Here is a 144,179-nt window from a genome sequence, read left to right as displayed (position 1 = left end):
TACTAGCACAAGTGTTGCGGTTTAGATCTCCATCAGTTTTTTTTGTTTTTTTTTTACATTCCGATATTCTTGATTTTTAAATGTTATGTAAGAACACTTATTAAAAAAATAGAGAAGAATGTTTTTGATTTACGTAACAAAAATGTCATATTAAAATATATGATATATCAGCTTATTTGTTACATTCCAAAAATCACGTAAATAGATCAGGTAATGGCATTTGTGTTGGATCTACTCCTAAACTAATTAACCGATCATTAAGAATATTAATTATGTGTATATGTTTATATAGTTCTATGCCTTGGATTCACCCTAAACTAATTGATAGATCATTATGAATTTTAAATATGTTTATATATTTGTATGTATTGGATCCACTCCTAAACTAATTAACCGATCATTATGAATGATTAGTAGACGTATATACTTATATATTTGTATGTATTGGATTCACTCCTATACTAATTAACTGATCATTATAAATTTTATGTATTATATATATTTGTATAGTCATATTCAAAAAATCACATACAATGATTATGTGTACAAGAAATTCTATCAAAATAATAAGGTACTTGTGTAATATAGTACTCATGAAAAAACGAAGAAAATCTTACCTGTGACATACATGAAAGTTATTAAAACCGAAAATCATGTTTAATATTCGAGTAGTATGACTTTTTTTTTTTTTTACACAGTGATCACCACTTATCAAGGCCCGGAAGCCACTCAGGGATAAGGGTTATTGCAAGTACATTACGTTAGTGTGGAGATTTGATGAAGTGTTTACTTAAGGGGGCGGTTCATTAGGAATTTGTTAACATTAGACTTGAAGACATCCAAGTTGTAGTCCGGAGGGAAGCAGGCAGACGGAACAGAGTTCCACAGGCGTGCAGTTCTAAGAAAGAAGCTTTGTTCATGGAATCCGCGTTACATATGAGAAATAAGGTGCTTCTTCACTATAGCACCCAGATAACAAAACAAACAAATTCTTACCCTTGGCATACAGAAAATGTAACAACAGAAAATTACATAAACGTATACAGTTCTTTCATTTTTACATTAGAAAAAAGGTTCTTGTACAGTATAGTACCCATATGAAAAACAAACAAATTCTTACCCTAGACGCACAGAAAATTTAGCACAACAGAAATTACTTAAAAGTATCGAGTTCTTTCATTTTTAAATTAGAAAAAAATGGTACTTCTACAGTATCCTACCCAGGAAATAAGGTACTTGTACAGTGAAGTACCCATATGAAAAAAGAAGAAATTCTTATCTGTGACGTACATAAGTTATCAAAATCGAAAATCATGTAATATATTCGAGTAGTATAACATTCATATAAAAAATCTGGTGCTTCTTCACTATAGCACAAAAAAAATCTGGTGCTTCTTCACTATAGCACAAAAAAAATCTGGTGCTTCTTCACTATAGCACAAAAAAAATCTGGTGCTTCTTCACTATAGCACAAAAAAAATCTGGTGCTTCTTCACTATAGCACAAAAAAAATCTGGTGCTTCTTCACTATAGCACAAAAAAAATCTGGTGCTTCTTCACTATAGCACAAAAAAAATCTGGTGCTTCTTCACTATAGCACTCTGATGTAAAAACAAACATACTCGTACCTGTGACATGCCGAAAATTTAGCACAACAGAAAATTATGTAAATAATTTTAAATATGTGTTGTACATAATCCGCCCTAGGTAAGGAAATTTTTGTCCACATATGTGCTGTAAATTTCCTGTCCAATGAAGGTACAATTATTCCAAACATATATTGTGTAATACCGTCCTGGGGTAGGTAAAATATTCCTTTGCTCAAGATGGCGAATGATACATAGACATCAAATTTTCCTCTATACTAAGAATAACAAGCATGTTCAAAATTTTTCTCATTGTCTTATATGGTCCCAAGCAACGCTGGGTGGCCTTGCTAGTGTAATAATAAGTGTGAAATCTGCATTAATCAAAATATCATTTTATGACCGGGCAATGCCGGGCGCCCTGCCAGTAACAGTACAAAAACAAAAAGAATATAGTATCTGCTTCTGACTACTAAGTTGAGTTGATATTTGAGTTCATACTCGCTGATCTCAGGACCTTGCTATTCTGTGTATGTGTTAATAATGCACTGGAAATTCAAACCTTCAGATATACATTCATCTCTAGTTAACATTCCTCTTATAATTTCTAGATAAAAGTCCGTTGGCAAAGTATAATTCGTCCCTAATTTCAAATGATCAAAAAGTTGGTTTATTTTTGTTCCAATTATCATTTGATTCCCCAGGTCGGGGCATCTCTACAATCGCTCACCAGAATATAAGGCAGTTAACTGCCTCACAGTGTAAGGATGTGCCACAGTCTTATATGAGTCTTACTTTTTATTAATAAAGCTATGACAACAGTATATTCTTTTCATAGTTTTGATTCTTGAGTGTGTATTCGTTGATATCTTATATGCTGTTAGTGATGTGGTTCTTGGTTGATTAACTGCGTTTAACTATGTCGGATATATACTCGAGAGTCAAAACAATGAAAAGAATATGCTTTTGTCATAGCCCTATTTATGAAGCATGCTCAAAGTCTTGTCATGCAAGCGTTGATAACTTAAAAAACTATTTGAGAAAGTTAAAATTTTGCGTCATGATTACTGTTATCATAGAACATTCAATCCATGCATCAAATTTGGAAGAATTAGAAGTTAAAATTCCATAAAAAATTTCGACTGACCGAACTATTCATAGTTAAGGTCACATAAGATGCAAGGACAGACTCCATGACTGCTCTGAAGAGCTGCCTTTTCAGTTAGTCAGACTTGAAGTCCAGACTGACCACAGTTTATGAAACTGTCTTCTAACTTAAACCTTAGACAATGCACCAACAAATCTAGTAACAAACTCAAGCAAATTCTAGATTGACAGATTATAAATGGAGTCAGAAGAGTTAAAATAATTTTGCTAGTCATTCTGTGAAAAAACGTTTTTATGATCCCCTGACAAAAAGAGGGTGGAACTGTAAATTCACCCTTGTCCATTTGTCCGTTCGTCTGTCCACACTTTTCTCAATAACTATGCCTTGGAATTTTTTAAAATTTTGCACAAACATTAAACATGATATGCATAAAAAAGTAACAGAACAGATTTTCCAGGAAAATTCCAGTAGCCCCCCCCCTCCTAGGGGTGCCTTTCAGATTAAAATGGCTATAATTGGCACTTTTGAGCTTATTAAAAAAAACAAAAACTAATGGCTTGGATTTTTATAAAACTTTCTGAAAAGTTGTAACTGATTTCTATATAATTTTGTTTGTCTATACTTCGCAATAACTCTTGCGTGTGCCCCAGGGGCTCTTTTAGGTCTAACAAAAGCACTCCATTTTTGGAACTATTTTGCCATATTTGTCCAAAATTTTCTGAGTATGTCTATTAAGCAGTTTTGCATGGTGGGGAACTCAAATATAAATATTTTAAAGCCTTGGAGACTTTTGCGGCTAAATGGTGGGGGGGTGGTGCAAATGATGGTCATTTCTTTATTGCATGGTGCAGAACTCAAATTGACATATGTTAAGGCCTAAAACTGTACCATTTGTTCATTTTCACCAGGATTTGAGGTCCCCTGGGGACTTTTGGGGCTAATTCGGGGCGGGGCAAATACTGAACTTAGTCATTTTTTTTATGCCTCGTTCACTGTGCACTAACGGGGGAGAATGCATGCTTCACTTGTTAGGATTTAGGTTGTGTTAAATCTTTTGGGTTAAATTAATAAATTTAGCTGGCAATGAATTTGAATGCATCAAACTTGATTCAGTCTAGCTTTTTGACTTGTTTCTTTTTTTTTCACTCGACATATCTTTCATTTGATGACAGCTTCGAGCAACCTCAGAACAGCTGTTCTCTTTTATACTTAACTGTACCTTCGTTACTGTCTTCTAACTTAAACCCTACTGATCTTGGCTGCACTTGTATTGAAGTTGGATCTATTAGTGTCTCATTTTTTCACAACTCACACAAAGTCAAGGTGGAGTTGAAGCCAAGCGAGCTGGAAAAACAAATATCAGATGGAAGATTTTTTTTTTTTTCTTTTTTTTTATGGGGGTCACCACTTATCAAGGCCCGAAGGCCACTCAGGGATAAGGGTTAAAGAGTGTACAGTAGAAATTGGACAATATAGTAATCATTAGTAATGAAAATTTGGTAAATTTGATAACTTATATGGAACGGCTCATCAAGAACTTATTTACGTTAGACTTGAAGACAACCATATTGTAGTCAGCCGGAAAGCAGGAAAACGGAAGACAATTCCACAGGCGTGCAGTTCTAAGAAAGAAGCTTTGTTCATGGAATCTACGTTTAGGTTTAGGCACAGATAAAGAGTGGGGGGAATTATTGATAGTGTTTACAGCTAGACGAGTGTTTCCTGTGAAAGTTTGGCGAGGGGGGGACCATAGATTGAAGCTCAGTCGAACACTTTCTATGAAAATAACGATACATCAGAGACAAACTCGCAACATTTCTTCTGTGAGATAGAGGTTGCAAGGAAGAGAAAAGGACATCTCCTACGAGGCTACGAAGTCTATTTTGAACTCTATCAAGGCAGGCCAAGTCCTTTCTAGCAGCTCCTGCCCAGATGTGGGAACAGTATTCCATCCTTGGACGTACCTGGCTCTTATATAGATAGAGAATAGCATCAGCAGTGAGATATCTACCGGATCGATAGAAAGATCCCACCATTTTTCCAGCGGCCTTGGCAACAGATTTGATGTACGTGTTCCATTTAAGATCAGGAGTAATGGTCCAGCCAAGAAGCTTGTCAAAACTAGAGGCCTCCTGAAGACAAGAGCCATTCATTTCAATTGATGCCAGATGTGGATCAGAATGTTGATGATGTAAAGAGAGAAGCTTGGTTTTAGATGCATTAAAAGTAACCAGCCACTCCTTACCCCATTGTACTACGTGCTCAAGATCAGAGGAGAGAGAATTGGAGAGAACTTGGTCGTTTACTGTCTTAGATGTGCTACCATAAATGGTAGTGTCGTCAGCATAAATGTCTACAAATGATGTAACGATGTGATTTGGAAGATCATTAATGTAGATCAGGAAAAGAGTTGGGCCCAGGATGGACCCCTGAGGGACACCGGCATTAATACCGTGAGCTTCTGATTTTTGCCCCTCAACTACTACTCTTATGAGCCTATCAGAAAGAAATGATTTAATAATTGAGAAGACATTTCCAGCAATACCATAGCTAGAGATCTTATGAAGTAAACCTTTATGCCATACCCTATCAAAGGCCTTAGATATGTCAAGAGCAATTGCCCTAGAAAGGTTGCCTCCATCGAGAGATTTGCTAATCCTATGAGATATAACTGTAAGCACATCTGCTGTAGATCTAGCAGAACGGAAACCATATTGAGTGTCACTAAGAAGGTTATTTTTGTTGAGATGGTTGATTACTTCTGTATTTAACAGATTCTAGCAACTTACTCATGACGCACAGGAGACTTATTGGCCTGTACTGAGAGGGGGATGAGCGATCACCTGAATTCTTAAATACAGGGCATACTGATGAAATTTTATAGGGAGATGGGAAACTATTCTCCTTAAGACAATGTTTAAACAGTTTTGTAAGTATGGGCGCTAGTTCAGGTTGAAGTTTTTTGAGTACTATAATTGGAATACTGTCAGGGCCAGTTGCTTTACTGGAATCAAGGTTTTTGATTAGCTTGGCAACATCACGTACAGATATACGTATATCACATAGCGTGTTTTCTGATACAGGAGTAAATATTGGGGGTTGGCGGCCTTGATCGCAAAGGGTAGAATTAGCTGCAAAGTTCTTGACAAAGAGTTTGGCTTTGTCTGATGCTGACGAGATTACCTCAGGTCCATTGATAATAGTTGGGATGGAGCACACGCTTCTGTTCAGGATTCTGTTTGCTATTTGCCAAAACTCGTGGGAACCAAGCGGCTGCTCAGCTACTTTGGACTTAACAGATTGAGCATACAACTCTCTTGCGTTCTTTATTACTTTCTTACAATGGTTGCTGGCAGTCCTGAAAGCGGCTTTAGTTTCCATACATCTATTACGTTGGAAGTAGTGGAAAAAGTGATTTCTGTGCGCAATAGCACCAGCACATTCTGGAGAGAACCATGGCTGGCTGTTAGGTTTTTGCTGAAACTTTTTCGAGGGTATGAAACGGTCAATACCTACAATTAACCATTCCGTCAGGTCTAATACTATAGAGGACACATCCTTTTTAAACATGGAATGCAGAGGTAGATCAGATATAAATGTACGGAAGCTATCCCAATCAGCCTTAGTGTATCAATATACTGTACGATGGAGAGGTACGTCTGGGGACATATTACATTTCATTTTTATCTTAATTAATACAACAGAGTGGTCGGAAGATCCAAGAGGCGACAGAACAGAAACTGAACATAGTTCAGGGCAAGTTGTGAGAAAAAGGTCTAGTAGGCTCGCATACTGGCCGTCATTGTCGGGCACACGGGTGGGTTCCTGAACAATCTGAGTGAGGTCATAGGCAATGGAGAAATCATGACAGAACCTCCCCTCATCATCGGTCTTGTTAGAGTGGGTCAACCATTTGACGTTGTGAATATTGAAGTTACCACATACGTGAATGTTAGCTGAAGGATAAGCAGATAGGACTTGGTCAATTTTCTCAGATATGCTTTGAAAGATAGTAACTCCGCTGTTATGGGGGCGATAGAGAGTAAATATAAATGCCGTAGTGTGAGCTAATGCAACCCTGAAGCACATATAGGGCAAGTTAGGATCTTCCCTGGAGATGTCCCTACCACATGGAAAGTTATCCCTAATATAGGTACATATTCCATGCCCATGGCGATCTTGGGGGTCAGATTTAGAAGTTAAGTTAGAGTATCCTTTAATTGCGAACTCTTCTAGGGAAATAGCCTGTCCAATGCCAGTTTCACTTAAAAATAAAAGGTCTGGTTTAGTCTCCTGTAATTGGGTTTCAACCTCTGGAAGGTTAGAACGTAGACCCCTGATGTTGGAGAAGGAGACATGGTAGTAGGGGTCTACGTTGGAAGTTGGAGAACCGGGTTTAATCGTGTATTTTTTCTTGAAACTTGTCATGATGAAATTTTGGAATTTGTGGACTAGGTTGTCAGATTTACTTAGAGCAGGACAGAGAGGGGAAACTAAGAGAGAAAAAGAAACGAAGAATTTTTGTTTTTTTTATTTGTAGCTAATGATAAGGTAAAGCCGTAACAATTACCCACTAGTATGGCATCGAGAGGCCCCACCAGAAGCTACTGCATGGTCCAGAATCCATTCACCAAATAGCAATACAGCAGCCCCAGTACTTTGCACCTGCTGATAGGACAGCCTCCTTAGTGGTTAATCCAAGGTTCGGGTCCCTGACTATCAGGCGGATAACGTCAGCCCAGACAAAACGTTTACCTCCAGCACCCTTACTAGTGACATTTTTTTAATGATTGGAATTCTTTGGAGACAAGTAATTTGTATATTTTATTTATTTGCGGACTATTATCCTCATCTTTTATAGTTGTTGTTTAACGTTTCGGACAACTATTCCTCTGGCCTTCATCAGGTTGTTAACCACGACGGGACAGGAATGCTGAATTGTTAACTGTATCTTCAGTAATTATTGCCTTCCATAGTTGTTGATCTATCTTCGGAGGGGATAGAGACATTGAATCTCTATGGTTCCACGTGAGCATTGTCTGAATATAGCAGTTTCAATCCTACCCAAAGCCGGCCAGAGGCTTACTTGGCCAAAACGTGGTGAGACGACAACTATGGATGGCAGTAATTACTGAAGATACAATTAAGAGATTCAGCATTCCTATCCTGTCGCGATTGACAACCTGATGAAGGCCAGAGGAATAATTGGCTGAAATGTCGTGAAACAACGCAAAGATGAGGATAATAGCCTGCAAATAAATAAAATCAGGTAAAATGTAATCGAAGTTCTGACAGCCAGACTTAAAAAAAAATTTTTTTTTTTTTTTAATTACATTTTCACCCCAAACAAGGCACATTGCCACTTTGATGTAGAGGGCTACTATCAGGGACATAAGCTACAGGGGTACTATGTGGGGAGTTGGGCAGCAATTTGTTGGTTCATACTACACTTGAACTTCTGTATGTCAGTATAGTTGGGGAAGCAGGAACGCAGAAGGGAAGTTTAGCGGTTCTGAGGAAGAAACTACTGGAGTAGAAGGCTCTCTTACATCTAGGGATCTTAACTGAAGGGGTGAAATTTTGCTGCTTGTCGGGGGTATTTATGTCGAGGGGGTACAAGTGCTTGCAGTTCATCGGAGCATTCATTGTTAAAGTACTTGTAGAACAGGCAGAGGGATGCAACATTTCGTCGATGGGACAGAGGCTGAAGCTTAGATGACAGTTCAGGACCTATCAGGTTGGCAACTCTTTTGAACCTTATCTAGGAGTGAGAGACTAGTAGCAGATGCACCAGCCCAAATATGACAACAATACTCCATACATGGGAAGATGGTGGCCTTATAGAGGTACAGGATACTTTCGGGCGTTAGTAGCTTTCTAGCATGGTAGAGAGAACCTACCTTTTTCGCAGCGGTCCTGGCAATGCTCTCAATGTAATTTTTCCAACTTATGTTTCCTGTGAACGTTAGGCCGAGGAGTTCCAGCTGATATGGCAGATTGTAGAGTCTTGCTGCCACATGTACAACCTATGTATAGCTGAGTTTCACTACTTTGTTCAGAATGAGGATGTAGCCATCAGTGTTCAACTTGAAGCTTCCAGGGATAGGGAAGATGTTAGATAGAATATCACTTTCACTGTTTGCAAAGGCTATAGCATCAAATCATGCGTTTTTTTTTCTCTGTCGTCTTGCAGTTAAATCCTGAATATTTAAATTCCTTTCTGCTCTTTCCTAACATGCCTTTGTAGGTGAAGAAATCACAAATCTTATTTTGCCTTCCACTGCAAACTCTAAGAAAAACTTACATTTTTTTTGTCAGTTTTGTCTTAGTGGATACAGTTTCCATTTTTTTCGCAGAATAATTGATTATGGACAATTTTGGTCATCCATGTTTTGAGGGGGGGGGGGCAGTAAAACATTGATGTATAAAATTAGCAATTCAAAATTGCTAATAAAGTTTTCATTCTGTATATCTGGCTGTTTATCTATAGGTAAACACACTGACTAAATTAAAATCAGAGTCCGTACGAGGGTTGGGCTGTTAAAAAAATAAGACTTCCTGGTATCTTATCAACCTGTTACTTTAAAAGCAGTATCACCACATGAGTCTAAGTTATTGACAGACTTGAGAAACTCAGAAAAATTCAGTTCTGGTATATTTTAAGACAGTTTTATTGGACTTTACTTCTAAAGAGTTGCACTTATGGAAAACCCAGGATATATAAAAGGTATATTATGGTTATTCATGTGTTGGCAAAGCGGTCCATCAAGTGTCTGGGTTTCTTTTGAAAGTTAAATGAAGACATGATTACTGGAATCTAACTTTCTATTGAGAATAATAACAAATTATATATATATATATATATATATTATATAAAGCTGAATGTGTGTGTGTGTGTGTGTCTGGTCACGAATAGGCTCCTATATGGTTGACTATTTTAAAAAACTGATTACATATGATAGAAGATGTATCGAGACACAGGAATGGGTATGTTTGATCCTGCAGAACGGTGGTTCATTAAAATTGTGGGGTCTGCGTTCGCGCCTGGTCCACAAGTACAAAAATAAAAAAGTGAAAAATTAAAAAAAAAAAACGTTTACAAGTATTTTTGATATAGATGTACATAAAACATACTTATCAAAGTATTCTTAACGTAAATAGGGATGGTATAATAAAATTGTGGGGTCTGCGTTCGCGCCTGGCCTCCATACAATGGAAATAGGCACAAACTTTAATAAAGACTTTTCATATCTATCTGTAAGTATACTTTGACAATTATGCTTCAGTTTGAAGAAATGTGGTATAATAAAATTATGGGGTGTTCGTTTGTGCCTAACCTCCATAGAATGGAAATATGTCACAAGTTTAACAAGGTTTTTTAATATAGATCCACAGAATATTGTGACAAGTGTTTCAGTGTGAACAGGTATGGTATAATAAATTATGGGGTTTATCTATTTTATTTTTACTTTCATCACATTTTGCTTTGGTTTTGATACCCCCAAATTCGAAGCTATCTCTTTACAACCCTTCCTTTTCATAACCTATCATACTTTAATAAATCAGAGTCCATTTTCTGTAGGCTGTTTTTGAACCCAGTCAACGACGGGTACTTTTGCTAGTATATATATAAGTCAACGAGTGTGTGTGTGTGTACATTTCCCTAGGCAATAACTGTCAATTTTCATCTACAGACCCGAAATTTGATATACAAGGTACTGAGATTTGGGACAATCTTTGTAATCGGGTTTTCGGTCAGAAATTTGGCTGTTAAGGGGTCAAAGTTCAACGATTTGACCTTTGAGAACTACCAAACTCTCAAACTCTGCCAATTTTGGGTATAAACACTTGAAATTTTAGATATAGGTTCCTTGGACATGGATTTAACTTAAGAACTTGATTTGAGCCTAAAAACAATAAATGTTTAAGGTCATAATAGGGGTTGAAGTTAATTTGACCTCTGCGCTCTCTACCAAATTAGACAATTTCTGGTGTAAACATTTGAAATTTTACATAAAGGGTATTCAGAGATAGGGCAACCTTTTTAATCGGTTTGGGTCAAAAAATTGAGCTACAAATATATAAATGTATGTATTTTTGCATGTCTGCCTAAAACTTTTGTCAGAGGTGACAGATTTTCACAAGATCAGTATTGTTTTGAAGCTCGACCCTTCCGACGACAAATACCGAAAAATTGGCTAAAAACATTAATTTCTTCACCCTCAACTGGGCACTTTTCTGCAGGGAGGGGTCGCTTTTGTTGCCGATATTTTCGAAAGTCATCCCCTCTTTTCGATTGTCTAGCCTTAATTTAAACCTACGTCATTTCTGGTTTGGCAGTGGCCGTAACAGCAAAGACGTCAGGTTTCCCCCCCCTAATGCTAATAAGCTACATTAACAACAAAACATGTCTGGATAACTATTTTATAGCACACACACATTAATAATGAAATATTTGCATGTAGAAACATTGTTTTGTATATATGAACTACAATATAGAAAATTAAGAAACCAAATAATGTATTTTTTTTCTCTTTAAAATAAATTCATTTTTAAAGACAGATTTCGACTGTTTCAATTATAGTTTTTTTTTTTTTTTGTTAATCATTTTGTATTGTTGCAGTTATAATTCATTCAGATGTTCGTAATGGTTGGTCTAAATGTCTGTGCTACAAACCAACCATTATGAAAATCTGATCAGACCATTTACCAGGAGAGATTTTTATAACTCCAAAATTAGTAAAAAAGTCAATACTTGAGAAAGGCATATCAGAATCAAAAGCTTGTACTCGTCTTTAAAAGGTAAATAGTTTATTTTAAAGAGCTAGGTATTCTGAATAAATAGCAGAAATTTTATATTTTAAAAGTCAGGCACACAAAAAAATTGCATAACGCCATCTTAATATATATTTTCTCTTCTCGTTTATTCAACAAAATAATACAGGGAAAAAAATGTGTATTCAGATTTTTGTCACAAGATATAAGTTATACACGAAAATTGGAAATTGAAATGTTAAGAAAATGGAGAATCAACAAAGTTAATCTCTGTCAACTTTCTTTTTAAACAAAAATAAATTTGTTTGAATTTAAAAATAATATAAAAAAAAAGCAGCCTTAAAAAGTATTATGCAGTCACTTTCAGTTCAGAATTGTTTGCGATTTTAAACATGAAGAGAAATTGAACTGAGATTTAAAGACAAAATTGGCATTTAAAATTATGAAGTCATTTCTAACTTTTGAAGTGTGAAAATAATGGGATTTCAAAAGAAAAATGAGATTTAAATGTATGATGAAATTAAGTCGATTTCAGTATTTTATCAAACATGAAATACATAACAGATAAAAAGAGTTCAAAATTTATATAGAGATGATTTGGGGGTATAATATTTTATCAGCAATTTTTCTAACTCGAGACACACACATGTTAGTATATATAGATAGGAATAAAGATAAGCAAAGAACACACAGTATAAAACAAACGATTTAACACAAAAGTATTATTCCTTAGATTTGTTATTTCATTTTAGCTATAAAACTGTCAAGAACAGCATTTAATAAGCAGATTTCAATCAGGTATACAAGTCATAAATAGTAGTTAAAAGGCAACGTTTTGTATATTTTACCTGTTTAATAAATGCTATTCTTGGCAAAGTTTCATAACTGAAACACAATCTCAAATATACTTGTGTTCAATAGGTTATTCTTTACTTTTCCTGTCTATATTGTCAGATATTTCCTTTAAAACAAACCTTCACACACATAAAATAAATATATTGCGTATATATTTTTATTATTGACATCAACACTGCTCATTACATGAGTAGAGCTTAGAAGTAGTATAAAAATATATTTATAACAAGTTATACAGAAACGTTCATATGTATAACCATGCTGACCCTTTCACTACTGTCGATCCCTAACGTTCATGTACTCAGTTTCTTTTGCCTTCATTTTATCCTGGCCGTGTTGATTTTAGCTTAGTGATCGCGAGGACACATGCACTTGTCTAAAAGTTGTATTCAAAGCAAAGGCAATGCAAACACATGACAAAATCACAAGCATACATACACTATATATAACATTCCGAATGTTATGTTCATGTAATTGAGAATTCGGTAATTGTTTATATACCAATAAATTTCAAGTCAGTATAAGGTGACTTAATATTTATGCTTCAAAATTACCAGTTTTTGTAATCGAGCATTCATATGTTGGTTTAACAAAATCAAGATAACAAAAGTTGGATTGGTAGCAACAAGTGTATTTTCATTGTTTGCTACAATTGTTTCGTGACCATTCAGACAATTTCAAACATTAGAAAATATTCACAAGAACAATCTCTCTTCAGATGTTGAGAAAAACACTTTTAATGAACAATATGGAATCCATTTCCCTTTTAAGATAATTTTACCTTCATTTCTTCCTTCAGAGTTTTTTTTTCTCTGAAGGAAGAAATCCAGGTAAATTTTTTATCACAGTTTTGAAAATTGTCCAATTGGTCGCGAAACGATTGTAACGAGCAATGAAAATACATTACTTATTGCTATCAATCCAATCTTTGTTGTCTTCATTTTGTGAATAGATACACTGGTATTTAACTTGTTGGTAATAACTATGTTGTTAGAGTCTTGTTGCTAATGTCTACATGCGAGTTAAATTCTCATCTTTCAAGTTTAAAACTGCTAAACTGACTTCCTGAGCCAATCTGATTTGCTCAACCCCTAAATATATTTACTTTTGACCAGAAATCCTAAATGTTTGATCTTTTTCTCAGCTTATCGTTATCCAGCCATTCAGCTAACTATCAGAGCATCATTTTGTTTTTGGAATTTAATGGGTTTCCCAATCTCTCCATTATCCATTTACCTAATTTCCTCATTTATCCTATTTTGAATTATTTGGGTCTCGACTGTCGGACATAGTATTACACATGTTCAATTCACTTTGAAAGTGAAACATGAATGTTTTTGTGTTGCTAGCATACCACATATTTTCATACTATATATAATATATATATATATATATATATATATATACATACGCTTATATTTGGAAGTATCATTAAGTTAAAACAGTTTTTGAATTAGCATCAAAACAAAAAGAAAAAAAAGTTTATCCTTCAAACATTTATTCATAACATTCTATTTTTCATTGTATTTAAAAATGCCTGATATTTTCATGTTCAGTGACGTCATAATGTTTTAACTGAGCGTAAAACGAAATGAAAACAGAATAAAAATAAAACTACTAAAATGCTAATAATGTTTAAAATTCTTTTTTTTTTAATAATATTCATAAATAAATAAAAAAATAAAATAAATAAAACTACTAAAATACTTATGTTTAAAAGTCTTTTTTTAATAGGAAAGCAAGTAAATTCATTTTTAAATAACTGGTGAACATTTAAAAATTCTAAGTCACTTAATTTGGAAAAAACATTTTTAATTACCGAAACAAAATAAAATTAAACTATCATTAAAAAAGTTGTAAGATTTAGTTTTCAGAAATCGACCAATGCAGTATTAAATTAAGATTAAAAAAAAAAAAAGTCAAAGATTTTAAATTATGAATTGATTTCAAAATTATTTTAATAAAAACAATTGATCAGATAAAAAAAACAAAAACACATGGTGGACATTTTAAATACAGTGAAATCATTTCCTTATTGAATAAAACGAACAACTGAACTGCAATTGAAAAAAAGAAGAAAAAAGTACATTTAAATGTAAAGCGAAGTCTTTTCTATTGAAGTAGAATTTTCGAAATCACTGACATCTAACATTGAAAAGGAATAAAATCACACAACTTGGCAACTCTGAAATAATTATGTAAAATAGTTGAAGCATAACACTTAAGGCAGTGTTGGTCAGGCAGGGGTGGGTGGGAGATAACAAAACAAAGCTATCAGGCACTTTAGTGAAGGCTGTCTTTATTCTGATTATATAAACAGCTGAGGAGAAGGAAGAAGAAAAATAGAGCAAGAATCGATATATCTAGCAGCAGGGCTACCCAGTATTGCTTGGTGTTCTGTAAATTAGGGGGCAAAAAATAGTAAAATAAACCATCTGCTTAATATTGTGTAAGTTGAAAAAGTTAAGTTCATTTTGGTACATACTCAAAGTAAAAACACTTATGCCCAGCCAAGTTTTGAACTTGTTTATAAGTACATTGTGCTGATCAATTGACCCACTAAAGCATTTACAATTGTGATATTAAATACATAAACCCAACTCTTATGCCCTCTCCCTATAAGCAAATATAAGTCAGTTGCTTATCAAAAAGAAAAGAGAAGGGAAAGTAATAGCCAATAAAATGGTGAATAGCAAAAAAAAGTGTCTTATTTAAACCCCCCCCCCCCAAGTGTTCATGAAGATTGTGACTAATGGGTTAAAAAAAAAACTCCTCTGCCTTCATTTATGCATAATAATAAATAAATATCGATCAGGATTAAATATTAAATTGATGAAAATAATTTTGTTTTTAATGTGGACTAATATTTGGCATAAAGGACTGACAAAGCAGATTTAATTATCTGCCTTGTAGACGAAAAAATATAAATCACAAATGTTGGAAAAATCGTTTTTATATATTTTCTACTCAATTCTCTCTTTCAAAGAATATAGAAAATTTGGGCCGGGTATTTTTTTTTTTTTTTAAAAGATGCTCACTTTTATGGCTGGCCATTATAAGAAATAAGTAAAAATAAAAATTTGAATTCAAAATACAAGATTTACTATACAATCTAAAAGTATTCATTTTAAATTCTTTTGAAAGGTTAATTAAATTTTAGAAAATTTTTCAAATGAATGACCTTTATATAAGGTCATTCATTTTTGTTTTTCAGACTAAGATCAATATTTTTATGGACAAAAAGTAAGTAAAGTGAATACAGAAAAAAGAAATAATCTTTTGGAAGAATATTTAACTGAAAATTATTTTGTTACAAAATTCAATGGTTGACCAAATAGAATTTTCATGTGCAATGGTTAACGATGCGATTACAGGCATAGATCTGAAGAAATGCGATTTTGATAGATTAAATCGAGTCTGCAACTAAATTGCCAATTTTTTTTGTTTAATTTTGTAATCTTATTTTGATTTTAGTTTGTTTTCAAATTAAATTAAGTTGATTTCTATGAAAAATATAAAACAAACTGCTTTAAAACATGCAAAGAAAAAAAAAAAAAATTATTTATTTTAAGTTGAAATAAAAATTTCAGATTTAAAATTCCTCATCAGATAAAGAGTTGGTCTTTTTTCATTCTCATATTGTTTTATCAAGGATTTCTGTTTATTTTCAATTCATTAGAAATGTCCAGAAAACTGAACAGTCAATAAATTTTTATTATTTTTGCTTTCTACCAAATAACACATTGAAAATCTTGGATATAGAAAAAGTTATAAACAAGAGAGAATACATAATTTAGTTGCTTCTGATTAAAGCTTTTACATTAAAAAAAAAAAAAAAAAAAAAAAAATTCTGAACTTTATGGTCAACCCAATATATGCCCGTATCTATATAACAAAGTTGGGTAAACGTTTGCTTTAGGATCCTAACTTCTATCATCATCGTATCGGGCGGGTTTACCCAGACTAAATTGACTCTTTCCCTCCACATGTCTATCTTCCATGGCCTTAGGAAGACCTTCAAGTTGTAAGCCAGTGTCTTCCGACAATAATTTTGTGTACATTGTGACAGTTCTTCCTTCCTATTTTAGCGATTCCATGTTTAGGATCCTGTAGTACCACATCACTGACAACCTCATTTTTTCTTCTGTCGAAATGCCCGACATATCATATTCTTTTTCCTATTACTGAAGAGATCCTAGGCAGCCAACCCTAGAGACGGCTAATGGTTGTGTATGTTTTCCAGTTTAAGTTTATTACTGCCCAGAGCATTCTAGTGTAAGTTCCATTTAACTTCTATACATTGCTAAAAATCCCCAAGTGTAAGGCGATAATATGACATCGCAAACTCAGGATTAGTTAAGTTAATGGAGAGCACCAATTGTATAGCTTCCTATTTCAGTTGTGCAGTGGCATAATAAACTTATCAATTTATTGTTAATGTCACCATGTTGGATTTGGGAGTTTTGGCTAATATGGAGTTTAAGAGTTTAAAAATAAGCATTTACCAAAAGTTGTAATTCCTGTCTGTTGGTTCAGAATATCTTTCTTGGACTTTGGAGATTAACCCACCTCCCTCACAATCATAGAAACACTATATTATCCAGGTTATTTGGAAAAGTAGATTTTGATTGAAGGAGCACAATATTATCATGAAATCTGTTCATACTAGTCATAGGATGATTCCAATATTTTCTGACTCCAATACAATTACCAATTCTGTTCTAGATTTGCATAGAATTATCAATTCCAATTGTTTTAAAAATCTCTAAATATTTAGTAATAGAATTGTTTTGTTTTTTTAATCTTTGGATTAGCGTAAAAACCCATATAATATGTGCATGCATTTTTTTTTCAAAACCTTTATGGTGAGAACGGTGATGTATAGAAATCAAGTTATATTTTTTTTCATTAATAATAGCAATGGAAAAGCAAGTAAAAAAATAATTTAAAAAAAAAATTGTTTTTGGTGTTGGAAAATAGACACTTTTCTGATTCCGATACCTCCAAAAGTTTTTATTTTTCCCATTCCTATTAATTGTCCCAACGGTAAATCACAAATGACATCAATTATTTTGCAATATAAAAATGATAGAAACTAAAAATGGAAAATAGGTGTAAATAAGAGGTTCAGGGATTGAATCTCAAATTCACCATAGTCCCTATGTATTTCAGTATTAAAGACTAAATTTACCGAAAGTTATTTCAATTGATGTGCTGGCAGAGTCTTTCAGCCAATCATTGCCAAGTACACCCTTGAACCTCACTTCAAAACTCAAATTGTTAGAATGTAGAACAAAAATAAAAAAGTTAAAAATATATTAATATTATGGGCTGCGTACAAAAGGTTTCTCATCTAATCCCAAAAAATGTTAGCTCTCCTTGCTAGCAATCAACATGTTACTTATCCAATCTCTGCCAACTTTACATTAGGATCTTTTGGTAGATTACGTAAGCAGCTAAAAAAGATTGCCAAATGATTAGTTCAAAATGCGGTGTCCCTCTTTCTTTGTTAGGAATGGTTTTCTAAATAGAAAGCCATTTTTAACATGGGAAAGGGAGGGTTCACATTGACATAACGTGTTAAAGTCATTTATCTAAATTAAAATTCTTTTTTTTTTATGCAATAAATTTTACTCTTTCATTGAGACTTGTCTTTCTGACAGCTGATTGGATAATCAGTTTGGCATCGTCCAGCTGCTGAAAGATGATGCAAAGTTGCCAAAGTTTGGGTCATAAACTAGATAAGTACCATCAACACTATTAGATCATAAATTTTTATTTGGATTCTTTTTCCTACTTATAAAGAAACAAGTCTTTAATTATGCTAAAACATACAGGTTGGCCATAAAATCTGGATACATAGGTAAAAAGAAAGCAGCATTCCCTAAGCGGGTTGAACCGGCTTTTCTTGGAGGAGGAAGTTTCATGAGAATATCAAATTCACAAGCGGCCCCCAGTATATCTTGGTTAAGAGAGATGTTAGGTTTTTGCAATTCTTGCAGGTATGTCAATGCCCTCCTACATACAGCACCTGGTATTCCCAAATGGTCACCCATCTGGTACTGACCAGGTTCAATGTTACTTAACTTTGGTGATCTAACGAGAACCGATGTATCAATGGGAGTATGCCGTATATATAGAAATAGTTGGGTTTTACTTGCTGCCAACTGTAACAATGCCAGAAGATAGAGAACACCTGATTATGTGCAAAAATAGCTGAGAATGTATCCATTAGTATTCCGTGATATGAGCACCTCAGGCACAGATTTACAATACCCCCCCCCTCTAGCAAGGAGGAGGTAAGGCCTAGGAAAGTGCACCTCCTAGAACTGAACCGAACAATACCTAATTCTGATAAAGAAAAGTTTGATGGTACAAGTCAGCCCGTCAGTTGATGAAACAACCCTTAGGTTGTGAACACAACGGACGGATATTCAATTATTCAGTGTCCACACTGTCTGAACATGATGTACGAAGAGATACACTAGTCACAGGATGCTGACATTTTATCTGTTAAAAAAATGACCTGTAATCGGTTCTTCTATATAACAAAGGCACATGAGAAAAAAAAATAGCTCTATTTTAAAGGAAAAAAAGTTTAAAATAATTTTATATATATATATCTCGCTTAACTTTGGTAATCTGGCAAAAACTGGTGTGCGTATATATGTGTGTGTGTATGTATATATGTGTGTATGTATATCTGCCATTAAAATGTTAACTTTGTTGAATGTGCATAATAGGAAATATATCAGTCATTCTCATTTGCATTATTGACATGATTCAGAGACAGTTATCCTCATTTCGATTATTGTATATACAACAGATTTCACCCATTATACTCTTCGATTTTCTTCTGGCATCTTATCATAGTTGGTAACAATGGTGAAGCTAATAGTCAACCTAAGGTAAATAACAGAATTCGATATATTGAAACTAAAAAGGATAAAAGTCTGAATCACATAAATAGTATGAATAAGATCATCTCATCTTAGAAATACAAGAAATTCAGTTGTAAACATGCACTGGATCACATGTTCAGTGAATTGTGTAGTTGCAATGTATGTGAATAATAGATTTGCTGTGAGTGGGGAATATTTAGCTCGGATAAAAAGAGGCCAGATAAGAAATGGGGAATATATCTGATCTGTAGTTTTGATCACCCAGAATTTGATTTCTTCTCAAAAATAAAGTTTGTATTTCTTTAAACAGGAATTCATGCCAAGAGATTCCCCCCCTCCCCTCACTAATCATCGCTCATTACATCAAAGCCGAGCAATTTACACATTGGCTTTTCTACTGTCATATTAAGAAAATAGAGAACAGTAGAAGAGCGACCATTTAAATGAATAAAACATGACAAGACTGAAAGGTGTACAGCCCTCCTAGTTCGTGCTCAAACTGGGACATGGGTGTAATTAGTATGAAATAGGAATAATGAATTAAATATATTTTTTCAAGTGTCTGTGATATATTAAGCAATGTATATTGAAAGGAATAGCAAAAAATTAATGCAAAGAGATTCAAGAAAAGAGTGATTAATAAAATAAAGAAAAAAAAAAAAGAAAAACAGCTAATAATTTTCTAATATATGACCACTTATCTTAATCTAACATATAATGTAAAGTCAGTCTCTTCATCGCTTTTTTGTCATTGATAGCTTTCTTTCTACAAAAATCAATATTTGATTCCAGTACATCAGTTTTATTTAATGCTTTGTCCAGGTTAGAGTTATTTTCAGATGGTAACTGGTTTACTAAATATATTCAGCCATACAGAATTATTTTCTTTTGTTTGGAACAAAAAAAATATTTAAGCAAAAAGAAACCCTGGTACAGTCGTAAACATACAGAGACAAGAAAAAAAAAAAAAACACTAACAAACCATAACAGGTAGATACAAGTAGTTTACAACAGAAATTGGCGTCAACATTATTCCCAAACAATTCATTTTGTATTAAAATTTAGCTTTTGTCATTTTCCTCGAGTAAAAACAATACTGAATAGTCATTAGATACTTACTGCAGTTTTGATAATATTCAAAATGTCACATTCATTAAGTTTTTTTGTCAACAAAATCGTGTCTTTTGATTTAGAAATTATAGAGTTCAGGATAATTTTTCAATTTGCGTGAATTTAAAATTGCTTAGATTTTTAAACTGGAAATAACTAAAGTTATTTGCCCCCCCCCCCCAATTTTGTTGATAAAATAAGTAAATACGGACTGCTATGTTGTCTTTTTGTTTAAATAAAGAGTTCAAATATGATAAACATCTAATATTTGTTAAGTATTATTACCCAAGAAAACGACAGAAATCATGATTTTAATACAAACTTAGTTATTTGAGAGTAATGCTGAGACTCCGTTTCATTGGAAGTAATAAGCAACTATATATATATAAGGAAATTACCGCAAGACTAAAGAAAAGGCGTAAGAGCGTAGAATAGTTTAAAAATAAGTTCAAAGGAATCAGAGAGTAATGGTTGAAAAAGATAAAAGAGGATCGTTAGAGTTCAAATTTAGAAAACAAAGGAATCGTTAAAGTGTTAGAGAATAAGATTTTTGTAGAAGAAAAAGGGATTAGAGAGTAAGAAAAAAGATTGTTAAAAGAAAGGATTAGCAAATATAGAAATATATTGGCAAAAACAATTACCAATTCTAACCTCTTAAATGTATAAAGCTAAAAGCAGAATTAGAACAACTGGAATGTTTTTTTCTTTTTATTTTTCAATCAAAATTGGTTGGAAATTTGGCTTGATTTGTTTCATATTTATTCACCCCCCCCTCCCATCTCATGTTAGCATTATCGTTCTGGAAATCATTTTTACATTTAGACCAAGTGTAGATTTGTCACTCCAATTAGTTGAAAAGAGTAGATTTAGGATGACAGTGTATGAAACACCAATCAAATATTAACCAAAGAAATTTTAATGTAATTGATCCCAGGCAACATCAGGTCAATACAACTAGTATTTTATATAGAAGTTCATCGTCTGACACATGAATACAACCAAAATGAAAATAGTAGTCCAAACAATCCAAGTAATCAATCCTCATCGAAAAAATTTGTTTCATTCGGACGCATAATTGCAGTTGACATGTGAAATTTACAGTTATTGTAATGAACGTTAACAGATTGGAAAATACAGAATTAGCTTCTGGAGAGACTTCTCAAATTGGTTCACAAATATATGAAATAAGCATTCAAGCTTTGCTTAATGCACATTTTATATTTTTATAATACACCATTTATTATGACTTGTTCTGAGATAGAAAAGTCGTACAGAGGTAGCAATCTTATGGGGAAGCCATGGTTTTCAGTAAGAGAAAGATCTTGCAGATAAGCCATGAGCATTGTTTTTAGTGAAATAACATTACAAAAACAAAAGTCATAGGAAAGCAGTTTCCTAGAAAAGCTGCTATTATACCTTTTAGAGATAACAGTTGTGGAAAATTTCAGTAAAAAAACAAAAAAACAAAAAAAAACCCCAAAACATGGAGGTTGTAATATCCAGTTTCATTTTGTTTTTAGATCATAGTATCCCAGCATTCATTTGTATAAACATAAGTCAGTCTTCAAAATTCAGCACTGATCATCTCCATAAGTCTTATATAGGGGGATTCCTTCATCCCAAACGCTACCCATGAAATGATTAAATTCACAACCCTTTCTGCAATCCAACCATATCTTATAAATGTCAGTTGATACCCAACTTGTCAAAGTTTCAGTCAAGAATATCATGGAAGCCATTTTAATGATTATCTCAGGAGGTGTGATCCTCACACTTATTGGACAATAATCATAAAGGTTTTTATCTGTAGAGTTATCTAATAGATAATAGATATCAAAACGATCTCCAAACTATTCCTGAACTGAAGGCCATTGTCACAACCAAAATCAGGACAGTGCCAAAAGAGGAGTGTTTGAGAGTTATTGATAAGTTTGCATATTGTATCAAGGTGTGCTTATCATTGCACCATGAAAAAAATAAAAAAATAAATAAAACTTAGACATTCATTAAGTTTATTTGTACCAAATATGATTGGTAAAAAGGATTGTGAATTTTATTAACAATTCTATAGGTAGCATTTTGTGATGCTGATTACAGGAGCAGAGGTTAACCCTGTATTAAGATAGTCCAGTAACTATTAAATCCATGTTTTGTATTATATTTATGAAAAATAATTTGGTTCTTGTACAAATATTTCTCCATATTAAAAGAAAAACTTGTATTATGTATACATCTATGACAAAATGAAAATATATTCCAAAATTCACATAAATTGATCAAGTAGTTTTATTTTTATAAAGAAAATAATTTTTAACTCGTTAAATGAGAATTTCTAGGCATTATAACAAATCTGGTAGGAGTTGTTGAGTTATCTCACTTGTTTGAGATATTTTTTTTTCCAAATATCAGTCATTCATAAAATTTGGTTTTCTAATTTAAAAATCAATTTATGTGATTTTTGGAATATGATATTTTTTTGTCAAGTATGCATATCATGCAGATTTTTCTTTTCTTTTCGTTTTTATTTTTTTAATACAGGAGGAATTCTGACCAAGAGCCAATAATTTAAGCATGCAAAGAATTAACCAAGCAAGTTTGACAGGAACAAAAAAGTTATCTCTTTTGGTGTGTGACAAATATATTCATAAATTTATATTCATGAGAAAAAAAAATTTGATCTTTGAAAATTTATGGTTATAAAATTTTGGTTTCTTTTGGTTGTTGTGTTGGTTCATTTTAAACCAGTCGTTATGTTATAAGTATGAAAACATCTTCCAATCAGCAATGTTTTTTCAGTAATTTGAAATATACCATAAAGATGAGAAAAAAGAACTTGCTCATTGACAGGTTATTTTGAGAGTTCCAGTTTTTACAAATAAATGGTATCTTCTTTCCAAAATAAAGGAATTAGGAATATCACAATTACATTGCAATTCCTATAGAAATTTAAACTTTAATACCACATGAAGTACAGTGGCCAAAATGAGAGGTGACTGTGTTGAAATATTTATCGACACGTATTGCCAACTTAGAATGCCAAGTTTGAATCTTGTTTTCATAGCAATACTATTGATGTTGGCAATCTTCACATGGTCCCGCCTTTAAGTATCTGATTCTAGGAAAACAAAAAAAGTTGGAAAAACAATGCCAAAAAAGAGAAGTTGGTCAAAAGTCGGATCATGTCGATTCATACAATTTTTTTTTATTGGCCAAAAAGGGACAATAGTCCAAACATTTAAATTTTTTGGTTCTTCTTCCTTACAATAGCAAAATTCGAAATATTGAATTTTAAATAAAACCAATTGCATCTACTTAATTTTTATGTTACAGTAATGAACATATCCAAAAATGATGAAAAACGATAAGGTAGAAAATTATTAATGAAAATAATTTTAAAGACAATTAGCAAAAATTGGCCCAAGATTTCAGTTACTTTGAACTCCATTTTTTTTTTTTTTTTTTTTTTTACAAATCTTAATTTTACTTAATTGTCTCCAAAAATTATATTCATTAATAATTAATTTTCTACCTATCTTTTTGTAATTTTTGGATAAGTTCATTACTGCAACATAAGTAAATACCATTGGTTTTACTTGAAATTCAATATTTTAATTTTTGCTATTATAATGCAGAACAAATTTTTGGGGAATTTAGAGTTAAAAAAAAAAAAAAAAAAAAAAAAAAAAAAAAATCACAATAAATAACATTTTTTAATATTTATGCAGCCCTTTGTTTTGATAGATTTTTTTTTCACAAGTAAAACTAAACTGCATCTTCATTCTCTTAAAAAAAACAAAGTCAAAACATGAGAAATAGCTTCTTTTTTTTTTTTTTACCTAAATAGATTTGTTTTTTTATACGAAAGAATTTAGGTGGATTTTTTTAATTTCTAGAATTAAACAATGAATATCAGAAATTATCTGTTAAATTCAAATTCTGTATTTTTATGCAAAAGATATTAAAAAAATTAAATATATTGTTATTTGTTTGGTCCTTCATTTTTTTTTTTATTAAAATTAAAACAAACAAAACATTTTTTTCTATTCGCAATAAATAAAACGCAAAATTAGAATTATTTTTATAAATGTAAAAATTATGTATTTTTAAAAAAAATTCTTTTAGATCAGATTATTATAATTACTGAAAATTGTTCACATAAATTGTATTTCCTTTCTACTATAAACAAACTGAGAATATCAATTGTTTTTCATTTGGAATTTAACAAGTTTTTATAAATTCTTCCTCTTAAATTACATTTTATATAAACATCCTGATAAAAATAAAATCGAATCTAGTCCGATTAAATTGAGATATATATATTATAAATAAAAAATTTTCTCCAACTGTTTTTAGATTGTTAATTACCTCAGATTTCCTGTGGCATCTCCAATTATAAAAGAGTATCATGGAACAAGAATATGTGACGAGGTGAGCAAGTTTCAATTAGTTATATACCTGAGGAGTGTAGCGTCATCTCTGGTATCATTTTGAGTTGAGATTTACATTTTTCTTTTTGAATTTCAAAATTTTTTTGTTACATGGCATTTTTACTCTGGAAATTAAACCAGAAATGAAATCATGGTTAATCAGGTGTGTTATTACTTGAGATTTTTAAGCAAATTAAGTTAGAATAGTGGTGCATCATAATTGAGACTGCTCATGAGAGCAGTCATTACTTGGGGATTTTCCCCCCCACATGATTTGGTGATTTTAGTCATATTTAGGAAATTAAGTTATTTTGAAAAATCGGAAATGTATATAATTTTTTTTTTTTTTGATAATACACACCAAAATTTTTAAAACCTTGTTTTAGTATAATTTGGTTTATTATCTGATTATTAAAAACAGGAATGTTTTTAAAAACGAGGTACCAAAAAATTGTTAATTTTTGTTAGAATTGGAAATTAAGAAGGGGGACATTTCTTAGAATTTCCTAAGAGGATATGAAACCTCAATACACACAATGGCAATGGTCATTCTATATCAATTTTTTTTTGTTAGTAAATACAAATTTCAAATGAATTGGATTTTCTTTGTACTTACAGGTTACAAGGAAAATACATTAGTAACAGTTTACTTCAGCCATTTTCCTGGAATACTCAGAAAAAGAAATAGATATAAAAAAAAATATGAAAAAGAAATATAAATTGCGCCAAAATTGAAAATACAAAAATACAAACAAAAATTTGAACATAAAAAGAAAAAGATTTTTCTTTTTCTGTCTTTTCAGCAGTGAGTTCAGTTAATTTTCTTTACCCAACAGGAGGGCAATTTCTTTTTTCTTTTCTTTTTATATCAAATTTATTTTTTAGTTTGAAGAAAAAAAACAAAAAAACAAACAAAACAAACTTTGTTACAAGAAAAAAAAAAGTTTAAGAAAAGCAACATAACTTTCAGAAATATCAAATCTGGATAAAAATTGAACACATGCACATCATTAAACGTTAAAAAACAAAAAAAAAACCCTGAATAAAGAAATAAAATTGCTCGTTTGTTCTTTTTCTTTATTTTCTTTGGATTTCCTATTTCAAGGTCATGATTGTGTAACCGATTGGTTGAGCGCATCATTAGTAATGGCAGATGTTGAATTTGGGTCAGTGTTGTTGTTCACGGGAAGTTGTTCCTCATCTTTCAAATCATTTATTTTTGTGTTACTTTCTTTATTATCATCTTCATTTTCGTTATTCTTGTAATAAACTTTATTATCAATTGGAATTATGTTGGTCGGATCGGACTCTTCTTTTGCACTGTATTTCGTGCCTTCATATTTCTGTAAATGGACCTAAAAACAGAAGAGAAAGAAAGGATAGAACAAAATGAATAAAGAGAAAATATGAAAATTTTACATAAAAAAAATAAGTCATTCACAAGACTGTATACCTCATTTGACAATGCAAAGATATGCCAAAGTCATATCTGAATCTTACTTCTTTATATCGTATGAAGTATTCCAAAAGTTATGCAAAAATTAAGAACTCAAAAAATCTGAGCAAGCTTAAATTTGACACAGTGTTTACGGTTATCAAACATCAGATCAATTAGTAATACACATGGACAGAAAAAACGCTTTGGATAATCACAGATTTCAAGGTAGTTCTACTTAAATAGCCATATTTTTTTAAACCAAAGCACTTCAAGTCTTCAAATTACTACTGTTTTGTTCAGAAATGAATATACTTTCAAATGAATTAAAATATATAATGTACATTCATATTTATTAAGAGTTTTAAGCAAATAACGTGATAAAAATGTGAACATCATAAAATGGTGTTTTCGGTAAGGTTTTGTAATGACCCCCTCTGATTTCTAAACACTCGTACCGTGATTGTATGAAGAATTTCGTTATGAAATTTGGGAACCAATCAGAAGAGATGTTAATACTGTCAAGTGTCCAAAATATTTTTGACCATTTCTTTTTTTTTTTTTTTGTCGTGTTAAAAATAAGACTTTAATATAATGAGTATTGAACATTTTGAAAAAAAAAATTTCTTTGGACACCCACTAGTAAGTAAATCAATCTTTTTACTATCTTTATCAATTAAAAGTATTATTCTAGGTTGAATAGGATCGCGGTAATTGATAATTTAAAAGGACCTCCCCCCCCAAAAAAAAAACGTTTTTATTTTTCGAGTTTGAACAAATGTAGTATTAGCAGCAGCTGAGGTATTAGCACAGTGTAAACGTAAACACGCATTCTTTAATTTTTATTCAAGAACGAATTAAGAAAAACATGAAAATATAAATATAAATATTCTTATATGTTTAATTAGAGCTATTTTGTTATCAGAATAAAATTAGTTTAGAACTATTCGGTTTTCAGAATGTATAATAATTATATATTTGTTTCTTTGACAACTTTTTCGAATCTATGTGTATAGTAATACAAACCCTCAAATCAATATTCTTGAAATTTTAAAAGCAGTTAGAAAACACATGAAACTACAATTAGGAAGCTTTTTATTTTATTTTATTTTTTTTCTACTTATTAAGCGAAAGGTATTTTTACGACCTGCTCCAGCGTAGTATAAACGGTCTATGAAATAAACACCTTGAACCTCGAAAATAGAAATCAACAAATTTATGGAATTTGGTGCTTGTGCATTTATTGAACCATAGTATTTTCAAGTTAAATTAAAGTTTTACAATATTTTTTATTTCATTAATTTGTTAACTAAAAGTACAGAATAGTTACAAAACACCCTCCGCTCCCCATGTTAAGAATGGCTTTCGAAATAATAGCATTATTATTTCAGCACGGTTCAATAAGTGCACAAGTACCTGGAATTTTCTTTGAAATTTCGTAACGCAGCTTCTTATTAAATTAAAACTAAATATAACATTTGCTGACTTATTTACCTGTTGAATACACACACTATATAACTTTCTGTAAGATATTTATTTCAAATGGAAATGGCATTTTGCAGTTAAGACAACTAAACAAAAATGAAGTAACAGTTCATATTCCAATCCACAGAGGTACAAAAAAGTTGTCAAAAACAAATGTTATTAAAGACAAGATAAATATTTTTCTACCTTAACTGGGTACTTTTTTTTTATTTATTTTTTTTTTTTAATGTAAAATGTTTATTCGGTTCGAAAAACAAGTAGTGTTGAGCGAGCGCTACCGAAGAACAAGAAAAATGGACGCAATGTCTCTTTACATTTTTGAAGTCTCAAAGATTTAAAAATAAGAAATGAAACAAAATGGTGAATGAAACCGACCCAAAACATGTTACCATGACATTTTTTGGGTGGATTTCATTCACCATTTTGCTTTATTTCTTATTTTGAAGTGATTATGAAGACTTGAAAAACGTAAATAGAAATTGCGCCATATTTTCTTTTCGGGCAGAATAAATATTTTACATTAAATAAAACTTATCTTGCTTTGCATAACATTTGTTTTATATATATATATATATATATATGTGCGTGTGTGCATATGCATATATGTGTGTGTGCAAGTGCATATATATATGTGTGCTCACATACATGTGTGTGTGTGTATATGCATATGTATGCATATATGTGTGTGTATATATATGCATATGCACAGATATATGTGTACATATGCACATATATATGTGTGTGTGTATATACATATGTGGGTGTGCATATGTGTATGTGTGTGCATATGCATATATGTGATATATGTGTGCATATGCGTGTGTATGCACATATATATATATACACACACACACACGGTTTTTGACACTAGTTTACATATTTAATATTAATGTGATATTCCAAATTTAATCCATAACATTTTCAAAAGCCAATAATTATGAACCACTAACAGTAAATACGAGTGAATGCTCTCTTTGAAAAAAAGCTCTCTTAACCTCACCTCTAACCCCAGTTATGAGTGGCAAGTCTCTTCCTAAAACACTCTTTAACACTAAGTTAGAGTGGCAACCCCCCCCCCCCCCAACAAAATACCTCTGCAAGCATCTAAAACAAAAAATAGATCCATCCTGAAAGAAAACTGCACATGATTTATCTCCCATAAAAATTAACTGTCCTAAAATGCTAGAATGGCCTGGAAATGGTGAATTATTTTACATTAAATTTTTGTGAAATTAACCGCCCCCCCTCCCTCTAATATTGTTTTTGCTGTTTTTGTTTCTGTCAAGTCTTCAGTATGTCCACACATAATTTTCATTAGCCCTACAACTAATTCAAAGTCTGAATGGCAACCCTCCCCATATTCTCATTGCATAGAAACCCTCTTGAAGCCACACATAATCATCTTAAAAAAACAAAACAAAAAAGCATACAGGATTTATCTCCCATAGAAAAAAAAAAGTTACCTACCCTAAAACGCTAGAGTGAGTTGTAATGGGGAATTATTTTACATTAAATTCTAAAATAATTTATCTTTCATTAAGGGTCTTCATAGCATTTCATAGATAATTGCCTAGAAAGGTAGAATCACATTTTGGAGGGGGGGGGTCAGAAGTCGTTGGGTGGGGTTAAACAAAAGGTGTTAATCTACAATAATACCAAAGAAATATTGCAATATATTCATTTTTAAATGGTCCTATGTTTAGATTCAAGCTTTTTGTACATAAAGCACATTACAATTCAACTATGAGTTCTCCAACTTTTCCGTTTATGGATACATGACATTTTTAAGGAATTGCAGCATATTTATGCACATTTACTGCAGATTAGTTGGAAACCATGAACTTTTGGAGATTTTCAGTCGCATAGTCTGATTCCTTGTATAAAAATACACTTATATGGTAAATTTCATTACTTAGTCTTGTGTTTTAACAAAGATATGACATTTTTACTGAAAAATTAGTGTAAAAAATGTGACGAAACGCATATGGTCTTAAAGAGGGGAAAATATCCAAACGTGTGAGGCACAAAAATAGTCATAACTTCCTTAATTTTAATCAGATTTTTAAAATTTAAAAAGATTCTTTCTTAGCTCATCAAGCTCTTTCTATGCATACCAATATTGAAATATTTTTAGCTATTTCAATTTTTTCATGTGTATTGCTAGATCCATGCATTAAATTTGGAAAAATCCGACATTAAAATTTTGTCAAAATTCTCTCTAACCAAGTCAGAATCAAGGTCATAATATGCTAGACCAAATAGCAAGTGTAAAACTATAGATTTTTTTTCTTTTAATGGACCCAACACATTGTAGATTCTTATACAAGGAATAGAGGAAAGGAAACAAAAGCCTTTATATCTTATTTCCAACACATTTTTCTAAATATTTATAAGCTGTTCATTTCTCCTTCTCCAGCTGCGTGAAACTTCTCATCTCCCTGTGACATCATCCACGTATCTCAAACACATACTTTTTCAAACACTAGTCACACTCTGAACATCATTTCTCCAAACACCCAATGCTTTTCTCCAGATCCTTGCCATGCGCGTCTTTGTCACTGCCGTAACATCACATTGTGCAGCTGGCTTGGTCATTTGTATATGTTATATGCTGCTGCTGCTAACAGAAATCTCTATGATGAACAGAACTGAAGTTATCGCTGAAAGTGTGACTTTCACTATTTCCATTAACTTGATCTATGTAAGGATAGTCCAAAGTTATCTGGGCCTTACTTCTCCATTTTGTATGATGCCTGGACAAAGTTATATAGAAAAAAAACAACAACAAAAAAAAAAAACAACAAAAATACCGTTGATAACTTAAAAATATTTCTATGATTAAATTAAAATTGATCAAATTTTGAAAAACCGGAAGTTGAAATTAATACGAGGGGTGTGCAATAAGTAATGCCCCTGACCCACTTCCAGTTGTCTGATCTAGCTGAAATTTTGCATGTGCAATAATTTATATATCTACAGGTTATGTGATAATTACAGCTCTGAACTAATTGTGGTTTCTATTTTACAGGTGTTTGAACTGAGTCAGGTGTGAAATGGAGCCTGTTGAATGTCGAGCAGTGATCCGGTTTTTGTATTTGAAAGGATGCACACCACAGGAGACTTTTGATGAAATGAAAGAAACTTATGGTGATAATGCCCCATCATATGACCTTGTAAAACGCTGGCATCGTGAATTAAAACATGGCCGGAAGTCTGTGGGAACAGCTCCCAGACCTGCCCCCCCCTCCCCTTCTGCCATTGATGAGGCATCTGTTTGTCAAGTTCAGGCTGCCATTTTGGAAGATCGGTGCATTACTATTCGCCAAATAGCCCAAGATGTCAAGATTAGTACAGGGTCTGTGGAAACTATTATTCATGACGATTTGCATATGCATAAGGTGTCTGCCAGATGGATTCCCAGGTTGCTTATACCATCCCAGAAGCGAGAATGCGTCGAGTGCTCGAGGGTGAATTTGGAGATGTGCCAAGAAGATGAGTCAAAGTTTTTCAAAAGACTGATTACACAGGATGAAACCTGGGTCCATCACTATGATCCAGAGACCAAAGCCCAGTAAATGCAATGGAAGCACTTGGATTCACCACCTCCAAAGAAGGCAAAGGTGCAGCCCTCTACCGGCAAGGTCATGCTCACAGTCTTCTGGGAGCAGGACAGAGTAGTGATGACAGATTTCCTGGCAAAGGGTACCACAATTACAGGAGCCTATTATGCTCCACTTTTGAGGAAATTAAGGGAAGTTATCAAAATCAAGAGGCGGGGCAAGATCAGCAAAGGTATCTTCCTCCTGCAGGACAACGCTCTAGTCCACAACTCGTATCAGATCAGAAGCATGGGCATGTGGTTATGAAATCATCCCCAATCCTCCCTACTCTCCTGACCTTGCACCCTCTGACTTTCACCTATTCCAAGCCATGAAGTTGTTTTTGAAAGGAAAGCGTTTCTCAGATGATGCAGCCTTGATTTCTGAAGTCACATCGTGGTTGGAGGACCAACCTGGGGTGTTCTACAAAAACGGTCTTCATGTTACATGATAAAGGGCTGGCCCTTTTTCATGTAAGTAAAAAAATAGGGAATTAGTTAAATGTAAATATGAAATAGGATAGTCAAAGATTCGAACTTGCGTAGCTAGATTTGGAATTGAAAATTCCAATCATAAGTTAAAATAAATACAGAATGTTATTGAAATAAGGAATGTGGAATCGCATTTGTTTAGCTTACACAAAATAGTTAGATATCTGTTTATTGGAAAAGGAATGTAATGATGAAATTTGTTCTGTTATAAAAATGAAAATTAAAATAAGGAATTTAATCGTCAATTGAAATTGTAAACATATTACTCGAAAAATAGGTTACTGAACTTGTTGGGTCATGTCAGTGTAATGCATGTAATCCAACGTGCTTTATGAGCACATGTTTAATCATGCGATGACGTGGCAAGTTCTCAATATAGGTAGAGTTTTAGATGCAGTCTGGGAGAAGAGAAGAGTCGGGGAGAGGAAGCCGAGAGAGAGAGAGAGAGGTCAGAGACGGCTGCTGACGTCAAATCTTGGAAGCGAAAGGTTAGAGAAGAAAAAGCCATGTAAAGAAACTTTGAATTCCTCAAGCGAATTCATTGACCGGTCATGAAATAAAGGATGTCATCATCTTTGTATCTGCGTCTTTGTGTTGTTATTCAACAGAAAAGGTATTGTCCGTTTATATTATAAGAACCTTGTGAAAATCATCATCTCAAAAATAGTTAAGAAATATATGTATCAATATTTATAGAAACACTCCCGTTCATACAGAACTGTCAAACATATAAATGTCAAACGCACAAACTCTCGGTCTATCTATCTATATATCAAATCTCCTCTCATTGTGCATTACAAGCTGTCGGCTACTTTTATTAACATGTACCATAAACAGGAACATCTTAAGACACATGAACACTCCTAAGACTTTCTCTAGATAAAGCACTAAGACTCTTCCTAAAACGAACAACAACAATACAGAATATACGTCATCTTAATACCACCAGTATATAATATATACGCATATTTGGTACATCATCAATAATACCACCCACAATGTAACATTCAGAGCTGCATCAAACGATGGGAGAAATGCATAACTGAGTGGTTCCTATGTAGAGAAAGACTAATAACTGTGCCAAGTTTCGTTGCTCTACTGCTATGGGAAGTGGGTCAGGGGCATTACTTATTGCACGCCCCTCGCATAAGATATGAGACATCATTGGTTACAATATTATCCATGTAGTAAATTTATGATAAACAGAACTGAAGTTCTCAACAAACATGTAACTTCACTCCTTTTCCATGACCTTGAATCTTTGAGCTAGATACCTCCAGAATTACATTAGTTTCAAGTTAGACCATGCATATCATTTTGACCTTGCGACAATTAGTCAAGCAATATAGATGCTAGACTGTACACAAACTCAATCAAAAAGATAACCTTCTTGGCTGAATAAACTATAGATATCTTTAAGGGGTGTTCATAGTGATGATGATGCTAGTATAAATGGAAATGAGACAGACCAATTGACAGGACTTATAGAAGGTATCGCAAACCAACCAAATTTAGAGGATGAAAGTTGGTACATAGTGAAATTCCCCTTCAACTGGTTTTCATGTTATTTGATATACTAAGGAGACCTGTGGAAGTTCTATTATGTTTTCAATATCAACTACATACGGTTTCAGTATCAACTACATACGGTTCTGAATTTTTGAGATGACGATTGATAATTTAGATTTTTTTTACTGTTCTCATTTGGCGCAATATTCTCACATTTCGATTGATGTAACCCTTTTGAAGTGTATCTTGTCAAACTTAGGAATAACTCTTAGTTTACCAAGTAAAATTCAGTTCTAGGTGACACTCTTGAGATTAAAGATTTAATTCTCAGTATGAGCAATACTAAAAAGACAATTGCGAATTATTTAAGATTTCTACCTGGTCATGGCTGACGAAATGAGAGCATGCAACCTCTGTAAATTAAAAAGGGTTCTGTTAAAAATTCCATAAAGATTCCTGAGTTTGACAAGATACACCTGAAAAAGATTGGGGATCACATTAGTAAAACATTGTGAGATTAACACTCAAAATAAGAACAGTAACCTGAATAACTAAAATCAATTATACAATTTACTGTTAATAATAATATTCATTAAATATCTGCCATGGTGTGCCACGATAGGTCGTGAACACAAGGAGAGTTATTGCGTTTGTTGTGGGAACGTTTCTAGAACTTATGTCCTGGCATAGCAACCAGCTCCCCAGGGGAATAAACGATAAGGGTTGACTATGTCTGCTACATCTGATGATAGGTCTTGTCACCAGTCTTTTTGGTTAGCGTCATTACGGGCAGCATGTTTATTGTTGTTAATGGCAAAGCTTTATTGGCATTGTTGATGGGGACTGTTTGCCGAAATTTAACGCTTGTACAAAACAGTGAACAAAGACATTTTTCTTCTAAATATAAAATTTTATTTAACATTTAAGGAGCATTTTAAATTCAAGATCCATTCTCGACCTATCACTGTCTGCAATCACAGCCCGAACTGCTATATATCTTTAATGTTGTTTGCAGTGAAATTCTTCAATAAATTTCTTCTCTCTTTACAAGAGAGAAAGAAAGTGCTAAAAGCAGAGAGAGAGAGACATGCATACATTTTAAAAACAGACAGTAAAATATTGTCATTGTTTAAACAATTATTCTGATGTGAACAAGCAAGTTTAAATACCAGGTGCACAGTGGCAAACATCATATTCCAATATGCATGTAAATTGATCAAGTAGTTTTATTTTTTATAAAAATTATTTTTAAGCAATTGAGAATTTGGAAGTATTACAATGTAATATCTAAATAAGTATGAATTGAGTTATCTTGTTTCTTGAAATTTTTTCAAAATTGCAGGCAAGATGGTTACTACTTTTCCACTGTGCACCCGGTTGCATATATAATTTAGTTCGGCAGTCGTCGCCTGTTAATCTAGGCCCAGTTAATATGTGCTGATATTTCAAAATACCTGCATCAACCTATCTCTGTATCTCAGGACAGGACAAGTCTTGTACAAGGTTTATTAATGTGGAAAGCCCCAGCTCTCCAAAAGGAGCTTATTGTGTCACAACAGTTAATATTAAGAAAAAAATAACCAATATTTTTCTTCCTGTAAAAATAATTGTCATCCTTTAAATGTCTTTTTTTTTTTTTTTCAAATTGTTGCAATTCTTTTTAAAACAATATCTTATAAAAATCGTTAGTTAAATATTTTTCAAATCAATCACTTTTTCAAATGTGTTCATTTAAAATTCTGCTTTAGTAGTTGGGATAGTAAAATTTGGTTTTAGCACAATTCATTTTTAAATTGTAAAGTCATCCAAGGATGGAATACTGTTGCCATATCTGGGCAGGAGCTGCTAAAAACAGCCTATCCTGCCTTGACAGAGTACAAAATAGACTTCGTGGCTTAGTGGGGGATGCCCTTTTCTCTACCCTGCAACCTCTCTCCCACAGAAGAGACGTTGCGAGCCTATCCTTGTTTTATCGTTATTTCCATGGCAGGTGCTCGTCTGAACTCCAATCTCTGGTCCCCCTCGCCAATCTTTCACGAAAAACACCCGTCTAGCTGAATCCACTGTGAAAAATTTCCCCCACTCTATATCTGTGCCTAAATCAAAACACGGATTCCATGAACAAAGCTTCTTTCTTAGAACTGCACGCCTGTGGAACTCTGTTCCATCTGCCTGCTTCCCTCCGGACTACAACTTGGATGTCTTCAAGTCCATTGTTAAATTCCTAATGAACCGCCCTCTTAATTAAACACTTCATCCATCTCCACACTAACGTAATGTACTTGCAATAACCCTTATCCCTGAGTGGCTTCCGGGCCTTGATAAGTGGTGATCACTGTGTAAAAAAAAAAAAAAAAAAAAAAATCTTTTACCTCTGGAACTTTAGATTAATTATATCTACAAAATGTTCTTCAGTACCAAGGATTCAGTAGAAAACAGTAAATTTTTAAATAAGAAAAATCTAATTTATGAGTAAGTAGCAACTGTCTTGTCTGCAATTTTGAAAAAAATTCAAGAAATAAAAGATAACTTGATTCATACTTACTTAGATATTACATTGTAATACTTTTTAATTGTCAATTGCTTAAAAATAATTTTCTTTATAAAAAAATAAAACTACTTGATCAATTTACATGCATTTTGGAATATGATATTTTCATTTCATCAAATACATCATATGTATGTACATCATACAGATTTTTCTTTATTTTTGTTTTTAATATAGGAGGAATTCTGAGCAAGAACCTTTTTATATTCCAATATTTAATATTAATAAGTCTTGACCTACACTACACGTTCAAATTTGCATGCAATTAATAAGAAGCTACATTATTGACAATTTAACTAATATATATATATATATACACACACACACACACACACACACACACACACACACACACACACACACATACTAAGAGATGCTTTTGTCTGTGCTCACCTGTATAAATACATTGACTTCTAAACTTCGACTGAGGTAAGGGAAATTTCCTCCAGATTTGAGGTGTGCTCTTTTTGCATTAGGATAGCATTTATACATTTCATCTTTGACCATTTGGGACAGAGCACACTCATCAAACACCTACAAAATGAAAAAGAAACATTTAATAGTAATTAAAGGAAAAAATTTATTTTGCTAACTTAAAATCTTCTACCCAGTTTATGGTTGATGAAATAAAAGCATGCTAACCCTGTAATTTTAAAATTAATTTTAATAAGTAATACTGCATTATTTCTTTGTGAAATTGTGATCTTGGCAGGACAAAATATATTTCAAATTTTAAAGTGTCATGTAGTAGTTAATTTTTTATTTTCATAACTAACAGGTTAAAATAATAGATTTGCTTATGAAGAAACCAATGTATTATGGTTAATTCAGCTTTTTTTTTTTTAATTAAAAAACAATCTTTTGAAAGACATTTACTTTAAGCAAAAAAAAATAAATAAATAAAAAATAAAGTCTGATTAAAAATAATTAAAAGAGGAAGAGAGAGAAGTGGTCAAACAGAGATGAGAGCAATTTCTGGGATACTTACCAGATTTAAAGAAAAAAGATGCAATTATTATTGTTAAACTGTGTCAATCACTTTATTGCAGATTAGTAAAATATCAATATTTCACTAAATATATATCACACAAAAACGAAAATTGTATCATCAAATGACGATTTCATGGTTATTTCCCAAAATTTTATTCAAATCCATGCGATATTCACAAAGTTATGGCATTTTATTTATCAAGTAATTTATACTGTCCATCACTTTATTGCAGGTCTTTTAAAATGCCAAAAAAGGGGGCAATTAACAGTTATCAAAAAGGAAAGGATTGTTGCTGGACTCACAGGATTGATCAAAGATTTAGCTATGGAGCTGGAACGGAATCTAAGAACTTTGGCTTCATTTATGAACAACCCCAACACCAACTCCAGAAAGGATAAAGGCGCCAGGAGAAACCTTTCACATCATCGTATTCGGAAAATTTGTAGGAAAGTCAACCGAAACCCAAACAGCACTAGTGCTTCCATTTTTGCAAGAGCTGGAATCGCTTCAAGATCCAAACAGACCTGATGTAATATGTTGAATGAGATGGCAAAGAAAATCAAAACTATTCCAAGGCTTCCATTGAGCAAACAGCATAGGGAAAAACGAAAGGCTTGGGCAGAGAATTACATGAAAATGGATTTCTAACGTGTCCTATTTACAGATGAGACCCGTGCTACTTGTGATGGTTCGGATGGATGGGCCAAAGTTTGGAACTCAAACGGAACTCCAACCCCTTACAGAGTTCATCGCCAATGAGGAGGTGGAATCAGGTTTTGGGCAGGAATTATTAGGGATAAGTTGGTTGGACCATTCAGAGTTCCAGAGGGTGTAAAAACTTACCAGCAATGCTTACACGACCTTTTTGGATAAACATTTTTCACTATGGTTAGATGACCACGTCGCTTTCAGATGATTTTTATGCATGATAATGCACCATCCCATTCTGTTAGGGCGACTGCAGCCTTCCTTGAATCTATGGGCTTCTTTGAAAAAAACATGAACTCACCATCATGCTCTCCAGACCATAACCCCATTGAATATCTCTGGTCAATATTAAAAAGAGGAGTTTATGAGGGAGGAGAGTAATTTACTTCAAAAGATGCCTTGTGGAGAACATAGTTGATATTGCTAGAGCCATAACTCCTTTTTGAGATCAAACAATTGACTTCCTCATGGGACAAAAGGTTGTTTTAAGTTATTTAAAAAATGGTGGATATGTCGATAAATTAATTTATTTGAGGCTTAGCACCTAGGATGTGCTTTTTCTCATTCTTTGACAGAAAAATATAAAAAATAAAGTTTGCATGATAAGACATTGTATTTTTGCTCTAAAACATTTTAAGACACCTGCAATAAAGCAATCACAATGGAAATTCCACGATAAAGAATAAAATGCCATAACTTTGTGAATATCGCATGAATTTGAATAAGATTTTTGGAAATAATTAACCTTAAAGTTGTTTGATGATATAATTTTCATTTTGTGACATATTTAGTGAAATATTGATATTTTATTAGTCTGCAATAAAGCGATTGACACAGTTTATATTATATTAGCATGCTGCCTGGTTGTAAAACATTTAAATATGATATCTTGATTTATGTAGATTTTCATCTTACAAAATTCATACAGATTTTCAATGTCTTTTCAAGGCCTTCTCCACACAAGATTCAAGTTTTCAAAACAAAATTTGATATATAAAATAATGATATAATAAACCAAAAACTAATAGTATTTTCATTAATATTTAAAAAAAATAATAGTATCTATTTCGATTTTCACTTTGACTACTTTTGAAAAAATTTATGGAAACATCAGATAGTTTTGTAACTCTTGTATCAACAATACCGGGAATACAATTACAGAAGAATGTATTGATTTTATTTTTACTATGCCAACACAAATTTTATTGAACATAAAGAAAACAATTTTCAAACCAATTTCAAAGTAATAGAAATAAGGTCATTTTCAAGACAAAGCTCAAAATTCAAAGCCTTTTCAAACCTGTGTGAACCCTGGTTTATTAGAGTCAATTCTCTATCGATTATTATATCATACCCAATATATAATAGTGATTTCAAGAATTAAAAAAAAATATTTAGGTGGCATCAGCTAAAATCAAACTCAAAACATAGCTTCCCAGTCTTAGGTGTTAGCCTGTTTGAGCTATCATCTGATGGATAAGAAAACATTCAAATTTAACCGACTTTAACATAAATATATTTGTGCATGCACACAAAAGCACTGCGAAGTCGCATTTTTTTTACAGGCTAAAGACCTTGAATTTGTTCCACACTTATAAGTTTATAAGTTTGCAGACCCAAATTTGACAGAAAAGTTTAGTAGAGACCATGCCTTACAGACAATGTCATATATATATATATATATATATACACACACACACTGATACTTTAAAATTTAAAGCTAACTTGATCTTATAAAAAAAAAAAAAAGAAATAAAAGATAACTCCAGAATATGTATAACTGAACTATAGACAGATTCCATAGGCATCTCTTTATTCCTTTTTAAAAGGATCCAGCTCTGAATGTATCCTTTTGTCATTATTTAGACAACCAAAATAGAGTTAAGGGGACTTTTTAAACATGAATCAAGACATAGTTACTGGAATCTAACTTTTTACTGTTTATTAACATTAAAAATACAGACTTTCTGCTGCTCATTTTCATTTCATATTTTGTTGAATAAGGTGACAGGAGTAGCCAAAAATTTTAATCAGAATAAAAGAAAGAAAAATGTCCAAACATATTGGACAGATTTAATAGATGAAATAATAGGTTACAGCTATCTATAATTAACTTTATTTCCTACAGGAATACGAGTGGCCAATAACAAACAAAAAAAAAAAAAACTGAAATTGAAATGAATTTCCCAAACAGAGAAACGAACCTTCTTTCTAAATTTTCCAACAAGCGGAAGATTCCCAATTTTTAAACCTGTCTCCACCCCAAGATGTGAAATTAAATGTAAAATGATTCACAATTTCCAGTCTATTCCAGCTTTCTATGGCAATTAATCACTGCCCCAACATCCAATTTTTGCTATGGGAGATAATTAAAAAATTTTTTTTAATTATTTTGTGAATAAGAGGCATGCTTAAAAATTAAAAGAAAATAAAGTGGACTTAAGTTTTTTTCTAAATTACAAAACAGTGAAATTCTACTAAACAGGAAACTCATCCCTGTATTTATTTCTTATATTTTTAAGCAGAAAAAAATCAGTAATTATATATATATAAGTTTGATTGAAGCATTGTTTAGCGTGTATATAAAGGTAATTTATAGAAGGCAACACAATACAGAGTAATAATGGTTAAGCATGAACTGTAAAACTCATTTTATTGTTATTTCCGTTTTACAGTTTCTATCTTTCCATTCCACCGTTATACGTCTTAATTTGCCTTAATTTGTGTCTATCCATTACACCTCTGCATTGTATTGCCTTGCATAAATTTTCTAAAAACAAAAGTAATTCAATGTAAATGTTACTTACATCCATAATGGTAATGTCGACTGAATGGAGTTTTTGAGGCTCCACGTAGCTGCTCATACAGTTGAGAGTGAGACGAGAAGCTAACACTTTCTGGGAAAGGCCATCCAGCTGAAATATGGGTGGGTGAGAGGATAGAATGAAGAAAATATCAAAAAGATTATACAAATAACCGATGGACATACAGATAAAAAAAATTAAATTATAATATAGATTTATTTGGGTTTTGTTTTTCACTTTAAAACTTAAAAAAGTGCACAAACATCGGCATGAAGCATCCTTGGCATACTAGACATGTTATTCTGTAGGAAAGGAGTTAACATTTTAATTACTGTTATTACTGCAGATAAACAGTTTAAAATTTAAATTCATTGAGGAAAATTCTATCAAATTTTGCATGAAGCATCTTTGACATGACAGATGTGTCAGAGGAGGGGAAAATGATACAAATATTATGACTGTTGACCTGGATGTGACAAGTTTGAATCCTGTCAGTTATAATATAGTACACTTAGGGATGTTTACAACCCCCGCATGGTCTCTCATACCAACAACAGAATTAAGCAGGTCAAAGATGTACTATGTTGATTTATTTATCTCTCCCACAGTGGAAAACATGTGGTGCAGGATTGGAAAGTAGAGATTAAGCCGACCCCAAGACGTTGAGCACTGGCTTACAAAAAAAAAAAAAACCTATCAGCATTCCATGGTAGGGGTGTCTTAGGTAATTAGCAATAAACCCCTTCTCAAAGCACAAGAAGGTAAAGCCTGGGAAAGTTGACCTAGAATTTTACAGAAACATGATAGAGCTGGTCAGAAGATGCAAGGTGACCCAACGTTGCCCGGGATTGAATGATGATCAACGAATGTTTCATACTCCCATTTTTTTTTTGTCATCGAAATTGGTGAAATCACCCATTTTTCAATCAAATCGATTGATTGCCTGCTCTAGTTGGGGACCCAGTGTGGTGCACCAGGAAGAAGTTTCACATGCCTTCCCATAGTGACAGTCCACAATACATCATAGTCTACATTGCACTGTAAAGAACCTGTTTTTATTAAAAATTTTTACATTTAAGGGCTTGCATCAAAGTTTAAAATGAAAACGTCAAGCATCAGGCTCCAATTGTGCTCTAAACAGAAACATTTTGAACGCACTTCCGTTATCTACAAAGACCTACCGTTGATTTTATGTTGGGTCTTTTGGCTTGTGTGGTAATAAAATTTCTCAAATGGATTTATGATGTAAGGCTGTGCAAAGCGTTACATTTAGTAAAAAATCGCTTATTCCTCCTTTCATTGGATTATTTCGATTATCGATAATTATCGAAGATATTCTGACACAAAACCTATCTAAAAACACTGTCAGGTTTATAAAGTACTTTTGTATGAAGTTTCATAAAAATCGACCCAGCAGTTCCTTTTATATAATCAAGATTAATATTAAAAATTTGGCATAAAGCAATCATAGCATGAGAAAGCCACCATTTGGTACTTTTACCTATAATACTACTACTACTACCACCACCACCACCAATGAACACTTAAAGCATACAAAAGTATTGAGATAGAATTGAAAATACCTAAAGTAAAAAATAAAAATTCTAAAAATTTCAGAAGTAATCAATGTTCCAAAGAATTAATGTGAATAAATCCCAATTTTATGTCCACAAATTTCATAAACAAAGTAATGACTCAATTGTATTATAGGTATTGTGAAACATCTGCAATTTTCATCCAAATTTTGGATAGAACTGGTTCTTAGTGTAACAATTTTTAGACCTATATTGAAAAAAAACATCAGAAAATGCTTGGAAAGTATATTTAATAAATTGTATTTATATTTAACACAGCTGGAATTACAAAATTCTTATGTATACTGGCTTAATATGAAAATTTCCATGTATGCTTAAAAGTCAAAGTAAAATTTTCCATTATCAGGAAAGCTACATATAAATGGATGTACGAAATTGGTAAAAAGATTTGCTCTTTTGTTAATGCCACCAGAGAGTGTAGTTGGGCTTTTTGATAGCTTCTTCCTCCTCCTCCTCATGGTGGAGGAGAGAGAGGTTAGGTATTTTATATGCCAACATGTATATTTCAAAGAACAAATAAAACCCACAAAAGATTTTTAAAATCTAATTGTTTATGCTTTTTTTCTTTAAAAAACAAAATTTGTAAATGTGGTTATTGAGAGGAAGACATCAGTGATGGAAAGAGAAGCTAATAACTTGGGCTGCCACATTAACACTGAAATCTCAACCATCAATGAATAAGATGAACTGTGAGGGATTCAAGAACACCATATTACATTTAGATGAAAACACGAAATATTGCAGAAAATTCAAAACTTGAAAATTCTTCAAGGCTCAGATGTCCCCCTCCCCCTGCAAGAATGCCACCAACAGAATCAAGCCAGTCAACAAAGTTTGTACGATGCTGGTTTACTTATCTCCCTTGTATAGCGGAAAGATGTCACTTGATTGGAAAGTAGGAATTCTTCAGCCAACACAAGAGAAGGTGAGCACTCTAGTCTACAAAAAAGTGCCTCATCACTATTCCTCAATAGAGGTGCTTCAGGCAATTAGCAATAAACCCTTTCTCAAAAATTGTTTATTTTTTTAAGCATTAAATGAGGGAACAAAAAAGTATAAGCATTTATAGGCTGCAGAACTAATTGGATTAATTTCATTGAATTTAGCAAAAAAGCTCTTAGAATGCAGAGTGTAAGAAACTTAATACTAAATATATTGCTTAGTGTTGACAGCTCTGTAGAAGATAAAATGCAGTTCTTTGGATTACTTTCTGGCTAGTAAAAATAAAAAAAACAAAACATTCTAAGCAAATTTAAAAAAAATATTCTCTTTTTGAGAACATAAAAAATGTAAGATACAAAACTCCATAGTTCAACTTCAGGATTTAAAGTTAAGACTTGAAAGAAATAAGTTGTCTAACCTTATCCACAAGAAAATCAATGGAGTCTGCAATACTCGAATCAACCATGCCCTTCTGGAAACTTCCAATGACCATTTTCTTTAGAAACAATGCAGGCATCATCCAAAATCTATGATTAAAAGTAAAATAAGGCACTTATATTACACTCATGTTAGTCATTAACGGAAAAAAAAAAAATTATTTTAAATCATCCAATAGTTGCCAATCATAAACTTAATAAAATATTTTTTTTATAAATATCCACTTCACCAATACCACTCTCATTGTTCCACAATAAAATTTCATAATTGGAATAACTACGGGACAAAAAAAAATAAAATAAAAAAATTCTTTTACATGTTGAAAGGAGACTACATTTTTTTTTCACATTTTTATAAAAATAAAAAATAAAAATAAAAATAAAAAAGCTCACAGAAGTCAGAATAAAAGAATCTCAAAACTTTCAAACTGGATGTAAACATTAAGTTTGAATTCACTTGAATCTAACAATTTGAATCAAAGCTTTTTTTTTTTCCTCTTATAAAAAAAAGAAAAGTGTTCTCACGTGGGTGCTGCACTCGTCTGTTGGAAAATGGAGGTGTCATTGAATGAGTTGCACAAAAGGAGAGACATTACTCGAGGGGAATGCGAAGTGTGTTCAGCAAATTTTTGAGCAATGAAACCACCAAGAGATGCTCCAAATATATGAACCTGCAGAAATTAGAAAAGAATTTAGAAAAATACATCAAATATTAAAATTCGAAAAAGATTTTACTTTTAATAATACCTTCAGAATCAATGTGTAATGTCTATGTATAAAAGACAAAGAATCGGAGTATTATCACTGTTGACAAAGGAAAGAGTCTATCAGGCATGTGTATGCAGTGTGATGATGTATGAAAGTAAAACCTGGCCAGTGAAAAATTGAGGACGTGTTGCATGGAGAGAAATGATACGAGAATGATACGATGGGTGTGTAATGTGAGTCTTAAAGATGGGCTTAATTCTGATCTCAGAGGAAAATTAAATCTCAATAGTATAGGGAGAATAAGAGACTTTGATGGTATGGCCATGTTGAAAGAATCGAGAGTTCTTGGATTAGTAGGTGTAGAGCAGTTAAGGTGGCAGGTCCAGTTCACAGGGGAAGGAAAGTGATAAAAATGGACTCTACAGAAAAATGAACAAATAAAGACCTAGTCAAAGATAGATTAGTTTGGAAATCAATTTCTTTAAGTCAACACATAAAAACAGACGTTAAACCGAAAATGATAATAATGGTGTCCTACATGCCAACAAAAACATGTTTCATTGAGAATGAAGAAAATCACCCTCGCCAATTTAACACTTATTATTTATTACACAAAAGTTTGATATTTTATCACGCATATCATGTGAATTGAACAGATTTTGTGGTGAATAGAGTAAGTGTGGACTACAACATGGTCAGCTTAAATTTAAGTAAACATTTGTCAAATCATCCTCACATTTTATTTGATTATTTTCAATGGTTTCATAATATTCATTATCCTTCAAATGTTAATCTATTGCATTAGCACTTATTCTTAGGTGATTTTTAGACTTGATAAATTTTGGCATTAATATAATTAATAAACAGGTATCATTCACAGACAGCTGTCTTGTATCACAGTTGAAGCAATTGTTTTCAAGGAGAAATTTGAACAACTGATTTGTCATGAGTTGGAGCCTATTATCCTAGGCTATCATTATCGCTACAAAGCGAAATTATGATGTTTATACAGGATTCACCATAAGTAACATTTTCTTTAGTTTGTAATTTTGTTGATATTTAAAGCAAATAGTCTCTTTCCTGTGTCATTCAAAATTGTATACTTTAATAACATTGAACGTAAGGAAGAAATCTAAGTTACCGTTGGAGCTGTGTGTCAAAGTATGCCACTCGGTCCCAGAAAAAAAAAATGTACAGGGTTCCATGGAGAGCATGCATAACTTTAAACCAGTTTCAGATTATAAAAACTTAGGTGTATCCTTTGTCAGTTTCTATATTGAAGTTGCATATTTTTTCAATGTGACATTATGTTGAAATGAAATTAGAGTTGCTTATGGTTGACACTGTATGCTTATTATCAATTTCTAAGTTCAATTATTTTACCAAGAATTATTCCTTACAAACAGCAGTCGTTCTTCTTACTAGAGAGCTTAACCCATAGGCAAGAAGCAAAGGCAATCATTTACAAAAAATGTTGCCATATCACGGATGGATATGAAGTATAGATACATAAAGGGTGCACAAGATATTTGGGAGCATTTTTTTTTTTTTTATATAATATTTGACCAAGAATAAAATATATTCCTATGATAATTTGCATATCTATACTTAAATAGCTTCATTACAGGATTGTGCCACATAGCCACTAAAAAAAAAAAAAAAAAAAAAAAAAAAATAATGGACCCCTCAATCCAGGACTAAAAATGTTGATGTGTGCAGCACAAACACTACTCAATTTAATTGGCATTATTCTGATAGTGTATTTACTGGCAATTTGTTTCGTATTTGCAAACTAGGCAATTTTTCATTCAAGAACATTTTTTTCTCATAAAATCAAAGGAAATTCTGTATGAATGAATGCAGAGTTGTGTCTATAAAAAAAAAGGGGGGGGGCAATTTGAAAATAATTCTAACCCAACCAGAACAAAGTATTTCCTTGAAGGTATTGAATAGAATACAACAATTCACATGAAAAACTGATAAAACAGAAGACGATTTTGTAGAAAGAAAGCTATTAATGACAGAACAATTAAGAGGTTCATTTTATTCTATATATTAGATAATGTCCGAAATGAATAACCTTGTGAATATTTAGTACTGTGTGAATGTTGTTATTAAGGCTACACACACAGAGTCATGCAAATATAAATTTGACAGGTTTGAAAGCCAAAATATTGCAGAATAAGAGTTAATTTTCATATTGGGATTATTCGGATTACTGTTCTAAGCTTCAGTATTCTCACATTTTGATCGATATAACCTCTGACCTTCCTCAGGTGTATCTTGAGGAACACAGGAATCTGCATAAAATTTATTCCACGATGGTAGCATGCTCTCATTTCGTCAGTCATGACTGGATAGAAGACTTAATTTACAATAGTATTAGAGTCGAACGCACTGAGGATTGAACCTTCAACCTCCAGATGAGCGTCACAACTGAATTTTACCAAGTACTTTAACCACTATGCGATTCTAGTAAAATTTTGTCAGCTTTAAACCTAGTTTCGATTTTAAATATACAATGTTACAACTTATCAATATTTATTACTACAGATGACTACAAAACGAGAACATGCTAAAATAAAGGGATTAAATAAAGGCTTCTGTTCAAAATTATGTGCAACTTTCCAGAGTTTGACAAGATGTGACGGTCTAAGGTTACATCGATCGAAACATTGTGCAAATAGTACTAAAGATGAGAGCAGTAGTTCGAATAATCCAAATATAAATTATCAATCTTTATATAAAAAATTTAGAAACAATTTTTATTGAGTTTAAAATTATTCTCTGTTTATCTTTTACCTATAACAGCATCCGTAGCATCATGAAGAACAATTTTCACAATCAAATGTATCATAAAATTTTTTTATTTTAAAAAAGGTTTTAATTTCATCAGATCTCAACTACTTACTTTATCTAAGTGAAGATGATCAAGAAGTTTCTGGAAACCATCACATATTTCTTTCAAGGTCCAATAGACGGGATAATCGACCTGTAAAAAAAAAAAAAAAAAAAATTTTTATACCAAAATAAAGTGAATTTTTCCCCTATTCCATTAACCATTATAGCTTTCAAACCAAAACCTGCATATGCTAATATGTTCTGCCCACCACTTAAAGTCTTGATGCATTCATTTCATTCTTCCAAAAACTATTACATTTTTCACATTATAGCACAGGAAATTAGGGTTATTTACATTCTCATACTAACATCTACTCCCACAACCACCCATATTACCAGGACTGTATTTAAGTTGGGCCTAACACCATTATTTCGCTTTTATGCTATTCTCTATTGTCTGTTACATATTATACATATCAACATAAATAATGACTGATCTCTAATTTCTTTCTTCCAAGCATCTTGATTCTGCCACATTCCAGATATAGAATTCCAACAATAATCACTCCATGTTCCTTTTAAATTCTGAAATTGGGACTTTGAATGTATTTTAAGGTCATAATGAGAATCAATAAGCACCCAAGAAATATCTCCAGATGTGACGTTGTGGGAAAGGTAAAAAGGGAATGAAACTGGATGTTGGCAAAGTGGTACGTGCAGCTATTTCAAATAAAGAATTATCAATATGTGAAGTATTGATGGGTTATTCTGTTGCTTTTGATGTATGAGCTTCCACGACAACAACTAAGTTGCATGGAAATCCATGCGATTTGTTTATAGTAGCCATACCACACCATTTTTTTTTTCTTTAGATTGAATAAACTCAAATCAAGCATTATTGAAAAAAGAATTAAAAAAAAACAAACAAATAATCTTTAGTTTTTTTTTAAATCGGCCCATTAGAACTGGAGTTATGATCATTTAAAGTATAAAAAAAAATGTGTGGTTCACTGGACATTTCGCCTTAAGTCAATCCTATTCAAATGCATATAAGCTTGTGACTAAAAATGGAAGGAAATTTGCACAATTTACAGACTAACCCATCTTTAAAACGCTGTATCTTCAGATCTTTTTAAGATATGAAATTTTGAACATATTATACCATTATTTACGACCATCTCACTTGGTAACTTGCATACTAATTAGCATGTTTCAGTTTGATTTTCACATCTTTAAGTAGAAACATAAAAAAACAGCTAAGAAAAATGGAAAGTAAGGCTTTATCATCATAGGAAGTTTTATTCTGATGGATATTATCATTTGGCATTATAACATCATGAAAAATCCAAGATGGCAATCAGTAAATCCAAGATGGTGCCATGACATGATTCGAAGAAATTAAAATATGGCTTGTAGCATATCAAATTAAAGAAAATTTTGTATAGATCAGAATTGTTTTCAAGTACATTATACTAATTAGCATAATTAAGCTTCATTTTAACGGCTTCAAGAAGCAGCATCATAAAACACAGTTTAAAAAATGGGAGGTAAGACTATCATCATGCAAAATGTTATTCTGATGGACATTATAATTTATCATCATTACACCCTGAAAAATCCAAGATGGCAACTATGACACGATTCAAAGAAATTATTAACAAAATATGGCCTGTAGCATATCAAATGAAAGAAAATTTTGTACAGATCAGAATTATGTTTTCAAGTTCATTTAACTAATTAGGATAATTAAATTACATTTTAACGGCTTCAAGTTATCATGAAAATTATCAGGTGAGTTTCTACCACTATTTTGTATCATTTTGTATTCTTAAGTCATTGTGAAGACTTCAAGAAACATCACAGCCATTTTTTTTTCTTGTTCTCATGTAATGCTCAACACTTGTTTTTTTTAATAGGATAAACATTTACAACACCAAAAATTTATAGAGGTAGGTAGTAGAGTAACTTGCCTTTGGTAACATTTATTTGTTATATATTTGCTTTTTAGCCACTTTTTCATACTTCTGTGGATTGTAAAACAAACCCAATAAAAGTTATTCTTTTACTTAACTGGTTTGTGTGTTTTAACTCATTTAAAAGCATGGTCATTTTATATATATATATATATATATATATATATATATATATATATATATATATACAGCCTTTGGGACTTTACACGACCGGTCACCACAGTCGATTGAAAATTTATTGGGGCGACTAAAAGTCATAAATCACTCGCCCACCAGTCATTTATTTTACGACCCTCAAATATGCGGTGACTTAGAATGACCTATGCCTCATCATTTGTGAATTCTTTCATCTCTAGCTGTGAGACCATTGGAATATTGTATTGAAAAAAAAGAGTGGTCACGCTAAAGGTTAACAAGAGGTCAAATGTATACATTGGGCGTGTAGTCAAAATGTCGCCTTCATTTAGCTCTCTGATTTTGAAAAAAAATTCTTCGACACTACAACTACATACACTTCATGCTTACAAAAGTACAGACGAACATTTGAAAGAGGAAAAAACGCGTTGTTCCGTCAAGCATCCAAAGAAATGATTCTTATTTCTATGGAACAATAATATGAATGATGCTATATAAAGAAATTGGTGTTGTAGTTTAACGTTTTGTTGAATATTTACTGAAATGTTTGTAGCAATAAAATAGTTGATTTACAAGAGTTATACAAATATTTTCTTATTAGATTATACACATGGTAATTTCTTGAATTGTTGTAAAATTATTTACTATTATTGACTGAAACAAAGACAAAGTCGGATGAATAAAAATATTTTGGGCGAGTAAATTTTCCCTCACACTCGTCCGCCGGTCAAGTGATTTTTTTTTTTTTTTCAAATCTCAAAGGCTGTGTGTGTATAAAGGTGTGCTGTGCAGATGATTTTAAACAAACTTTGTTAAAAAGGTGTTCATTCATGAAAAATCCACACCCTAAACATATTAGAATTGCCAGGCAGAATTAAATGTTTATATTTTAGTTTGTTTAGCATAATTTCACTAAATTACGATTACATTTTTATATTTTTGTTAATCCAGTAAGCGCAACAACAATTCAATTTAATTTTGTGAGACGTACATTTCAATATTTTCTTTGAATATATGACACCGGATGTGGGGTTAGATATGTCAGTAATGTGAACATTACATGCACAAGTTGTTTGTTGGAAAGGAACTTCAAAGTTGTATACTTTGTAATTGTTGAAGAGAAGAGAAAGAAACAATGGACAGTTTTCTGTCATTTTATTTCTTTTTGCAGCATTTTCATTTTCAAAATAAGTTGCTTATTTTTTTTAATTCTTTTCCGAAAAAAGGTCCTGGTCCACTACTTTCTATTGTTCATGAGAAAATTCAAATAACAATTTGTCAATTTATAATGAACTACTGCAAATTGGCTTTGTTTAAAAAGAAATAACTCTAGTTGTCCTATTTTTAATCAATTATGGGGAAAACAACCTAGTAAAAATAATTCGAAAACTTTACTTGTGTAATGTATGTACCCTTATGACTGTATTTTTACTTTGGCAAAAATATACACACAATAAATGGATCTTTACAATGATCGAATATGAAAAATATTTTTTTAAAAATATTTAGAAATTTAAAAAAAAAAAAAAAAGGTAGTAATCAGGGAAAAATATCACTACAACTACGTATGAGGATATTTTGTCAAACAAGAAGTTGTCCGAGCAGTAGATAAGCTAAGAGAAAATCTTTCATTTTTCTAGATGTTCAGGGCTCTATATTGCAAGTGAAACAATCGCATTTACGAGTGATTTTTCAAAATGGCGACTAGAAATAATGAAACGCTTATCTTTTGGTGATTGTATTTCTTTCAGTGACAATCTTGCAAAACTCACTACTGAGTGAAAAATATCTATTAAACTTTTTTTTTTTATAAAATGAACAAAGATAAAAAAAGAGTACATTATTCTATTAAACTGTTGTTTAAATAAACAATAAAAGTTTAATAGAACAATATACTCTTTCTTAATGAAAGCTGTTTAAAAAAAAACATTTGAAGAAAACAATGTTTATACCTTCAAGCATCAACATAAAATTTGTTGTATATTTAGAATTACACTTTGTCTATGTACATACTCGTCACAAAACGAAGATGTCATATTCTAAAAATCATGTGGGTTTGGCTAGTAACTTTTCTATTTGGCTAGTAAACATAAATATTTAGTTGTCAAAGATCAACTAAAGATAAATTTGTCCATAGAGCCCTGACGTTGGAGAATGCAGTTGTGCTTTGTGATAGGCATTTCCATTTCGTTATATAGGATGAAAGCATTGCTAAACTGCAAATGATTTGGTGCTATTATTTTTTTACAACTGCTGATATTAATCAATACTCAATGGAAAAGGCAATGAAAAAGATAGAACTGCTGCCATGTGTTAACTACACAACACACAGCTGCCTGTGTGATAAGCTGTTGTTTAGATAATCTATTGCATTCAAAGTCATCTTTGTAGTGTTGCATCAAAATTTAGATAATTGGTGGAGTCGATTTTAAGTTATAAAGCCGTTGTAAAAAATAAAATTATAAAAAAAATTTGATTAGGAAGAGGTATCCAGAGATTTGCAGTCATGATGTAAGTACTTCTGATTACAGAGAAAGAGAAAGGCAAATCAAAGTTCAATTTTTTTTTTTTTTTTTTAAATATACAAAGAAAAAAAAAAGGTACTGTTAATCAATTAGAAAGATCAAGTTCCAACTTTTATGTAATTTTTTGGATACCCTTATTTTTGTAACTTTTTATTTGAAACTTTTGAAGATGTTTTCATTTACTAAAAGGGTTAGGTTAGAGGGGGAAAAAAGCCTAATAATAATTAATACATAGGTCCTAAGTTTCTGGTGAATTAATGTAAGTACTGAAATTTTCTTGGATAACTATTTCTAAGTACCAAAAAATTAGACATTTTTAAATGATCGCATTCTAAGCATCAGCACTGACTCTACATGGGTTGAACCAGCTTCCTCCAAAAGGGTCAAGGGAATATGAAATTTACAAGTGGTTCCAAGTCACTTGTATAGGTTTTTTTACAGTTCTTGCAGCAAGGTGTTGATGTCCTACATACAGCGCCTGTATGGCCACCTATATGGTACTGACCAGGCTCAATGTTGCTTAATTCGGTCAACGTGATTGTTGTACATAAGTGATTGCACTAATACACACCAAAAGCAAATCTTCATAACCTGAATATCCTTCATTCATTTTAGCTATATATTATGAGGAAGAAAATATGGTTAGCAATATTATCTAGTTGGTTATCTCTTTCTTCATGAAACTTGGGTACACATCCTGGAAAAAATATCAAAAGTACATCTTCACCTTTGATTCACAAGAAAGAGCATGGATAAGATCCATACCCCCCCCCCCCATTTGAAAGATGGAAAAAAAAAAAACGGAAATGCTTACTGCAATGACTCTGTATCCAACAGTTGATAATGCAAGAATTTGTTTGAAGAAAACATCTGCACTTCCACTGGCAGGAGGAAAGAATATGAGAGGGCAACGGACACTACGGGGACCGGCCTCATATAATGACCATGCTTTGTGATGGTCATCATCAACAACAATCTGAAATGAAGACAAAGAAAATAATTGTTATTAATATATATATATATATATAAAAAATAAAAATGAAAACTTTAGGAGAAAAGTTGTAGAGGAAAAAAAAAAAAAAAAGAAAAAAAAGAATCCTAACTATTTTTGTATTTGGACTACTATTCTCATCATGGTTCTTATTTTTACAATGTTTAGGTTGATATAACCTTCCACTTTCTTTAGATACATTTTTTTCTAACTTGAGAATTTTTGTTGGACTCAAAATTCTCAAATTTGAAAAGATGCATATAAGGAAGCTGGAGATTACATCAACCAAAATGAGAATAGTAGTTCAAATAATCAAAATTAATCCTCATTTCAAAAAGCCCAAAACTAATTTTGTTGCATATCAAGCAAGAAGGGGGGGGGGCTTTGAACTGTTAAAGGACAACTATAGCAAGTGGTTATCTGTCAAGATTCAGGTTTGACAAGTTGTGAATGAAAAAAACACTGAAGTAAAAAACGTGAGCAGTAACATCAACAAAGTTAGGGTAGTTTTAGGAGTGAAAAATTGACTGGAGATGAGTCGAGCATTATGAATAAAATGGCATTGTATAGTTGATTATCTCTCCTTTCTAAACGCAAGATGAAAATGAGTAAGATCAAATAAAAATATGGCCGATGATCGCCTTTGTGGTTCTGCTACGATAAAAATGTTATTGGCATAACTTGATTGTGCTCTGGGTGTCTGTGATATCTTCTAATGGAAGAAGACTAATACTGCGTTGATTATCATCCAATCGTGTCGGCCCCAACAACAATTTTCTTTGTCCAATGCAGAGTTGTAGACTTTTGGACTGTTTGCAATTTCCCCTAGGCTGAATTTTGACTAACTTGTCTGCTAAATATATCTACTTTCAACCAGAAATCCTAGATGTCTGGTCTTTCTTTCGGTAACGCCTAGTTGATCAGCAGTACATCAGCCTGTTTTCTTAGCCATTCTACTCAAAAACTAACACCTAATGGTCAGGGCACTATCCAGTCTGAAAAGCTCAATACATTTGGAAGCTCCCTTATCGCCCGTCAACTTATCTTACTTTCTCAACATTTTCCTTTCTTTGAATCATTTTCTGTGGTCTTGGTTGAGGGTGGGGTAGTTCACAGTATCACAAAAAAGTTATCTGTATTAATGAAAATTAACACCAATTAGACAAGCTCTCTTAGCCAACAAGGAGGTCACAATTTCTTCATAGTCCAGTCTTAAGTCTTCAATCTTGCAATGTCAAGACAGACAATAATCATTAGGGTTAGGACAACAGGATAATCTTATCGTTTTAATTTGAATATATATCACTATATAAAAACAAAATAACAGATATATACCAGAGAGTCAAAACAATATTCTGTTGTCCTAGCCATAATAATCATATATATATATATATATATATATATACAACTTTTCTTCGTCAGTGATAGCTCAGTTATGAATTTTGGTTCTGTAAAATATTGAATTGTCTTCTGCCAAATCCAGCTGAGCAGCACATTCAATTTTTTACAAAAAGTCCAGTATGATGAGAAACAGCTGATTCTAAGAATGGGTAATATCAAGGTTACTGATTCTTTTTTAATATTTTTAGTAGCAGACAATTCATGAAGTCACTTGATATAAGGAGTTATAAAAAAGTCACTTCAAGACAAACCAAGCCTGTAAGAGACCCCAGTACCAGTGTCCACTCTTCTGTACCACAGACTAGCCCAAAAGTAATTCTCTCAAAAGTGTAATAGGGCAAGAAGGGGTTACAAGGTTGGCCAACAAAAATGTTTACTCCTAACAAAAAAACAAAAAAATGAAATCAAATTTTAAAAATATTTTTCATACAAAAACAAATGAATTGCTTGAGATTATCAAAGATGTCTGCAAGTTTCCACAACAGAATTACTTTTACCTCCCTCCTTCAAATCATTCAATAAAAATCTGTGTAATTTTGAAATTAAACTTATATTTTCGTTTCTTTTTCAGGCAAGTTAAAAAAAAAAAAAAAAAAAAAAAAAAAAAAAGCTGTGCATGCGTGGTCTCCCTCTTGTGCTGCATGTGAGATGACGCCACAAAAATAGTGAAGAAATGATGAATGTGAGAAGTGTTAAGAGCTAATGTTACCTTCACATTTTTACCAAGTTTCAGAAAAATCTAATGGATAGGGCAAAAGTTATGGGGTAAAAAGTGTCATTTTTTGAAATTTTAGGGCACTTGTGACTCCTTTTGAGCTCCAAGAATGCTGAATCCCAGTGAAAATGAACAAATGATGCCTGTTTTATGCCTTAACACATGTTTATTTGAATTTAGCACCATGGAAAACTACTCTATAGACATACATAAAGTTTTTGAGTAATATGAAAAAAGAACTCAAAGACGTTTTTTTAGCTCTAAAAGTCCCAGAGGGATGCGAACCAGAATTTTGCCAGTGTCACTCATTCTGAATTTATATTAAGAACAATGGCCTCCACATTTTGGCCAAGTTTCAGGAAAATCTAATGGATGGATCAAACGCTGTGGGGCAAAAAGTGTCATTTTTAGGTATTTTTGACCTTTTTTTTGAGTCCCTGGGGTCGCTGAATCCCAGTGTAAATGGATAATGGTGCAGTTTCAGGCCTTAACACATGTATATTTGAGTTTGTTGAGAAATATGAAAAAAGAGCCACAAAAACAGGCGTTTTTAGCACTGAAAGTCCCTGGGGATGCGAACCAGAATTTTGCCAGGGTCACCCATACTGGATTTATATTACGAACAATGGGCTCCACATTTTGGCCAAGTTTAAAAAAAATCTAATGGATGGATCAAAAGTTATGGGACAAAATGTATCATTTTTTTGGCCACTTTGGAGCATTTTTGACCCTTTGAGCCCCTCGGGGTGTAACGGGAATTTTTGAAAAAACATTTTTTTACTGTGCACATCTATTTAATGAAATACAATTTGTGGCAAAATTTCAGGAAAAACTAATTGACGGTTATCTGGCAATCGTCCGAACTAACAGATGCACGGATGCAACTGAAAACATAGGTTCCTCTTTGATAAATCGGGGAACCAATTAAACATGTTCAACTATGCATACCTGATTTAACTATATAAAATGCAATGGGTGTGCGTGTTCTGTAAAAAAAGGTTGGAGAATCTATATAAAATTAAGTGTATTCTCATGTAATGTTCATCATAGAATCAAAGAGCTAAGAGAGTATAAAAAGTCTTCAGGGAAATTTTCAGAACTGTTACCCATTAAGTGCTAAATATCCATTAAGTGCCTCCATGACTACAGACTATTTTTAAAACTTCAAATACATATGTTTGATTTTTAATGAAATTTGAACCATACAAGATTTGAACCATACAAGATTTGAACCATACAAGATTTGAACCATACAAGATTTGAACCATACAAGATTTGAACCATACAAGATTTGAACCATACAAGATTTGAACCATACAAGATTTGAACCATACAAGATTTGAACCATACAAGATTTGAACCATACAAAATTTGAACCATACAAAATTTGAACCATACAAAATTTGAACCATACAAGACACTAATTTAAAGAGTTTTCCCACATTTCAGTTTCTTCCAACAATCTGAGAGGGCAAAACCGGATAGGGAGGGTAGAGTACAAACAAAAAAAGTTTGTATGGTGTTATGAGTGCAATGAAAAGTACATAATAATGATTACATCCTGAGCAGCATCAGGTCTTCCTGCTAGTATATAAATAATCCTGTCAAGTTTTTACGGATAATATGCTAAAAGTATTGTAAATTTGCACTATTTTTTTCTCCTCATTTGTTTTTCTGTATTTGTTTTTAAACTTTGAAATTTAATGAAATCTGTTTTCTTTTCCAAGCAAATAAATAAACGAGAAAGGTTGCAATGAATAACTTGAAATTATCAAAGGGGTTTATTTAGTCCTCTCCCACTGCACGTACTTAGACACCAGGGTTAGAAAGTGGGATTGAAAAGTAAGCGCCTCCAAGGAGAGGCACTCTGACCTGCGAAAATGCCTGGGCAGCCCCGTTGGCATTCCCCAGTGAGGGTGCCTTAGACAATTAGCAATAAACTAACCCCTTCTCAAAGAGAGAAGGCAAAGCCTGGGGGCGGGGGAACCTCCTAGAACTGCAGACAACTCCCACTGCAAAATCAACAGGGACCAGATCATTACAGGAATGGTCTAATCTGTTGATTTTGGGGGCCAAGGATAAAATCCCTTGCAGGTTCTGAGTAATCCTAGTAGTGGTGGGACGATTAATCGGAATCGGAATCGTTAATCGTAAGAATCGTGTATTTTGGGAGGTATCGGAATCGGAATCGCATCGTTAAAAAATACCTTAATTTTCCGATTCCTTCATTACGATTCTTTTAGTCTGATGTTGAAAAAAAAGAAAAAAATTTTCTGATATTTCTAACCGCAAGAGAGAAATAAAAAGAAACCAAAGAAATTCATTATTAACAGGGCAATGCTTAGTGCCCCTCCCTTACAAGGTTCATTCATTCAGATCTATTGTAATCAAAACTACAAAGGAGTTAACTTGAAAAGAAGTATGCAGGGGGCAGGGCTCTACATTGCAAGTAAAAATTAAAAAAACGCTTATCTTTTTGGCGATTGTTTTTTTTTACTGACAAATCTTCTAATAGTGAATGAAAATGCTTTTTCAACTTATATTTTCTTAAAATAAAACGAGCAAAGTCAAATTATTTAAACAGTAAAAGGTTTAATAGAACAATATACTTTTTTTTCTTTTTTAAAAGAAGGCTTTTGAAAGAAATATCTCTAAAATGAAATTGATCACGTTGTATTACTTCGCAAAGTTTTGACAGTAGTCGGTTTCTTTTGAAGTTTCAAAAAAATCGACCCCATACCTATCTCTTCCAAACCTAAAGTTATTAAATAATCCCTTCGTTAATTTAAGGGTAATTAATTCAATTCAGTCAAGTTTTTTTTTTTTTTAATTTCATTGAAATAAAATCCATTATTTTTTTTTTTCTCCAGAAAGATAAAACCCTGAATTTGATTATATTAAAAGCAGAATAATATAATCTTTTTTCTAGAATTTTAAATTGAAAATTAAAAGTGTTTTGCACAGTTTTTTGCCGAACGAAAAAGAAATTAATATATATCTTTTTAAAAGGTTTTGTAATCAATTAATTTTTATGTCTAAATAATATTTACGGTTAATTAAATAATTTCATTTTAAAAAGTATTTATAAATAGAATTTTACTAAGGACTTATAGTTTAGCAATATTGAACCGCATCAACCATGTGTGAATTGAACACAGTCAACCAAAAAAAAAATTCAAAAGAAAATGCGGGTTTGTATTACTGTACACATAGATTCGAAAAAGTTGTCAAAAAACAAATATATAACAAATAAATGTTATCAAAGGCAAGATAAGTTATTTTTCTACCTAACTGGATATATTTTTCGGGTTTTTATTCAATGTAACATGTTTATTCAGCTCGAAAAGCATACAGTGTTTACCGATGTATTGGAAAATTCAAAATGGCGCCCGACACTCTCTTTAACACGGTAAGTTCAGGAGAAGATGTTATAAATAATAAACTATACAAAATACTGCTAGAAACTCGCTCAATATATGTTACCGTGACATATTTTGACATATATTCGGTGTTTTTTTAATAGTATTTTGTCTAGTTTATTATTTATAACACCTTTTATGTTAACAATGTTAAATAAAAAAAATGTCACATTTCAATATTTTTTTAATAATTAAATTCTCAGGGTTGTCGAAATTACAAATTAAGTGATTTTTTTTTTTATGTTTCTTTCGAAGCTTGTTACCTTGAAAAATACATTTAAAACCCTGTTTTTTTAAAATAAATTGAAAAATAAATGCAATTAAAAAAATTTAATTGATAATTGAAACTTTAAAAACATTAAACATTGAAAAATTACTTATCTCACAAATTAACGTCCAATAAAGTAGATCCAGTCTTCATACAGGAATTTGGTTATAATAAATATATCTTTCCCAAACTTAAAAATCAAATTTTTTTTTTTTTTTTTTTTTCTGTAATTTTGGTAATTATGTTTGCTCAATTTTATCTAGTATTTCACTTGTTTTTTATAGTGGTATCATTTTTATGTGTTCCTTTGATATACCCTATTTCAAAATTAGTTTGGCTAAACTTATTCTTCACGTTAGAAACAACGTGTAAAAGCAATGAAAAAGTAAGAAAAAATAATAGGTGTTAACTACTCCTTGTGAATTATGGAGGTCTGAAGAACTGCCGTCACAAATACAACTATCAATAGCTAAACAAAAAATCGTTTTTGAAATTCCTTTAATTGTAACTTTTCGCTATACCTACCTTTTTGGTATAAAACACAAAAACTTTCGATTAATGGTATTTCTCATATATGGTCGTTAACTTTGGAAAGGTTATTTTGTATCTACGGCGCGATGTCACGTGGTATATTGTTTTTTGGTCGAGTTGAACAACTCACACCCCCCCTGTAATTTTTTTTACCGATAGTTTCATTAAATTCTTTTGCTGGATTTTCATTGATTACACACTAATCTAATAGATTATGAAAAAAAAAAAAAAATTTACCATTATTTCGACATTTGGAAGGGGTGCTCACTTTTTAGTTACAACGTTCTGGTAAACCGGTCACCCATTTTGTAACCATCGATATTTTTTTTTTCTCATAATCTGATAGATTAGTGTGTAAACAATATAAATCCAGCGAAAGATTTAATTAAAACTATCGGTGAAAAAAATTACACGGGGGGTGGGGGGTGGAGGGAGTTGTTCAACTCGCGATGTTTGTTTTTTATGAAATTGTTTTTTATAACAATGAATGGACATATTTTTAATTTTTTTTATTTTTTTTTGTTTTTATGAAAAGAAAGTTTCATTTTTTTTTTTCTTACTTCGTTTTTATTTTTTTTGTTAAGGATTCAAGTCCTATAGATTTACAACATTCTGGTAAACCGGTCACCCATTGTGTAACCATCGATTGTTTTTTATAACAATGAATTTTTTTTTTTTAAGTTTATTCTTATGTGTGTTTTTATGAAATAAACGTATCGATTTTACACAATCTATCAGATTATGAAGAAAAAAAAAAATTTCCTTCTGGCAAATTGGTCACTCACTTTCGGAGAACGGAAGTGAATGTCAAGAAATTGCATTTTTTTTATTGCCCTTTTATTGCGCTTTTTTTTTGTTTTTATTAAGACTAGTTATTTTTCCATTGTGAACACGTGGTAATTAATTTTTAATTATGGCTACCTCCGGAAACCCAAGGTGGGAGTTAATGAAGAAAATGAATGAAACGCCAATAGATTATGCCAGGGAGAAGAATTTGATAGCGCAAAGTAAGGTTTGTTCATGTGGCCATGACATGGCCCTGCAGAAATATGGGAAAGCCAAACTGGATGGCTTCTGTTGGAGATGCTGCCGCTGCAAAAAAATCACATCATTACGGAGTGGTACACTTTTTGAACACGCAAAAGTGACCATTTCCACACTGTTACAAATAATATACGACTTCATAACACAAACTCCTGTTACAGGGTCGGCAAACGCCATTGGCATTAGCGAGAAAACATGTATCCAGTGGTATCAGTATTGCCGGGATATTTGCTCCAGTAAAATGCTGAAAGACTGGGAAAAGCTAGGCGGTCCGGGACATGTTGTAGAAATAGACGAGAGTCTATTATTTAAGAGGAAGTATAACATTGGCCGAGTGACAAACCAGATATGGGTTGTAGGGTTCTATGACCGAACCCAAAGGAAAGGATTCCTGCGGCGAATCTCGGACCGCTCAGCAAGAACATTGGAGCAAGTAATTGTGGAATGTGTTGCTGTCGGGTCAACAATTTATACAGACCAGTGGCGGAGCTATTCTAATTTAGGAAATCTCGGATATGTGCACGGGACAGTCAACCATTCGGAACATTCGGAAGTCTGCACAAACAGTATTGAAGGGTACTGGTCAAGAATTAAAAGACGCATAAAATACATCTATGGGTCTTCCGGAGACATGAAATGGTCCCACGTTGATGAAGCAATGTACCGGGAGGCATACCACATGACAGCAGACAAGGGGATGGAGAATTTTGAAACATTTCTCCAACATGTCAGTGAAATCTATAGGACTTGAATCCTTAACAAAAAAAATAAAAACGAAGTAAGAAAAAAAAAAAAAAAAATGAAACTTTATTTTCATAAAAACAAACAAAAATAAAAAAAATTAAAAATATGTCCATTCATTGTTATAAAAAAACAGAAAAAATAAAAACGAAGTAAAAAAAATTGAAACTTTTCATAAAAACAAAAAAAAATTAAAAAAATTAAAAATATGTCCATTCATTGTTATAAAAAACAATTTCATAAAAAACAAACATCGCGAGTTGAACAACTCCCCCCCCCTGTAATTTTTTTCACCGATAGTTTTAATTAAATCTTTCGCTGGATTTATATTGTTTACACACTAATCTATCAGATTATGAGAAAAAAAAAAAAAATATCGATGGTTACAAAATTGGTGACCGGTTTACCAGAACGTTGTAACTAAAAAGTGAGCACCCCTTCCAAATGTCGAAATAATGATAAATTTTTTTTTTTTTTCATAATCTATTAGATTAGTGTGTAATCAATGAAAATCCAGCAAAAGAATTTAATGAAACTATCGGTAAAAAAAATTACAGGGGGGTGTGAGTTGTTCAACTCGACCTGTTTTTTTTGTCATTACGCACGTTCATTTATAAATTATTAAATCAAATATTTATCTTTTTTATATTTAATTAGTATATATTTTCTTTCTCTTCCGCTATATTTTTTTTATTTAATTCATTAAATCTGTTAATTATGAGGACCAAAATAATGAATCGTGTGTATTTATTCTCTAATTTTCTTGTTTTTGTTCTGCTATATAAATTCTATTTTATTTGTTTTTTCTCTGAAGGATAAATTCTATTTTCTTTGAGTTTTTTTTTCTGTATTCCAATTAAGTAAAATAAATTTTCTCTAAAATAAATTTTGCTCATTTTTCCGTTTAGTTTACTGTATAATAATTTTATTTAAACCAAAACACGACGATGTAGACATAAAATATCTCTTCCAAAGTTAGGGAACATATTTGGGAACTACTGACCATAAGTATAAAACTACCTGGTATATTTCAAAACAATAATTCCCTAGGAATCGGAATCGTACTTGGTATCGGAATCGTTAATCAATATTTTCCTGGAATCGGAATCGGAATCGTATAAAAATTAGGAATCGTCCCAACACTAAATCCTAGGTCTAACCGTAAAGGTCTTGCCTTCTTAAAGTGGGAAGGAATTTGTTAACTGCTGGTGGCATCCTCATAGGGAAATGCCAACGGGGTTGCTTAGACAATTTTTAAGAGGCCAAATTACACTAACTCATGTATGTTAACTTATCCCCTCCCCCCAGCCTTGTGCTATGTCTTGTGGTGAGAGGAAAGTAAATACTGGGGCAAAGAAATCAATAGAAAGGCAAGTCAAAACTTCCAATGATTGTGAACTGCATTATTGGTGACTGAAGCAACACGTCAATTATGAATTTCAAATCAATCTGAACACTCTTGTTAAAGTCAGAGTGTAAGCAATGCTCTGAGACTGGGAAAGAATAACTCCCAGTCCCAACTTTTTGCTCATGATTATTGCCAAAAGAATACTATTAAATATTCAAAATTTGATTATATATATAAAAAATACTCGAGTCTTGGACTTTCGGTTTGTTGGCTTTTTTGGCTCTTGTGGGCTGCGACATTGGTTTGGTTTTGGAAATGTGTGTGTGTGTGTGTGTGTGTATATATTTGTAATCATTGACATACAGTCCTGTTTCGTTGTATCACAACTCATCAGTGCCGCTAGATTAGCACTTCTCCCAAGCCAAGGATCGAACCTATAACTGTCGTGTTGACAGACGGCAGCTCTACCTCTCGACCACGGAAGCGACGCCTGCAAATAACTCGTCCGAATGTCTATTTAAACAAACATCCAATAAAATATATATATATATATATATATATATATATATATATATATATAAGAATAACAGTATAGTTATATCTCAAGATCCAAATATTTATTTTTCATGCAAAAAATTTTGGTACATTTTTTACAGATCTATTTCATTATGCGGAAACAAACGGTTATTATAGAAATACCATCCTTTTTCGTGCATATACTCTTCAGAAAAATTAGATTGCTTAGATAGAAAAAAAATACATGATAAATACATGATGTAGAGTCTTTTAGGAATATTTGAGGCCACTCAAGGATAAGAGTTAAAGAGTGTACAGTAGAAATTGGACAACATAGTAATCACTATTAATGAAAATTCGGTAAATTTGATAACTTATATCGAACGGCTCATCAAGAACTTATTTACGTTAGACTTGAAGACAACCATATAGTAGTCAGCTGGAAAGCAGGAAAACGGAAGACAATTCCAGAGGCATGCAGTTCTAAGAAATAAGCTTTGTTCATGGAATCTACGTTTAGGTTTAGGCACAGATAAAGAGTGGGGGGGGAATTATTGATAGTGTTTTTTCAGCTAGACAAGTGTTTCTTGTGAAAGTTTGGCGAAGGGGGGACCATAGACTGAAGCTCAGTCGAACACTTTCCATGAAAATAACGATACATCAGAGAAACTCGCAACATCTCTTCTGTGAGATAGAGGTTGCAGGGAAGAGAAAAGGACATCTCCTACGAGGCTACGAAGTCTATTTTGAACTCTATCAAGATAAGACAAGTCCTTTCTAGCAGCTCCTGCCCAGATGTGGCAACAGTATTCCATCCTTGGACGTACCTGGCTCTTATATAGATAGAGAATTGCATCAGCAGTGACATATCTACTGGATCGATAGAAAGATCCCACCATTTTTCCAGCGGCCTTGGCAACAGATTTTATGTACGTGTTCCATTTAAGATCAGGATTAAAGGTCAAGCCCAGAAGCTTGTCAAAATTTGAGGCCTCCTAAAGACGAGAGCCATTCATTTCAATTGATGCCAGATGTGAATCAGATTGTTGATGTAAACAGAGAAGCTTGGTTTTAGATGCATTAAAAGTAACCAGCCACTCCTTTCCCCATTGTACCACGTGCTCAAGATAAGAGGAGAGAGAATCGGAGAGAACTTGGTCATTTACTGTCTTAGATGTGCTACCATAAATGGTAGTGTCATCAGCATAAATGTCTGCAAATGATGTAAGGATGTGATTTGGAAGATCATTAATGTAGATCAGGAAAAGAGTTGGGCCCAGGATGAACCCCTGAGGGACACCAGCATTAATACTGTGAGCTTCTGATTTTTGCCCCTCAACTACTACTCTTATGAACCTATCAGAAAGAAATGATTTAATAATTAAGACATTTCCAGCTATACCATAGCTAGAGATCTTATGAAGTAAACCTGTATGCCATACCCTATCAAAAGCCTTAGATATGTCAAGAGCAATTGCCCTAGAAAGGTTGCTTTCGTCGAGAGATTTGCTAATCCTATGAGATATAACTGTAAGCACATCTGCTGTAGATCTAGCAGAACGGAAACCATATTGAGTGTCACTAAGAAGGTTATTTTTGTTGAGATTGTGAAATAGAATTGAAAAAATTACCAAGATTATATATATATACACAGGGTGTCCACAAAGTCTGGCTACATTATGTAGCCAGACTTTGTGGACACCCTGTGTGTACACACACACACACACACACACACACACACACACACACACACACACACACACACAAGCAGGGAGACCTGACGTTGTCTAGCTCTCAACATAGTTGAAAAGGAACTGGATCGACTCAGAAGCTGGAGTAATAGAACCAACAAACTACTCCAGATGGGCAGCCCCTATTGTTATGGTCCGAAAAGCAAATGGCAAAGTTCGCATCTGTGCTGATTAGTCCATAGGACTGAATAATGCACTAGATACACACCAATATCCCCTGCCAATACCTGAAGACCTGTTTGCCAAGTTAAACGGTGGAATCTGTTTTGCAAAAAATTGATCTTTCCGATGCATTCCTGCAAATCAAAGTTGATGAGGACTCCAAAGAGCTCCTTACAATCAGCACTCACAAGGGATTATTCCGATACAGCAGAGTTAAAACTGCCCTATCTATATTCCAGGCGACCATGGATGCGATGCTGACAGGCATTACGGGAGCCACAACATTTATTAATGAGATCATCATCTCTGGCACATCCCAGAATGAACTCCTACAATGTCTGATCGCTGTACTTGATAGGATCCAACAGTATAGTTTCCTAAGCTAAAAAATGTCAATTTTACCAAACATTAAAATATCTAGGTTTCATCTTTCAAAAAAAAGGTTGATGACCCCACCCAGAGAACATATCGGCCATCAAAAACATGCCAGCTGCAACAGACATCAAAATCTACGTCCTTTCCTTGGGTTGGTAACCATTACAGCTCATTTTTACCAGAGTTACACCACATCTGAACTCCTCTCAATCGCCTGAAAAAAGGGATTGCATGGAACTGGTCACTAGAATGCAAAGCTTCTTTTGCCAAAATCAAAGTTTTACTCTCTTCAGATCTTCTTTTGACCCATTTTAATCCATCTTTGGACATTATGGTGGTTTCCGACGCTTCTGATTATGGTGTTGGAGCTGTGATCTCTCACATTTTTCCTGATGGCAGTCAGAAAGCTATCGCTCATGCATCTAAGTCATTGACACCTGCAGAAAAGAATTATGGTCAAATCAAGAAAGCTTTGGCGATAATATATACTGTGAAGAAATTCCATAAAATGATCTACAGTCGTCACTTTACTTTGGTTACAGACCATAAACACTTGGTGAGCATTTTTGGATCCAAGAAGGGTATTCCAGTGTATACTGCCAATCGACTACAATGGCTACCACATTATTCGACTACGATTTCTCAATAAAGTACCTTTCAACTAATTTTATTGGACATGCAAATGCCCTGTCAAAACTAATTAGTACACACCAGAGGCTATCTGAAGAATTGTTGCAGCAATATCCCTGGAGCCAGAAATCTCTTCAACGCTCACCGCTATGATAAGGAAACTACCGGTTACTTCTGCATGATTAAAGAAGCAACAGCTTCTGACACTCTACTACAAGAAGCAATCCACTACCACTGTACCAAAAGGCCAGCAAACAGTTACTGCCATTCTTCCATATCAGAGGTTGATGGTATACTTCTCCTTGCCGAACAGGTCATCATTGCAAAACAGAGTTCTAAAACAATTCCATTTTGGACACCAAGGTATCAGTTGCATGAAGTGATTAGCACGTGGTTATGTTTATTGGCCAAAAATAGATAAACAGCTGGAAGATCTTGCACGCAGTTGTGCTAAATGTCAGCGAGCAGCTAAATCCCCTTAAAAATCTACACTTCATTCATGGCCTATTCCAGATTCCCCCTGGTCACGCCTCTAGATAGGTTTTGCAGGGCCCACAAGTGGACGATCCTTTCTTGTTGTAGATACCTACAGCAAATGGCCCGAGATATTCCAAATGAACCATATTACTTTTGAGGAAACAATTTCCAAACTTCAGAAGATTTTCAGCAGATTCGACATTTCTGAGACATTGGTCACTGACAACGGTACCGCTTTTAGCTCAGTTAAGTTTTCTACTTTCTGCCAACAAAATGGTATCAACCACATTCGCACACCACCATTTCATCTACAATTGAATGGTGAAGTTGAACGTCTCGTGGACACCTTTAAAAAGAGCCCTTTTAAAACTCAGGGGAGAAGGGACAACATCAGAAATACTTTCTTGACAAGCTATAGGGCAACACCAAAGCGTAACATACCAAACGGTAGCTCACCAGCCGAATGCTTGATGAATCATTCTAGAGGAACACAAAAATGGAACAGCAGTACCACCTCCCCCATTGTTCAGTTTAAAGAACATTCTTACCTGGTCAACAAGTCCTAACAAAAGGCTAACGGAACAACGAAGAGTCATGGACCCAAGGCTACATTGTACGACGAACCGGAAATGTAACATACGAGGTAAATGTCCAAAATTTAATTTGGGTTTGATACTCCAACCAACTGCGACCATCACATCTCCCAGACAGAATATCAGATCACTATTCCACTAAATATCTTGTTGGACACCTTCAACCTGCCACAACAAACACCAGAAGCTTCTCAGAGCACTGAAGCTGGAGTTCAATAACCTAACATTCAGAAGTGAGCTCGCACTCATTGTCCAACAACATTTGTAGGTGGATCCCCAACTGAAATCATACCAGCAACAAAATTTAAAGGGGAGATGTTAGGACGATACAAAAGTATAATGTAAGGGGAGTAATTCTTTACTTCTTTGGGCAAAGTTGCCTCCCCATTGTCCGTAGTCCTAGGATTTTAAATTCTCGCGAGAAATCGCAAGATCAACGACCGTAAGTAGTGAGTGGAGGGAAAACAGAGTGACTTTCAAAAATGGAGAAGGAGTATCATCCCCGTTCGTTTCTGATATCATACTTGGACTTCTAACCTTTCATGTATTATGTTTGAATTGTCGTTACATGTGTGTGTATCTTCATAATAAATATATATCACCATGTAACAGCGAGTGATTTTCTTATTTGTTCATAATTATTTCATATTGATCATGTACTGCAAACATACGTGAAGGCTGGACATCTTGCGGTAGATATTTTATGCAAAATTGATCCCAACACATTCCACTATAAACACACAGGACGTTATCTAGGATCGAATGAGAATCACAGAATATTTCACCCTCTTAGATTTGTCATCAAAATCAGTGAATTCACCCATTTTTTAATCAAACCAATTAATTTCCTGGTCAAATTTGGAACCCATTGTGGTGCACCAGGAAGAAGCTTCACGTGATACATTGTAGTTTACATTGCACTGTAGAGAACCTACCATTGATTTTATAAAATATTTTATACAATGGCTTAAAGTTTAAAATGCAAGAGTCAAGTATCATGATTCAATTGTGCTCTAAAATTCATTTCGAATGCACCCGTCATACCAAAGTATTTACTGTTGATTTTATATGTAGAGCCTTTCTACTTGTGCAGTAAAGCTTCTCAAATTCACTTGTGATGTAAGCTTGTATAAGGCATTAACTTTAGTCAAAATCGCCTGTTCTTTCAGATTTTTTTCGATTATCGATACTCATCGAAACATTTGGATACAAAACCTATCTAAGAACATTGCCAGGCACATAAAATATGTAGGAATAGCAAAGTTTGTATGGTGTTATGAGCGCAGTGAAACCTACCAGCAATGACCAAATAAGTGTTTGATGATTTTTTTATTTTAGTGTCAATATCATCTGTAGTGAGAATTCAACTCCCCGGAGATTGTCATTTAAAATTGATTATTACTTAACACCTTTATCTGTTGCGTCACGTGGACATTGTGGCATATCGATTCTAGAGTTCAAAATTTATATAAAGAAATTTTGAGGTTACATCAGCCAAAACAACGAGAATAACATAAGAACAGTATAATGCAAATCCTTAAGTATTTTTTTTTAATATGAAAAAGATTAAAGAATGGAAAACGGAACATGAATTGGAACAGAAAACTTGAAAGCATTACCAGAAAGCTACTAACACCTGAAAGTATCCTGTATTTCTATAAGGTCACCATACGCCCATGTATGCAGTATTGGTGTCACATTTGGGCTGGTACATCTGCTAATAGTTTCTCACTCCTGGACAGGATTCAAAAGAGAGTCGCCAAACTGAACTGTCATCTAAGCTTCAGCCTTTTTCCCACTGACGAAATGTTGCATTCTTCTTCCTGTTCTACAAGTATTTTAATGGTGAATGCTCCAATGAACTACAAGCATTTGTATCCCCTCGATGTAAATACTCCCGACAAACCCAACAAGCAACAAAATCCCACTACTACACACAGATCCCTAGGTGTAAGAAAGCCTTCTCCACCAATAGTTTCTTCCCCAGAACTGCTAGACTTTGGAATTCCCTTCCAGGATTCTGCTTTCCCAACTGTACTGGCATGCAGAAGTTCAAGTGTAATGTGAACAGACATCTTGCTGCTCATCTCCCTACATAATATCCTTGCAATTTATATCTGCAATAGTAGCCCCCTACATCAAAGTGGCACTGTGACTTGTTTGGGGTGAAAATGGGGGAAAAAATGACCTTACCTTCTTTAAAGGAATGGTACTGCGGAAACTGTGGTATTCCAAGGTATTTGCAAGGTCCCCCATAGCTGATATCTAGGGAAAGAAAAAACATTAATATGAATAAGGGTACTGAAATATTGAAAATATGTGTTATTAAGATTCCAGGAAAAAAAGGACTTGCCGTTTTCAGGAAAAAAAAAAAATTACTTGAGCTTTGAATTTTAGACATTTAGAATAAAAACTAACGGATTTTGATCAAAATTGAAATGCAGATTCTATGTCTTTTTTTATCTTTATAAGAGGAAATAAAAGTGGTGTAAAACTGTAAATTAAGGGAATTTCAATTATTTATACCCCACCTCAAAAAATAAAACCAACTCCGATCGCTTCCATAAACTAAATTAAAAAAAAAATTTAGTGTCAGGAATAAAAAGAAAAAGTACACTAAAATCAATAAAAAATAAATTAATATAAAATGCATTTAAAAAGTTATGATCCTGCAAGACAATATAAAGCACAAATAAATAAGACCTAAATATAGATTAACAAATAAAATAGTTTAATATCAATTCTTTGCTGAATCTAATATTTTATGTGAATTTAGCATTCAAATATAAGTCATTTTGGGAAGTTTCTTCTCTAAAAACATACGTTTTTTTTCTGAAAATTTTTTAAAAGATAGCTTCTTCTGAAATATCAAAATATTTTCCACCATCACAGACAGTACTTGAAAAATTTCACTGAAACGCAGCTGAAAAACTTACTAACAATGAAAAATAGATAAGTTTTTGAGAAAGAATATATATATATATATATATATATATGTCTTCAATTATTTGGTCAAATGACTGAAAAGTTTCTTCAGCCATTTCGAACCCCTAACAACTACAAAGTGAACCAGACAGCTAGAGAATGTCTCCCTGCTATTGACATTGGAATCTCCCCTTTTGAGATCCTGCATCCAGTTCCTAAGCACCTTTGACTCAACCACCTGAAAATAGAAATATCAAAAGTTGCTATGACATGATGCGGCTACAAAACCAATCATCTGCAAATGTGGAGAGAGGGACCATACAATGCAACACTGCATTTTACTGCAATTTACTGCCCAACCTGTGCAGCTTGAAAGATCTTGCAGAGTAAAACAATAATGCAAAAGTGGGGAAACTGTTGCATGACCACATGTTTCAAAGACATGTAAAGAAAAAATTATTTGGTTTTGTTCATCAGCTTTCACTATTTTCCACATTGCAAACATCCTTATTAAATATTTGTATTTACCAGCAATGCTTCAAGTAAGCTACCATACTTTTATTTGCATTAAATATCACCTAAGTAAAACAAAACTTGATTTGTTTACCTATGTAATAAAGTAGGTTTTAATTTTTTTTAAAAATTAAATTTAATCGAACAACTTTCACTTATTAGTTACAGTAAAACAAATGTTAAGTATTGAATAGATTTTTTTTAGTAGTGGCATCATCTATATGTAGGTATCCCAAACTAGCCTAGTTTAGGATGCGAAAACTGAAAATACAGTTCAATTTCCCTTAACTTCAACATGCGATATCTTGTTTATTGTTGGGGTTATTTTGATAAAGTTTTGATTTAAATAAAATTTAATCTTTTTACTTTATAGATATATAATTCTTTTTCTTGTGTTTTTAATAGTTTTTTTTTCAAGGCTACTTCAAGTTATGTCACTAATTTTAGTGAACGCCGCTTCATTTTTTGTACACAAAAAAATAGTGTTTTTCAAATTTGGTGCACGCGATATTGTGAGTCTATGTATAAAAAAATAGTACCATTTTAAAGAAAAAAGGTCACTTATCAATATGGTGAGCTTAAAAAGGGTATTAAATTGTTTTTCATAAAAAAAATCAACTTGAAAATTTCACTGACAGAAATATGAAAGAAATGCAATTGAAAAAATTCCGAAAATGGCACCGTTTTGTAGAGAAATATCTCCTTTTTAATAACCTGTTGGTGTCATATTACTATGCTCATAAATCAAGGAGGGCCACTAATAAAACCGAGTTTACCTACACATCGAGATTTACAACTTAATACCAAGTGACCGAAGTAAGAAGTATCATTACGAAAATCAACTGTCAGCATGAACGAGCCGCGTGACCGAACGAAAGAGTAAATGAACTTGTTTCACTAATATCAAAGTTCTTAGGCAAGTTTTTGTTTATTTAAAAATTATAGAAAATTATTGTTTAAAATAATATTTTTAGTGCATCAATAAAAGAAATGAAAATTTACTATTAAAAAATGTCAGTTTATTTTCTAAACTTTCATATGTTCTTTGCTTTATCTTCAGTTGGATAAACTTCAGCATTGTTAAATTATCTTTTAAAAATTAAACTGGGTACATTTTAAACAAAAAAAAAAAAAAAAAAAAAAACAGTTGCGTGTGACTGCCGGAATTTTTTTTTTTCATTTTAAAAAATGGGTACTTGCACAGTTTAATCAAGACATTAAAAAATGAAAATATCTAAAAAACGGTTATATTGTACATATTCGTTTTGAACTGAACAACTCTGAAAAAAATTTTTCAGTTAATTTGATCGAGTAGTCTTTTTTTTTTTTACAGCGGAAAAATAAAACGTTTTTATGAGAGCGCGTTGAAGGCAGAATCTTGGATTTTTTAAAAATTTTTGTTTGGGGTTTAGAAACGCCACAGGGAGATAACTCAATGAAAAGCGCCGACACTCCCTCTCCATCTTTAATACTAGCTTTTCTTCCTAAAAATCAAACCTTTTGCTCGGTATCATAAATTGTTTTTTTCGGTGTAAAACACAAACTACTTGATCAAATTAAGTGAATTTTTTTTTTCCGGAGAACTTCATTCCATAACGGATACGTACAATTTAAACTTTTTTTTTTCAATATTTTCATTTTTAATGTCTTAATTAAACTGTACAAGTACCAAAATATGCCTCATTTTTTTTTGTTTACTTATTTAATTCTCTTATGTTCTGTCAGGCGTTTTTGATATATCTAACATTTATAATATAAATAACTATATTTTTATTAGATTGTACATTTACATTACTTAAAAAAAAAAAAAATATAGCTAAGTTTTAAGTTATGTGCAATAAGTCATGTGTAAATAAAAAAATTAATTTCACGTAAAAATGTGCATTTGTTTTGTTTGTTCTATCAGGTGTTTTTGATAAATTTGAAGACTTAAATTATTTGGTATTTTTTTTTTTAGTTTATCGACCCCTCGGCATTCACCTTTAATTTGTCGACTTTTATAGGTTTTCAGGTACATTGAGAATGAATATCGCATTCATTTTTTGCGCAAACAAGTAGTTATTCATATTTGAAGGCATTCAGTATCCAACGTAATCACTACTGTTTTTGCTGGCGGCCATCTTGTTTCCCATTTAGGAAAAAACGCCAAAAACAGCCAAACGGAGGCAAAAAAAATATGAAAGAATGATAAATAAGAGACGGAACTGCTTGCGCATGCATAGTTCTGCTGCAAGGGGCTATCGTTGAAGTGTCATTATGCAAAACGCACATGTGCAAGGTCCACTTTCATAGTGTCTTACTGAGGAATTATCTGTTTAGCATGAGAGGATCGGGGAAGGAAAAAGAAAAGCAAAAAATCTTAAATTTGTAGATGAATTTTTTTTATATACATGTGGCATTAACTTGTATATGAAGGGAACAATGGCTATAAGAAGGATGAATTGGAGAGGACAGAGTTGAGTTTTTTTTTTGACAACAGACAAAGTATACTTTGAGAGTTGGTGCTGTGAAGTATAGTTGAAGCAAACTGTAATGTTGATAAGGGGATTTTATGTACAGCGTCTCATCTCTCCATATCATGCGTGGACATCCCAGGCAATAATGGGGAATGATAGGCTGTGGAAGACCTGTTTTAATTGTATAAAAAGTTACTCGATTGCTTACAACCGTTTGGATAAGACTGCAGAGAACAATTGACAGGATGCCACCTGATGCCATCCATTCTGGACTTCAAAACACTTGCAGCACTTTAATACTAAAACTGGTTTACGTGATGCTTATGTAACAGTGACAAACAATATTTAATTTTTTACAAAAAGAATATAAATGTAACTATTTAGGATAGCATGTAGACAAATTTCAGCACTTATGTATTTTTGGTACGGTGCTATTTTTAAATAGTTTTTTCAGTTTAAATTCAAGTTTCACAATATCAATTTTTTAAATAAATTGTTAAGTGGAAGCACAGAATAGTTACAAAACACCCTTCCTCCCCATGTTAAGAATGGCTTTCAAAACATTATTTCAACACAGTACGAAAAATACATAAGTACCCAGATTTCTGTTACGATATAATTTCAGTCAAGACCGTCTTTAACATACTTTTTTTATGTTGGTTTTGCATTCTACATTCTTTTAATGAGGGTTGTTGCTATTGTTGTAGCGTCTAGGTTTAGAAATTCAAAGAATGATTCACCATCAGGTGTCAGTAGTTTTCCTGTAAAAGTTTGAAACACTTGTCCTAGGCAAGACGTACCCTTTTATTATGGAAAAGGTTGCAGCACTCAGATTGGCCACTGAGAACAGACTTTTGTCTACTTTGATCCTGGGGATCCAATTTGGCAAGGATTTGTTGCAACCTGACCTACCTGTCGAGGATACGTCTTCAATTAGTTCGAGTTGAGGCCATTTCTTAATTATTAACCTTGCTTCTATTATCCTGCGATATGATTCTGTGCTAGATCAGGTATTACCCTCTTTTGAAAGGGGTTGGTTTATTGCTAATAGTTTGAGACCTGCTGATCAAGGAATGCTGATAGATTGCTCAGGCATTTTCTGTAAGTATAATCTTATGCGCTGGTTTTTCAATCCCCACCTTTCAATCTTTTGTTACACTTTTCGTAGTAAGAGGGAAGTAAATATCAAAAAACAAATTAAACGTCCGCGTGACTGGGGAGGTAAAAAAAAAAAAAAGAAGTTTCCTCCCACTCCAATAAAACACTAAACTTACAATCAAAACGATATAAATAAGTTAGAGTTTCATTTTAACTAGTCGCTTTTTTTTTTTCTAGCTGTTTGGGTTTTTACCGAATACACCAACCCACGACCAGGTCGCAGCTAATTTGTAGAAACACCAAATAAAATGTTTAAAAGTGCCATCAAATTAAGCCTAATGATTTCAAACTATTAAACAGCTAGCGAGTTCATAAACCAACCCTCCCCAAAGCAAATAAAAAATACCACGATAAAAAAAGAAAGAAAAAAAAAAAAAAGTAAAAATAGTGGCTGGTAACAATAAAAGTGAAACTAAGAGTGACCCTCTCCCGAAAAAACATTCTAAAATTCTGGAATTAAATACAATGTTGACGATTATTCCATTTTTTTTTTTTTTTTTTTTTTTTTTTTTAGAAACTTAAATTACAAAAAGGTACTTCTACAGTTTATCGCCGAAAATGGAGGCGCCATTTTTTCGGGCACCTGTCATTAAAATCAGAGGAAGAAATCAGTATTTTAAACTATGACCGAAGTAGGATAAAAAAAATTTTTTTTTAAATTACAAAATTGTTTTATTAAAATTATATTTTCTTACGCAGACTTTTCAATAAATGTTTTTACAATTATATATTAATACATTTTTATACAATAACTGTTTTGGTTTTCAAATAGACACGCCCAGTTTAAACAATTATGAATGTCATTTTCAGTTTCTGCTTTTAATTAAAAAAAAAAAAAAATACGTTTCATGAAGAGCTTTCCTGTTTTCATTAATTAAATCGAAACATTTCCAATTACGGATATATGTTCCTATTTACAATGCCTCTCCACGGGACAGAGTTAGACATCAGGGTCGTTTTTTAATGTGGAGAAAAGGAACAAAAATTAAAATTGTCTCAGTCGTGAAGGATTTCTTCACTGACAGAACAAGAAATTGAAGTGCAGCATCTGAAAAACAGATACTACACTTTGATCTTTCACTTTTTTTCATAGTTTTTTTTCCGGAAGTAATTAATATCTAGTTTAATTTTTTGTTATTTATTTCCTACTTCGGCCATAGTTTAAAATACTGATTTCTCCTGATTCTAATGACAGGTGCCCCCACCCAAAAAAATGGCGTCCCATTTTCGGCGATAAACTGTAGAAGTACCACAAAATATTAGCATTTCATTCATTGCATTTCTATAACAAATGTTTATTTTTTAATTCTTATTACGGTTATCGTCGCCAAAACTACGGCAGCCCGAAGCCCCGAAATGTCGACTATTGACGTTCGTGAACGTTTTTTTGTACATTTTAGCGAGAGTTTTAGGCTATCGTTTGGACGGACTTAACGTAAGGATTAATGTGCAGTTTTTGGGTACTCCTTGGGCGTTGAGTTCCATGGCGACCAGCAGAAAAATTTAATGGGTAAATGTTTACTTTAACTACAACAGAACACCGACCAATCAATTTTTTTTTTTTTGGGGGGGGGGGGGGTTCGGGGTTGCTGACAGCGAATCTGATATTCAAACCCGTCGCAAATTTACCGCTTGCATGGTATTAACCCCTGAACCCTCGCACTATTTTGTGCCAACTCACCGCCATCGTTTATGCTATTCTTACATGATGCGTTCGCGCATGAACGCGCGTAGTAAGGTGACTTGTCACATCGCGGAAGAATCTTTTAGCAGACATTTAAAATAAAGTTTTTGAAAACAAAATGTTGTTCATTTTTTGTGTTACGTAGTTTTCAATGTTTTTTTTTATTGATCTAAAAAAACTAAAAAATAAAAAAAAAAAAATAAAACAAATAAATAAAATAAAACAAATAAAATAAAAATAAATAAAAATAATAAAATAAAGTTTTCACGAACGGTCTACAAAAGCATTTTTATTTTTGAGGTTTCTTTTTCAATTATAAAACTTGTACAACATTTAACAGGTGCTGCTTCTGCAGTTTAATTTACCGTTTTTCCGCAAGTAACGCGCCCATATACACCGAGCAGAAGCACTGTTTAATTTTTCACAAAAATTCTGTTTACTTTGAGGGTTAGGGCAGGGCGAGGGCAGTGTAGTAGTGGCAAGAAGGGGGGGGGGGTCGCGCGCACGCGCGTTCATGCGCGAACGCATCATGTAAGAATGAATAGCATAAACGATGGCGGTGCGGTGAGTTGGCAAAAAATAGTGAGAGGGTCCAGGGGTTAATACCACGCAAACGGTAAATTTGCGACGGGTTTGAATATCAGATTCGTTGTCAGCGACCCCGAAAACTAAACAAAAAAAAAATTTATTGGTCGCTGTTCTGTTCTACTGTTCTGTTGTAGTTAAAGTAAACATTTACTCATTAAATTTTTCTGCTGGTCGCCAACCCCCATTAGGTTGGTGGAAATAACATGGCGATGCTGTCAGAAATTTCGTGGAAATAGCGAATAATTCCACCCCATCTTTCCAAGCTTATAACTCCTCGAAAAATGCAATTCAAGCCCTAATTTTTTTTTTCAATTAAAGGAGCAAGGACCAAGATTTCATTAAAAAAAAAAAAAAAAAAAAAAAGTGTTTTTTTTTTAAAAAGGTTTTAAACTTCGGACTTTACAGGTAAATTTCTAAAAAAAAAACAGTATATTTTTTTGTTTTAAATTTGAATATATTATGTATTGACCTTTTCTCTTCAATTTGTGAGTAAATAATTATGTACTTATCGGGGTCTAAATTAATTATTATTAGACATTTACAAAATGGGAGGCGTGAATTATTCGACCCCCTGTCTTTCCAAGCTTATAACTCTTCGAAAAATGTAATTCAAGCCCTAATTTTTTTTTTCAATTAAAGGAGCAAGGACCAAGGTTCCATTAAAAAAAAAAGAAAAAACAAATAACGTGGTTTAAAAAAAAGGTTTTAAACTTCAAACTTTACAGGTAAAATTCTAAAAGAACACTGTTTTTTTTTTGTTTTTTTTTTAAATTTGAATATATTATGTTTTGACCTTTTCTCTTCAATTTGTGAGTAAATTAATTATTTACTTTCGGGTGACTAAATTATTTACTTTTTAATAGACACTTAAAAATTGGGATGGGGGGGGGGGGTTCGTGAATTTAAAAAAAAAAAACGTTTGTCTAAAATATTATATTCGATTTATTGGAAAGAACATAAAATTTCACATTGACCCTGAAAATATCGTAAAAATAGAATCAATAGAAAAATTTTGATAGATTTTTAAAGTTTAAAAATTGAAAAATATTGAGTTCGGAAAATTCATTACTGTTTAAAAAAAAAAAAAATTTCTATTACTTTTAAAACCACTGTAATAGTTTATTTTGGAAGTATAATCCATAAAGAAAATAAATAACCCACTTTTAACAGAAATTCCGAGATTTTTATATTGTATTCGCAGTTTCGTGTTAGGGGTGTCAAAAATTCCTACAAAAATTCTGATACTGCTAGAATTATTATCAAGTAATGGCTATTGAGTAAAAACTACTCGTTTGTTATCGAAATGCTCAGAGTGTGATTATTGGAGTACGAGGGGGGGGGTACTCTCAATCTAGAAACTGGATTATTTAAAACTAGCAATTGCTGAAATAAGGTTATATTATTTAGAAAGTCATTTTTAACATAAGGACAGTGTTTTGTAACTATTGTGTATTTTCACCTAACAATCTAATAAAAAGATATTGGCATTACGGAAGCATGGACGACCCTAACCGGTGTCATTTGAAAATTGTTTACTAATGTAAAATTGTTCCGCTTACTAGACCTGTTTTAGTTTAATTTCGCGACGCAGAGTTAGACACGAGGCCGGTTTTTGTATGTGGGGGGACTAGCAGTGTCAGAAACCAATTTTAAGAATGCATGAAAAAAAAAAAAAAAAAAAAAAAAAAAAAAATTGAATAATTCGACCTCCTATTTTTACAAGCTTATAACTACTTGAAAAATGTAATTCAAACACTATTTTTTTTTCAATTAAAGGAGCAAAGACCAATTTTTTTAAAAATAACAGGTTAAATAGCAAATTATGCAATATTTTTTTTTTTTTTTTTAAAGATTTGAAGAAAATCAACGAAATTTTTCTTTCTTCGAGTATAAAAAAAATCGAAAAAAAATCACTTACCCCCCCCAAAAAAAACAATTCAATGTGTGGTTCCATTCTTCATTGTTAAGAATTCATCTATATTTATATTTTAAATTCCATTTATTTTTTTAAATAAAAGAATTTTTTAAACGACTATTTGAAAAACGCGCGATCATGGAAGCATTTTTCGAAAAACCGGAAGTAATCTTTCTCCTTGTTTTGAACTACGGATGAACAAAAGGACATAAAAAACCATACGTTCGCGTTAGGCGTGTAGCCTTGTACCTGGAGAAATATGTGTTCCCATAGTTTAAAAATAGTAAATTTTTACTCATAAGATTATTCCTTAAAAAAAAAAAAAAAAAAGAAAGAAAATTCCAGGATTTTTTTTTTTCTCAAAGAAATACATAAATTTTTTATTTATATTTTCATTCTTTTTTGTCGAGTGAATTTTTTTTTTTTTAAATATCTAAAAAAAGAAAATATTGAAAGAAATAGAAAAAAAATTGTTATCGCCCATTACTTACTGGACAATATAAGCAAAACATAGGCTTCCAATTAAAAAAAAGGTTTTACACTAGATTTTACAGGTAAATTTAAAAAAAAAAACACTGTGTTAATTTACAATATATTATTTATTGATCTTTTATCTTCAATTTGTGATATCTAAAACTTTGGTACATTAATCAATTATTTAAATAGACATTTCAAAATGGGGGGGGTTTAAAATATTATATTCGGTTTATTGGAAAGAGCATAAAATTTCACATTGACCCTGAAAATATCGTAAAAATTGACTCAATAGAAAAATTGATAGCTTTTTAAGGTTTAAAAATTTAAAAAAATATTTAACTCGTAAAATTCAATTGATTTCATTGCGTAAAAAAAAAAAAAAAAAAAAAAAAAAAAAAAAAAAAAAAATGGCTGCATGGAAGCTCGGCGGCACTTTGTAAACACTGTTTTTTAAAAAATAAAAAATATTTCTATTACTTTTTATACAACTTAAATAGTTTATTTTGGAAGTATAATCCATAAAAAAAATAAACAACCCACTTTTAAAAGAGAAATGACGAGTTGGGTTTGTATTACTGTACACAGATTCGAAAAAGTTGTCAAAAAACATATATAACAAATAAATGTTATCAAAGGCAAGATAAGTTACTTTTCTACCAAACTGGATATATTTTTCGTGTTTTTATTCAATGTAACATGTTTATTCAGCTCGAAAAACATACAGTGTTTACAGATGTATTGGAAAATTCAAGATGGCGTCTTATTCTCTCTTTAACACGGTGAGTGTGGGAAAAGATGTTATAAATAAAAAACCGGATAAAATAATGTTAAAAACTCGCTCAATATATGTTACCGTGACATAGGTTGACATATATTCGGCGGGTTTTTAATAGTATTTTGTATAGTTTTTTATTTATAACACCTTTTTCCATACTTACGGTGTTAAAGAGGGTGTGAGACGCCATCTTGAATTTTCAAATACATCGGTAAACACTATGTTTTTCGAGCTGAATAAATATGTTACATTGAATAAAAACACAAAAAATATATCCAGTTTGGTAGAAAGTAACTTATCTTGCCTTTGATAACATTTATTTGTTATATATTTGTTTTTTGACAACTTTTTCGAATCTGTGTACAGTAATACAAACCCGACGAGTTTTTCATATTTTATTCACAGTTTCATGTTAGGGGTGTCAAAAATTCCCCCCAAATTCTGATACACCTGGGGGGGGGGGGACAAACTTCCCAAAAAGGGCACTTTGGTTAGTAACAAAAATAAAAAATGTATCAGTCATGTAGGATTTCTCTATTAAAACAATTGAAAACATTGCCACTTCTGCATGTCAGTGACAGGAGATAAATGTGTAGCAGTGTCAGAAATCGCCATTAAAAATTCGTAGTAAACACTGGATTATTTAGACTTACTGTCTTTCGAAGCTTATAACTTGAAAAATGTAATTCAAACCCTATTTTTTTAATTAAAGGAGCAAAGACCAAAATTAAAAAAAAAATAACAGGTTTAATAGCAAATTATGCAATATTTGTTTTTTTAAATCGGTTTTCTTCAAAAAAGATTTAAAGAAAATCAACAGAATTTTACTTTGATATATATAAATTCCAAAAAAATCACCTCTAAAAATACTATTCAATGAATACTTCCATTATTCATTGTTAAGAATTTATCCATATTTATACTTATATTCCATGTCCTTTTTAAATGAAATATTTTTTCAAACAAGGATTAGAAAAAAACGCGAAGTTAGATTTTTTTTCACTGTTCAAATAAAGAGAAAAAATATCTGATGTTCTTCGCATTTATCTTCTGGTGGCTTCTAAGGGCAATAATTAATGTCTCTTTCTATTGCGTACTGTAAACCAAAATTAGTATTTTGGGGCCTCCCTAGTTGAAAATGAACACATTCACTTATAAGTTTTTGCCGTAAAAAAAAAAAAACAAAAAAACACTCTACCGATTTAAAAAATTATTTTCTTAATGAAATACACAAGTTTTTGATTAATATATTTCTTCTTATCGAGTGAATTTTTTTAAATATCTAAAACAAGAAAACATTGAATGAAATAGAAAAAATTGTTGTAAGCGTCCGATATTTACTTGACAATCTAAGCATAACAAGCTTCCACTTTAAAAAAAAAAAAAAAAAAAGGTTTTTGGACTTTACAGGTAAATTTTCAAAAAAACACTTGTTTTAAATTAGAATATTTTATTTATTGATCTTTTATCTTCAATTTGTGCATAAATTAATTATTTAAATTTTAATAGACATTTCTAAATGGGGGGGGGTAAAAAGTGTTTGTTTAAAATATGATATTTGGTTTATTGGAAAGAGCATAAAATTTCATATTGAACCTGAAAATACCGTAAAAATTGAACCAATAGAAAAATTTAATAGATTTTTAAAGTTTAAAAATTGAAAAATATCTAACTCGTAAAATTGAATTGATTTCATTACGTAAAAAAAATGGCTGCATGAAGGCACTTTGTAAACATTTTTTTTTTTTTTTTTTAAATAAAAAAAAAAAATATTTCTATTTTTTAAACAACTTTAATAGTTTATTTTGGAAGTATATCCCATAAAGAAAATAAACAAACCATTTTAAAAAGAAATTACGAGTTTTTTTTTAATATTTTAATTGCAGTTTTGTGCTAGGGGTGTCAAAAATTCTCCCCCAAATTCTGATATATCTAGTGAATGTGTGTATCAAGAACCGCCGATAAAGGGCGTGTTTCAGCCGAACAGTGGTCGATAACTCGTACCTTTCTAAAATTTCGTGCAAAGAGAATCCCTTGGAAGGGATTTTTGAACAAATAGGGGAACTATCTCTGTAACTGCAAAAACACTATATTCCAAAAAGGTTTATGAAAATCAGTCATTGAAATAAATACATAATAAATAAATAAAAATCTATATTAAAATTATATTTTGCTACACTGACAAACAAAAATTATATTTTGATATGTTTATACAATCTTACTGTGAAAAAAACATGAAAAAACAAAAACTATCACTGTAAAAGAAAAATTCTTAAACCTCTATAAACGTCTCAGGTTTTTAAGTTTTCTATTTTGATATATTGACAAACTAAAATTATTTTGATACATTAAATCACTCATTGAAAAGAAATATTAATACATTAAAATTATATTTCAATGTATTTTTTATTTAATAAATGTTTCGATTTTCATATATTTTTGTATTATTTCATTATTTTTGCGTTATCGTAAACATTTGTTTATATTTGAGGTTCACATAATGGCCGCTAGATGTCATTTATCTTTCGAATAACAAGGGTCGATAACTCGTCTCTTGCTAATATGTCACTGCCTTGCAGAAGTGCCAACACATTGTCTAGTTTCCTAATAAATATAAAGAAATCAATAAATATTTGGTGCCAATGCAGAGAGTGATCCGCGCTATTTTTTAAAATCGTAATTAAATTTTTTTTATATTTTTTTTTATTCAATTGTAAGATACAGAATAGGTACAAACAACACGGATCACTCTCTGCATGAGTATCAAATATTTAAACAGATTCAAACGATTGGAAAAAAAAAAAAACAAAAAAACAAAAACATCCTATACGAAAATAAAACAAACAACAAAAAAAAAAACAGCATTTTATGCAAAAATAAGTTATTTATTTTTGTAAAATATACGTACAAAAAAAAAATTATGTAGAAATGTTTCACACTTTCTTTCATACCAATTTGTTTTTTTCAAAAAAAAAAAAAAAAAAAAAAAAAAAAAAAAAAAAAAGACGAAGTCCGGTTTGGTAACCGGACTTATTTCTTCCACTAGAGCTTTTTTTTTTTTTTTTTTTACCTAACACCGGTAGGTCGCCCATACGCCCGTTAAGCCCTTTTGTTTAAATTGTTAGGTGAAAGTACTGAATAGTTCCAAAACGCTCTCCATATTAAGAATGGGTTTCTAAATAACGTTATTATTTCCGTACTCTGCATAAGTACAAAAAAAAAAAAAAAAAAAAAAAAAAAATTATATATATATATATATATATATATATATATATAGTTTTTCATTAATTTTATATTGGATTTCAATAAATATTCGATTAATAAAAATAAATTCAATGTGTGTTTATTCAAGTAGAAACAGTCGAGAAAAACGCACAAACACATGACAGTTTTTCATTGACAGACGATTTTTTTTTTCCAAACAGAAATAGTGGCATTTCAAAGTTAGTTAAAAGTTCAGCAATTACTAGGAAGTTAATGATTTTGGGAATGCTTTTGAAAACTGTTTTTCACATTGTTTTTTATAAAGGAGGAGGTATAAAAACAATGACTACCATCACAATAAATGAAAATAACGCATTGTTGAGGGGTAGGGGATGTTTCAGTTTTTTTCTTTTTTGTTTTTTAAACTTGTAAAGTTAAAGGAAATTTTTCAGTTATGTGAAAAAAAGGAAATTAGTAAAATTTAACCCTGTACCCTACCGAAAAAAGGGTAAATGTTACCTTTATTTTTTTTAAATGGGTATTCGAAGAGTTCGCGTGCGCGAAGTGATGTATCATATTGCCGAATACTCCCAGAAAACCAAATTAAAATCGGCATTGTTATAGGGTAAGGTAATATTTACTGAAAATAGTTAACAAAACCCACTCGTTTCCTCGTTATAACACGAGGAAACGGGTGGGTTTTGTTAACTATTAACCCTTTAAGTAAATACCAATTCTGAACATTTTTATTTGTTATTGAATAAAGATGGCTACTTTACTCAGAATCGGTATTTACGAATTTAAAAAAAGCTTATAATTCTTATTAAATATTACGGTACTTGTGCATAATTTGAACCAGACGTAACTCAACATCCGATCCGCTTCGCTCGGAACATGATATTATGCGCTCGGGTTTGATTGTAATGTGACGTAAGACGTCGATTAGCCAATCAACGCACTGCAAAGTAGCAGACGAATTACAATAAAACGACTTAAAACAAAAATTTGTTACGGTAGATCGTGGTTTCTTGGTTTATTTGTTTTGTTTATTTCTTCTGTTAAAATTATGTTTACGCGTTTCCTTCATTTTCTTTTTGAGCAGCGTTCGTTACGCTTTCATAATCGGTGAAGTTCGGCGGTTAACGTTGTGTTCCGAGCAACGCCGATCGGACGCTGAGTTACGTCTGGTTCAAATTATGCACCAGTATCAATATTACTTTTAACATTAGGAATAAATAGTTTAAACAAAGGTACTTATGTATTTTTGGTACCGCGCTAAAATAGTGACGTTATTATTTCGAAAGCCATGGCGTTGTTTTACTATGCAGATTCGAAAAAGTTGTCAAAAAACAAATATATAACAAACAAATGTTATCAAAGGCAAGATAAGTTACTTTTACCTAACTGGATACTTTTTTTTTTTTTTTAGTGTTTTTAATATTTAATGTAAAATGTTTATTCGGCTCGAAAAACAATACATCAATAAATATTTTATATTAAATAAAAAACCCTAAAATTATCCAGTTAGGTAGAACAGTAACTTATCTTGCCTTTGACAACATTTATTTGTTATATATTTGCTTTTTGACAACTTTTTCGCGAATCTATGTATATAGTAATACAAACACATGGATAAGTTTTTAATGTTTTTATTTAATGTAAAGTGTTTATTCGGTTCGAAAAGCAAGTAGTGTTGACTGTTGAACGCTGCCGGAAAATAAGAAAAGATGGCCCCGATATCTTTGAAGACTCGATAATCACTTCAAAATAAGAAATAAAACAATATGATGGTACAAACCCACCCAATAAATGTCACGGTAAGATTTATTGGGTGGGTTTCTTGCCTTATTTGTTATATATTTGTTTCACAACTTTTTCGAATCTATGTGCATAATAAAACAAATCCCTTATCCAGTTAAGTAGAAAAGTAACTTATCTTGCCTTTGATAACATTTGTTATATATTTTTCTTTTTTTACAACTTTTTCGTACCTCTGTGTATAGTAATACAAACCCATGAGGAAGGAGGGGACTTAAAAAAAAACAAAAAAAAAACTAGCCATTACTAGTGCAAGTGCACTTTATCCGCGCTGAAATAACATTTAGAAAGCCATTTTTAACATGTGGAGGGGAGGATGTTTTGTACCTATTCTGTACTTTACCCTTACAATTTAATAAAAACAGATCTCAGAAAACTTTGATTAATCTTGAAAATACTATTTAAAAAAAAAAAAAAAAAAAAAATAGCGCGGATTAATAAGTGCATTTCATTTCCACTTCACTGGCACCAACTATCCTATATTTTCACGTAACAATTTAACAAAATTTCGTAAATTTTTACGACGTTCCCAAGCGTGTTATAAACACCCAAACCTCCCCATGTTAAGAACGCCTTTCGGATTAACACCCCGCCCCGCCCCACCTCGAAAGCCGCTCTTAACATGGGGAGGATGAGGGTGTTTATTCCGAAAGCCGTTCTTAACATGGGGTGGTTGGGGGTGTCAGTCGTAAAAAATACCAAAATTAAAAAAAAAAGAAATTGAACTTCAAACTCTTGTCTAAAAACAACACGATTCGTATAATTCTACATAAGTAGCAAAATTTCCTGTGGGTTCTCAAATTCTAAATATATGCGGTATCTTTTTACCAGAATAATAATACAAATGGGCGAGGGTTAATTTCTTCGCTCGCTCCTAGTGTATCAAAGAGAACACGCCAACTTACCGACCGTGGGACGTTGTTGTCATTAAAGCTGTTTTTACTTGTCCACGCGATGTTTGTAACGCCAGGAGAGGAAATGGCGGTTACATTCACAAACTAAACAAATATCAGAATTCTGATATAGACAACAACACACGCGACTAGATTTGCTAGTTGATATGGAAATCAAAGCAAACACAAATACTCAATAATAAACCTTGGGCACGATCACCGTCCATGACGACAGACGATAAAAAAAAAAACAAGCGGACGACTTCTCCGTAGAAGGGAGAAACCGGAAATAGTATTATTTGTACACTTCCGGTCACGTATTTATTTATTTTTAAATCATATTATATTTTTTTTTATATAATAATTATTTAAATTTGATTTATTATACTACTTATATTTTACGTCTGATAAAAAGAATATTATAAAAATGTTAATTTTTTTTTAGCAATTTTTGAAAATTGTAATTTGAGAGTTACCGCCCTTACATTCCAAAAGTTTTAGTCATTCTTTGTATGTTAAAAATTGAGATAAATGTCTAAATCAATATTAAAAAAAAACTTATTACAGCATTAATTTGAACTTAATTTTTGTTTAAGAAAAAAGACGAGAATATATGACACGTTCTCCGCCTTCCAAATACTTGTTCTTATATATATATATATATATATATATATATATATATATATATATATATATATATATATATATATATATATATATATATATATTAGTTGTATAGATTGGCTTCCTAGTTGTAAATCCAATGAAACACACGTTATTATTGTATAATAAGAAAGACCATTCATAAAATACGCTCGGTATTTTTTTACGACCTGCCCAAGCGTATTATAAACATTCCCAACCTCCCATGTTAAGAACAGCTTTTAAGGTTGGGGGTGTTTATTCTGAAAGCCGTTCTTAATATGGGAGGTTGGGGGTGTTTATACGAGGTGTTGGGGCTTTCGAGGTTGGGGTTGTTTTTTCAGAAAATCGTTCTTAACATGGGGAGGTTGGGGGTGTTTATACTACGCCGGGAAGGTCGTATACGCTTAAATATGATATTTTAATTTAGCTAGATTTCTTATATATTCTAATAGAGTCAATTCTCTATCAATTATTTCATATGATATTGCTGTACCCAATACATAGTCGTGATCTCAGAAGAAAAAAACAATTGTAACTTTGGTGCCATCAGCCAGAATCGGAACCAAAAGCAAAATTTGAAAGCAAATAATGGAGAGTTTTAGAAATAATTACAATGAATGAATATGGTGCATTGGCATTTTCATTGTATTTGTTATTAAAATTTAACTGTAACTATTTTTATATTTTTATATGTTTATTAAAATTTTTAGCTCCCTAAAAGATAGTTTACCTCCTCCTCTCCAAAAAATATGGCTTTCAAATTGTAAACTACTTCGATCTTTTCCGGAGTAAAACAAAAGATAAATAGTACAAGGTGGAACGATAAAATTGTCACCCTAAAGAAAACAACACTCACAGCTTTATTTTTGAATTTTTATTAAAAAAAAATCAATTCAGGTAACTTGATTATGTAGTAGAGCTAATATCTATTCAATCTAGCCACCTTCAATCTTAATCACCACCTCGATATGGGTCCGGATCTGGGAGTATGTCTTTTCCACAAGTGCTGGCGGGAGCTTGGTAAATACTCGACGGATGACGGCGATAAATTTGGCTTTGGTGTTGTGGAGTTCATATTGGTGATGTTCTCAACGTATGACCAAATGAAGTAGTCCAGCAGGTTCAGATCGGGGGAAGAGGGAAGCCAGTGAGAGAAGAGTACAAAGTCATAGTACTCTTTCTGAAGCAAAGCCTGGGTCTCTTTGAACTTGTGGGCCGATGCCAAGTCCTGCTGCCACACCCAGGGTCTTCCAGCCGCCACCTGATTGCACCAGGGGATCACCACACTCTTCAGCACATCCAGGTACACTTTGGTGTTGATTTTCAAGCCGACTTCGAAGATATGAAGTGGCATAATGTGGCCCTCACTTGAAACCACACCAAACACCATAACTGTGGCTGGAAACTTTGTTTTCATCCCCCTGGGCACGTCTCTGTTACTCATAACAATCCAGCAATGCATTTTTAGGGTGCAGGCAATGGTCCTGTTCTCATAACTTGGATCAGTAGAGAGCATAAGTTGTACAGCGGCGCATCTCTGATATCGCTCGCTGACTATTGCGTCACTTTCAGACGTGATAGTAGGCTCCTGTCACTCTTGGGATTTATACACAACTGGCCAACTAGTAGATGGTGTGCAACACAAAAAGAAAGCCGGTTTTCATCAAACTGAAATGAAGGCATTGATGACAAAACATTTTATTTTCACAACATATTATAACAATATAATAATATAATAATATAATTATAATGATACTTTTCCAGGAATTAATTCTTATTTGCATCTCATTTGCATCAAATTCTTTTGAGTTGAGAACAAATGGCATCGAAATTTGTTTTTGTTTTTCCCATGAGGAAACGAATATGTATGGATTCCTATTTCAGTGAAGTTGACATTGTACCCAATTTATAGTAGTGATTTAAAAATATATATAAACAAATTGATCCAAAACTCGATCGGTGTCCAGCATTGTCTGTTTGAATATATTTTAATTTTTCCAGATTTCGCATATATGATTATTGGGCAATTCAGAACATAGGCGAACCTAAGTGTGAGCATTCCAGTGTTAGGTGAAAATGTTTCGATTACCAAACCGGACTTCCTGTTTTAGTTTCAAATAAATCTGTAAAATATATTTAAAAAAAAAAAAAGTGTTCAAAAGTTTCATATATTGTCAATTTGTTTATTTATTTTAAACTAAAACAGGAAATTCAGTTTGGTAATCGGAACATTTTCACATCGAGGCAAGGTTTTCACCCGACACCGATATGGTTTCATTTAGCAATTCAGCAAAAACAATTTAGCAAAAAAAGAAAAAAAAAACAGCCTTTGCTTCTGAGGCACCGGTTATAAAGTCAATTCTCTTTTCATTATTTCATATGATATTGTATCTAATCTATAGTCGTGATTTCAAAAGTAAAAAAAATATTATGGCCTGGGTGCCCTCAGCTAGAATCAAAACCAAAACTGGAAGCAAAAGTATAGCAGTGAAGCCTGTGATGTCACCGGTGGACTAGGTTATGTCAGAAATTTCGTGAAAATAGTGAATAATTCCACCCCATCTTTCCCAGCTTATAACTCCTCGAAAAATGTAATTCAAGCCCTAATTTTTTTTTTTTCAATTAAAGGAGCAAGGACCAAGGTTTCATTAAAAAAAACAAAAAAAAAACAAAAAAAAATAACGTGTTTTTTTTTTTAAAAAAAAGGTTTTAAACTTCGGACTTTACAGGTAAATTTTTAAAAAGCAGTTCTTTTTTTTTTGTTTTAAATTTGAATATATTATTTATTGACCTTTTCTCTTCAATTTGTGATATATAACACTTTGGTGAGTAAATTAATTATTTACTTTTTAATAGACATTTCAAAATGGGAGGCGTGAATTATTCGACCCCCTGTCTTTCCAAGCTTATAACTCTTCGAAAAATGTAATTCAAGCCCTAATTTTTTTTTCAATTAAAGGAGCCAGGGCCAAGGTTCCATTAAAAAAAAAAAGAAAAAACAAATAACGTGGTTTAAAAAAAAGGTTTTAAACTTCAAACTTTACAAGTAAAATTCTAAAAAAACACTAGGTTTTTTTTGTTTTAAATTTGAATATATTATTTATTGACCTTTTCTCTTCAATTTGTGAGTAAATTAATTTTTAATAGAAACTTGAAAATGGGGGGGGGGGTCGTGAATTAAAAAAAAAAACGTTTGTCTAAAATATTATATTCGGTTTATTGGAAAGAACATAAAATTTCACATTGACCCTGAAAATATCGTAAAAATAGAATCAATAGAAAAATTTTGATAGATTTTTAAAGTTTAAAAATTGAAAAATATTGAGTTCGGAAAATTCATTACTGTTTAAAAAAAAAAAAATTCTATTACTTTAATAGTTTATTTTGGAAGTATAATCCATAAAGAAAATAAATAACCCACTTTTAACAGAGAAATTACGAGATTTTTATATTTTATTCGCAGTTTCGTGTTAGGGGTGTCAAAAATTCCTACAAAAATTCTGATACACCTACCGGTGGACCATCGTTAGTTGGATTTAAAGTAATTAAAAAATAAACTAAGATGAGTGTATAAAATGTATAACGATTTGTGCATGTGTATAAGACCAGTTTTATTCGACTCATGCTTGTATAACCTGTCAATAGATGGGTAGGTAAATTACATAACCAATCGACCGTCTCCGCATTGTCCCATTAGGTGAGATGATTGATTCCTTATTCCACCATGGTGCACATGGATAATTTCCCAGGTTGTTTGTTCTCACCGTAGCACCGACTCTGGAGGGGAGAATCACTAAAGGTCGGTCTCACCTGTCAATCTAGGGTGCCAGTTGACCTTCCACACAACATCCATCAGAAATGGTAGTTTTTACAGACCAAAAAATTATACCATTCTCTTGCTTGCTATTGGAATTTTAACTGACCACACCCTTTTTAAAGAAATAAACAAAATTAAAAGGAAAAAACGTCATAGCCTGTTGTCTCTCTAACAACACTGGATCTGACTTGCCATAAGCCAGCCTGTAATGCCACACTCGACCACTAACAAATGTGTATTTTACAAGAAAATATGATGATTAGACCCCTTTTTTCTCCTTGTCGACCTACTCTAAAATAAGATTTAAAAAAAAAATGAAAAAAAAAAAATTCTTAACAAAGAAGTTCACTAAAAAATAGTTGGAAAATGTGCAACGATACTTTTCTATTTGGTTTCAACAGTTCCTAGGTTTAATCCAATTTCCCTTTCTGGAAAGTTCGTTTTCCCTTTCTCTCCCCTATCCTAGCAGGAATGGCCCTCTGAAGTCCCATTACAGTTTTTATTGATTAAGGGAATACCTTGGCGTCCAGTTTCAATTAAATATAAGGAAAAGAAAGAGAAGAAAAACAGGAAAGAAAAAAAATTTTCTGCTCATTTTTTTTTCTTTATCAGAGAACAAACAAACAAACAAATCTATTATTTTTACATTTGGATAATACATAAAAAAAAGCACATGGTCCGTTTTGAATTATTGTTGTCAAATTTGTTAATGCCAAAATTTATTTGTTCTGTTTAACAAGAAATACCGTAAAAATACCTGGATTATATTTATTCATTGTTTTTTTTTCTCTATTTAATACCACCTCTATTTTAACCGGCATTTTCTGGATGCAGACATATTGCCGAAGGAAAATATTCAAAATAGAATCATATATACAATTTTTTAAAAATAGGATTAAAAAAAAAGTTTTAGTTTTTACCAAATTTAGTTTTTGTTTTTTTGATAAATATTCGATTAATAGTAAGACAAAATGAAAAATAATAATTAAAAGTTACGTATAGGTGAGAAACACAGACATGATTTTGTCTGATAGATTTTTTTTTTCTATTAATTAAAATAAACATAAAAAAGAAGAGAGAAGTAATAAAAAATGTTCATGGATTCTTCAATGGATCCAGGGGATTCTTGTGTGATGTTGGTTTTTGGGTATTCCTCTTTGCTCACTGTTTCTCCAACTATACCAACTAGTAAAAAAAATAAAATGTAATGTGAACAAATATATTTGTACCCAACTCCCTGTTTAAATTATCCCCTGCAAACATTGTTCCTATAACTGTAGACCCTTCGGTTCAATGTTTTATTGGCAGTGAACACAATTACGTTCGAAATAGACACAAATCAACAACAATGGACAAAAGAAGGACTATATTGTTCTCGTAATCCTCCAAATCATAAAAGTAAATACTAAAAGAATCGAACCAAGGAAAATACCAGTAAAACTTTGATTCTGTTTCTTGATTCAGTCCTAAAGGTGTTTTTTCTACATTCTCCTTTCACACATTAAGCAATTCTTCAACTTCACTTTTCTTCACGTCACCACCACGATTATGGCCAGTACCAAAATTAAACCCATCCCCGTTGTAATAATTGTGATCAGAGGCTGTCTGAACAACCACTGGGAATCTTCCTCAAACCATTGATTCAATCGGAATTGCAATTCATCTAACCTCATCGACTCCACTGCTTTTAACAAAGTGGGCAAGTTCCATTTCGATGCTGCAGAGAAATTCTTTATGATAGGACCCCAACACCAACCCTAACCCGACCGACCCTAAAGGTCAGTAAGGTTACTCAGCCTAACGTTTATCGAATTAATAAGGATTCACTTTACAACGTATCTCTCTTCTGACTAGTAACAAGTGGGCAAGGCCATGGACTTCCCATACGCACCACACCCTCTCTCTAATTCAACCATCGTTAATGGAGGGCTTATCTGGATGCTGCCAGTGGATTTATCCTCACATACCCTAGACATCCACAGTTTTTTCTGAATGGCAACTGCCCAAGTGTCATCCGTGACTCTTATCACCATGGGCAATAACTGATTTGCGACTACCTCTGTTTGACATAGCCCCTCAGATTCTGCATGATTCCTCTGGAATAATTTCAGTACATGCAGTTTTCGATCATGTGTCACATAGACCAGACTCTACAATAAACAATTTGCTAGAATACTGAGCCTACACTTTGCAGCCTTCTGCGGTGTGAGCAACATGAACCATTTCAAGCCGTTAAAGGCCAGATATTTGGTTTCAACCTTATATTGGGCAATTGCTTTGAGATGCGTTTAGATCTGTTGAAGGAATAGGCAGGGTAAACCTCGTAATAACTGTTCCGATCTAAAAGAGTGTTAATTTCTTACCATCTAGCAGAATGCCACATCCTGAGGCAGTATAATATTTCCATAGTTGTCTCTTCAGGTTTACTGGCAACCTGAGACATGGTGGCAATTTCCATTGTATTTCAATTGATATCTCTTTTAACCTTTCAAGGTTTATTATGCTAGCAGCTAAATGTCCTAAGGCTAATGAATTTAATTGCATTCTCACATGTTTGCATTATAACGGATTGTTCATTCTGACATAACCGTCTTAGTATATTTAACTATCGGAAATACTTCTGTAAGAGAATTTTTCCTCTCTACAATGTCGATTCTATTCTTTGAATTATATTTATCACTTTGTTCTGGAACTTGCACGACTAGTTAATCATCCAATTTAAATTATTTCGGTTTTCAGCTGATTCTGTTTTTGTGATATTCAAAATAGAAAACCCCTCCCTGGTCACCTGAGCCAACGTCTGTTGCCCTTTCTCTACTCGGCACAATCTTTCTTGGATTAATTCTACATCATCTTCAGCGACTACCCCAAAGAGTGCTTCTAGGGCCTTACCTACTATGGGCAACACTGTTTTCTTAGGTCTTGACCTCAACCATTCCATCTCTCTCAAATATGAACCTAACTCTTACCATTGTGAGTGTAACAATCGGACTTCCGCCTCTAGAGGGATCAGTATTCTAACATACTTTGCTACTTCTTTGTACTGGTTGTAGGTCTGACAGCTAATCTCAAATTTATGTATTCCAATCCCTTGATCTTTCCATAGCTTTTCATAGGGTCTCATATTTAGTACAAGAGTCAAGACCCATTTTGATCTACTTATCATCGTCCCGGCAGATTTAAAAAAAAATGGTCCCTTTTCTAATTCTTAGCGTATCCATCAACCAGCATAGCCTTAAAAGGAAAATTGATATTTGCAATGACACATATATGAGTATTTGCTTTATTCTCTCTTTCATCAGTTTCATTAACCCCATCTTCTTATCAAATTACACTGTGGGGTCAGTTTTCTCTAGGAGCTCTTCATCATCATCTAAAATTTCTGTTATGTATATTTTCACATAAATATTTATAGGTCTTTCGGGCAAAGTTGACTTTCAACCATGCCAAAACATTCAATCTAACATTTTCATATTGCCATCCATACTTAGGGTTAATGAAATGCATGTGTTTGTATTTCATTCAACAATTTATTACCCATAGTACTACTATTAATAATAATACAAAAATGATATTGTAAAGTGTCACAGTATACCAGCTCCCAACTCCCATTTTGTAAACAAGACACGCTGGTCAGCAGGGACAGGCATGAGACCAACAGTCTTGGAAACACATCACGATCACGCATGCTTCAAAATTAAAGAAAAAATACAAAACTCAATTTTGAGCAACTAAACAAAAATAATAGATTTTAATTTTGGATCGAAAGTAAAATATATACAGGCAATGAACACTACAGACATTTTTACCTGTAAGAAATCCAGTCTAAAATTAAATGCAGCTATTTGTTTGTTTTTCAGCACCATCATCTGTAACCACAATGGCTTTCTATGAAGTCAGCAGCTTCACAGCAAAATTTCAGTCTTGCCTTGGGAGTTAGGGCTACTCCCATCCTGACTTGACTGTTGTCAAGTCAGAGTTCCCAGTCGCCATGAGAACCAGAGGCAGCAGGGCTATTCAACAAACTATTAATGCAAGTCACAAACTACCTGTGGGCAACATACATTCAACTCTCTATTGCTGCTTGCTTCCTGGAATTCTACTCACAACCTGGCACTCCAGTTCTTGAACCTGCTTCGATTCCGGCTCTTTCAATGACCTCTGCAGCTTCTAGCTCACTCTAACAACTTCAGCTTACTTCTGCAGCAACTTCAGTGGCTCCAGCTCACTCCTGCAGCTTTAAGCAACCTCTACAGCCACCAGCTCAATCCTGCAGCTCCAGCGTTTCCAGCCACCAATTCTTGTGGTCCTTGACGTTCAGCTACCAGCTTCGGTTCCTGTTGATGCCCAGCTACCTGTTTCAGTGCCCACTGATGTCCAGCTACCAGTTTCCAGTGTTCACTGATGTCCGGCTAGGTATCCCCAGTGCCCACTGACGTCCAACTTCCAGTTTTCATCAGCCCACTGATGTCCGGCAACTAGTTTTCAACATTAGATCTCATCTATATGACTCAGATCAACATGAAGCATATCATCCTACTTCAGGAGTGCAAAAATCTCAACCCTGAGAGACCCCCATTCTCACTCTGAGATTGGATTTAAAAGAGAGCACAGCAGACTGAAAATGAAATTGTCCCGAAAAGAGTGGCACATTTGTAGTTTATAATTGTTCTGAAAAAGGCATAAAATTTTGCCCTAGAAAAGACAACATGATTCCATTTTCATTTGATAAAAACCGGTTTTCTTTTTTTGTTGTAGACCATCTACTAGCTGACCAGTTGTGTACAAATCCCAAGAGTGATAGGAGTCTTCTATCATGTTTAAAAGTGACACAATGTTCAACGAGCGAGATCGGAGATGCACCAATGTACAACTTATGCTCTCTACCGTCCAAGTTATGACAACAGGACCGTTGCCAGCACCCTCAAAATGCATTGCTGAATTGCCATAAATAACAGGGATGTGCCCAGGGTGATGAAAACAAAGTTTCCAGCCACAGTTATGGTGTTTTGTGTGGTTTCATGTGAGGGCCACATCATGCTACCTCACATCTTTGAAGTCGGCTTGAAAGTCAACACCAAAGTGTACCTGGATGTGCTGAAGAGTGTGGTGCCCCCTGGTACAATCAGGTGGCTGACAAGTCCAAAGAAACCCAGGCTTGGCTCCAGAAGGAGTGTTACAACTTTGTACCCTTCTCTCAATGACCCCCGCTCCTCCTACCTGATCTGAACCGCTGAACTACTTCGTTTGGTCATATGTCAAGAAGATCACCAACATGATCTCACACAACACCAAAGCCGGCTTAATCGTTGCCATCCTCTGAGTATTAGCTGAGCTCCCGCTTCAGCTTGTGGAAAACGCATGCTCTTGGTTCTAGACCCATATCGAGGTGGTGATTGAGGGTAAAGGCGGCTACATTGAATAGATGTCAGCTCTACTACATAATCAAGTTACCTGAATTGATTTTTTCAATTAAAGTTTAAAAATAAAGCTGTAGTGTTGTTTTCTTTAAGGTGACAATTTTATTGTTTCACCCTGTATTTATTTTTAGAAGAACGGCATTGTTCAATAAGATTTATCTGACAATGAGGAATTGGTTCAGTTCAAATGTGATAATCAGGATGCATTTATTGTGTTGATAGTAGTTGAGCTTGTCGAGTCAATGATTAGACAATTGGGGTCATTTGACAGCTAGATGAAATTGCAGAAGCATTGAGTAGCTAAGCATGTCAATAACTGGACTGATTGAGTTAACCGAGAGTCAGACAAAATTGTGAGAACAAGCTGTTTCCATAGTTAGTGGCAGCCAATTGCATTGAAAAAAAAAGTTACAACAAGCATCCTGTTACGAGACTAAGATATAAATCAGGCCAATAATTTAATACGGTCATGGGACAGGGAATCAGATACATGCCCATGTCTAAATCATGATCGACAGAAGTTTTGATCTGAGTTATATAGATGAGATTTAATGTTGGAAACTAGTTGCCGGACTTCAATGGGTGCTAAGATTGGTAGCTGGACATCAGTGGACAATGAAAACTGGAAGCTGAACGTCAGTAGGCACTGGGGACACGTAGCTGGACATCAGTGGGCACTGGAACAGGTATTACACATTGATCTTGGGTCATCTTGTCGATATTTGATAGTCTGAAAAAGTCATATAGATGAGATCTAATGTTGGAAACTAGTTGCCGGACATCAATGGGCGCTAAGACTGGTAGCTGGACGTCAGTGGGCACTGGAAACTGATAGCTGGACATCAAAGTGGGCACTGGAACAGGTATTACACATTGATCTTAGGCGATCTTGTCGATATTTGATAGTCTGAAAAAGCATATCCGACCTTGTTTTAAAACAAGATGTTAGTTGTCAGAAATTAACAGGTATGACTTGTTACAAAAGAAATGGCTTGTTACAAAAGAAATGACTTGTTACAAAAGAAATGGCTTGTTACAAAAGAAATGGCTTGTTACAAAAGAAATAACTTGTTACAAAAGAAATGTCTTCTTACAAAAGAAATGGTGGTTGTTGTTTTATTTTAATTCCAATCAGGAAGGGTGAGCAAACCAAAAAATCGAAGTCAGCATAACTTATACTGTCACTATACTTACACTGAGTCACTTGTCTTATTTTATTTTATTAATCTATAAATTCATTTGTTCTGATAAGAAAATAATGTGACTGAACTTCAAAATGACATTTTGTTCTAGATTATATTTATGTATCAACGTTTGCATCACAATTTTTATCTATATAATATTATCAGACAACATATCGTCTATCTGTGCAAATTTATATTGAAATTTAATATTTTCTTTTTACAAAGGAGTCACCACTTATCAAGACCCAGAGGCCACTCGAGGATAAGGTTTATTGAGTGTACAGCAGTCAATGTGAAAGTGCTGTAGTAATCGTTTGTATACATATAATTTAATTGGAAGTATTGAGATGAGTATTATTTATTAATTTATTTATTGCGGACTATTTTCCTCATCTTTCTTAGCTGTTTTTTCACGACGTTTTGGCCAACTATTCCTCTGGCCTCCGTCAGGAGGTAACTGCGACAGGATAGGAACTCCAAATCTCCTAACTGCATCCTTTGTAGTGGAAATTTGGTAAAGTGGATTACTTAAGGGGATGGCCCATCAAGAACTTGTTCACATTGGACTTGAAGACAATCAAATTCTAGCCAGTTGGAAAACAGGAAAACGGAACAGAGTTTCACAAGTGTGCAGTCTTCAGAAAGAAGCTTTGTTCATGGAATCTACGTTTAGGTTTAGGCGCAGATAGAGTGGAGGAAATTATTGATAGTGGTTTCAGCTAGACAAGTGTTTTTCATGAAAGTCAGGGGAGGGGGGAACCGTAGATTGGAGCTCAGACGAGCACTTGCCATGAAAATAATGATAAAGCAGAGACAGGTTCACAACGTCTCTTCTGTGGAAAAAAGGTTGCAGGGAAGAGAAAAAGGCGTCCCCCACTAGGGTACAATGTCTATCTTGAAATCTGTCAAGTTAAGATAAGTTGCTTCTAGCAACTCCTGCCCAGATGTGGCAATAGTACTCCATCCTTGGACATACATGGCTCTTATACAGGTAGAGAATTGCATTAGCAGTGAGATATCTACTGGAATGTTAGAAAGATTCCACCATTTTTCCAGCAGCCTTGGCAACGGATTTGATGTAGGTATTCCATCTCAGATCAGGAGTAAAGATCCGACCCAGAAGCTTGGTAAAAACATGAAGCCTCCCCAAGACAAGAGCTATTCATTTCAATTGATGCCAGACGGAGGTAAGAGCGTTAATGATGGAAAGATAGAAGCTTGGTTTTAGATGCATTAAAATTAACCAGCCACCTCTTTCTCCATTGCACCACATAATCAAGATCAGAGGATGGAGTATCAGAGAGAACTTGATTGTTTATCACCTTTGAAGTGTTGCTATAGATGGTAGTTTCGTCAGCATAAATGTCTACAAATGATCTTAGGATGTAATTTGGGAGATCATTGATGTAGATCAGGAAGAGAGTTGGGCTCAGAATGGACCCCTGAGGGACTCCAGCATTAATACTGATTTCTGCCCATCAACCACTACTCTTATGAACCTATTAAAGAGAAATGATTTAATAATTGAAAAGACATTTCCAGCTATACTGTAGCTGGAGATTTTGTGGCATAGACCTTTTTGCCATACCCTATCAAACGCCTTTGATATGTCAAAGGTAATTGCCCTAGAAAAGAAGCCTTCATCGAGATATTCGCTAATCCTATGAGATATAACTCTTAGCACATCTGCTGTAGATATAGCAGAATGAAAACCATACTGCATGTCACTAAGAAGGTTATTTTTGCTGAGGTGGGTGACTACATCTCTATTTAACACAGATTCCAGCAACTTACTCATGACACACAGGAAACTGATTGGTCTGTATTATTGAGAGGGAGATGACCGATCATCTGAATTTTTAAATACAAGACATACTCATGGGGGTTTCCAGGGTGTTGGGAAGTAATTCTCTTTAAGACAACGCTTAAACAGCTTTGTAAGTATGGGAACTAATTCTGGTTGAAGCTTTTTCAGTAGGAATACCGTCAAGGCTAGTTGCTTTACTGGAATCAACGTTTTTGATTAGCTTGGCAACATCACGCACAGATATTTGTATGCCACATAGTGTGTTTTCAGATATAGGAGGAAATACAAGGTGGTGTTGGCAGCCCTGATCGCATAGGGTAGAATTAGTTGCAAAGTTTTTGACAAAAAGTTAGGCTTTATTCGATGCTGACAAGATTACCTCCGTTTCATTGATAATGGTTGGGATAGAGCACACACTTCTATTCAGGACCCTGTTTGTTATTTGCCAAAATTGATGGGAAGCAAGCCGCTGCTCAGTTACTTTGGACTTGACGGACTAAGCATACAACCCTCTCGCATTCTTTATTACTCTTTTACAGTGGTTGCTGGCAGTCCTGAAGGCAACTTTAGTCTCAGTACATCTATTACGTTTGAAACAATGGAAAAAATGATTTCTGTGTGTAATGGCAGCAGCATATTCTGGAGAGAACCATGGCTGGCTGTTTGGTTTTTGCTGGAATATTTTGGAGGGTATGAAGTGGTCTATACCTACAATTATGCTATGGAGGACACATTCTTTTTAAACATGTAAGCAGAAATAGATCTAATATAAATGTATGAAAGATATGGCAGTTAGGCATAGAATATCATTATAATGTACAACGGAGAGGTATGTTGGAGGACTTATTACATTTTGTTTTTATCTTAACTAAGATAACCGATATATAATATATATATATATATATATATATATATATATATATATATATATATATATATATATATATATATATATATATAGTGTAGAATAATACTTCTCTGAGTTCTAAATATCAAGCATTTATTACTTTTCAAAAGTTAGTTATTACAATATTGTTTCATATATAGTCTCTTCTATTATACAAAACTTTATTTATGAGAAGGATTCTTCAAACTGAGTACATTTCAAGTAAATGATTAATCTAAATATATATATATATTTAGATTAATCATTTACTTGAAATGTATTTATATATAAGAGCAAACAGTTAATAAAACATGTTAAAAACACTTTGAAATGAGTTAAAAACATATTTAATCTGAAAAGGAAACACTAGATAAGTAGATAGTCCTTAATCTGTGGAGTTTTGAAGAAATACTTTCCTTCTCATCAGAGGGTAGAAATTAGCAAAATGCAGGATCGGATTTTGCATGCATTTTGGATTATTATGGACCATCTTCTTCCAATTACGGGATATCCTTGGATTTTACTTGTGCAAAGGGAAATTCAATTAACTTTCTTGAAATTATATATTTGGATTTTACCATCACTGTATTATTTATCTTCCACCAGACTATCCATTCATGTGTAATCACCTTTTTCTTCACCATATTCCCTCTGCTTCACTTTTTTTGTTATCAAGTAAAATCTTTGACTTACTTGTTGTTTCATCAAATACTTTTGCATGCAAAATCCGATCCTGCATTTTGCTAATTCCTACCCTCTGATGAGAAGGAGAGTATTTCTTCGAAACTCCGCGGATTAAGGACTATCTACTTATCTAGTGTTTTCTTTTCAGATTAAATATGTTTTTAATTTATTTCAAAGTGTTTTTTGACATGTTTTATTAACTGTTTGCTCGTATCATAAGCTCTATCTCCTATTTGGTTTTATCGAGCTTTTACATCTGGCTGAGATAACTTTATAAATATTAATTCTTTAATATTTATAATCTACTTTAATTTTACCATCTTGGATCATTTTGGTAAATTTAATTGTAATTTTTATTTTATATATATATATATATATATATATATATATATATATATATATATATATAAGAGCAAACAGTTAATAAAACATGTTAAAAAACACTTTGAAAAAGAGTTAAAAACATATTTAATCTGAAAAGGAAACACTTGATAAGTAGATAGTCCTTAGTCTGCGGAGTTTCGAAGAAATACTTTCCTTCTCATCAGAGGGTAGGAATTTTATTATATATATATATATATATATATGTATATATATATATATATATATATATATATATATATATATATATATATATATATATATAAAATAAAATTCCTACCCTCTGATGAGAAGGAAAGTATTCCTTCGAAACTCCGCAGACTAAGGACTATCTACTTATCAAGTGTTTCCTTTTCAGATTAAATATGTTTTTAACTCTTTTTCAAAGCGTTTTTTAACATGTTTTATTAACTGTTTGCTCTTATATATATATATATATATATATATATATATATATATATATATATATATGATTATAAAACTCAAATGACCTTGTAACAGGGTGTTGTAACCCAACATCCTGTTTACGATTTCCCGTTGTGCATGCGTACATAAACAAATAATCAACGTGACAATAAAACATATTGTTTTACTGTGTACGTTTTCAGTGTCCCAATCGTTTTTTTTTGTATTTAAATTATTCAAATAAACAATTGTTTATGCTTTCTGCATTTTTTTTACGTCGTTCATTTCCGTATTATGTTTAAGTCATTTTAATGCAACTTTCTGACAAATAAATCTACTTTAACCCATTGACAACCATAAGAGCATTTTACAATGGCGATTTAACCACCGCCTTCCCTTTTTTTTAAAAATTTATACTCCATTTTTTAAAACACCTTTCTTAAAAAACATTCATATATTTTCTTCTACACTACCAACATAAATAAATAACCCTGAAAATAAGTTTTTTTTTATTTGCATTACAAATAAATAATCAACGCGACAATAAAACATATTGTTTTACTGTTGACGTTTTCAGCGTCCCAATTGTTTTTTTTTCGTTTAAATTAAAAGATATATCAAAATTTGAATTTAACTTGAAGTATTATGGTATCTGTTCAGTGCAGATTTACTTATAAGTATGGCAAACCACTTATAATTCAATGGCTGTAAGTTTTTTTTTCCAAAATAAACAATTATAACCAGAACGGCTCATAGAAATCTATGTATATTCTTTTTTTATTTTAATACACTTTCATAGAAATGTTTCTGTTATGTCACAAAAAACTATTTTCTTTATATCACAAGTGTCACACTCATACATTAATTCCATAGCTAATATAACATACTGACCCAACGGGTCACAGGTAGTCTAGTATATATATATATATATATATATATATATATATATATATATATATATATAATTTATTTATTATTTTTATTTTACTTCTAAAATCTACGGACATGCATGTTTCGAGATCCTATCTCCCTTCAGCATAGCTTGATTGTTTCTAGGAATCAAACCTTAGATCATGCGCATTAAGGTCTGGTGCATTATCTGTTACACCACAAAGTCCTAGATAATTTTATTGTTATTTTTTATCTATATATGTACAATGACGCCATTGCAAAATATCTTTATTGTCCCTGCTTCCAATTTTGAAAACTTTTAGGAGACAACACATCCATTCTTAAACACAACACTAACAAGCATGTTTAGGCCTCTTGACTCCTTGAGGAACATAAGGTTGCAATGACGCTCCTCCAATGGATCCAGTTCTGGTTGGTCCTCTTTAGTTCGGCACATGTCATTCCGGTAGCCCTGGTCTCAGCCTCAGTGCTTCTTTTCCATGTCTGCCTTGGGCGACCAATTTTACACTTGCCTTGCAGGTTCCATTCAAGAGCCTACCTTGTGATGTTGGATGCACGCTTCTACAAGGTGTGGCCAATCCAGTTCCATTTTTGTTTTTTTATCTCTGCCTCCATTGGGGTTTGGTTGGTTTTGTCCCACAGTTGTTCATTGGAGATAGTCTTTGGCCATCTGATGTTTAGAATGTTTCTGAGACATCTGTTGGTGAATGTCTGGAATTTGTGGTCACTCTCCACGTTTCAGAGCCGAACCGACTTCACATTGGTGTTGAATTAAGTTTTAGATCTAAAGTAATGGGTTGTTATTAATTACTTATGCTGCTCATGTCATTTAATTCATGCGTTGTGTTGTTGGGTTGTCTAAATAAATAAATTATTGTATGTCCTCTAATTATTATTCTGACAGCAAAACCACCCATGGCTCCAAGTGTGTTTTACTCCGGTGGGAAGATGTCTACACACTGTAAAACACACTTGGAGCCTGGGTGGTTTTGCTGTCAGAATAATAACATACAATAATTTATTTATTTAGACAACCCAACAACACAACGCATGAATTAAATGACAGGAGCAGCATAAATGATTAATAACAGATGCGGGTTAAACACAACCCATTCCTTTAGATCAAAAACTTAATTTATATACTTAATTTGTTAAATAAGCCATTGTAGCACGTTCTGGACCTATCTGATTAAATTAATTATTAAATCGTAGTCGCCTTCAAGTAATCAATGAACCGAAAACACAAACGGTCTGAATTACCTCCCTTTAGCCATTATAAGAAACAAAATCGACCCAGTTTCAAACAGCATTATCTAGCAGTACTTAACAACTTAATTGGATTATCTCCCTTCAAATCTTCCTAAGCAACGACATAAAAACATTTCTCAAGTAAAAATAACTATGAATCTTCAGACAGTAAATAGATTAGAACACTTCACCCGAAATGTCCTACAAGCTTTATATATATTTAATACACCCATTTTACTTTATTCTCATATTCAATCAAATTCTAAACCGGAAATGGTATTTATATCCATGTACCAATAGAATGATAATATATAAACATTACTTGCCACTAATACGAAACTAAAACTAACCGTAACATCTTTACAAGGTTGTTACGGCCATAATATAAATATAGATACCAAACTTTTTAAAAATTCTTTTTACAAAAAAATCAACTATTGGGAAATAAAGGAATTTAGGAACCCAACAAATGAGATATATTTAAAATTTGTTTTTCTTTTTTTAAATGGCTTAGAGCTCCCCGTAAAAGCTTCACATAACTCTGTTCTTAAATAAGGATACGAAAATTAGGTGACACATTAATATTTAAATGGGCTTTTCTGTAACCATAACCAAGGTAAATGTTTCTTGCATGCTTTTCTCGTTAGGGATTCACCCCCACCTTTTTTCTTTCTATTCAAAAAATGCTACATTGTCTAAAGTGTGTTTATTAATAAAGTCTGAAGAAATGCTGGTTTTTGAAAATTTTCAAATGATATAATTCTTGAAATTGTCGAACTAGACATTGAAACAATTGTAACATAAAATGAAATACACTTTTTGTTGCCATCAACACCTTGTCTTGAAGTCTTGATTTTGCACACACAGTATATTAATACTCAATTATGAAATGTGGTAATTTTGTAGCTTAATCCTTAAGTCAACCGTTTTTGGGTTAAAACCTATTGGTATATGAAAATTTACTGAATTACACGAACTCAGTATATTACATATAAGTCTATATATATATATATATATATATATATATATATATATATATATATATATATATATATATATATATATATATATATATATATATATATATATTCATCGCTTGAAAAAACAACAATAACAAAATCTAAATTTATAAGCGATAAAAATGAACAGTATAATTAATCTAGGGATTATGGCCTAACGGTTAAGGCACCGGACAGTGGTAAACATGGTCTGAGGTTCGATCCCTAGAAACAGTTGAACTACGCTGACGAGAGGTAATGACCTCGAAACACGCGTGTACGTAGATTACTGTTTTAAAAATAATAAATAAATAAAAATGTTATATACGTCCAAACAAATTAAAAAGGGCGACTTTCTAAGTAAATAAAAAAAAAAAATGAGATTCGAGGCGGAGCCAATATTAACCGTATTTATCGCTTGAAAAAACAACAATATATATATATATATATATAATACAAGGTAAAATCCAATGTAGGGTGGTCAAAAATGGAATAAAAAAGTGCTCAATACCGAAGTAGAGCTAAATGTAATATTTATTTTTTTTTACCCTCAGTGAATACAGAATATTACAATTTGTTTCAGCAGACACAGGATACTGACGGATTGTCCGACCTGCTTCGTCAAATGCAGACTATCTGATAGAACAGCTCTGACAATGGGTTCAATTTGGGGGATGAGGGATCAGTGAGAAAAGGGTACAAAGTCATAGTACTCTTTCTGAAGCCAAGCCTGGGTCTCTTTGAACTTGTGAGCTGGTGCCGAGTCCTGCAGCCACCAGGGGATCACCACACTCTTCAGCACATCCAGGTACACTTTGGTGTTGACTTTCAATCCAACTTCGAAGATGTGAGGTGGCATAATGTGGCCCTCACTTGAAACACCAAAGTCCATAAACGTGGCTGGAAAATTTGTTGAGCTATTTCCTTATGGCCTTATGTGTTGAACTGTCTGGATTTGCATTTTGAGAGTCCTGGCAATGGTCAAGTTGTCATAACTTGGATCGGTAGAGAGCATAAGTTGTGCATCTCTGATCTCATTCGTTGAACATTGTGTCACTTTCAGACATGATAGAAGGCTCCTTTTATTCTTAGGATTTGTACACAACTGGCCAACTAGTAGATGGTCTGCAAAAAAAAAAAAAAAAAAAGAAAAAAAAAGAAAACTGGTTTCAACAAACGGAAATGGAAGGATGTAGTCTTTTCTAGGGCAATAATCTATTGTTCTACCCTGTATATATATATATATATATATATATATATATATATATATATATATTATGGCTAAATACAGACTAATCGACATGATGATTAAAAAAATAAAAAATGAAACGAAGGTTAACTAACCAGGTTTCATTCCTCGCTCAACAGAGCTAAATCGAGGAAAATACAATTGAGAAAAAATAATAATCATGAATATGACAGTGGAGTTAAAACAAAAAATGAACAATAATGGGGGGGGGGGGCGGGAATTGCATAGAAACTAAATTAAGTCCTAAAAGATTTTCTTTTTGTTTGCAAAGAGAAGGTTTTAAAGACTTAATAAAACTTTTTTATGGATGCAGAATCCCCTTAAAAATCTTAATACGTATATCTGATTTGAATAAAATTCAAACCTTTTATATAAGACAATAATTTGGAGAGTTTTCTAACACTTCAGCTTCTCCTGACTATATTCTAGGGCGAAACAGGAGGAAGAGAAGTCAGTAAAAACAAAGTAATATGGTGTTATGAGCAGAGGGAAAAAGTACATAGTAATTATTCTCATTTCATCCCAAGAAAATCAAGTGATTTTGCTAGTCTCTATGTCCATGTTAATGTCTGCAAAGTTGTTTTAAAAATATATCTAATGTCAAAAAATGTCAGTTGTCTAATGTATAAAAAATCAGTTGGATTCTCAAAGTTGGATTTAAATAACACTGAATCTGACAACTCGATATTTGATTCTACCTAGCTAGTGTATTATGGAAATTTTCAGCCTGTATTCTTTATGTAAAAAAGAAATTGGATTCATTTCATCGATTACATGTTTTGCCCAACCTGATAATTCTTTCAATGGTTACCACTTTGCGAGATTCACTGTTTGGATCACTAATAGAAACGCTTATTCCATGAAAATGCTGCATTTGTTACCATTTGAAAATTCAAAATATGTATACTTGCTAAGTAAATTGTGAATTGAAAACCATATTTAATTTGGGAAAAGTTTCCAATAGGTAGCTAAAAACATATTGCAACTACATATTTATTTACTTCTTTTATTTTTAAATTCAAACATTTAGATATGATTTTACTTATTCACAATTTCCTTACTATTTTCTGCTAAAAATTGTTGTAAATATTATTATTATTATTATTATTATTATTATCATTATTATTATTATTATTATTATTATTATTATTATTATTATTATTATTTATAGTTAGTTGTCTTTTACTTTTCGCAATTCCTAAGTTATTCTGGAAGCCTGAAACTGTCATTTGGATATCAATTTAACACCATTCACTTACTATTACAATAGCATAAAAAAAAATAAAGCAAAACAATTGTGGGGATTAATGAGAGTTGGTTGTGAACCGGATGTTGACACATCCAACGTCTTTTATGCACTGGCTCGACACAGGGCTTCCGGTTGAAAAAAAGAAAAATAATAATAAAGAAAAAATGATTGCGAACTAATGGGAAGCTTTGGCACCTTTTAAAAAACTGCTGACTTCCATCGCCGCTGGGAACTCCCGGAGAAATATAAAAGCTCAAGATTTTATGAATCAGGGAGAGAATTCAGCAGGAGGATTCGAGAGGAGAGTTCGTCTCACTACGTCAATGAACGTACGGATGGGTTTTCTCACCAAACTTTAAGAGATGTAAAGAAGAAAGAAGACACTTGTGGACTAAAGCTGACTCTGCACCCACGTTACGGCCCGAGCACATTCATTTACTAACCATTGCCTGATTCACACCGAATGAATGAATATTCTTTTTTATTTTTGATTTCTCTCCATGCTGACTTTTCTCTTGCATATTCACGAACATTCTCCACACCACTAATCGAACACTTTCCACTTACAATCCATCAATAAATAAAGCTGCTTTCCTCACTTTTGAGATTTAATGTCTGTCTTATTTATTTTATGGAGTCAGATAATTACATGTTAAAATACAAACTTGATAAACCATGGGCCATACAATCTAACTTTCAGAATCATATATATTCAATAATAATCATTTTTTTCATCACTGAGAAAATTCCAAAAAATGCATTAGATGCCTTTAAACTGTCAATTCAAAAATTCTTTGTGGCAAACTTCAAATCCTACCTCTGGATGTAGCACTATGTGAGAAGTGCCAAGTACAATGGTGGATGGATAATGAAAGCCTGCATCATGGAAGTTGATGGTTTGTCTGGGATTTGCCGCCCACGCAAGACCTGGGCTGTAACTATCAAGGAGATATTGAAAGTTTGGCAACTTCACAAGAGAAGTACCATGGATTGAACTTAATGGCAGATAGACGTCCGAGATTTGCCAAAGGGTAGACCAATGCAAGCCATGGGAATCTGTTTACAACTGGATAGGAAGAGATTCGTATGCATAGATCATGACAACTAATATAATCAAAGTTTTCTATCATTTTGTCATTGTATCAATTTATACATTAATGTCTAAAATATATGATATTTATTTTACTGGTTGGGATAGGCTTCTCAGCTTCCTATTTCGCATTCTATGGGGTCCTATCTTGGTATATCCTCGAATGATGTTACAAAGAAGGTTACTGCTTGGTTTCTTGTTGGGATTGACACCATTATTCCTTATCGTGAGTTTCAATCAAAACCTCATTCTCCTCCCTAGTTTTCACCTGTTTGTGCTTCTTTAATCATTACTTCAATCGTCTTCTGAGGTTTGTAGACAATCTTACAGCCGCTGTTTTACAATCGTTCACTGTGCAGAAGGAGACAACTCTCTTTTACGAAGAGATTCGTTCATTTTTCATCTCATAATTTAGGACGCTCGATTCATCGACATTTTTTATTAAATAGAAACATAAAAAAAAAAAGAAAGTTGCGACAATTTTTTTTATGTAACAAAATTGGTAACATTAATAATACGAAATGTAGTCTATTACGCGACTATTAAGAGAAAACCAACGAACCAACAATATTTTCATTAGATGAAAACATTTAAAAAAAGAAGCTGCGGCATTTTTTTTTTTTAATTAAAAAGTAAATGTTATGGTAAGGTTTTAAAAAAAAAATTAGTCTTTAACCTTCAAAATACAAAGAATGAAACCCTTTAATAAAACAAGGATTTTCTTTTTTTACTGTAACAGTATTGGCCTTCTGGACAAGATCACAGTGTAGTATCTGTTCTTTAGATGCTGCACTTCTATTTCTTGTTCTCTGTCAGTGGAGGAGAAATCCTTCACGACTGAGACAATTTTTATTTTTGTACCTTTTCTCCACGTTAAAAAATGACCCTGGTGTCTAACTCTGTCCCGTGGGGAGGCATTGTAAATAGGAACAGTAACACATATTGAAAACATAGCCAGGGCCGCCGCTGCGAAAAAGGTAGGCTCTCTCTACCATGCTAGAAAACTACTGACACCTGAAAGTATCCTGTACCTCTATAAGGCCACCATTCGCCCATGTATGGAGTATTGTTGTCACATTTGGGCTGGTGCATCTGCTACTAGTCTCTCGCTCCTAGACAAGGTTAAAAAAAGAGTTGCCAATCTGATAGGCCCTGAACTGGCATCTAAGCTTCAACCTCTGTCCCATCGACGAAACGTTGCATCCCTGTGCTTGTTCTACAAGTATTTTAATGGTGAATGCTCTGACGAACTGCAGACACTTGTGCCCCCACGACGTAGACACCCTCGACAAACCCGACAGGCAGCTAAATCCCACCCCCACACAGTAGAGATCCCTAGATGTAAAAGATCTTTCTACTCCAGTAGTTTCTTCCCCAGAACCGCTAGACTCTGGAATTCCATTGCAGGTTCCTGCTTAGTGCTTCCCTACTGACATGTAGAAGTTCAAGTGCAACGTGAACCGACATCTTGCTGCCCAAATCCCTACATAGTGCTCCAGTAGTTGCTGCCTCTGATAGTAGCCCCCTACACCAAAGTGTCAATGTGCCTTGTTTGGGGTGAAAATGTAAAAAAAAAAAAAAAATTACAAAAACTGAAAATGCGACTCTAATTGTAGAGGTATTGTAAACGCAGTTTTAAAAGCTTCATCCCTGTTTTATTAAAGAGTTTCATTCTTTGAATTTTTTAAGGTTGAAGACTAACTTTTGAAAAACCTTACCATAACATTTACTTTTTAATTAAAAAAAAAAAAGTTGCCGAATGAAATGTTTTCATCTAAATGGAAATATCATTGGTTCGTTGGTTTTCTCTTAATAGTCGCGTACGGACTACATTTTGTATTATTAATGTTATTAACTTAGTTACATTAAAACAAAATCCATTGCAGTTTTCTGTTTTTAATATTTTGATTTATTAAAAAAATATCTTTGCATCGAGCGTCCAAAATTATGAGATGAAAAATAAACTAATCTCTTAGTAAAAGAGAGTTGTCTCCCTCTGCACAGTGAACAATTGTAAAACAGCGCTACAAATGGCGATGTACAAATTAAAGGGAAACAACTTCTACCTTAAAATTATCTCCCTTACCAAAATACATTTTTTAAAAGAAGAGTTATCTGCCCCTATAATATCGAAGGACGACACCCCGCACAATTCCATAAAGACGTTTATCGATATCGGCTTAGCAAGCCTCCTCATTTACTAACAATTTCTTTTAGTTTTAAATTGATTTATAAATACTTTATTAAACAATTTGCAACTGAATTTTATTATTGTTGATATTGTTGATTTTATTATTGATTGAATCGTTTTTATCCATTTTATTTCCTCATCAGTTATGAAGTGATTTGTGAGTGATGAGGCTCATCACTCACAAATCACTTCATAACGCTTTCTTGTTAATTCATTTTTTTTAAAAAATTCAATCTGTTACAAAATCGTTAAAACTGAAAAACTGTTTTATCGGTATACGAGGTGTTAATGTTAATAATAATAATAATAATAATAATAATAATAATAATAATAATAATAATAATAATAATAATACTCATGACCATGCATAATGCACTACACCCAAAGGACGATATTGACAGACTCTACGTGAAAAGGAAAGACGGTGGGAGGGGACTGATCTCTATAGAAGACTGTGTGAAGGACACGACAAAAGAACTAGAAAAATGCATAATGCAAAACACTGAAAGAATAATTATGGCAACGAGAGACACTGAAAAAAACAAAACAGAAAACAGAGAGACAAACGACAAAATGAGAAAAGAGAAGTGGGAAGAGAAACAACTCCATGGAAGATTCATAAGAATGACAAAAGATGAGAATAACGAAAACATCTGGACATGGATGCGAAAAGGACATATAAACTGAGAAACTGAATCTCTAATAACTGCAGCACAAGATAACTAAAAAAAAAAAAAAAAAAAAAACTCGATAAGAACCAACCATATCAAAGCAAGGATCGATAAAACACAAGAAAACAGCAAATGCAGACTCTGTGGACAAAGAGACGAAACGATAAACCATATAGTAAGCGAATGCAGCAAACTTGCCCAAAAGGAATATAAAAACAGGCATGACCAAGTGGGGAATGTGGTACACTGGGAATTGTGTAAAAAACTGCATTTTGAGCGTACAGACAAATGGTACAAGCATAAACCTGCAACAGCACTCGAAAACGAGAACCACAAAATCCTATGGGACATGGACATACAGACGGACAAACCCATCCAAGCAAGAAGACCAGATGTCGTAATAATTAACAAGAAAGAAGAATCCTGTCAAATCGTGGACTTTGCAGTCCCAGCTGACCACAGGTTGAGTATGAAAGAAAAGGAGAAACGAAGCAAATACACAAAGCTAGCCAGAGAGTTAAAAGGGATTTGGATGATGAAGAAAATCAAAATAGTACCGATAATAGTAGGAGCACTAGGAACAATCCCGAAAAACTTCGACAAAAGAATGTTAGAAATTGGAATCAGAGGAATAACTGTAAAAGTACAACGCCTAACGATAATGAAAACGACTGAACTATTAAGGAAAACCCTTGAATGCAGAGAATAATACAAGACAATATAACGAATAAGCGTTACAGGGAATGAAGAACACCGAAACTGCATATTTACAAGTTCCACCCCCCCATCATGCATTCCCCCTATTGTTTCATGACCGATCCCCCCCAAAAAAATGATACCGAAGGGCCGAGAAGGGTCAATAAGGACTGAAAGACCAGCACCAACCAGACCTCGGCTGGACAAGCGCAAAGAGAACTGGGACTTTGGGGAGGCTGAGTGCCACTCAAATTCCAGTATAAACCAACTACCAGCTAGAAATCAATGGTAAGCGGCTGTTGCGATGATGCAATTTCATTTGCAAATGCTATCGAAGGAGGTGGAGAGGACTGGACGTCTGGGGAGACTTGTTGTCACTCAGCTTCCAGAGAATACCACAGGTTTCCAATCAGATCGTTTGTTGACTTGTGTGAAAGCTCCATGTGAGCCAATAATAATAATAATAATAATAATAATAATAATGATAATGATAATAATAATAATTAAATTGTTAAAACTTAAAAACTGTTTTATCGGTATACGAGGTGTTAATGTTAATAATAATAATAATAATAATAATAATAATAATAATAATAATAATTGAATTGTTAAAACTGAAAAACTATTTTATCGATATTATATCGATAAAATATCGACGATATATGAGGTAGGTGTATAGAAATGAGACAACAACGAAATGGATGCTACAGGTGCCTTAAATAAGTTTCCAGACATTTTTCGTACAAGCATTTTAAATTGTCGTAGACTCTTGAAAATTAAGTATTTTATTGCTATACATCTTATGAGATGGTTGACTAAGTTTTATAATTTCAAGTTTAAATGAACAGCCAGAGCAGGAATTGGAATGCACCCTACTAACGTCTGATTGTCACAGCTGGTGAATTTAAAAAATGCAATCTGGACGTGTGGACACTTTAGACCGGTGGTTCCCAACCTATTTTGGGCCATGCCCCACCTAGGCATTTCTAAAATCCTGATGCCTCCCCTTTGTGATATTAGTAGCAGCAGTAGTAGTAGTAATAGTAGTAGCAGAACTACTACTACTACTACTACTACTACTACTACTTGCACATATATATATATATATATATATATATATATATATATATATATATATATATTGCACACACACACACGGCCAGACGCTCCCCTTAATACAAAGATTCACTATGAAACAATTCACTGTTAATATAATAATAATAATAATAATAATAATAATAATAATAATAATAATAATAATGAAAAAAATAACTCATTCTCAAATTGCCCTATAGTCTTTGGTATAGTAAGCCCAAGGGTGCACGTCCTGCCCATGCCCCACCAAAATATTGCCATGCTCCACCAGTGGGGCATGCGCCCCACGTTGGGAATGACTGCTTTAGACGAACGATATGCAATAAAATTCTGTTTAAATTTGGAAAAATGCAACTGAAACGTATGGAATGATTCAGACTGCTTTTGGACCATCTTGCATGAACCAATGCCACAAAGGAAAAAGAAGAACACATTATCTACTATAAATAGATGAAAGGATCATGAAGCAAGTAAGTAGAAATATGAATATAACCATGGTATGGATCGACTACAAGAAAGCATACAACATGATCCCTCAAGCATGGATAATAGAATGCCTGAGAATGTACAAAATTATTATCCATTTGATTAAAAAAGCAATGAAAACATGGAGACATGAACTGACATATGATGGACAATATATAACTGATATTAAAATACAAAGAGGTATCTTCCAAGGTGATTCCCTATCACCACTACCATTCATCATAGCCATGATGCCACTTAACAATGTACTAAGGAAATGCCAAACTGGATACACGTTTACTAGTACAGATGAAAGAATGGACCACCTAATGCATATGGACGACCTAAAAGTTTTCGCAAGAAACAAAAAGGAACTAGAAACGCTAGTGAACACAACCAGAATCTTCAGCCAATATATTCGAATGGTATTTGGTATTGAAAAGTGTGCACTGCTAATCATGAGAAGGGGGAAATTGGAGGTAACAGAAGGAATTTAACTACCTAACCAAACGAAGATGAGGGCACTGAATGAATATGACAGCTACAAATATTTGGGAATTCTAGAAACAGACACCACCAAAGCAACAAAAATGAAAAAGAAAATTGAAATGAAATACCTCAGAAAAAGAAAAAAAAATCTTGTAGAAATTAAACTATATAGTAGAAACGATACAAACACATGTAATTAGTAAGATACTCTGGACCATTTATACGCTGGACCAAAAAAGAACTGAAGTATCTCAACCAGAAAACCAGGAAACTCATGACTATGAACAGTGCATTACACCTAAAGGATGATGCTGATCGACTCTACGTGAAAAGGAAAGACTGAGGACTGCGTAAGAGAATGGAAATATCTCCACAGGACGAGTGCGAAAAGGATTGGGACCTTGGGAAGGCTTATTACTACCCAAATTCCAGTGAAGACCAATGGTGGCTACCACCAACAAACAAATGGTAAACGGTTATTGCGATGACACAGATTAATTTGTAAAGGTTACCAAAAGAGGTGGTGAGTACTCGAAATCTCAGGAGACTTGTTGTCATTCTGTCTCCAGGAAACACCACAGGTTGTTCTCAAAAAGAACTTTTTGATGATGACCTATGTGAAGACTTCTAGTGAGTAATAATATAATAATTAAAGTGAAGATTTACACCATATAACGCATGGCACTGATGGAAACAGCTGAAATATTCAAAGAAAATCTTTGAGTGAGGCAACCTATCCCCCCCCCACATTTTTAAATGGTTGCTAGATTTAAAGGAACAAGAAAGTATATGATAAAAACAAATCATGAAAATCAAATTTCATCAAATCAAAGGGAACTAATTACAAAATGATCTACTGGGAGTTATCTGCCTTGCGGATTCATATCGAATTATTTCTGTTTTACATAAATAGTTATCTCCCATATATATTTTTTAGATTTATAATTCTGTTTGAGAATCGTAAGTTTTGATCTAAAGAAAAGTAATCTTTATATATATGTCTATATTATTTTCAAGTATCCTCCTCATCACAAATAACGCAGGAATTGTTGACACGAAAATAATCATAATTCGTTTTTGCTCTAATCTAAAACAGAAATGCTACCTGTATCGAAACACAAAAATATCAAGTAATCAGAGTTGAATGGCATTTCACCGTCGTTATATATCGGACTTAATATCGTTTTAATGTCTTCTCCGGATTTCAGGTATTTACTTTTAAAACTGAAACTTAAAATAAGACTATAATAACTAGGGCTATGAGAACAGTATATTCTTTTCATTGTTTTGACTCTCGGGTGTGTATCCGTTGATATCTGTGCCAGTTGGCACAGTTTAATATTCAAATTTAAAATCGTTAAATACAATTTAGGCGCGCAGTGCAATTGATTGTTTCGGCGCGTTAAAAAAATGAAAAATGACACCCACGCAAATTCCGGCGTGACCTTTATATACCAAAGGTGCGGACGTAGTTGAAAGCACCCCATGTGATGTCTTCCGTCCAATGGAATTCCTCCTAGGACATATTTTAAAACTGATTTTCTAGAGCTCGTTTGGAGCCGATCAAATCATATATAAACATGCACAAACACAAAATCTATCTCTTTAGTCTCTTAGCCTTTCGAGCATTCTTTCGTCTCTTTAAACTCTTCCGACTCATTCAACGCTTTCTCATTAGGACTTGCCACGCGTGCAAACATCAATTATTTCATTTCCACTGCTCCGCGCATTAATACTCTCTTTTAACAGACGAACATTAATATTGTCTCTGTTACATATTTGAACATTCAAAGAACACAAAAAAAGAGACTCTCCATCTTTCATATGAACTCAAAAAAAAAAGAACTCTGAAATATTGAGAACTATGTTTTGCTTGTTATTGTTTGTTATTTCTATTCCGGAAATAAACCTCCGTTTGTGTTGCACATAAGATTTCTTATTTTCATTTTTATTATTTGTGGAGGAAGTCAGTTCCCCAAAAAAGGCCAGGCGACCCCCACATATCTTATATGCTGCTATATAGAGTGATGTGGATGTGGTTCTCGGTTGATTAACTGTGTGTCGAATATATACTTGCGAGTCAAAACAATGAAAAGAATATGCTGTTGTCATAGCCCTAATAATAACCAACCGGTTTTTTAAATTCGAATTATTTTGACTTGATATTTAATTTTCATTTAACAAATGTTTTCCAGCAAATTTGAACAAACTTTAATTATAAAATTTTATTTAATGGATCATTTTTTTTTCGCATCAGATATGAAAGAATAATCTAGGACCTTTGTTTTATCATTTGTTTCTTTTTTTTTTATTTTGTTCGTATACAAATCTTTACTCGGGCAGAAAAATAGATTTCACACTAGACAAAAAAACAAAAAAAAAAAACAAAAACAAAAAAAAACAAACAACCACATTATGTTTCGAAGCATCATTGACATTATAAGAAGGATAACTTCTCTATTTATCACAAGAAATATATTAGCTCTTCCATATTTATTTTACTCATTCTTTTCGATTGAAAAATATCAGAAAAAAATAAACGTATCTGAAAACATTTTTTCTATGTCATTGACCTCTCTGCCCATTACTAAGCCATTTTAGAGGTTTGCTGTTTTTACTTAGATTGTGTGTGTGTGTGTGTGTGTGTGTGTATGGGGGGGGAAACACTCATCATAAAACACCACCCAAAAATCGACATTTTGTCTAGTTCTTTCACTGAGTTATTGAAGATTTAAAAAAAATACAAAATTAATATTCTTAATTGTATTACAGAAAGTATGCCAATGGCTTTTCATAGTAATGATGGCGCAATTTTAACAAATAGAATTGAACACATAAGTATATATTATAAATAGTATTAGCAGAATATATATATATATATATATATATATATATATATGTATATATATCGAAAATGGTAATTAGTAAAAATCTGAAGAAAGTGCTCAATACTATTCCAGAGCAAATATGTTTTATTTTTTTTATTATCTAAGCAAATAAAGCAGTAATTAAAAAAAAAAAAAATATATATATTTGTTTTTTTTTTACTATAAAAATTAAATACCTACAGACACTAGTGTTTCATCTTTTCGGGAATCTTCAGTGCAGGGTGTCACGATTAATACCAGTTGAATGATTCGAACCCCGCAACACGAGACATCTCTGGCTCGATTAGCGAAGACCTAATCAATTTGGCTACCATTAACCGCGTGAAATAACGTTGAATTTAAACATTTTTAATTTTAAATGTTCATTTACGTCAGTCAGACAGTGATCTAACCATTATACGATGATCTATGCATATATATATATATATATATATATATATATATATATATATATATATATAATTATTAAAGTTAAATTCTGTAGATTAAAGTATATACAAATATATTTAAATTAAGAATTTATTGTTTGAAACAAGGAATATATGGAAAAATTATATTTATTTCCTTAATCCATGGATTTTCATTAATGACTCATTTCATGAGAGGAAACGAAATGCAATTAGCAAAATGTTCAGCTATGAATAAACAAGTATTTTGCTTTTCAGCACATATATTGAAAATGTTATTTGAAAGTTATTTAGATGGTGCTTAAAAGTCATAGGAAAAGGAGACCATACAACCTGGGCAGTCCAATATCAGAATGAGTTCGATAGTTTCCAGGATATTACTGCCAGGTCGGACGAGTAGTGATCTAAGGGGAAAATCGGAGGTGATCGAGTAATCCGATGAATTCAGAATATTTGAGTGTCACATACTGTGATGTGAGATGGTCGTCCTCTTCGGTGATATAAAGATCCATTGATGTTGACTTATCTCATTTTTATATATATATATATATATATATATATATATATATATATATATATATATATATATAGTAAAAAAATAATTATATATATATATATATATATATATATATATATAGTAATAGTAATTTATAAAATATATATGGTGATTAAGCTACACTGAATATTCGGCGTTTCATCCACTCTAGGATTCCTCAGGCTTATGCGCCATATATATTTTATAAATTACTAACTACCTCTACTTATGTATTGAGCACTTTTGAAGTAAATACTTAAAGTTTACGCATAAATATATACTTTCGTTTATTAATTTTATGTGAGTAAATGAAGTAGTTATATATATATATATATATATATATATATATATATATATATATATATATATATATATATATATATATATATACCAGTGGCAAGTGAAGTGTCTGTACAGGACGACTGGAAACAAATACCAAGATGAGCAGAGAGAACATACAGCGCCTAGAATTCCCAAATGGTCACCCATCTGGTACTAACCAAGCTCAACGTTGCTTAACTTTGGTGTTCTGATTAGAACCGGTGTGTCAAGGTGATTATGCCGTTTAACAATATTGACCCAGGAGAGGTGTGGTTGGAGATTGCACACCTCTTGCCACAAAAATTTCACACACAGGTACCCCTTCGTGTGTGTATCTATAGTTTGTCAAAGACTGAAGGAGCCCCTATCTATATATATACATATATATATATATATATATATATATATATATATATATATATATATATATATATATATACGAGCAGAAGTACCCGTTGTTGACTGGGTTCAAAAACAGCCTACAGAAAATGGACTGTGATTGATGAAAGTATGATAGGTTATGAAAAGGAGGGGATTATAAAGAGATATGTTTTGATACTCAAAAATTTTACCTTAAGCAAAATATGATGAAAGTAAAGATAAGTTTCGCGAAAATATATTTTTTTATATCAACTTTGTTTCCATTCGTAGCCAAGAGTGCCCAACAAAATGATGTTTCCTTACAAAGAGAAAATGTTATATATATAATAATATAAATATACAAGAAATAAATGTTACCATAGTCAATAAAAGTTACTTTTATGGTAGAAAAGTTCATTGGTTTGTATGATTAAGTAGTTTGTAAAAACATTTTTTTTTTGATTCATGAACCGGTTTGAAAAAAAATCAAAATGGCAGCGACTTTGAAATGGAGAGCCCCGTTTTCAATTTGAAGGAGGGGTACCTGAGCATTCTGTGTTAACAATTAAAGAGAGTTCCGTCAACGTAAGGAATATTTATAAACATATTTTAATGTTTTCCGTTATTTTGTGCTTGAGGAATATTCGATTATGGCATATGTAGTTTATATAAAAATTCATTTAAGTAGTTATCGCCTCAAATTTCGTTTTAATTTCGGTTCGCTGAAATTATTTTAAGTAAAGAGCATTAAAAACTATTTCAAAACAAAAATAAAGCATGAACTGAACTTTTATTGACCATGGTAACATTTATTTCTTGTATATTTATTTTTTCGGGTAGTCGTTTGTTGGCTTTTCTGCTAAACACTTTTACTAAATAATATCGACGAAATATCGAAAGACAAAGAAAGAAAAACAGTTTTGAAAAATAATGAAGCTTTACTTACTTTAATAAAATAATCCGAAACAACAAAATGGGATATTAAAAAAGTAAACACGTAATTACTTTAGTTTTTTAAAGCAAAGAATCGATATAAATATGAACAAGAAGAAAATAGCGCCCTTTTCAAGCAGAACAGCTTCGTTTCAGTTTTACAGTATTGAACGGTGTAGTATTGCGCCCTTGGATTCAAGGTTTGCTATTGTAATGTAAAGAACACGCAGAAAGGGTTGTAATCAACTGAATTCCTTCTAGTATACTGACAAAAAAAGCTTAAACAAATATATAAATAAAAATAAAAAGGTTATGTAAATCTTTTTAAAAAGACACGTAATCACGTAAGCAGGAGTTTTTCCTTCTTTTGACACGATAACAATTAACGTTCTTATTTTTTATTATTTATCTATTTATCTATTTTCGAAAGAGTGCCACGTGCAAGTGGAGAAGGAAAAAAACAGAGTTATGCAAAATTTATGTTGAGAATTGTTTAAAGTTCCGACTTATTTTTTGGCTTTCACTTTAATAAGAATGTGAATTTATGAGGTGAATTTATTCTACACAATATGATTCAACTAAAAAAAATGAATAAAAGCTAACGTGAATTAAGATTAAAATTAAGGTGTTATTGTGGACCCTCACCCCTTTAAAAAATCTTGTTAAACTTTGTGACATATTTACATTCTATGGAGGTCAGGCGTGAACGAACACCCAATAATTTTATTATACCATATTTCTTCAAACTGAAACATAATTATCAAAGTATACTTATGCAAATAGATATGAAAAGTCTTTGTTAAAGTTTGTGCCATATTTCCATGGAGTACAGGCGCGAACGCAGACCCCACAACTTTATTATACCATCCCTATTTAAGTTGAAACACACTTATCAAAGTATTCTTATGTACATCTATATCAAAAACCCTTGTAAACGTTTTTCTTTTCATTTTTTATTTCCCTACTTTGGGGGCCAGGTGCGAACGCAGACCACACAATTTTTATGAAGCACCGTTCTGCCAGATCAAACATACCCATTCCTGATCCTCGATACATCTTCTATCATTATATGTAATCAGTTTTTTAAAATAGTCAACCATATAGAAGCCTATTCGTGACCACACATACACACACAGACGTTCAGCTTTATATATCTATCTATCTATCTATCTATCTATCTATCTATCTATATATATATATATATATATACATATATATATATATATATATATTAATGAAAACAAAGGAATGTAGTGTTTACCTGATGTACGCAATGGTAAACCTCAAACTAATATAAATAATAGTATTTATATATAGAAACTGTAATCCCAACCGAATTAAAAAAGCTCAATACGCAAAAGAGAATAGAGCTTATTATAAGAGAAAGAAAATTAAAACTGTAAGTGGAACTTTACAATCAAAATTTATTGTTCGATTGAATACTCCAAAAACAATTTACAAAGTCCTTATTCCACGGAGTTTCAAGGAATGCTATTCTTATCATTCTTCTCATCAGAGGACATAAAGAAATCAGCAAATTATATTTGTAGCAATGCTAGAATTTTCTAGTTAAGGCATTAAGTCAAACCGCAATTTATTGTAGTTATAAATTGCCAAATAAAAAAATCAAAAAATGTTGGATATGTAAAAAAACTAATACAAAAACAAACGGCACATAATATTTCAGCTTGAATGAAACTCCTCTCGAGTTGATCCAAAATGCAAAATAGTTCTTTAGATAGAATGTATTCCAAAATAAGTTCAGCGTGACAATGCATATAATCCGATTGGAAAGTTTCCAAAAATCCGTCAGAGTGAAATAGCCACAGCCATGAGTAACCACACCGAAATCACCAGAAAATGCATTGTGTCATAGAAATTTCTGGAAAATTAATAACAGTGTGATAGATAATGAGCACTGAACAATTCTTCCACTATCAAACATCATGAGATTATTGGCACGCCAACTAACCTGCTTGTCTGGTGGTTCGCCTCCAAACTCCACATTAAATCCAACAAATCTCTCCCTCCCAAATTTCCCTTTGTGGACTTAAGCCACACTCAATAATCTGGAAACCATTCCTTCTCATGTTTCTGATATCATAAAAAAGCCTAGACACATTGAAGATGTACGGGCCTGATCTCATCAATACTATTAAAAAATGATCCGTTGAGATTGCCCCAGTTATCTCTAAAGTCTAGTATAAATGCCTTACCGAATCTTGCATCCCCAACTGCTGGAAAATTGCTTCTGTGGTATTACTAATCAAGAATTCTAATGAAAGAATTGATCCACTCAATTATCGCTCCATGAGCCCCCTTTCTATCTTTGCTAAATCATTGAGTCCTTAATCAATCAAGTACTAATCCACCACTTTATAAATGCCAAACAGACAATAAGGATTTAGGCAAGTTCATTCTACTGCAGATATTGTAGCTGTAATATGTGAACATATATATCACAAACTGAAGAAGGCAGGGGAGACTTTGAAATTTTAGCATGAAGGTCTGCTCATGAAAATACAATCATGCAGTATATTAGAGTAGATAAAGGAACTACATTACTATCTTCGACCTGCAGCCATTAAGAAAGGAAGTAAGAAAACAAATAAAGTAGGAAATAGATTTCTCAATAAACAATGGACAGAAATTTGTTCAATAGAAACGATTTACAGATGCTTATGATCGACCAACAACAGTCTAAGTTGGACTTTTTATAACAATGAGAATTGAGAATTGAGTTGGACGCTTGAACAGTTGGACTTTGATGATAGTTGGAGACAGAGTGTAGCTTGGGAAAAATCGGAAAAGCTTTGGTAGATCGAAATAAACTGAGGGCAACAGACGAACCCAGCCTCGACAGGACGTGTATGTAAACCTTAGCATGTAGAAACATACACCCAGAATCCAATCGACATATATGTGAAGCATCAGCGTCTGTGTTTTTCTTATTTCCCTGTGCTTATTTTTATACTTGTGGACCTGTGCGTCCCCATTGGTGGTCGCCAGTGTGAAAAAGATGATTACATGGCCAGAACAAGAACAATGAAAGATGAAGATGTAGGAGAAATCTATGGTACATGACGTCTGAGGTTAGCAGCTTGTCGATGGGAGACCATATGGTGTAATAGTATTACTGGAAAATATTTAATATAATTAGAACTTTCTTAGACAAAAGAAAAATTCAGGTTGTCCTCGATAGTCCTACATAAAAACAGCATGATATAAATGCAATTGTGCTACAGGGGGTGATCTTTGGGCCTTTATTATTCCTTATATTCATAAACCATACCCTGATAAAAATTGTCTCCGAGATGAGTATATTTGCTGATGACATCAGGCTCTATAACAGACACAAGGGGAAAACGAATAAACACATAACTAAGACAATGGTTGAAACCTTAGAGAATAATTCTCAGTCTGGTGTGGAATGGGGACATAAATGGATGGTAGAGTTAACTGCTGCTAAGATAAAGCTTCTTTCCTTTAACAATTACAATAATTGCCATGACTAATGATATGCAACGTGAAAATACTTTGCTCAAACTCCTTGGCTTAACATTTTAAGGTAACGTGAATTGGAACATTGAAGACATTGCCAAGGTTGCTGCAAAGAAAGGTGAACTCTCTCTATTGTACTAGAAAACTAATCACACTTGAGAGTATTCTATATCTTGACAAAGCCACTATTCTCCTATGCATAGAGTATTGTTGCCACATCTAGCGCTGGTGTATCTAGCACTAGTCTCTCGCTCTTAGACATGGCCCAGAAAAGAGTCACCAAGCTAAGAGATCCTGAACTATAAACCAAACTCCAATCCCTATCCCATTGCTACATGTTACATCCCTGTGCCTTTTACACAAATATTTTAATGGGACGTGCTCTGACGAACTTGTAGCACTTGTGCCCCCTCAACATGAATACTTCCGACTCACCCAAAAAACAGCAAAATCTCACCCCTACACTGCAGAGATCCCGGGAGACCTTCTACTCTAATAGCTTCTTCCCTTGAACTGCTACACTGTGGAATTCCCTCCTGGTATCCTGCTTCCCTCGCTGTACTGACATGCAGAAGTTTAAATGTAATATGAACAAATATGTTGCTGCTGAACTCTCTAATAGTGTCCCGGTAGATATAGTCCCCAAAATTGTGTGATTTATTTTTCATATTACAATTGTTTAGAAGCTGTCTGTTGATGGCAGCTTGCTGATGTAAATTTGGAATAGCGATGTCTACATCAAATAATTTAATATCACTATATATATATATATATATATATATATATATATATATATATATACACTAGTAGGCCACCTGGCGTTGCCCAATCGTAAAATACACATGAATATTATATTTTAATTTATGAAGATTTCTTATTTATTATTATAGACCCAATTCTCTATTGATTATTATCTAATATATAGTATTGATTTCAAAAGTTATAAAAAATATGATTTGGGTATCATCTACTAGAATCGAAACCAGAACGTTTAGTGCTTCAGCCTTTGTAATGTTGTTACCATCTGAGTCATCGACAGATTGATATGAAAAGTTTAAAATTAAGCGACTTTGAGCTATGAATGCTTTATTCGATTTACATTGTCAACTGTTTTGTTTTTAATTTTGACCGGTTACAAACCAAGTCAAAAGTGTGCTACAGGTCCAAATACCCTATATATCAAATTTTAACTCTGTAAACCAAATATTCAGAGAGGAATTTGGAAGAGACTTTTTGCACACACACCGACAAGATATCTATAATATAAATCTCACTTGTCTGTTTAAATGCATGTATGTATGTATGTATGTATGTATGTATGTATGTATGTATGTATGTATGCCTCGCAAAAACTTTCAACAGAGGAGACGGATTTTCACGAGATCAGTATCATTTTGAAGCTCGACCCTTTGGACGACAAATATCGAAAAATTGTCCCAAGAAAGAGCTCGCTTTTTTTGTCGATATTTTCGAATGTCGTTCCCCCTTTTCGATTGTCCAGCTTTAATTTAAACGTATGTCACTTCCGGTTTCGTGATGGGCGCAACAGCTAATGCATCGCGTTTTTTTTCTCACTTTCTTTTCTCCCTTCGCGGTACGGGTTTGAGCCTGCCTGCCTACTACCACGTTTTTTTTTCTTTTTTCTTTTTACGCTCGCAATTTTCCCATTTTCTTTTGCTCAACTAATACCCTTACACACACCTCCACTTTCTTTTCCGCCTTCACGTCACGGGTTCGAGCCTGCCTGCCTACTACAAAATTTTTTTTTTTTGCTCAACACACACCTACAAACAGTCGGGAACGCCGGGTACCCAAGCTAGTCTATAATATAAAAGGCAAAATCTATGTATGTATGTGTGTGTGTGTGTGTGTGCGTGTGTGTGTATGTTTGTACATCTGCCAAAAACTTTGTACACATGCGACGGATACTCACGAAATCAGTATCGTTTTGAAGCTCGACGTCTTGGACTACAAAAATTATCGAAAATTGGCCCCCAAAATTAATTCCTTCACCCACAACTTGGCAGTTTTCTACAAGGAGGGGTCACTTTTTTTCGTCGACATTTTTACAAGTCTCTGTTGGATTGACTAGCATTCATTCCAACGCTCACGACTTCCGGTTTCACCATGGACGCATCGGCTAAGATGTTACCGTTGTTTTTCAACCTTATTTTTCTCTTTTGCATTACGGGTTCGAGCCTGTTGTTTTGATCCACCTGCTACTACCATTTCTTTTTTCGGGGTTCCTTACGGCATACCCGGGCAACGCTGGGTACCCTTGCTAGTATATATATATATATATATATATATATATATATATATATATATATATATATATGTATGTATATACAAGTTAGAAAAGCATTTCATCCAAGGCATGAAAATTGTTAAACAAAATATTTTACTACAGGCTTTAAAAATAAAGGTACAAGATTCAATTTGAAATTTATTTATCTTCAAAGTGCACTTTTATAAATTTTACAAAGTAAGGTATAAAAATTTAATTTAAATTGAATAAAAAGATTACCTTAGATTTATTTTATGTAATGTACATTCTGTTGCATTAAAAAAAAAATAATCAAAGTCTTACATGAAGGGCTGATAATGAAAATTAAATGGTACGGTATAACTGGAGATATCTATACTATTAATAAAATTCTAAATGTTTTTTTTTTATTATTTATTTATGGGTGCGTGTATATATACCAATAAAACTTTTGAATGGATACACCGAATTGAGAAATTATTTTTTCCCTGAAAGGTGTGAGTCCCTAAATTGTCCTTATCTATATATGGTTCATAACGAACAATGCTGAGTCATACAAAACACCCGAAATAAGGATTTCTGGGCCGTTTCGTTCAATTGTCGAAAAAGTTACCTGCCCATCTCAACGGAATTTAGCACTGTCTGTATACAGTTGCAGTAACATCTTTGGCATACAGGCAGGACTTGTGGCGCAATGGATAATACGTCTTACTATGGATCAGAAGATTTCAGGTTCAAATCTGGCAAGTTCATAATAATTTTAACCATCATTTTATCCAACGTTTACTCATTATCCTTACCCTTAGTTAGGGTATTTTTGTTTTTTTTCGGTGATTTTATTTTGTGCATATGGGAATTTCCCATACTCCAAGTTCACAGGGTAAGCGTTGATGATAAGACGAAGGTGAGTGTACTTGATGTTGAGTGTACTCGATTTTGTGTTTGACTCGGCGTTGTGTGTGCCGACGCGGCACAGCCACTAGTACTCATCCAGGTTGTCATTGATGGATCCAAGCAGCATAACATAAATGTGGGAGTGCCTCAGGCGTCGATCCTTGGACCACTATTATTCCTAATTTTCATAAACGACTTCCTTGATAATATTGTGTCTGAGATGGGTATATTTGCTGATGATACAACGCTCTGTAACATGCATGAGGGAAGAACGAATGTACATAAATCTAAGACAATGGCAGAATCGTCAGAAAATGACCTCCAAACCGTAGTGAAATGGGGTTGCAAATGGATGGTAATAAAAAAACAACAAAAAAAATTGCCAACACCATTCCTTTTTAGTATACTTTTCAAATAGTCATACTTATAAATGCGCCACTTAGCGTCGAATGTTAGCAAAAGAGATAGACAATTTCCATTCAAATCAAGCCGGAACTCGAAGAAATTAGCCGATTTGCTCAAGAATTGCATATGTTAATTTTGCCAACTGAATTCTTTCTTTATTTTAGTTAGGAGTTCAGAGAAGAGAACATATCGCCATACTTTCCCCAATTGAACTTATATTAAGTAGAATACTTATTCTTATTATCATTTGTTTTTTTTTAATGGAGAGTAGACAATGCATTGTGGATGCATGGTCAGCAGCTCCCGTAACTCTCGCTTCTTATAATTTGTCTCTGAGTGTTCATTTAGAATGAGTGATTTTTCCGACAAAGGCAGAAGAAAATGCTGTATTCTAGGTCGGCAGTATTTTTGCGTGAGAAATCGCTTGAGATGTTGGAAAATCTCTGTTTCTATTTCTATCCTTGTAACTATGTCACTAATAAGGGTGCTGGGCTGACATTATCTGTCTAAACTTGGACTAACCACTAAGGAGGTCATCCTATCAGCAGTTGCAAAATACTATGTTTTCTGTTTCGCCATTTGGTGAATGGATTCTGGACCATGCAGTAGCTTCTGGTGTGGCTTTTCGATGCTATAATTGTTATGGCTTTACCTTATCATAAAATATTTCTTCACTTCTTTTTCTCCCTTACTTTCCCTCTTTGCCCTACACTAACCAAGTCTGTCGACCTATTCCACAAATCCTAAAACTCCAAAAGTTTTGAGAAAGAATACACGATTAAACCCAGAACCTCAACTTCCAATGTAGATCCGCACTACCATATCACCATCTCCAACATCAGGGCTCTACATTCCAACCATCCAGAGGTTGAAATCCAATTACAGGAGATCAAACCAGACCTATTCTTACTAAACGAAACTGGCATTGCACCGAATATTTCCTTAGATGAGTTTGTAATTAAAGGGTACTCTAATTCAACATCCAAATCTGACCCCAAAGATCGCCATGGACATGGAATATGTGCCTACATAAGAGATGGCTTTCCGTGTGGTAGGGAATTCTCCAGAGAAGATGCCAAATTACCCTATATGTGCTTCCGGGTTGCACTTTCTTACATCATTGAGTTTGGACTTGCTCTCTATCACCCCAATAACAGCGGAGTTACTATCTCGAAGAATATATCTGAGAAAAATGACCACATCCTGTCTGCTCATCCTTCGGCTAACATTCACGTCTGTGGAGACTTCAATGTTCATAATGTGAAATAGTTAACTCACTTAAACAAGACAGATGATGAAGGGGAGGTTCTGTCACAATTTCTTCATTGCTTATAACCTAACTCAGATTGTTCATGAACCCACCCGTGTGTTCGACACTGATGGTCAGTATGTAAGACCTTTTTCTCACAACTTGCCCTGATCTATGTTCATCTTCCGTTCTGTCTCCACTGGGATCTTCTGACCACTCTGTTGTCTCAGTTAAGATAAAAACAAAATGTAATAAGTCCTCCCACATACCCCTCTATATGTACAATATATCGATACTTTATGGCTGACTAGAATAGCTTTCGTACATTTATATCAGATCTACTTCTGCATCCCATGTTTAAAAAGAACGTGTCCTGTATAGTATCAGACCTGACACAATGGTTAATTGTAGATATAGACCGCTTCATAGCCTTAAAAATATTCGAGCAAAAACCTAACAACGGAGCCATGGTTTTCTCCAGAATGTCCTGCGTCCATTGCACACAAAAGTCACTTTTTCCATTGCTTCAAACATAAGAGATTTACTGAGACTAAAGCCGTCTTCAGGACTGCCAGCAACCACTGTAAAAGAGTAGTAAAGAAGGCGAGAGAGTTGTACGCTCAGTCTGTCAAGTCCAAAGTAGCTAAGCAGCGGCTTGATTCCCACCAGTTTTCAAAAATAACAAACAAAGTCCTGAACAGAAGTGTGTTCTCTATCCCAACCATCATCAATGGATCTGAAGTAAACTCGTCAGTATCGGACAAAGCCAAATTGGAAAATCTCATCAGTATGTCCCGTATTTAAAAATTCAGGTGATCGGTCATCTCCCTCTCGATACAGACCAATCAATCTCCTGTGCGTCATGAGTAAGTTGCTGAAATCTGTGTTAAATAGAGAAGTAGTCACCCACCTCAGCAAAAATAACCTCCTCAGTGACATGCAATATGGTTTCCATTCTGCTAGATCTACATCAGATGTGCTAACATTTGTATCTCATAGGATTAGCGAATCTCTCGACAGAGGCTTCCTTTCTAGGGCAATTGCCCTTGACATATCAAAGGCCTTTGATAGGGTATGGCATAAAGGTCTGCTTCACAAAATTTCCAGCTACGGTATAGTGTGAAATGTCTTTGCAATTATTAAATCATTTCTCTCTGATAGGTTCATAAGAGTAGTGGTTGATGGGCAGAAATCAGAAGCCCACAGCATTAATGCTGGAGTCCTTCAGAGATCCATCCTGGGCCCAACTCTCTTCCTGATCTACACCAATGATCTCCCAAATTTAAGATCATTTGTAGACATTTATATTGACAACACTACCATCTATAGCAACACATCAAAGGCCGTAAACGACCAAGTTTTCTCTGATTCTCTCTCCTCTGATCTTGATCACCTAGTGCAATGGGGAAAGAGGCTGCTGGTTACTTTTAATGCATCTAAAACCAAGCTTCTATCTTTACACCATCAACGCTCTGATCCCCCCTCTGGCATCAATTGAAATGAATTGGGGAGGCTTCATGTTTTGACAAACTTCTGGGTGATATGGAACACATACATCAAATCTGTTGCCAAGAATGCTGGAAATGGTGGGATTCTTCTACCGCTCCAGTAGATATTTCACTGCTGATGCAATTCTTTATCTGTATAAGAGCCAAGTTCGGCCAGGGATGGAACACTGTTACCACATCTGGGCAGGAATGCTAGAAGCAGCTTATCCTGCCTTGACAGATTTCAAAATAGACTCTGTAGCCTAGTGGGGGATGCCTTTTTTCTCTTCCCTGCAATCTCTTTCCCACAGATAAGACGTTGCGAGCTTTTCTCTGCTTTATTATTATTTTTATTTTATTTCACGAAAAACACTCATCTAGCCAAAATTTCCCGCACTATTTATCTGTGCCTAAACCTAAACGTAGATTCCATGAATAAAGCTTCTTTCTTAGAATTGCACGCCCGTGGAACTCTCTTCCGTTTGCCTATTTTTCAGCTGACGACAATTTGATTGTCTTCAAGTCCAACAGGAACAAATTCTTGATGAGCCATCCCCTCAAGTTATCCAATTTACCAAATTTCCACTACTAATGATTACTACGTATTTTCCCATTGACTACTGTACCCTCATTAACTCTTATCCTCGAGTGACTTCCAGGCCTTGAAAGTGATGACTCCATTTGTACAAAAAAAAAAAAAAAATAATACCGGCTAGAAATATTATTTTATTTTATGAAAACAAAACTACTAGATTAATTTGCATAAACTTTGGTGTACATCTCATTTTTAACCTAACAGGTATGTACAGAATAAAGTTTTTGTACATATTTTTAATGTTTAAGTAAACCTGGATGAGCATCGTTTAATGTTCTAAACTATTATTTTTCACTTCCGATATTTCTGTGTTTTCCTTCTGTTGTTCTTTCTATTGTACTGCTTTGAGATGCAGTCTTTTATTTACTGTATTTTATTCAACTATTTTCTTTCCCTTTGTTTCTGGCTTTATCATTACGTATAACGTACTACAATCAATGCATGTGCTCCTTCCTGTTCATACAATTCCCCTTAGACCTCTCACGTTGTGTCGATAAACGTTTCCATGTACAAAATGCTGACCAAGGCAACCAGTTTGAACATGTTGCGTTTCTTATTTGTTCTGTTCGCTCGCCATCTTGGTTAGATGACGAACGTTGTAATCCGGTGGGTTCGAAAAAAATAGGATAACCTATGTTCGATCTTATTTATATTTTATTCAATTTTCCTCCGTATCGAGAGAGAAAAAAAGAAAACAACGAGAATCATTAATTTTTCGTTGAGAATTTAATTTACCCCAAACAAGTACTCATTTCAGCTGGAGTTCAGCTATCAGTCACTCGTGACTATTTGTACCACTGCCCTTAAGTAAATAAGGCTGGGAACGAAGCCATGAAATTGTGCAGACTGCAGCGCCTAATCACCTGGGGCATTTTAGCCAATAATTGGACAACGTAGTTACGTCGCTTGGGCAGCGCCGCTACTCCAGTCCCGAGTGGTCTAAGACAGTGACGTGCAGGAAGCTTTTTTGCAGGTGCTCAAGTGAAAACAAAACAAAACAAAACAAACAAAAACAAAAACAACAAAAAAAAAAACGGCAAAAATATAGTAATAAACATAAAGTCTACTCTACTCGATGGGGCACAGGCCTAAAAAGGGCGCTTTAAAACGGGAGTAAAACGGGCAGGTTCTTGGGCACCTCTAGCATTCCCCCCAGCTCTGCATGTCCCTGGTCTAAGAACTAAGAAAGTAGACAGCGTGAAGAATACGGCAATGGTAAAAATTAGAGGACAAATAAAAGTGAACAATTGTAAAATAGAGGTTGTTTTTATGTCGCTAAAGTAATGTAGAACGTGCCTTATCCTTTCGAGTTACAGAATCAAGGAAGGAAAGAGAAAAGAAACATTTTTGCCTATAGACGGCTCATATATATATATATATATATATATATATATATATATATATATATATATATATATATATATATATATATAAGTAAAGTATTATTGGTTAATAATAAAAGTTAGAATAAAATTACATAGCTGTGTTTAGAGTAAACGTTAGAATAAAATTACAAAGCTGGGTTTAGATTGTGTATAATGTTATAATCAGATGCTATTAAGAGAATTTCAACAAATATATATGTATATATTTTTACCTTAAAATGGTTCATCCTTTGAAAGCCGTAATAATCCTCAGAGCAATTCATTTAGATGTTGTCTGTAGCTTCTACATGCTCTAACTGCTTAATTTCAAATTGAAACGCCAAAAGGGAAGTTCCTAACGGTTAGCTTATTTCATCATCGCTTAATTTAGGTTAAAAAAAAAATGAAAATATAAATATTCAAAATGAAGGGAGATAATCTTGTTTTGTCTAGTAATATGGTCAAAGGAGGATAATTCGTCCCTGTGCTGTTTTTTTTCGTATAGTATAACATAATTTTATTGAGTAAATTTAGTAATATAATTATTTTATTTATTTATTTTATTTATGTATTTGTTGGAATTAATAAAAATAGTAAGCTACAAGGGTTATACTAGCCGAATTACCCGCGCTTCGCTGCAGATATAATACCAATTAGCTTTTTAAAAGAAGGTATTATGTTTTTTTAAAACTTACACAATCATAAATCCTCTTGAATATAAAATATATTAAAACAATTTGAAATTATATTCCCAATCAAAAATGTTAAAACAATTCTATGACTAAAAAGCTTTAATAATAAAACTGATGATTAAAATAGATTTTTTTAGATGTAATATGTAAAGTAGGTAACTTTGAAATTTATACTTCCTTTGAATACGTAGTGTATATAGAGTTGATGAGACTGAAGATGTATAATGTACATTGAAGTATCCGTTTTCTGTATGAGAATTACATTGAAAAGTAGAACACTTTTGTGTATATATTAATTAAATTGTGAACAAACGAACAAATAAAGAGGATTTAATAAAGACTATTTTATAAATAAAGAGGACTTAATAAAGACTATTTTATAAATAAAGAGGATTTAATAAAGACTATTTTATAAATAAAGAGGATTTAATAAAGACTATTTTATAAATAAAGAGGATTTAATAAAGACTATTTTATAAATAAAGAGGATTTAATAAAGACTATTTTATAAATAAAGAGGATTTAATAAAGACTATTTTATAATAAAGTACAAATTACATTTAATATTTTATCTTTATTATAAATTTTATCAAAATATAAATGTTAAACTTGATCACATGATTATATGAATTTTAAAATTATAAATTCAGGCACTTAATATCAAAACTTTTGGGCAAACAGCATTTCTTTTTTTCTTTGATTGACTAATATATCGAGGTGTTTTGAAATTCCTGTTTTTGCAACTGCCCCAGAAAGCATGTCATGGCGGAAACAAGAGTTTGTCAGATCAATTTCAATAACTTTGAAAATTTGGCCTTGACTCTTATTTGAAGCTCATGGCAAAGACTGACCTTACTGGAAACTGCAGCCTCTGACAAGCAAAAAGCAACTCGCTATCACTTGCCATTAGTGGAATTTTCGGAATGAGAACAATTTGACCTTTCTAAAGCTTGACTGTAATGATTGCTTGGATCAAATTGTTATGCGTTATTGTTACAACATATCTTGTTCCATTTGTTGTTTTGGACGAGTCCAATCATCTCAAAATCATGGTTGGACAAGAAACGTTTTACTTTTAGAAGATGGGAAAGCATTCCAGAAAGCTCAATTAAATTTGCAGTATATTTCACAGCATCAAAAAAACTGTACAAATCTATTAACAATGCAACAGATTAAGAAATCTGTTGCATTGTTAATAGATTTGTACAGTTTTTCCTGTTCTGGAAATTTGAACTTGTTGACATTGAAATTTAGTGGTGAAATAATTGCTCGCTCAACAAGCCAATTTGGATGTTTTTGCTCAACTCCCGTATCCCGTAGTTCTCAACATATTTATCTTGTTGCAATATTTTTGACTCATAATGAAATATCCAGACAGTCGGCGAAATGGTTCGGGGGTAAGGGTTTAGGCTCATTAACGTTGGGTCCCGATTTCGAATCTCGCTAGATACAGCCACTCTGATGAGTCGTAGACGACGAAACAGGTGTCAGTGGATAATTACATTTTAAAAATATATATAATGATATATCCAGACAGTCGGCGAGATGGTCCGGGGGTAAGGGTTTAGGCTCATTAACGTTGGGTCCCGATTTCGAATATCGCTAGATACAGCCACACGTGTCAGTGGATAATTACATTTTAAAAATAATATATATATACCGCTCCCCATGTGGGGGTACCAAATTGGTTAAAAGGGAAAATTATTCCCAACTCGCATTTAGGTAAAAATGCACTTTCGTAAATAGTTGAATTCATTCAAAACATATCGCTAAAACCAAAACAAAACAATATATATATATATATATATATATATATATATATATATATATATATATATATATGTATATATATAATATATATATACATTACATAGAAAATGCGAGCATGAAAAGTAATATGGTTAAGCTTAAACATGGAAAAGTAAAACGACTAGTTGTTAAAACTGGAAAAGAAAAAGACAAGATATTCTAGTAAAAAATATAATAAATTTATAACTTAAAATATTGCAGCATTAAGTATTCAAAAAATCAATTTAATATATAATCAGTTCTTAATTAATACTGCAATGTTTTTAGTTATAAATTTATTATATTTTAACTAGAATATCCTGTCTATTTTTACCAGTTTTAACAATTAGTCTTTTACTTTTCTAAGCTTAAACCATATTATTTTTCATGCTCGCATTTTTCTATGTGATCGATGATTTTCCAGGCGTTGCTTTAAAATAATATTTTCTTTTTTGTGTTCAATATCATACGCATTGTCAACAATCTACTCAAAAATTATTACAAACTTCTTAAATCGACTAAATAATAATAAAAAAAAAATCAATGACTTGGTTAAGTAAACAAACAGAAAGGAGGGATACAAAAGAGGGAAAAAGAATTAATGGGCAACGTCGTAAGCGAAATATTATCAGCCCTAGTACGGCAAAGAGCATAACTTTTCTTAAGTCTCTCTATATAACCCAAATAAGATAGCATGCGAGCGACATTCCTATTATGATTTATGAAAGTGTCGACGATGAAAAGGTTGCTATGGTAACCAATCAGAAGAAATCGTCTCTAAAACGTCAAATTTGAAAAAGTTGCAATGGTAGCTACCAGCCAATCAGAAGAAACCGTCTCTCACATTTCTTACTAATTTTGAGAACTTTTGAACACCAATAATTTTATAACTTTTGTTTTAATGAACGAGTATTAAAATTTTTGATTTCAAAATATAACTGGGAAGGTGAAAATTGTAAAAATTGTTAATATTGTTTGAAATTTGGTCGCAAAATGAGTGAGCTGTGAAAGTTTAAAGCAGATCTAACACTTAATCATATATTCGAACGCTACCGTGTTTGAATGATATATATATATATATATATATATATATATATATGCATATGTGTGTGTGTGTGTGTGTGTGGCTAACCTCCAGCCGTCATTCACATGGATAAGGATCGATATATATATATATATATATATATATATATATATATATATATATATATATATATATATATATATATATATATATACTAGCTGTATCCGGCCGCGCGTTGCTGTGGCTTAGTTTGTTAAAATGGAACACATGTGAAAGTAGAGAAAAGTTTGATTCTTTTTTTCAAGAGAATGTACAAATTATTATTTTTTTTTAACAGATGTTAAGAAAATAAACAGAAAAATACTTCCATTATTAATTATGTAAAAAAATAAATAAAATGTTGATTTAGTGTTTCAATATGCTTATAAATTACGATAAAATTTACTGAGTATACACTGTTTTACGGTTGTTGTAAAAATGGAATGGAAACTTAAATTTCGCTTCATTTTAATCTTTCTTAATTTTTTAATTGTGCCCCCCAAACGAATATAATCAAAACAGTAACATTCAACAATTGTACTTTATGTATATAAAACACAAAATATTTATTAAAAAAAAAAAAAATTAAAAAAAAAAAGTTAATAACGAAAGTGAAATAATTCCATTTTTAAACGAAAAAGTCAGTTTACCTAACTTACTGTATTAATGCTATTTTTTTAAGCAAGAAAAAAAAAAAAAGGTAAATATCCAGATACGCTACTACAGAACACCGACCACTCTAATTTGTTTTTGTATAGGTAATTGAGGTCGCTGACAACGAATCTGATAGTCAAACTTGGGGCAAATTTACCGTTTGCATGGTATTTACCCCTGAACCCACGAACTTCTTTCCACCATTTTGCAGCTTCCGTTTATGCTACGCGCATGCACGCTGTAGCATAAACGACGGCTTCACCAAGCAAACTACGTTGGTGGGGGGAGGGGATTTTTTTTCCAGGACATAGAATTTTCTAATTTTCAAAAATACATTATAGCGCTTTTTGGATAGGAAATTTAAAATTAGCTGAAAAAGAAATAAAATAAGAAAAGGAAAGCACACCAAGTTGGAGTAGGGGGGGTTAATTTATCTGTTTTTTTTTTGTTTTATATATATATATATATATATATATATATATATATATATATATATATATATATATATATATATATATATATATATATATATATATATATATATATATATATATATATATATATATCGAAACTTACTATCTTACTACATGTCGATAGTAAGATAGTAAAACTGCCGATTATCAACCGGATGATTTCAGGTTCAATTTCTAGCTCGGGATGGGTGCTAGTCTAGCTACACGGAAAAGCTCTGGTACACTGAAACAGTCTAGCTACACGGAAAAGTCTCTGGTACACTGAAACAGTCTGAAACAGTCTATCTGTGGATGACTATATCAACCCCCCGTCTTCATGGGGAGAGCACTTTCGTTAAATGATTTTGTCACTGCTTACTTAGTGAAATGAAAAGCTTTTTATTTTAAACAAAGAAACAATTTGAGATTAAAAAAATAGTGGAAGTCGATGTTGACATAAAGACATTTGGAGATAACATTTACGAGCGCCAGTCCTAGACGGTTGTAGGTTCGATTCCTGGCTCACAAAGAGTACTAGTCTAGCCGCACTGAATAGCTGTGATAGTCCGAAACAGTCTATCTGTAGATCACACACACACACACACGCACACACACCATATATATATATATATATATATATATATATATATATATATATATATATATATATATATATATATAAATCCAGGCTTAAGATATTCAAAAGTAGGAACTAATGAACTCAACGGGGTTGTTAAATAGAGTTTGATAACAAGAGCAAAATATTTTTTTTTACATTTTTTTATTTTTTACATTTGGTCGCTACAAACAACCATCTGTTTCAGTCAATGAGACTTCGTAAGGCGACGCTGAACCATTCGACGCTATAAAAAAAAAGAAGAAAAAAATGCTGCCCACCACAGCAAATGTGGCACAAGGCCGGAAGGTTGAGAACAGGCGAGCTCCTCTAAAGAAGGGGCACTCCCTCCTCAACAAAAATTGCCTGGGCACCCCGTCGGCAGTCCCAGGTAGGGGCGCCTCAGTCGACAAGCAATTAACTTGCCCCACCGGTGGCAATGCTTGGGAGGGTTGACCTCCTAGGTAGTACCCTAGTGGTGTACCTCAGTCGGGCTGAGTGTCAAGAACGGATCCTTGACGAGTACTCTACCCTATCCCATCATACCAGAGTATAATGGGAGATTCTATTTATAAACGCTGCTGCTAGGAACTGACGAATAAAATTAATGCACATTCTGCTACCAACCAATCAGAAATCAGAATTGGTCCGTAAAAAGTAAACCAAAACATATGCAAGGTTGCTAAAAAATTTAGCAACCTTGCATATGTTTTCTTCGCGTCAACACAGGAAGAATCTTTTGCTCTCTGGCTACAAAATTATAAAGTCCGGAACCTGTACAGAACAGCTGTCTATTGAGAACTTGTCACCTCCAGGAATTTTATAAAACAACTAAGTATGGGAAACTGTTCCGAAACTAAACATGGCTTCCAACTCAACCCATGCCTTTTAGTCAGAACAAGAGAGTTCTTCAGGAATTAAAATTATACCCGGTACTTCTACATAAAAAAGATGTCGATCGTTAATTTTAAGAAGGCATTAAAAGGTTGCTGGTTCTAAATCTCCAGTCACACACGCTATCATATTTGTTGTTAGGTTATTTACAAATATAATTCTCCAAAGGTAAGTTTCCTTTGAAATTGCCTTAACAATGTTTTTCCTTGTTCTATGTGTTTTACAACATGCGAAGTTTGATGGTTGTCCCTTGATAACAGAATTGAAATATCATCCATTGGCTTTTTGACACTTTGAAATGTTCGATCAATTACTTCAAAATCAGTTTTATGAACCATTGAGACTTCATCAACAATTATTATTTTCGTATCTCGTATTGCTTTGGCCATATACGAATTTTGAGTTAGAAATTATGTAAGCTCATCCACTCTATACGTATCCAATGGCTTTTTGAAAGTCCTGTGCAAAGTATGTTCTCTTTCCAATAGCGTTGCCGCAATTCCACTTCGCAATGTTTTTCTTACCTAATTTTAGCCAAAACTAAGTTTTATAAATAAGTCTTCCTTGTTTCTCCAGGAGCATCAAAGAACACACCTTTTATGATTCTCTCTTTCACCATTTACCATCTAAAGAGACCGATAAGAATTCCTTGAATTCTTTGTTAAGTTTTGAGATGCCAGTTCCTCCTGATTGTACTTTATGTCACCTTTGTACTCGCAACAAAGCTACTCATTCTTAATATATCGGCGTGTGTTGGAAAACCACATATTGTCAGCACATGTCTTCCAATCATGAGGACTTTGTTTTCCAAATAGTACAAAGCTTGATTGAAAATCAAATCAGGGGCTGGAACATCTGGATCATTGATACACATGCGATGTAATTTTAAATAATCATCTGATAATGCTTCTTTGAAGGTCTCCTAAACCTGTGATGAATTACTTATTGAACATGCTCCCAAGATTATTGTAAATAAGCATCTCATGTTTGCAGGTGATTGCGAAATATTAGCTTCTTCCATGACTAATCATAAATGGTCATCATTCTCTAAAAGCCCTCTGAAGGTCGAGCACAGAGTGCCATCAACAATTTTTAGATCTTGGAATGAAGTTGGTTCTTTCACTTTTTTCAGGAGAAGTCACAAAATATAGCACTCCTCAGCTCTTGGATCTATTGTGTAAGTTTTTGAAACCATGCCATATTCTTAACGAGAGCCATCAAAATGACTCTCTCACGACAATTCTATTTATTTTTACTTTTATTTCAAATGTGATACTATGGCAATTCAGCATCCTTTAATGTTTTTGCGAATTCATCATCTTTGAAATTTGGAAAAAACCTGTCAAAGTTGTGAGAAGTGGGGGAGAGAGGAGCAAAAACAGCCTCTAATGCGCCTTTTGCCTGTTGTCAAGATTAACTGACCAACCTACAGCTAGTGGAAATTCTCATGTATAGAATGTCCAAGAATTCGCCAATACTGCTTCTGATGATGACATGTCATGTTTTGGTATTGGCTGATTTTATTAATTACTTGTGATTTTTGACCATCGACTTGTACAACATTTTGAAACTAAAAAAAATTGGTTTGATCCCTTTGATATATATTTGATGCTCGATACAATTTATTGATGAACAAATTTCAACATAGATATGGCAGTTGAATTACTGCAACAAATATAAATTTGCGGCCATTTTGTCTCATTTTCATCTTGACAATCTGAACTCTATCTTCTGAATTTCTTCTATATTTAAGGTAGGAATTATTTCTCTATTCTTGTAAGAAAGATTTGGGAAGTTTTTAGGACAATTTTCTGTCTATCATGCATGCGGCGCTAAAAAATTTATTTTCTGGAAAATAACTTACAACACGAAAAGTAGTAATTTACCAAAAAAAAAAAAAAAAAAAAAAAAAACTCAATTTTTTAAAATATAAAACGTAATTAAAAAGTTGAAAAGATTTGAAAATGTAAACAAACCTTTTAGTCGTCGATTTGAAATGTAGCGCATAACTAATCGTTCACTTATGTTTACATAAGAACACTCTTCCTTCGTGTGAAATTAAAAAAAAAATCGACCAGCCGTCGTTTCCGAATCTGTAAAGAACTCTCTGTTCTTTCTTTCCTTCTCTCTCTCCCTCTCACACACACACACACACACACACACACACACACACACACACACACACACACACACACACACACACACACGCACGCACGCACACAGAGTTCCACATATATATATGTGTATGTATATATGTTACAATAACATGTTCTTGTAAGTGAGTAAATATGAAATAGGATAGTCAAGGATTCGAACTAGTGAAGCTAGATTTGGAATTGAGAATTCCAATCATAAGTTAAAATAAATACAGAATGTTATTGAAAATAAGGAATGTGGAATTGCAATTGTTTAGCTCACACAAAATAGTTAGATATCTGTTTATTGGAAAAGGAATATAATGATGAAATTTGTTTCTGTTATAAAAACGAAAATTAAAATAAGGAATTTAATCGTCAATTGAAATTGTAAAAATATTTTGTAAAGAGGTTACTCGGAAAATAGGTTACTGAACTCGTGGGGCTATGTCAGTGTGGGATGTTTTGCAACGTGACGCATGTCAAGGCAACGTGCTCGATGAGCACATGTTTAATCATGCGATGATGTGATGAGTTCTCAATATAAGTAGAGTTTTAGATGCAGTCTAGAGAAAGAGGAAAGAGGGGAGAGAAATCCGGGAGAGAGGTCAGAGATAGCCGCTGACATCAAACCTTGGAAGCGAAGGTTAAAGAAAAGCCATGTAAAGAAACTTCCTGTAAAAAAATTCCTCGAGCGAAATCAGGACCGGTCATGAAATAAAGGACATCATCATGTGTTTTTGTATCTGCGTCGTCGTGTTGTTATTCAACAGAAAAGTTATTGCCCATTTATGTTATAAGAACCTTGATAAAATCATCATCTAAAAAATATGTTAGAAAGTATATGTGTCAAAATATAAATGTTATAGAAACACTCCCGTTCACAGAACTGTCAAAAGTATAAATGTCAAACTCTCGGTCTATCTATCTATATATATCAAATCTCCTCTCATTGTATATTACAAGCTGTCGGATCTCCTGTATTATAAGTATCCTGTCGTTATATATAAGAACTGTCTCTCTCTTTATATATACCTGTCTATATCTCACCAATGTCTCCAATATGCTATCTCTTACATGAACATCTTAAGACATATGAACACTCAAAGCATGAACACTCTAATCTCTCACTAAGACGAACAACAACAACAACAACAACAACAACAACAACAATACAGAATATACGTCAACTTAATAACACCCAGTATATAACATATATATGTATATGTATATGTATATATATATATATATATATATATATATATATATATATATATATATATATATATATATATATATATATATATATCAATTATTTCCTGTATACAGATAATATTATAAGGAAATATAATATGTTGCTTATAAATTTGCTAAATACGTGAGTAGAGCTTCTTATGGGAATATATTTATGGCAGGGAGTTGTCAGGCTATGTATCTTAGCCTGGCGATTCTCTGCGGGAATGAAGCACGGCACATCTGTGAATCCTAATATTCATAAATATATTTTCATACTTTACTATATATATGTAATATGCCATCAGGATTACGAGCAAAGTCTTTAAATCATCCTTTGAACTTTTTCATATTTGTGTTTTTCTACTTGGGCCTTGCACAAAAAATTGCGACCTACCATATTAACTGAGATTTTATGAGTTCCTATTTTGGGAGGAGAAACCGAAATAAAATTCCTCAAAAACTCGATCGCGACCTGAAGGCGATTTGTATTCAGAATCATTTTTTTTCCTTTCGTTTCAATTTCTATGTTTTTTCTTTTTGTCTTTTTTCTTTCTTTCGTTTATTTTATTTTTAGAACTTATTTGGCATACATTAGATCATGCCGTTATGAAACTTTAACTCCACTGATATATATATATATATATATATATATATATATATATATATGTTTATATATATATATATATATATATATATATATATATATATATATATATATATATATATATACGAGGGGCGTGCAATAAGTAATGCCTCTGACCCACTTCCAGTTGTCTGATCTAGCTGAAATTTTGCATGTGCAATGAGTTATATCTCTATGGGTTATGTGGCAAATTAAAGCTCTGAACACTAATTGTGGTTTCTGTTTTACAGGTGTTTGAACTCAGTCAGGTGTGAAATGGAGCCTGTTGAATGTCGAGCAGTGATCCGGTTTTTATATTTGAAAGGACGCACACCACGGGAGACTTTTGATGAAATGAAATAAACTTATGGTGATAATGCCCCATCATATGACCTTGTAAAACGCTGGCATCGTGAATTCAAACATGGCCGGAAGTCTGTGGAAACAGCACCCAGACCTGATCACCCCCTTCTGCCATTGATAAGGCATCTGTCCGTCAAGTTGAGGCTGCTATTTTGGAAGATCGGCACATTATTATTCGCCAAATAGCCCAAGATGTCAAGATTAGTCTGTGGAAACTATCATTCATGACCATCTGCATATGCATAAGGTGTCTGCCAAATGGATTTCCATCATTCCAGAAGCGAGAACGTGTCGAGTGCTCGAGGATGAATTTGGAGATGTTCCAAGAAGATGAGTCAAAGTTTTTCAAAAGACTGATTATACAGGATGAAACCTGGGTCCATCACTATGATCCAGAGACCAAAGCCCAGTCAATGCATGGAAGCACTTGGACTCACCACCTCCAAATAAGGCAAGGGTGCAGCCCTCTGCTGGCAAGTTCATGCTCACAAGCTTCTGCGACCAGGACGGAGTAGTGATGGCAGATTTCCTGGAAAAGGGTACCACAATTACCGGAGCCTATTATGCTTTACTTTTGAGGAAATTAAGGGAAGCTATCAAAATCAAGAGGCGGGGCAAGATCAGGTAAGATACTCTCCTCCTGCAGGACAATGCCCCGGTCCATAACTCGCATGTCGCCAGATAAGAAGCACGGGCGTGTTGTTATGAAATCCTCCCCCCATCCTCTCTACTCTCTTGACCTTGCACCCTCTGACTTTCACCTCTTCCCAGCCATGAAGTTGTTTTTGAAAGGAAAGCGTTTCCCAGATGATGCAGCCTTGGTTTCTGAAATCCCGTCGTGGTTGGAGAACCAACCTGCGGTGTTCTACAAAAACGGTCTCCAGAGTGCATCAAACGATGGGAGAAATGCATAACTCTGGGTGGTTCCTATGGAGAGAAAGATTAATAACTCTGCCAAGTTTCGTTGCTCTACTGCTATGGGAAGTTGGTCAGGGGCATTAATTATTGCACGCCCCTCGAATATATACAGTATGGGTCAAAAGTGTTTGCAAATTGTATAAATTGATAAATTTTTGCTTCAATATTTTCCAATATAATAACTATGTTACTCACTGTTTGATATGCAAATATATTAAGTAAATTCATAGAAACGGAAACCAAATAATCATATTCTGGGGGGGGGTATGGATCTTTAAATGATTTCAGGAAGGAATATGGGCCAAAAGAGTTTACAAGCACTCATCCGCAATAAATACCATTTTTAAACATGATATAATTCGAAAAATTGTGTCATCATGATTATAGTACCATATATTGGTAACATGTTACAAGAAAACAACAGTTATTACTCAAATAACAATTAACAGAACAATACGAATTTATGAAACTATTTAAGCCTTTATTCGCTTTCCTCCATTTTTAATCAAATCAATCAGCCTCCTATCAACAGAGGATGTTAATGTATGCATTTGCTGAGGTGTGATTTCAGAAGATACCTTCTTGATTCTCTCCCAAATGTCTTTTTTACTATGGAATTGATGCCCGTTTTCATAAACCTTCCTCTTCAGAATCGATCAGAAGTTCTCTATCGGATTCAAATCCGGGCTCTGAGGTGGCCAGTCCATCAGACGTCTGAAAGTCAAGCTTTTGTGAACCGAGAAGCATGGCTTGGGGCATTGTCTTGTTGGATAATTAGATTCTGATTGTAAGCATCATTTTGTGAATTCAACCAGGGCAATAAATTTACTTCCAAAAACTTGCAGTAGTTCACAGAATTCATTTTGACACAGTTAGGGACAAGAAAAGGACCAACAATCTCACTTCCAATAATACCAGCCCAAATCATCACTCCTCCTCCTCCCTGTTGACATCTGAATCGCAAGCGTGGACTATTGCCTTTAAGAAGCCATCCCTTGGCCCAACCGTCGGGGCCGTCGAGGGTTGCTCTGGCCTCGTCAGTCAAGAGAACATTTTGAAAATTGGTTTTCAAATATTTAGTGACCCATGCTAGTCGCTTCTGACAGTTTATATTACTCAAAGGAGGACATTTTGTCTGTGTTCTCTGGTCGGCTATTTGTTTCAAAATCCGATTTCGGGTCCTTTTAGAGATGCCAGACACTCCTGCTTGGTCGAAAATAACTTTGCTTGTGCTGTGTGTGTTTGCTAGCAAACTCCTCTTGATTTTTTTAATATCTCGTGATGAAGTCACCTTTGGTCTGCCACTTTTATGCTTTTTTTCTTCCGCCTTTGCGGTCAATGACGAAACGTTTCACAGTTCGATGATCTCGTTTCAAAATTTTCGAAATTTCCAATGTAGACTTCTTTGCAGCAAGAAATGCAACAATTTCTCCCTACGGATAGGGATATCTGTCAACATTTTTCCTTTAGCCATTATCAATAAATTAAGATTACCTGCATAAACTTTTGGCTCACATGAAAAGTGGAAAATGTCGAACTATTATTAAATTCTGGCTTTTATCGTAAAATGTAGTAATGGAACGAACCAGAATGGCAACTAGCAAATGATGGAAGAGTCCAAATTGAAAAATAAAGCAAAATTAATAAAGAAATTGAGAAAAAATAGCTCTGCAAACTCTTTTGACCCCCCACTATATATATATATATATATATATATATATATATATATATATATATATATATATATATATATGATATATATACATTACATAGAAAATGCGAGCATGAAAAGTAATATGGTTAAGCTTAAACATGGAAAAGTAAAAGGACTGGTTGTTAAAACTGGAAAAGATAAAGACAAGATATTCTAGTAAAAAATATAATAAATTTATAACTTAAAATATTGCAGCATTAAGTATTCAAAAAATCAATTTGATATGATATAATCAGTTCTTAATCAATACTGCAATATTTTTAGTTATAAATTTATTATATTTTTACTAGAATATCCTGTCTTTTTTTTTACCAGTTTTAACAACTAGTCCTTTTACTTTTCTAAGCTTAATCTTAACCATATTATTTTTCATGCTCGCATTTTTCTATGTGATCGATGATTTTTCCAGGCGTTGCTTTAAAATAATATTTTCTTTTTTGTGTTCAATATCATACGCATTGTCAACAATCTACTCAAAAATTATTACAAACTTCTTAAATTGACTAAATAAAAAAAAAATCAATGACTTGGTTAAGTAAACAAACAGAAAGGAGGGATAAAAAAGAGGGAAAAATAATTAATGGGCAACGTCGTAAGCGAAATATTATCAGCCCTAGTACGGCAAAGAGCATAACTTTTCTTAAGTCTCTCTATATAAGCCAAATAAGATAGCATGCGAGCGACATTCCCACTATGATTTATGAAAGTGTCGACGATGGAAAGGTTGCTATGGCAACCAATCAGAAGAAATCGTCTCTAAAACGTCAAATTTGAAAAAGTTGCAATGGTAGCTACCAGCCAATCAGAAGAAACCGTCTCTCACATTTCTTACTAATTCTGAGGACCTTTGAACACCAATAATTTTTTAACTTTTGTTTTAATGAACGAGTATTAAAATTTTTGATTTCAAAATATAACTGGGAAGGTGAAAATTGTAAAAATTGTTAATATTGTTTGAAATTTGGTCGCAAAATGAGTGAGCTGTGAAACTATAAAGCAGATCTAACACTTAATCATATATTCGAACGCTACCGTGTTTGAATTATATATATATATATATATATATATATATATATATATATATATATATATATATATATATATGTGTGTGTGTGTGTGTGTGTGTGTGTGTGTGTGTGTGTGTGTGGCTATGTATATTTAGCCCCCCAGCCGTCATTAACATAGATAAGGATCGATATATATAGCAGTTTTACTATCTTATTATCGACATGTAGTAAGATAGTAAGATCGATATATATATATATATATGTATATATATATATATATATATATATAGATATATATATATATATATATATATATATATATCGATCTTACTATCTTACTACATGCCGATAATAAGATAGTAAAACTGCTGATTATCAACC

General features: G+C 33.0%; 1 protein-coding gene and 1 pseudogene across 1 annotated transcript; both read right to left on the bottom strand.

Annotated features, from left to right (window-relative positions):
• Window positions 1-25,543: 25,543 nt before the first annotated feature.
• Window positions 25,544-85,160, bottom strand: LOC145297689 (maspardin-like). The gene is made up of 9 exons (XM_080143887.1): window positions 84,870-85,160; window positions 68,645-68,716; window positions 52,304-52,465; window positions 46,927-47,007; window positions 43,833-43,978; window positions 43,289-43,397; window positions 40,337-40,444; window positions 36,224-36,364; window positions 25,544-26,118 (listed from the first exon to the last, which is right to left on the bottom strand). The coding sequence occupies exons 2-9, from the start codon at window positions 68,705-68,707 to the stop codon at window positions 25,870-25,872; spliced, it is 1,059 nt and encodes a 352-aa protein (XP_080000013.1). The 5' UTR covers window positions 68,708-68,716; window positions 84,870-85,160; the 3' UTR covers window positions 25,544-25,869.
• A 31,561-nt stretch (window positions 85,161-116,721) lies between these two features.
• LOC145301585 (5S ribosomal RNA) lies at window positions 116,722-116,838 on the bottom strand (annotated as a pseudogene).
• Window positions 116,839-144,179: the final 27,341 nt, after the last annotated feature.

This window comes from Euprymna scolopes, chromosome 18, assembly GCF_053919585.1.
Source record: "Euprymna scolopes isolate OS-2025 chromosome 18, ASM5391958v1, whole genome shotgun sequence".
NCBI classification, from domain to species: Eukaryota; Metazoa; Mollusca; class Cephalopoda; order Sepiida; family Sepiolidae; genus Euprymna; species Euprymna scolopes.
The sequence above is the reverse complement of the archived record's forward strand: the minus strand, read 5'-3'. Positions and strand labels throughout refer to the sequence as shown.

What these genes read in the sequence shown, in the direction of transcription:
- LOC145297689 (XM_080143887.1), bottom strand. Translation starts at nt 68,707, where the DNA reads ATGGGGGACCTTGCAAATACCTTGGAATACCACAGTTTCCGCAGTACC. An exon ending in CAGACGAGTGCAGCACCCAC is followed by an intron (nt 43,398 to 43,832) that starts GTGAGAACACTT and finishes TTTTAATCATAG; the next exon opens with ATTTTGGATGATGCCTGCAT. An exon ending in TTGATTTTCTTGTGGATAAG is followed by an intron (nt 40,445 to 43,288) that starts GTTAGACAACTT and finishes CCCATATTTCAG; the next exon opens with CTGGATGGCCTTTCCCAGAA.